We start from the raw sequence: 121,896 nt of genomic DNA, 5'->3' as shown, positions 1-121,896 counted from the left end.
TTTCCCTGCTCCTGCTCTCAAACATTAAAAAAATAATAATTTTTAAAAAGATATTTAAAAAATAAACCCAATTTCATGCAGTGGTCCAGATCAGTCCCAGGTCTGAGATGCCCTGAAGGAGGGAGTCATGAGGTCTTTGCGTGGCGGGGGAGTTCAGCGTGTGGGCAGAGCAGTGGTCGATCATGTGCAGGGACTATTCATCAGCTAGCAGCTCTGCCTGTTCAGGGGTCTTTTCCAGAGCTCCGCAACAGGAATCTCCACGTAAGTGAACATGCTCGGCCCACCCCAAACCGTCCAGCCTGGAACCTCTTCTCTAAAACATACAATGTTTTACAAGATCTTGCTCAACTTTCTCTCTTCCCAGAAATTTTCTCTTTTCCATTACTGGTTCATCCTCTTCAGTGTATATGTTTAGGTTCCATCCTCAGAAATTATTTTATAGGTCTGACTTGGGGGGCTTGGAAACCTACACTACTAATAAGCAGCCTAATGATTCTAATATGGATAGTTCATGGTCTACACTTTGAGGAACAAAATCAACCTGCAAGTACGTGGTGACTGTCAAAGAAGAGCCAAAAGAATGAGTTTCATTATAGCTTTAAGAAATTAAAAATATATTAGGTGATCACAATATATGCTCCCAAGTTTTTTAGAGGCCAGTTCCAGACACTTCCTCATCTTTTGCATAAGACTTTCATTTCAACCTTCCTTCTCGTGACTGGAACACCCTCCCACCAAGCGCCCAAAGAAGAAGTCTACACATGCCCATTGCTACCCAACAATGTACACACTTGTCAGGGGCCCCACACCCGGTAACACCTTTCTAGTTTTGGTTGCTGGTCTTAAGAGCACACGGCACACAAAATCCGACGTGTGGGTATGAGATGGGAGCAGCTGTGTAAATGGGAGTCTGTGGCAGTACCTGGAGTCTTGAGAGAAAGAGGTCATGTGTTTGTGACTGAAAGAAAAATAGTCATCTGTAAAAAATTTTAAAGATTCATCTTTAAAGATTCCAGTTATAGTCACTGTTTCCTATTTTAACTGAAATAAATTTGTGCTCCTGCACAAAAACACACTCAATCTCTCCTTCTAAGAAACTATTCTGTTTAATAGTGCACTTCATTTATGCTACAGGATGAGCAGGATTGGGAAGACAGAACCAAAGATCATCCCTTCAGCTGGGAAACTCGGGAGCTCCATCCTAACCCAGCAACGCGGCCCAGTCAGGCCAGAGACTCCCTTCTCTGGGCTTTGCTTTTTCTTTGCATTCATACTTGGCTGCTGAAGTCAGAAGTGGGGTCAGGAGGGATCCGGCTACTGGGGCCAGGTGTCATAGGTCACAGGGGACAGAGGGCAGGGCAAGCTGGCTGAGTGAGCTCCATAAAAGCATTCCTAGTAACTGGGGGTTTGGATTAAATTGCTTTGCAACACAGGAGTGGGGAGAGGAACAGGGAGAGAGCAGGAAGGAAACCAGGCCAATGCCAAACGCTTCTGCTCCTCTCCGTTAGACTTACTGGTATTCGGATGGATTTCGCAACCATATCTATCACAGGAGGGAAGTACAAGGAGTTCTCCAACAAAACTGCCTGCCTTGCTGCTCTTGGAAACCTGGGCTTGCTGCTCCAAGAGCCCTGCAAAATAGTTACCACAGAAAACCTCTTGGGGTTCCCCCCCCCAATAAAATAACACATCCCTCAGCACCAAGTTTTTCCATAATTAATGAAGTCATGAGACAACAAAAAAAAATAGCACATTCCTTATCAAAACTTAAAGCTGGATTAGGAACAGTGGCTTTGAAATACAGCCTCCATTTCCCCTTATCAAATAGGACTCAGAACATTCTTTCCACTGCCTTCTGTGCTGACTATACTGACTCCCGACTACAGGAATCCTTGGAATTTTATTCCTACTGTGCTTCCATTCCCCACCTTGGAAAGAAAGGCTCCTCTGGTGTGAAAGAAATGGTCTAGTGCAAACTCCCTTCCAGAATGGAAGGTGATAAGTCCCAGAGCCTCCCTCTCATTCGCAGCACTTAACCTGCCGCTCGCCACCTGGTGTCATTCTTGGGGAAACAGACTAGGTAGCTTCATCACTGTGCCAGGAGGATTTGCCCAATTTGCCCCATTCTCTAAAGTGAAAGGGTTGAGTCGGAAGGGATACATTCTAAGTTATTCATACTCATATAGTAAGGCAGGAGCTCTTTAGACTCAGAGGAAGTGAGGAAAACAGGTGTGTGGCTGTCTTTCATGTAGACTCTCGGATATTTAATTCAGCAGTAACTCTGAGAGAACTTTTGCTCATTCCCATCACATTCAAAGGCTTCTCTCCAGTGTGAATTCTCTGATGGCGAACAAGGGCTGAGCTATACCTAAAGGCTTTCCCACACTCACTACATTCATAGGGATTCTCCCCTGTGTGGATTCTTTGATGCTGAATAAGGCCTGAACTATAGGTAAACTTTCCTCCGCATTCCATACATTCATAGGGCTTCTCTCCAGTGTGGATTCTCTGGTGCTGATAGAGGTGTGAGCTCTGGCTGAAGGCCTTCCCACACTCGTTACATTCATAGGGCTTCTCTCCAGTGTGGATTCTCTGGTGATGGATGAGGGTGGAGCTCCTACTAAAAGCCTTCCCGCATTCATTGCAAGCATACGGTTTCTCTCCAGTGTGGATTCTCTGATGATGAGTGAGGGTAGAGCTCCAGCTAAAGGTTTTCCCACATTCGTTACATTCATAGGGCTTCTCCCCGGTATGGATCCTCCGATGCAGAATGAGGGCAGAGCTGCAACTAAAGGTCTTCCCACAATCATTACATTCGTAAGGTTTCTCTCCGGTGTGGATTCTCTGATGCTGAATAAGGTGTGAGCTCTGGCTGAAGGCCTTCCCACACTCACTACATTCGTAGGGTTTCTCCCCCGTGTGGATTCTCTGATGTTGAATAAGGTCTGAAGTTCTATTAAAGCTCTTGCTACATTCATCACACTTATGGGGTCTGTCTCCCATAGGAAGTCTCGGATGCGAAATGAGGTTAGGACTCACAGTGAAGCTGTTCCCAAAATCATTATATTTCTCACTTCTCTCTCCTGCAGGGCTTAGCTTTTCCTCAACTGTCACTTGACCAAAATCTTCTATCTTCCTATTCAATCTTTCTCCAGAGGAGTTCCCCATTTGCCTCTTTAGACTGACTTTTTGTTCATAGGCTTCTTCAAACTTAAGACCCTGAGAAATATCCTTTTGGAATCTTCCCAACAGCACCCCACGTGATCCTGTATCTTCAGAAATTTCTTGATCGTGCTCAGTTCTGGTCTCACCATCTGGCACAATACAAAATACAAACATCACTTGTCCCTTGTGGAAGAAAGAATCAAAACGAGAGGGCAGGATAATTACGAGAAGAATGTTCACAGGGCTAACAGCACATGCCTCTTACCTGCGTGCAGACCTGCCCAGGCTGGGGGCAGCCGAGGCATGCTAAGATAATTGCCTTGAGGAAACAGTGAAGGAGAAAGGCAGGAAGCAAAATCAAAGCAAGAAGAGCTAGAAGTAAGGAGAAGGCTGGAGATGGGAAGAGAGGGAGACAGACCAGGCAGAGGCAGGGAACCAAAAACAGAAGAGAAAGGACATGCTGTTCAATGAAGTGACAAAGTCCCCACAGAGGTCAGAGACTGCAAATACAAGTGGGGAGATGGTGGCTTTCAGAAGATAGGGGAGAACAAATACAAGCAAGCCAGCACAGAAGGCTGATGGGAAACAGCAGCAGAGCAGGAAGAAGCGACAAGGGGGAGGCCACACATGCCAAACCCATGGGAACAGGCAAGATAGAGTTCAGTCCATCTCTGGGCCCTAGGCCTAGGAGGCTGTGCTAGGATGTAAGGATTTGACTCATTTGACTTCTCAGTTTTCACTACTTTGGGGTTTTCAAAGGGAGTTTCAGGGACAGAGGATGAATGAGAAGGATTTAGATAGCATTTTTACTCTGTCAATGTTTTAAAAAGTAAGGACAGCACAATGAACGTCAGCGACAGAAACAGCTGTTTCTCCCTCATCTGAATAGGCCGCTCTCAGGACCTCCTTGTTTTCAGCTCCCTTCAAACCCAGGACTCTCGACTCTTCCTCTCAATGCAGCCCAAAGATTGTGTCAAAATCCAGAAATGGAAATCCCGCCGTGGGGGAAAACATGGGATAAGGTCATGTCAAGCAGTCCCAGGGCTCCATTCCAGACCCAAGGCTTGCAGGAGCCTGAAAGGAAATGTACAGGGGTCTCCAGCGGGAGTCAGGGAGACCCCCTGGCACCGCCCAGAGAATGTTCTCACTGGAAGCGAATGACAGACAAGGAATTCAGTCCACAGACTGAAGGTTAAAGAAGCCAGCTGCTCCCCGAAACAAGCAGAGATCTCTACCAGAGCTGCTGCACGTGGCCCTGAACAAAGCAACAGATCCCCCAAGGTAGTACAACAGAGAAGAGAAGGAGAGTTCCAGATGTGCCCTTGGGCACAGAGCAGGGCCTCCACGTTTAGGAATCCCAACAGGCTAATCTTTTGGAAAAGGCTCTCAAATATACATTAAGAATCACAGGGAGAAAAGCACCAGATTTAGAGCCGAAAGACTAGGTTCAAGTCCTGCTACTTGCCAGCTACACATAAAGCACACGTAAAGCACTGAAGACCTCTGACTTCTCTTTCCTCGCCTGTAACATGAGGAGACTACCAGCGGCCTCCACCACTGTGTTACTGAGAGGTAGAGAGAATGTATACAAAACCTCTTTACAAACTCCAACTTACTACACAAACAGGAGTTACTATCATGATTGTTGTTAGAACTTTCTAAGATTAAGTCAATCCTTAGCTGATCATTTTGTGATTCGACTATTACTACCAAACAAGGAAACAGAAAAATGCCACGGGACTTTTACTGAGAAAGCAAACTCCTTACCCAGCGAGAACACATTTCCATAATTCTCCAGCATCACATCCCTATAGAGGTCCCTCTGAGCAGGCTCCAAACGCTTCCACTCCTTTCGGATGAAGTACACAGCTACATCCTCAAATGTCACCAGCTCCTGAAACAAGACGGTCTTGCATGCAATTTCAGGGTGAGGGATGGGACTGGCAGCACCAAATAAATAAGTAAGTAAGTAAGTAAGTAAGTAAGTAAGTAAGTAAGTAACGGGATGAGGCCGAATGATGCGTATCTACGAGGTGGGGGGGAGGAGGTTATGGTGCAGGAAGAGAGAACTCCGTTATTCAGCAGGAAAGGACCATGTCCCTGATACAGCGAATCACGGTTTAGGGCACCAAATGGATGTCACTGCACAAACGTTTCCACAAAATGGGAAGGAAAAAAAAGAAGGATAAAGGAAACCACAGCTCACCTGGGACTTGGCCTTTAGCAGTGCAGCTGCCAACATCTCATCCCCCAGGCTGTCCTTGTCAGAATACGCAGGAACTTTTGAGGAAGGAAGAGCTGAAAGACAATAAAAGGGTCCGTGAGTGAAGTCATCTGCCCTCTGGCCTCCGAACCCACAGTAAACTCATGGGGTCCTGGGAACAATCTAGGGCCCACTCCCTCTTACACATCTAAGTTTCATTCCCCAGTGGCTGTGAAAGGTGCTTACACAGGCACATTCAGTGTGCGTCCCTCCTCCAGAGGAGGGATGTCCAAAGCCCTGTTGATGCTGCTCTCCACCTGCCCCAGGTCCCTTCCTTTCTGTCCAGTCGCTGCTTCTCAGGGAAGCAGGCCCAGTCCTCCCATTAGTGATCAGCACCTTCTTGTCCTTTCTCCCAAGCTTGGATAGAAACGTAGACATTCCTGCTCACATCCCTTCCACCCCTCTCCGCATTTCTCAACTCAAACTCATGCATGAAGGTCTCTTAGACCAGAGGAAACCAGTAGCCTGACTGAACAGATAATGCCCATTATTCTTTCTCTTCATCCCCAAGATCAAATCTAAATACTACATGTTTCCTGTTTCTGTGCTTGATCACGTATCTTCTTCTGTAATTCTATTTTTTTTTTATAAGTAGGCTTCACGCTCAGTGCAGAGCCCAATACGGAGCTTGAACTCACAACCCTGAAATCAAGACCTGAGCTGAGATCAAGAGTCGGATGCTTAACTGACCGAGCTAGCCAGGTGCCTCTTCTTTAATCCTTAAGTTAACATATTTGCCCCTTAGAGACTCTAAACCCCTAGAGACACTAGATTGTGTACAATAACCTACAGAGTTCCTTACGTGCTTCTTCCTGATCAGCATACCCTTTAGGACTGTAATTGGCTCTAAGTCAGTGGCACAGCTGATGGAAGCAAAATACAAATACTTTAATGGCTTCTACTCATTTTATCCTTTTGCCTGTGACCTACAAAGCCAAGAGCCCCTCAAGTGCAAGCTCCTAAAGTACACAAACGAGGACTACAAAGTTGGCAGCTACCAAGCACCTGGAAGTCTGTGATTATAATGGTTTTCTTAATTCCGCATGAGGTACCAACAGCACTTCAAAAATGCCTGAGCTATAAAACCTGATAAGCTGTACATCATTATCGTCTTTAGTCAGCTTTCCCTCCAGACTATTAGCTACTGACTATCAGCTACCGACTATCAGCTACCGAAAGGGAAGGACTGTGTCTCCACCACATGTGGATTCCAGTAGCTGGCCCAGAGCCTGGTGAATAAGAGATTCAGCGTGACTGGGGAATGTCTGAATGCAAGAATAAATGAATCCCTGTTGCTTACCACTCTCAAGCAGGGGCTGAGGTTCCTGAGATACGCAATCAGCCTGAGTTTCCATCGGTAGGGCCAGAAGCTCTGGGTCTCTGGTCTACTATCTGCAGACTTAGCAGGAAGAAGGTTTTGAATGAGAATGCGGAAGCACTGCAGAAGCAAAGTTCAAGGTGCAATGGTTAAAAAAAAAACAAAACAGATGAACAAAAAAAAAAAAAAAAAACCTTCTGGGAGCTAGTATTTCAGGTAGTCCCCAGACTAGCAAGAGAAAAACACAGAAATTGGGACCAGCCTTCCAGATCCTGGTAAATACATACACCTGCTCCCTGTGATGAACCTGCACGGGCACCACAGAAAGGGCCCCATTCCTAGACAACATCCCACCTCTGGCTCCCACAATGTACTGAGTGATATTTGTAACGACAAAAGATGTGGAATACTGGTGTCAAATAATGACACTGACAGAATGAAACACTAAGCAACGACTGAAATAAAAAACAGAAGAAAATGAAAAAGTGTGCACACATATATTTACAAAACATGTATGTATTGTATCAACTTTTAAGGATGTTTAGGATAGTGCATAAAGATAAACATTTACAGATTCTTTTTCTTTCTTTCTTTCTTTCTTTCTTTCTTTCTTTCTTTCTTTCTATCTATCTATCTATCAAGAGAGAGGGAGGGAGGGAGGAGGGGAGAGGGGGAGAGAGAGGGAGGGAGGGAGGGAGGGAGGGAGAGAGGGAGAGAGGGAGAGAGAGAGAGAGAGAGAGGGAGGAGGGGAGAGGGGAAGAGAGCGAGGGAGAGGGAGGGAGAGGGAGGAGGAGGGAGGGGGGAGAGAGAGGGAGGGAGGAAGAGAGGGAGGGAGGGAGAGGGAGAGGGAGGGAGAGAGGGAGAGGGAGGGAGAGAGGGAGAGGGAGGGAGAGAAAGAGAGGGAGGGAGAGAAAGAGAGAGAGGGAGGAGGGGAGAGGGGGAGAGAGAGAGCAAGAGAGAGGGAGGGAGAGGGAGGGGGAGGGAGAAGGACGGAGAGGGAGGGAGGGAGGAGGAGAGAGGGGGAGGGGGAGAAGAGAGGGAGGGAGAGGGAGAGGGGGTGGGAGAGGGGGAGGGAGAGAAGGAGGGAGAGAGGGAGAGGGAGGGGGGGGAGAGAGAGAGAGAGAGAGAGCGCACGAGCAGGGGAGGGGCAGAGAGAGGGAGACACAGAATCCAAAGCAGGTTCTGAGCTGTTAGCACGGAGCCTGATGCAGGGCTCGAACTTAGGAGCCGTGAGATCATGACCTGAGCAGAAATCAGATGCTTAACTGACTGAGCCACCCAGGCACCCCTTTGCAGATTTTTTTAAAAAAACCCTCACAGACAGTAGAACTAGGAAAAAAAAAATTTACTTTATTAGGCTTCTGGCTATTGTACCAAATTTTGAGGATAAGGGGCCACGGAAACAGTACCTAAATAGCAGAGATTGGAAAAACTTTTCATGAGTTTTCTGGCTCCCATTTAAAAAACCCTGGGGAAATAACACCTGATGCCCAGAACTAGGGCAAACAGCTCAGATTAATTAAATAAGATAAATCCTTCCTCTCCTAAGATGGTTGTCTGCTTCCAGTCTCAGCCAAAGGCAGGATGCCACTGAGGGACAGGGGCTCCTTCTGTGGTCCTCGTGCAGTGTCATCACAGGGAGCAGGTGTATGTATACACCAGATCTGGAGGCCTGGTCCCCATCACCAAGAAGGCAGCAGCCAGCCTTCTTTCTATCTCCCCTCTTCTCTCCTAATATATCTCCTTGGAGAAGAATCTAAATCTCTGATGCAGGGACCAATACTTTGTTAAGAAACATAAGCTTACTTATTACTCCCTGCTGATGTGCCACTGCTCAGTTGCTATGACCAGCAAAAGAGATCGGTTCTTTGTGGCTCGAGTGAATAAAATGAAACATCAGTATCTAGACCGAGGTTTGGATCTCAAGTGGAAGTTTCTACTGCCCTCTTGAATGCTGTGACAAGAACCAACAGACCCAGGAAAGGCACAGCAGCTACTAGAGCTTCCTTGCACTTAGGCAAGAGAATAGAAAAGAAAAAAAACACCTGGATTTCATCTACCTCCCTCTTTACATATTTGTTCGTATAACAAACAACTGTTGAGTGTACTACGCTGCAAGGCACTACTGAAAGGAGTAAAAACACAGGAACGTAAGCGGTATCTGCTTCCTCATTATAGACCGCTGCATTCACAGAAGGCATAAAAAGGGGCGGGGCCCAGAGAGTCACTCAGAGCTCACAGAACTCTTGTCTTTGGGCACCAAGGAGGTACAGAATGCCCACCACCAAAGTCTTTACACAGAGAAAGGCACTGAATGAGGCACGGGCCAGGCCCAAGGGCAATCAAGGTGACACACCCTACTGCCACCAGAGCTCTCCTCGCTGGGTCCCTTCAACTCTGTCTCAGAGCCAGCCATCTTTTGTTCCTATCAACCAACTTTACAATTTCCAGGACTGTTTATAAGCAGACCCCTGCAACAAATCAGCTCTTAGTCCAAACTCTCTTTAAAGGAAAATCAGAGGCTCTGACTCCAGAGGAAAAAAAGTAAGCCTCCCTCCTCACAGCTGGGTTAACCAAAGCTGGAACTCAAAGGCATATTGTTGAGAACAAGTCCCCAGTGTCTGGATCAGTACACAGTGTTTCTCATGGGAAGAAAAATCTCCATTGTGCCCCCACGGCGTCAGGTCCAGGCAGGGCCCTTCCTTGCTCTGCTGCCAACACCTCTCCCTGAAGCTGCTCCTGCGGACCGAGAAAGCTGACCTGGCAGTGAGAACGAGTCATGAAAAGCTTTACCTGCTGGAATCTTTCCTTCCTTCTTTGGAGTTAGTTGCTAGAGTGGCAATTACCGGGAATTTGGAAGCCTCTGTTCAAGTTCCTGGGAATTCTAACTTTAGTTGATGCCAATGCTGCTGTGTGATGAAGGAAAAAAAAATTTTTAAATATTCATAAACTTCATTTCTACTCAAAGGAAAAAAAAAAAAGAGAGAGAGAGAACATATACTAATCAATACAATTAAGACTACAACTGGTACTTGGGTTGCACCCCTAGAGAGGTGAAAGGCAACTGAAATTTCTCCAGGTCAACCTTCCACCCAGTATAAGAAATGGCTGCCTGGCTGGCTCAGTCAGTAAAGCATGCAACTCTTGATCTCAGGGTTGTGAGTTCAAACCCCACGAAAGAAAGGAAATAAAGAAAAGAAAGAAAAGACCTTCTCAAGTTCCCAATATTCTGACAGCTAACGTGCAAGAAACTCTCAAATTCAGCAGGGAGTCTGTTTCATGGCTGCACAGATCAGCCATCAGAGGTCTTCGGCTAGAGCTGAAAATCTAATCCCTTGGACCTTCACCTCACAGAGGCCTAGTACCCTATGGAGCTTCAAGAATAGAATCTTCTCTTTCCAGGCAACTGTTGATCAAACACTTGTAAACCACACTGATGCCCACTCTCTACAAACTTCTCTTCTTGGGGATAAATACCTTTAGCTCCTCTCATTATTCCATAGATTTCAGGTTCATCATCCTGCTTATCCTCCCCTGGAGTCTACAAATGCCATTCAGAACGTAAACATCCTTCTGCGTTCAATCCCACTTCAAAAGCCGATCAACTCGGGGACCTAACACAACTGAAAATGGGAGCCAGACACAGCTGTACCATTCCCCGTAAGAGACTCGATTTATTGAACGCCCGTAGGATTATTCCCGGGATCTGAGTTTGCACACTCTCCGCTCCTTCGCCCCATTCCAGACCAAGTTCTAACTGCGAATACTTCGTTGAACTCCTCAGATCCTCAGACCCGTGTAAGTAAAAATAGACTTCCCCTGCCGCTGGCGCGAACAACCGCGTCAACAACAAATAAAAGCGTCTGGGAGAGTTACCAAGTTAGGGGCGCTGTCATCAGCTGTTCTAAAGAGAGGGACCCGTTTACAGCCATACTGGAACTTTTAAGTGCTCGAACTGGGCAAAGTCACAAAACCAGAACCGGAGCCCCTTTCCTCCCGTCCTGGCAGGGCCCCGTTTGGAGGAAGGAAGCCCCGGGGGAAGCGGAGTCCAGGACCGGCTGCGGGGGACGGAGCGGCGCGTCCCGGCGCCCTGCTCCGGGCGGGCCTGGGGGCCCCGCGGGCCGCAGCGGCGCGGACACCACCCCCTTCCCCGGCGACCACAGTCTCCGTCTCACCGCGAGCCCCGCGGGCGGCCGGACTCACCCTGGGGGCAAGGACGGGAGATCTGGGGAGCCGGACACGGACCAGGCCGTGTCGGACCCTGTCACAGACCCACACACCGGGACAGAACAAAGAACGGAAGTTCTCTCTGTTTCGCTTCCGGGTCGGCGCTTTTCACCGCCCACGCTATCCCCCGTGGCCCCTCCGCGCCCGCTTGTTCTCTCTAGGAACATGGGAGGTGTTCTCCTCTCGGTGGTTTGGCGCCCTTGCCCATACCGGCCCTGGCTTTCCGGCCCACCCACCGCCGCGCCCCCTGTTGGCTGGGCCAGGCGAAGAGCCGCGTACCTCGGCCTCTGAGAGCGTGCTCGGGTGCTGCTGACCCCGAGCAGGCGGTGGGGGCGGCCGGGGTCCCCCACGAGCTGCCGAAGGCAGGGGAGAGCGCACCTTGCCCCAGCGACTAGGGTCCCGAGCCGACCCGCTGCAAAAAGCAAGACTTTCGAAGGATTCATCAATAGAAAAAAAAAAAAAAAATCACCTTTATTTGAAATTCCCAAATAAACCAAGTTGATGCTTCAAAAACCAAGTTTTGTGTTTGTTTCATGTAAAAATGCCCCCTTTAAATTACTAAAATCTGAAGAAGCCATTGCAGCCCGTCAGAGAGTTACCGTAAAGACAAAACCTGCCCAAGTTGATGGGAGAGAAAAGTCGGGGAAGTTACCGATGGATGCATCCGAAGAAAACAAAACAGGCGAAGCCCCCCTGCAGGTACCAAATGTGTGAAATGCTTGAAGTGAAATGCCCAGAGTCTAAGAGACCCCCAAAAACGAACCACCAGAGTCCAGAGTCAAAGCTAAGCAGCAAGGGTCATTTATTGCAGGTTCGAACCTGGACCTCTGCGCCCCCCGTTGCCGGTGACGCCAAGAGGCCCTGAGAGAGGTTTTTACACCCCTTTTATAGACAGGTACAAACAAGTCATGGGGAAATCAGGAATTTTCCACAGTTACAGAGCTGTGATTGGTTGGTGTTTAAAGTTGGACACTTAACAGTATTCAATTGGTTCCTGCCTTTAGGTCAGACCACAACCGGGGGTACGGGTGTCACAATGATTGATCAGGAATACACGGATGTGCCAAGCAACAATGATTGATCAGGAGTACACGGATGTGCCAAGTAACAATGGTTGATCAAGAATATACGGATGTGCCAGGCAATAATGATTGATCAGGAATACATGGGCGCGCCAAGCAATTGTACAGAAGCGGCACAAGCTGGTTAAGCTTGGTTAGGTTTCAGTTTCCCATAACTTAAGCTTTTAAGTTTTAATTTTCTCAGGCCTCTCAGAAGGAATGAGGGGGAGGCTTCCCGTTTCCCTCACTTTTATGCCCTCACTGGAGGATCCCTGTAAGTGTCTGGAATCAAATCCTTACAAAAAACGAGACCTTGTGATATCCTGCTCAACGAGGGCCCTCCTGACTCCCCTTGTAGCCCTGCCTCCCATTTGATCCCAGCTTTCACTACATCCAGTATTTATGGTGCCCATGGTCAGCTCTGCGATTGCAACAGAACTTACTCTCCACTGACTTGCAGTCTAAGAGCCATAATTTAAATAACCAATTCCAGGAAAACATGATAAGTGCTAGGGAAAGGAGACTTTCCAGAAGTGTTGCAGGCCCTGGAGGGGAAGGGAGGTGCAACAGAGGGAACAGCCAGGGCAAAAGGCCTGGAGGCAGGACAGAACAATGCACTAGTAACGCATATAACTTGTGCGTGGCCTGAGAAGGGTGGGGCCCATACCCAGTCCTTCTAGACCACAGTGAGATTTTGAGCAAATACTTGGCATATCCAAGCCACTCAGTAAACTCAATACCCACCCACACCCCCCACCAAAACAAAACAAACACACACAAACCCTGTTTTTTTTTTGTTTGTTTGTTTGTTTGTTTGTTTTTTAATCTCTTCATTCTGTTTTCTTCCACTCCTAACCTCAGGGACAAGAAGTTCAAGAGCTATGGAAGGAGGCAGTGGCAAGCAGAACAGGGAAAGGTGGAAATAGAGGGAGTCTCTTCAAAATGGGATTGTTCTGTAAAAGGTCTCCTAATGCCAATCCAAGGGGAACAGCTCTTAGACAACCAGCACCTTCAATGCAATCAGCTCTATTACTCTGGGGCTCAGAAGTCAATTTGTAATTTACGTGGGCATTTGCCCCAGAGCCCAGCCACTTGGGTAGTTCTCAGCTAGTTCTCAAATGCCACACTCTTAATGATTATTCTTCTGAGTCCATGATCTCTACAGTGCCATGAATCACCTAAGGGACTTTCAAAGCAGTTCACCAAGGTGGGAAAGAAAGTAGCTGAATTTTGTAAAGCTTTTACCTAAAACAAAGAGAAAAAATGGAGTAAAAAGGTAAGCCTTCCCAAAAGTCAACAGGAGGGCATGCACTAGTGGCCTCACTGGGGGGTTTCGTGTCAGACTATACCAGTCTTCAGACAAGGATATGAGCAACCTGGCAGGTAGGGATGGGGGATGGAGAACACAAATATTCTCAGAGAGTGTGTGTAGACAGCTAGTTTTGAGAGATTCAATTTCCAGAGTCTTACATTTTCTTTTTTTTTTTTTTTAACGTTTATTTATTTTTGAGACAGAGAGAGACAGAGCATGAATGGGGGAGGGTCAGAGAGAGAAGGAGACACAGAATCTGAAACAGGCTCCAGGCTCTGAGCCATCAGCACAGAGCCTGACGCAGGGCTTGAACTCACGAACCGCAAGATCATGACCTGAGCCGAAGTCGGACGCTTAACTGACTGAGCCACCCAGGTGCCCCCAGAGTCTTACATTTTCTATCTGTACATCTTTAAAATCGCTCCCTTGGAAAACATCCCTATGGCCAGGGTGCCCTCCTTCACAGTCATCTTCCCTCCTGGTAGAAGATAGTTAGGCTTCTTTACCCCCAAATCTTACAGTGATGTATTGATCTGGGGTGTCAAACCTTTTGGGGTACCAAGCAAAAGGATTCACTTGAAATACTGCTGCCAGTAAGGATTAGGTGAACAAATCCTTTGTGATTCAAGTGGTTTCCTATTATTTCCTGTCTCAGACTATGAGTCTGGAGTTCTCTTGTCCAGCAAGAAAGTGGGCACAGAATTAAAGAGGCTAATGTCTATGGGGAGACAAGAGCCCTGAGTAAGGGTCCTTTCTCCATATTTATTAGGATCTTGAAAGCTTAGATATGTGATGGACGTGCAGAAAGTAAAACAGTAATCATTAACTTGTGTGTGAGAGATAAAGGGTCTCAGGGACACACGTTGTTAGAGGTTAGGGTCAAAACATAACCTCTCGGTGCTACACAGATGGCCATTTCCTGCAGGCCCTGCATCTGGTTATGTGTCTTTTCTAAGGACTAAGATAAATGGAGCATGCTATCCTGAGAACCCTAAGTCACTCAAGATTCCATTATGGCCTGTGTATCATTAGCTGTTCTCGGATGTTTTGGTCCTGTTAAGGCGGCTTTCCACCCTATGCCTTTTTAACCCATTTGTGTAAGCATAGAGAATTTTTAAACCTATTTCCCATAACTTCCCTCCAGTAAAAGGAGAGGACAAAACCATTTCTGTTGTAAATCACAGTGTGATTTTGCCATGTAAAATCAACACTGCTATAACTATATTCCTTTTGCCACTCATCTCCTCTATGTGGGCAGGATTTCCCAATATTTACGTCTATAAAAGCAAAAGTAGGGGGTGGTGCCTGGCTGGCTCAGTCTCTAGAGTATGCAACTCTTGATCTCTGGTTGTGCGGTTGTGCGTTCAAGCCCCATGCTGGTCTTTAAAAAAAAAAAAAAGCTTTAAAAAGGAAGAAAATTTTAAAAAGAAAAAGCAAAAGTAGGAATAGATTTAATACTTTATTCTAGTAGTAGGTAATGCCCATCTATTGAGAAAAGCAAGACAGTTCCCTCAATCTCAGTGGGGTAAATTCTAATAAACATAACTTTTTGTTTATTAATCATAGATCAGATTTGTTATATGTTTATATTTTTCTCAATTGTGAAGTAATAGTTATAATGATAACCCAAACCAGGAGAAAATTTTAAAGCCTTGCATTCATACAAAATCCAGTATTAATTAAATTTGTTTATATTTAATTTTTTGCAGCAAATTATGTTAATCAGTTATCAATAAAATACTGACCTTATTTCATCTACAATCCCACACATGCTCCTCCTGATTATTTTGAAGCAACCCCCAGACATGTTTATCTGTAAATATTTCGTTATAATTGCCTATATAAGGACTCTTGGAAAAATAACTGATACCATTACCACATCTAAAATATTTAATAACTTTTAAAATATTATATATGGAGCCAGTGACCAAGTTTCCCTCATTGCCTCAAAATTTTTAATTTGTTATAATTCTGTTTGAATTGTGATCCAAATAAGGTCAATATTGAGATCAGATGATATGGATCTTAAGTTTCTTTTAATCTATGAATTCTCTTTTCATCTTATTTTTCTTCCTTGTGATTTAATAAAAAGGATGATTTATCCTGCAGTTTCCCACTGTCTGAAGTCACCTGTCTCCCTGCATTGTCCTATTACATGTTCTTCAGGCCCTTATATTTCCTATAAGTTGGTGATTAAATCTATACCAGGGGCTAAAAGAGTTTAAATTTCTACACTTTAGTTTTATGGATTTTGAATACAATTTTAATTTTTTGTTTCAGTCAACTTTTGCATCTGCAATCAGAGGCATGAATATACATAAAAGACTTTATCTCACTATATATGGGGTGTACACTTCAGGTTTGTGCACTTGCTATTTGTATACTTCAATCAACAATAACAAAATAATTGTCCCCCATAAAGCCTCTTAAATATGCACCCAGGAAACACTTGAAAATACAATTTCTAATCTATTTAAAAATATTCCACTATTAGTGGCTGGAATTATTTTGTGGATCTGTCTACTTCTCATTATCAGTATTCCCTCTCCTCCAGCCCTCACCAGAGTCTCTGAGAGCAGGGACACTGACCGTCTCATCTGGCACGGTAATCCTCCAAAATCTAGAACTGCCTGACACTTAGCAGGTGTTCAACAACAACTGTGCAATAACTAACAAATAAGGAAGTAAATATTTATGGAATTCTTTGTTTCCTTCCAATATGCCCTCAAATATATATATAAACTATGCCCCAGATATTGCATGAGACATTATTATTATATTAAAAATTATTTGTTGCTCACCTGAAACTCAAATTTAACAGGTCACTCTGCATTTAATCTGGCAACCCTATCTCCACTGAAACTGTACTTGTTGAAATCAAGGGGAGTGATACTTAGCTCACTTCCCTGAATTCGTTATACATGTGTTCACATTCTTCTTTAATAGAATTCTGCAGCTCCCGCGGGAATAAGTAGGTACACTTCTTTCCCCGAATTCTTTAATTTGACAGGATCCTAAGAAATGTAACTTTAGTGACTTTGGGACTTTACGGGATCTTCCATTCTTTCATGTTAGTAAAACCATGAAGTTCTTAAGGAGACTTAAATTTGTATTTGCCTATTTTGCATGGCTTTGCCTAACTCAAGATTGAAACTTACAGTCTTTTTGCTGTTTCCTTTGAGTCAGAAAATACTTCCTCATCGATTATTTTAAATTATTAATTTCTATCCTCATCAATATTGTAAAGTAGTCCATAAAACCAATGTGTTTGAATAACAAGAATCAACAGAACTACTTCTCATTCTGGAAGAGATTCCAATGGCCACTCTTTTATTATTATTAGTTTTACTGTTTATTTTTGAGAGACACAGACAGACAGACAGACAGACAGACAGAAGGTGAGTCAGGGAGGGGCAGAGAAGACGCACAGAATCCGAAGCAGGCTCCAGGCTGTCAGCACAGAGCCTGACGTGGGGCTTGAACTTATGACCTTGAGTTCATGACCTGAGGTGAAGTCAGACACATAACCAACTGACTGAGCCACCCAGGTGCCCCTCCAATGGCCATTCTTTTAGAATACTTGATACCAACTTTTTTATTTTTGTTAATCATTGTAGACTCTGGCTTTTTGGACTAAATATATGACAATCAACCTCAGCCAATATTCTCTTTGATGCTCAAATTGTCACTATTTTGGCCAATGTGAACTCATTTTAGGTTGATCCTTATGTCATTTCAATATAACCTCATTAAATATGAAAGCTTTTGGTACAACAAAATTGGCAGGCTCACCTTATTTTTCTCTTTGTACAACTAGCTATTTCTCCAAGGAACACTGGTGCAGGGTTAAGGGAAAAGAAAAATATTCATCTCGGGGTTCCCGTTATTTCTGGGTAGTTGCTCATGGACAGAAATTTAAAAAGATAGGTATTAAATTTTTCTTATTGTGAAGAAATGAGTTAATATTCATACTGCCAATCCAGTTTTACTTAAATTCTTAATTCCACAACTATACTCCTTCCTTTACCTTTTACTGGAATACCATCTTCATTCTTTAAAAATGTTTGAGAGTGCAGGCACCTGTACACACACGCACGGTGAGCAGGGGAGGGGCAGAGAGAGAGGGACAAAGAGAGAAACTCAAGCAGGCTCCCCCCTATCAGCGCAGAGCCCCTGGGGCTCGATCCCGCTCATCTCGAGATCATGACCTGAGTGGAAATCAAGAGTTGGATGCTTAACCGACTGAGCCACTCAGGAGCCCCTAATTTGTTATTATTTAAATAAATGCCATTAAAAATAAAGTACTGGGAAAATACTATGAAAAGTATATATAAAAAATTTGAGGGGCACGTGGGTGGCTCAGTCGATTAAGCTTCTGACTCTTGATTTTGACTCAGGTCATGATCTCATGGTCATGGGACCAAGCCCTGTGTCAGGCTCTGTGCTGGGTGTGGAGCCTGACTGAGATTCTCTCTCTCCCTTTCTCTCTGCCCCTTCCCTGCTCGCACTTGCTATCAAAAAAAAATTTTTAGAAATATTCTAACACATGACAGAAAAGGTCCTAAGGTTTTTAACATATAAAGAGCTTTCATAAATCAAGAAGACAAAGACGAACAACTCAACAGAAACAAGACAAAGAATACAAGGAGACATTTCACAAAAAGAAAAGCAACTGGCCAATAAAGATAAGAAAAACACATGTTCACCATCACACATTTTAAAAATTAAAATGAGATATTTTCTATTAGCTTGGTATAAATTTAAAGTTTATATATATATACCTTTAACAAGTTATATATTTAAGGTATATAACAAGGTAAATTTTGTGTATTTTACAACTTTAAAAAGTTGGAAAAAATGATTGAAATGTGTGTATTGGCTGATATCACAAATGTAGTATTAGAGTCAAAATTGGCTTATTCATCTAAAATCATGTTTTTGTATCATACACTTTATTAATTTTTTTTAATGTTTATTTTTAAGAGAGCAATAGAGCGTGAGTGGGGGAGGGGCAGACAGGGGGAGACACAGAATCTGAAGCAGGCTCCCGGCTCTGAGCTGTCAGCACAGAGACCGATGCAGGGCTTGAATTAATGAACCATAAGTTCATGACCTGACGTTTAACCAACTGCGCCAGCCACCCAGGTGCCCTTTGTATCATATACTTGAACTGTATTTTAAGTCACTGTAGGTAGACTAGCTGGGGTAAAATTAAGCCATTACATAGAAATGTGGAGACCACTGTGTTATTTCCTATCTCAAGATAGGTATCACCTTTCTCTCTCCTAGTAGTGGACAGTCTCCACCAAAGAGAAGGGCTGCAAGAGCTGCTGCCCTGATTCCAGGCTAGCCCTTAAGAGATTATTCTAGAAGAATGGATAAAGTCACAACGTGTTTCCTGGGATGCACAAAGCTGTCACCTCATCAGCATATATACATTCTATTGGTGTAACTGAGTCCCCTGGATTCATCAGAGAATCGAGGAGTTTGGGGAGACAAAGGGTTGGAAGGACTGCTGCCCACAAATGCCAGGGGTAAGACTGCCAGGTAAGATGCAGGATGCCCGGGGAGATTTGAATTTCAGATACACACTGAATAAATTTTTTAGTAGAAGCATGCCCCAAATGTTATTTATCTAGAATCCAAATGTAAGTCCTATAAGTTTATCTGTGTGATATGGGGGGTGGTATGCTCACAAGCACCTTCAGACCAAGACAGTCTGAAAGCCCCCTGGTGGCAGTGTTCTTCCTGGCCCACCAGGATTCAACCACTCTCCTAGAGCCAAGCAGGCACTCCACCTAACCACAGGTGGGCACTGAGACTCGAGCAGAGCTCCCGTATTCCCAGTTTCTCCCATTTGTTAGCTTGTTCTGTTCAGTAGATTTGAGCTGTAGTTCCCTACAGAAGCCCATTACTGGCTTTTCTCCCCCCTTCCCTTCCTGCTCCCTCATACCTGGCTTTCTTGAATCACCTCCCTAAATAAACTCTAGGCCTTCAAGTCCTTGTATCAGACTGTTTTAGGGAAATGCAAACTGTTAACAGTCAGTGCTGGAAGTGGCCCTAGAAACCGAGCCATCAGGATGCGACTTTGGGACAGGTCACTCACTGGTCAGATGGTTAGTAAGAGGAGCCTGGTAACCAGTGCAGTAGTGATAACCCTGGCATGCTATACCATGGAATTACCGAGATTCTCACTAGTTCTAGTAAGAGATGAGGTACAGGTAGAAGGGGAAGCATTAGCTTCTGGAATAGTCCCAGAACGTGAACATTACTGGGATAGTGGCAATTATTAGGACCGCGGAGTTTCTCAAGCTTTGAAGAAAGAAAATTATAGGCTTAGTTCAGCCAACTATCACTTCAGGAGAAAATTATAGGCTTAGTTCAGCCAACTATCACTTCAGGGCATGTTGTGGAAGCCAAAGTCACCCATGGGAGGGATCAGTGATCCCATCCGCAGCGAGAGCAGACTGGCCTGAAAACCAGGCACACGGTTTATTGCGAGGGGGTCAGAACTGCAAAGAAAGCTAAATGCAAAACCACGCCAAGTCATTTATGCCAAAATTCTGGGCCCTGATTGGGAAAGATTCAGATCCTGATGCATGGGACATCTGGGTAGGTGTGTCTGAGGACCTCAAACCCCAAATTCCCCAGAACCCTCCAGCCTAACAGACACATCTCCCTTCCCCCCTGCTGTAAGAGAGTAGCTTCTCTGTGCTTGGAGACTGTGCAAAAATCTCACCTGACGACAGTCAGGGAACAGACAGTATGGGCTAGAAGGAATCCTGTTGTATATTACTGACTTGCAGAGTTTAGAAGGAAGTTTCAGAGTCAGATTTTCAGACTTCGGTAGAGGCAGAATATATATACACAATCAAAATGCACACGAGGCCGATGAATGTTTCCAGTGATGAAAAAATGTGTCCAGTGTGCAGAAAAAAAAATTAAGCGCAACACAGCCCAAGAGGCAGGTACTCTAGCTGCTCTACCCTGACTTCCCAATACGCACCTTCACAAGCACTGAAAGTTCTAATGACCTCAAATCCAAATTTTCCAAGAGCTACAACCAGGCAGGAACAGTTTCCTCTCTCTAGAATAGTGTTCAATAACTGACATACCATTTATTTGAACAGTCCTGAGGCATTACAAGATGTTACAAGTTTATTCCAAATCAGATTAAATTGTGCTCAGGTGGCTCAATTCTTTACAAGTCATACTTCTTGAATATATGTTAAAACAGTTAAACAGTTTCAGTGTTTCTTCCTTAATTATATTGGATATATTCAGTTTAACTATACAAAAGGCAATGCCGGCCTGGTTCAGGAGACCCAAAGTGTGGTGGGGGACCCCGTCCCAGCGAGCTGGCCAGTGGGCAGTGAGTACCCTGATGCCCTCCAGGACCTCCTTCCCACTGTGCCAACACCCAAGCACTCATTCCTCAGGCACCCTTGACGTTGAGTGAAACAAAATCTACCACTAGAGTTTATAGCGCAATTACTAGGCTTCTCCCTAGGATCTGTATGCTAAAACTTGAAAAATCAAAAACCACTCAGAGAGCATGCTCAACACTTAAAGCACTTCTCCCTCTCCAGTGTGGACCCTCTGATGTTTGGAAAGATTGGACTTACTACAGAAGGTTTTTCCACAATGATTACACCAATAGGGCTTCTCCCCAGTATGGATTCTATGATGTTTATTAAAATTTGAGCTGTGGTTGAAGGCCTTCCCACACTCCTTACATTTATATGGCTTCTCTCCAGTGTGGAGTCTCTGGTGTGAACTAAGACCCGCGTGCTGACTAAAGCTCTTCCCGCACTCGTTACACTGGTAAGGTTTCTCCCCAGTGTGTATCCGGTAGTGTCGAATGAGGCTGCCTTTACCACTGAAAGCTTTCCCACAATCTTTACACTGATATGGTGCCTCTTCAGTGTGCATTCGCTGATGTTTAAGGAGGTCTGAGCTCTGACCAAAGGCTTTCCCACACTTACAGTCATAGGGCCGGTCCACCAAGTGTGTTCTGTAATGAAGGGTGAGGTTTGAACTGTGGCTGAAAGCTTTCCCACATTTGGTGCACACATACGGTTTCTCCCCAGTGTGTGTTCTCCGGTGTTTAGTAAGATTTGAGCTATTACTAAAGGCCTTTCCACACTCGGCACAAATGTAACGCCTCTCTCCTGGGGTAGGTTTAGCGGGAATCAATTCTCTGCCTTTCTTAGAACCTTTGTCTAGGAGAGGAGTTTTTGTTCCTCTTTCCTTTTCAAGGTTTACCCACTGCCTTTCTAACCTGGACTCACATTTACTGGTAATAATCACAGGAATAATATCCCTTTTGAATTCTTGAGATTCTTCAGAACTTTTCTGCTTCTCTGTTGATTCCTCATTCTGGGTGTTTGATTTATGATCTGAAACAATAAGTAGAAAAAGAACATGTCAGTTGTGTTGTGTTCTGAGAAGCAACTGTTAAAGGAGAAATTGAAATGTCAGATGATGTGGATGGGTTTTAAAGGGTGACCAAGTATCGCTCTGTGAGGGGTCACAGTATCACAGATACACAGTCACCATCAGATCTAGTATACAGTACCAGGCTTTCACACAAGGCCACGACTAGTAGTTGTTAGGATATAACGAGTACACAGCCTTCTCTGCCAGGAGAAGATCTTCACATAAAGAGGGCAGTAAGGCAAAACCAGGCTGCTGGGACAGCAACAAAGGAGATGGTGATGCCCAGGCAGAAAGAAACAAGTAAGAAGTATTACTGAATGGCTGAAGTTGATTAAGGAAAATAAAAAGGGTAATAAAGGAGACCAGGCTAGTGGCAAACTCACCTTCTCACAGAAGTGGAAAAGCAACAAAAGAGGACATTCGGTCCATATTCGATCATTCTAGTCCCAGATCATTATTCATTTAAATGAAAGTGCTAACCTCCCATTAGAGTCTGACTCTCATCATGTAACCTACAGTGGCTATGTCTTACAATTCTTTTAGTTCTAAAGTTAATACTCCTGAAATTATATTGAAGCAATATATCTTCTTTAGAGCACTGCACTAGGCAGCAACACTTACAAGTCCATCTAATCTGTCCACATACATGGAAAAGGGGACTAAGAGAAATCCACACTGAACCACGGGCTCCCTGTGAGAACTGTCAGCCCTCCGTGAGTACAAGAGCCTCAATCAACAAGGTACTTTCCTCTCAGCCCCTTCCCTGGTCCCTGGCTCTCTCTCTCCACTCAACCCATCTATTTCCTTCCACGTTCACCCCCTACTTCCTGTCTGCTGGGGACCCCAGCAGCAGTAGATAAAAGTCCCTTTCATTCTCTGTGATGAGCAGTCACACTTGGCTACACGTACAGATTTTCCCTAAAGTTGCCATGTACTATGTGTGGGAAATAACTAATACATAAGCTAAAAACAATTTTTTTAAGTTTATTTACTTATTTTGAGAGAGAGGCAGAGAGAGAGAGGGAAAGAATCCCAAGCAAGCTCCATGCTGTTAGCACAGAGCCTGATGCAGGGCTCGATCTCATGAAGTGTGAGACCATGACCTGAGCTGAAATCAAGAGTCAGATGCTTCACCAAATGAGCCACCCACGTGCCTCTAAGCTAAAAATTTTAAATAGCCTTATGAACTGGAAGCTGAAAAGAATTTACCAGGGACCATTTCTGCATAATCCAATGCTGATGTTAACAGGTTCACCCAATTATTAACAATATTAACAAATAAACAAGCATCATCTCTTACTGGTTCATTCAACCTGTCACATCTCTGTGAACAGTCTCCTTTTTTACATTTTTAAAATGTTTATTTATTTTGAAAGAGAGAGAGAGAGAGGGAGGGAGAGAGGGAGAGAAAGCACTACTGGGGAGAGGCAGAGAGAGAGAATCCCAAGCAGGCTCCTCACTGCCACCACAGAGTCCAACGTGGGGCCTGATCCCATGAATCATGAAATCATGACCTGAGATAAAATCAAGAGTGGGGGACGGACTGAGCCACCCAGGGGCCCCGAACAGTCCCTTTTTTAAACTCACTTCAACCCACCCTTTCAAGAGAAGAGGATGTCATGTTCCCTTGCTAGGACTCTGGCTGAGATGCGCCTAGGGATGAAAGGCACTCAGGCACTCATTCTGCCTCCGCAGCCAGACCAGGCAAGTCAGTCTAGGGCACTGCCTTGCAACCGGGAATTAGAATTATTCTGTTTCTTTCACCACAAAGGCCCGGGGCACCAAGCAGGTGGCATGACAGACAGCCCCTACCTTGACTCTGTTTCAGCTCTGGAGTGAAATCCTGCTCTTCCCCAGTCTCCTGAATGTACAAGGGCTCCCAAGCTTCGCATCTGTGACTGGTCTCCACAGACTGGGGCTGCACACTGCTTGGAAACTTTGCCGTTCCTGAAGAGGACCTCTTCTCCCACATCTGTTTCTGCTCATTTGGAGGCGGTGAGGCCTAGAGACAATGAGGAATGATGGAGTTTATGCACAGCTCACCTTGGAACTACAATGGGTCTGAACTACCCAGGTCCACTTAAACACCCATCTCTTTTTTTGAGACATACAATATAGTAAATGTGTCTCTTATAATTTTAAGGCTTTCCTTTCTCTAGCTTACTTTATTACAAGAATGTAGTATAGAATACATATAACATACAAAGTAAGTGTTAATTGACTATTTATGTTATTGGTAAGGCTTCTGGTCAACAGTAGACTATTTAGAAGTTTCAGGGGAATCCAAAGTTATATTGGGATCCTCAAATGCACATGTCCTGGGGAGGCGGGGCTGACACCCCTAACCTCTGTGTGGTTCAAGGGTCAACTGCAGAATGAAAGAACACCAGGAGAGCTAACGTACAACCTCTAAGGGGAAAAAAAAAGGAAACCCATCCATCTCATTCAACTCCCATAGCTAAAGATCAATACTGGACGGTAGAAGAAATACAGGAGGAAACACAGTGAAGTCAGCAGAAACTTCCATTCAGCTACTCTCATTGGATGGACAAACCCAGCCTGCCCCGAATGCTATGCTCTCAATCTCATAGCAGAAAAGGTCTCCCCAGCCTACCTGCTGCCCTGGCTCGTCCAGTTCTCGCTCCAGATCTTCTAGGAGAGTGACGGCCTCTTCAGCGCTCTCCGGGCAGTGCTCCTGCACCCAGGCCTGGAGCTCCTGGGGCAGGATGCTCAGGAACTGCTCCAGCACCAGCAGCTCCAGGATCTGCTCCTTGGTGTGGATCTCGGGCCTCAGCCACTCACAGCAGAGCACCCGGAGCTGGCTCAGGGCCTCCCGGGGGCCAGGTGTGTCATGGTACCCAAACTGCCGGAAGCGCTGGCGGAACACCTCCAGGCTAGGAAGGCACTTCCCTTCCTCTTCCTCATCTTTAACCACCACAGGCCCCCTCTCCCGTGGAGGCCGAGGAACCCGAACTGCAGCCATGCCTAAAACCTTGGTCATCACACAGATTCCAGAAACAGCCTCACTACGGATGGGACTATGTGGAGCAGGAATAGTGGTTCCTTTGGGTTTCTGGATCTTTAGGGCTACACGTTAAACCTGAGAAAATACGGTTACCATAAATTACAAAAAGAAAAAAAGGATGCTTTTTAGGTCTTTACAGCCACACTGTCAGCACAACAAATTGTGGAAATTATGGCCACCACAGAACTATCACATAAAAATAATTGTCTAAAATCATTCAAGAGTCAGCTCAGGATATCCTACTGCAATTTTACTGTCTCCACTCTGATAAAAAGTACACTATGGCATAATTTTAAAATTAAATTTATTATTTTTTAAAATTTTAATTTGTACATACTTTTTTTTTAATTTGAGAGAGAGAGAGAGAGAGAGAGAGAGAGAGAGACTGAACACAGTGGGGAGAGGAACAGAGGGAGAGAGAATCTCAAGCAGGCTCCATGCTCAGTGGGGAGCCCAATGTGGGGCTGGATCCCACAACACTGGGATCATGTGTTAGCTCAGCTGAGATCAACAGTGGGATGCTCAACCAACTGAGCCACCCAGGGACCCCTAAAATTAAATTTAAATTAACTTTGCTCTAAAACCTGTTTCAGAATCTTACAACTCCTGAGATTTCAACAGGATACCTACAGGCCAACTGCGGCCTGTCTAAATCCAAGACTTTGAGATTCAACATTAAAAATTTGTTAGTCAAGGGCACCTAGCTGGCTCAGCCGGTGGAACATGTGACTCTTGGTCTCAGGGTCATGACTTCGGGCCCCATGTTGGGCGTAGAGCCTACTTAAAAAAGACAAGTGAATGACAAATTAAACTAAAAGTAACCTATATTCTTACAGAGGTATTTATTTTGATGAGATATGTATTGTTGAGAATAAGTAAAAATTAAGTCATAGCAAATGATACAAAAAAATGCTTAAAGTATTTTTCTTTTAAATACTAAATATTCTAATTATCTGTCAGTCGATACATTAGAACACCAAAAACATCTGTAGTAAATATAATTACTTCTTTTTCCCTCACTTGCCCAAAAAATGAAGTCCCTTCACTCAACATTGACTTGAATACCTGCCACGGGCTTTGAGCTGGGACTGCAGTGATGAGTAAGACAGATGTGCTCTCACCCCCACAGGGCTTTCAAGTCTGTGGGGGAGATGGAAAGTATAGGAGTAAACAGACAACAGAATCAGACTATACAATTAGTGGCATCCATGAAGTATACTCTGAAAGAAACCTGCATGAATTAACCTTACATGCTTGTGACTGGCTTTCCTAAGCATGTTTCCAAACTTTAGGCAGCATCTGTCAGGTCACGTAGACGTCCCATTCTGGGTTTGGACAACTGAGAGCAGGACGACTCCAGCAGTCTCAGTGAAGAGCCAAACGGATAAAAATCTACACAGGTTTTCGTTACATGAAATGATAATGGTAACCAGGAGAGAGACCATAAAAAGGATGTACAAATAGCTTGCAGAAGATGAGAAAATAGAGGCGTCAAAGATAACCTAAATCTAAGGCATTTGAAAACTTCGGTATGAAAAAAATAAAAACGAAAATAAAAACTTGAGTATGCTGATGGCTGACATGCACATCCACCTCTGGCCTGATGTCACTCTAAGTGGCAAGTCTCACATACATCCCCATAATCACAACAAAGGAAAAAGGATAAAACACAAACAGTGATATTGCTGGGTTATAGATGAATTCAATTTTTTAAATTCCTTTTTTCATTTTCTAAATTTTCTACAATGGGTATTATTACTTTTATATCAGAAAATCTTTAAGGACAAACCAAATTGGTTTTACTACTAATCCAACAACTTCATGGACTTCCAAACAAACAAACAAACAAACAAACAAACAAAAAAGCAATCACAGACCATGCAGAACGCCCCCAACAAATGCACATCTATGTTAACAGCTTTTGTTTTTTTAAGTTTTTTATTTTACTAATCCCTACCCCCAACGTGGGGCTCGAACTCATAACCCTGAGATCAAGTTGCACGCTCCAGCTAAGTCAGCCAGGTGTCCCTAGTATGTTACTTAAGTATTTACTTTCACACATTTAATAAACACACATTAAAAACATACATTTTCTATGACTGCTCTCCACTGATTTTTGTGACCAATTCTGATAATTTTATTTTTTATTTATTTTTAATTCTAGTAATTCTAAAAAATATAAAATGGGATCCTACGACTAGAACCTCAATATATAACTTTTTATGAAAGTTTCAATAATTATCAGCTACTAATTAGTTGAGACTTCTAGGGATGCCAGTACTTGGGATTCCTCTCCACTGTACCCCAAATCTGAAGCATCCTAGGAGATATCAACAGGTGTCTTGACAGGGTGGACCCAAATCAGCAGCACGTACTCCCTCACGCTGCTCTGCACATCCAATACACTTCTGGAGCTCCCAAGTTCAGAATAACTTGAAAACAGCCAGGAGAGAAGCACACCATCTAGTTTCCTAAATAAAGGCACTAGCACAAAAGGCTAAAATGACCTTAAAATAACAGATGGAATAGTGCTGGGAGCATTCATTTGAAATGCTTAAAAGTGGATCTCTGCAGTGCTGAAATACCTTCTCATAACTAGTTACAAAATTTCACACTCCACTCGCAGAAGTGCATACCTAGAATAGGAAAGACACTGGAATCTGTTTGGGTTGCTCAGCTTCTGGGATCAAGCCTGGGAAACTCAGCAAGGCACAAGGGAGGAATTACTTAGCATAGGGGGCATTCAACAGGAAGTGACCTGTATCAGATTCATGTGGATCTGTTCCCAGAATGGCATATCCAATCTCACAGATCACATAACTACTTCTGCAAAGCATGTACATAGTCACATTTAAAGAAAAAAAAGGTGGAGTGCCTAGTTGGCTCAGCCGGTAGAGCATGCGACTCTTGACCTCGGGGTTGTGAGCTCGAGACCCACATTGTATGTGGAGATTATGTTAAAAACAAAAAAAAATTCTTAAGAAGAAAAAGTTTCCCTTGGATGCTGCCCACAACTCAAATCCGTGTCTTTGCAAGACCTCAAATGAGTGGAGGGATAGGCGCTTGGACCACTTCATCCCTGCTGCATTCATTCTGTCACATGGCTCTAATTACCATCCACGTACTCCCAACCACCAATTAATCTCCAGCCCAGAGCTCTCTTTTGAACTCTAGACTCATGTGACCAACTACCTACTTGACGGTTAATGGCGACTCCATCATTCTGTTTTCTTGGAACAAAAAACCTGGTTATCCCAGACTCCTCATTCTACATATAATTCATAAGCGAATCCTGTGAGCTCTACGTCCAAAAGATCCAATGTTCAACCAATTCGCACTACCTCCAGTACTGCATCCCAGCCCCTCCCCTACTTGCCTGGAGTATTGCAAGAGCCTCCTAAGTGCTTCCACCCCTGCCCCTGGGTCTAGTGCCAACAAGCAGCCAGAGCAACCCTGTTAACATACAAGTCAGGTCATACCATTCTTCTGCTCACGCCTTTCGAGGCAGTGTCTCCTAGAGTAAAGGGCAAGGTCATCACAATGGCCAGCAAGGCCTCATGAGGTCTCAGCTCTGTTGCCCGTCTGACTTCATCTTCTACTTCTCTCTTGTTCATTGACCCCAACCACATTGTCCCTTGAACACGTGAAGCAAGCTTCCCCCCTCAGAGCATGGCGTTCCCTCTGCCGAATGCTTCCGCCAGATTACATATGGCTGGCTCCTTCAGGTCTGTATTATGTTCTCGCCAAGGCATCCCTGACCCCATATTTTAAACTGCACACAACTCTTGCTCATCCCAGAACTCCTTATGCTAATTTACTCTCTTCCACATCACTTACCTCCATACATATACTATATATTTTACCTTTTTTTTTTTTTAAACCGCCTGTTTTCTTCTTGAATACCAACTCCTGAGGGCAGAGACTTTCATCCGTTTTCTTCACTGCTATATTCCAAACATCTACAATACACCTGGTATTTTGCAGGTACTCAAATATCTGTGGGAAGAATGAATGTGATATATGGATCTTTGGGTGTACTCATGGAATAAAAGCGTAAAATCAAGCTTAAAAAAAATATCAGTACAGGGGTGCCTGGGTGGCTTAGTCAGTTAAGTGTCTCACTTCGGCTCAGGTCATAATCTCACCATTCATGAGTTCGAGCCCTGTGTCGGGCTCTGTGCTGACAGCTCAGAGCCTGGAGCCTGCTTCAGAGTCTTTATCTCACCCCCACCCCGGCCCCCCTCCCCCGCCGTCCCTCCCCTGCTTGCACTGTCTCTCTCTCTCTCTCTCTCTCTCTCAAAAATAAATAAACAGGGGTGCCTGGGTGGCTCAGTCGGTTGAGCGACCAACTTCGGCTCAGGTCATGATCTCACAGTCCGTGAGTTCGAGCCCCGCGTTGGGCTCTGTGCTGACAGCTCAGAACCTGGAGCCTGCTCCTGATTCTGTGTCTCCCTCTCTCTCTGCCCCTCCCCCACTCATGCTCTGTCTCCCTCTCTCTCAGAAATAAACATTAAAAATAAATTAAAAATAAATAAACATTAAAAAAATTTTTTTTAATTATCAGTACAAATTTAGGCTAAAAAAATATGGCAGCATCAACTCATACTTAGTTTACAGATACAGGTGAATACAGAATTAGTAAGTGTGTGTACACGAGTTAGTATGCAGACATTGATTTCCTAGTTCTGTCTGCTGTGAAGGTTTAGAAGCAATGACATCCTGCAATTAGCATACCCAGAGCCCAGATCTTGGTTTCTCCAATAAAAAGAACTAGAAAATGGAAAAATGGCTGATTCTAGGTTGGGGAGCATACAAAATGAGCCTGGAGCATCCTATAGTGACACAAAGTTAAAAAACAAAACAATGGGGCATGTTAAAGGGACACAGGAGCCAGCTTGGCGGGGGGGGGGGGGGGGGGGGGGGGGGAAGCTCTCAATAGCTACAACTAAAACAATCTGAGCAACAAAATACAGTAGTGGATTATAACCTGAAATGTGAAATAAGTATCTGTGAATCCATACAATGTTAAAAAAAAAAAAAAAAGTGACTGAATAAACAGAGAAGAGACAAACCTCCCACCCAGAATTATGCCAATTTATGTATGTAGATACTCCTGTCAAGAAGGGAGACTTAACTCTTCACCCCCTGAGTGTGGGCTGCACTTAGGGACTTGCTTCCGCGAGAAAAATATGGAAAGGGGCTGAAGGGAAGTACTACCATGCAGGCAAACACTAGCTCAGTCGGATCACCAAGGTTAACATCACCAGTGGTAAGTGCACCTGAAAATGATGACAAGGGCACATCACCTCTGTGGCCTTCCTCCTCCAAATCTGGATTGAGGGACTTTCTATAAAACACCTGACCTGTACTTCTCAAAACTGTCAAGATCATTAAAAACGAGGAAAGCCTGAGAAATTGTCACTGACCAGAGGACATTAAGTAGACTTGAAGGCTAATATAATGCGGTACCCTAGATGGGATCCTGGAACAGAAAAAGGACATTAGGGAAAAACTAGCGACCTTCAAATAAAGTGCGGAGCTTAATAGTAATATATCAGTGTTGGCTCCTTAGTTGTGACAAATGTACCCAGTAATGCAAGGGGTTAACAATAACTGGAGAAAAGGTATATGGGAATTCTGTACTATCTTTGAGCTTTTCTATAGATCTAAAACTTCTAAAAACATTTAAGGGACATCTGGCTGGCTCAGTCAGTGCAGCATGTGACTCTTGATCTTGGGGTTGTGAGTTCAAGCCCCATGATGGGTATAGAGATTACTTAAAAATAAAATAAAACATTTAAATTAAAAATATGGGGGGGGGGGAAGAAGCACAGCTGTTAACTTTAATACTTATGATGTTGAAGCAGACCATTCTTAGATACTTTTAAAAAGTTATGAAGCCTTTTTATGATTTCTTTTTAAAAGGTACCTGCTTTGTCGCTAGGAACAATAATTAATTTCTGACTCTCATTCAACAATTATTAGAATATTGGCATAATGAAATACAGTTTCTAGCAGATCTATTTTAAACATATCACAAAGCTTACTTTTACTTTTATCAAACTGTCACAGACTTTTGAGTCTGGAGCTCTCTCTTGTCCAGCAAGAGAGCAGACACAGAAATGAATACGAGAGGCTAATGTCAGGGAGGAGACAAGAGCCCAGAACAGGGGTTTCACCTCTGTATTTATTGAGCTCTCAAGATTTTACATATGTGGTAAACGTGCGGAAGGAAATGATCAGATAGTGACCATTAACTTGTGTAAGAAGCAAAGGGTTTGGGGGGCAAGCCGCGTTTTGAAGTTGAGATCAAAGCACAATGATATACTGGCAGCAGATGGAAAATGTTTTTCTGTAGGTGATTTAGCCAATTAGCTGTTATCTCCAAAGTTTAAGATTGCTTGAGCTTGCAACCTCAGGGTTAACAAGGCACTCTTCAGCCCAGCTAACTTTAGACTCTTTCACCCAGGGCTTTCTGCCTCTATGCTTTGTCTTACTCAATGACTGGCTTTGGGCACTTTCCCCCTCTGGTGGCTTTCCACCCTAAGCCTTGCTAACCCATTGGCGCAAGCATAGAGAAGTCTTAAACTTATTCCCCACATCAAACACTTTTGACTAGTTGATGTTACAACAGTCTTTTCCTCCTTTGAAATTGCACAGGCCATTTTCCAGTTTGGCAACTCGAATTCCACAGGCTCAAAGGCTACCAGCAGAGGCGTGTTTGTGTGTTTGTTTAAAGAAAAATCGAGGGGCACTTGGCTGGCTCAGTAGGAAGAGGGTCTCGGGGATGTGAGTTTGAGCCCCATGATGGGTGTAGAGCTGAACTTAAAAAAATTTTTTTTAACAGGAGAACATCAAATTTAGTGGGGGTTTTTTTTGTTTTTTTTTTTTAACATTTATTTATTTTTGAGACAGAGAGAGAGAGACAGAGCATGAACGGGGGAGGGTCAGAGAGAGGGAGACACAGAATCTAAAACAGGCTCCAGGCTCTGAGCTGTTCGTCACAGTGCCCGATGCGGGGCTCGAACTCACGGACCGTGAGATCATGACCTGAGCCGAAGTTGGCCGCTTAACTGACTGAGCCACCCAGGTGCCCCCATCAAATTTAGTTTTGTGTGTACAGGGAATCCACATAGATATGAAATCCCAAAGGCAGTGAGGCAACATGGAGCCTTAAATAACAACCTGAGCTAAGGAAAGGGGTCTGAGGATACAAAGATGAGGAAGACCAAAAGAGAGGTGAGAGGAGATGTTAGGAAAACAAACGGTGCCCTATTATGCAGGTTTCTTAGGTAAAAAGCAATCTCATTAATAGCTCTCTTCCTGGTGTAGGCAGGCACTTGAGGGGGAAGGTAAAGAGCCTTTCCTGAATCTGCTGGGTTTCAATTGCTTTTAACTCAAAATAATGTTTGTGCTAAAGTTAAAGTGCCCCATCTTGCGGCAGCCTGCCCTTGACCCCTGACGATGCCTCCTCTAAAAATCAAGTTTCACACATTAAAAGTCTAGTACCAGCAGAGGTTTAGAATACAGATCTGCACATATGACCCTGCTCTTAACAACCATTTTATTAACTTCTCTGTATGGCAGACAAAAGTCACAACCTGGCCTCTGCCTCTTCATTCTGTCTCATTGCTTCCCTGCTCATTCCCAATGCACTGATAATGCCCAATTCTCAGACAAACTTCTTTTTGTCTTTCAAATCTCAGCTTAGTAATAAATCCATGAAAAGATGCTTAACCTTATTTACAACAGAATAAATGGAAATTAAAGCTGCAATGAAATGCTTCCATCTATTGGACTGGCAAAGACTTTTTAAAAACCTGGTAATGCTCTGTTGTAATTTTTTTTTTCCCTTGAGCAAAGCCAGTTATTTCACATTTGGTCATGCTGAGTTTGCCTAAAATTTCATCTCAGGATGCCCTCCAGGTCATGGCTTCTGAATTTTTCTTTTTAATTAATTAATTTATTTATTTATTATAAACTCTATGCCTGCGTATCTATCTATCTATCTATCTATGTATCATAAGCTCTATGCCCAACGTGGGGATTGAACTCACAACCCTGAGATCAAGAGTCCTGTGCTACAGTGGCTGAGCCAGCCAGGTGCCCTGGCTTCTGAGTTTTTCTTAATACAGTATTTATAAAATAAAAAAAGCATGTGGGTAGAAAAGAGGAGGTTTCATTACTAATTCAGATTGTCTTCAACCACAGTGAACTACTTTCTTTAGACTATCTAGAATGTGTAGCACAAGAGGCTCATCAAGCAAAAGTTTATGGTCTACTATAACCAGAAGGGAACTGTTCTTGTTCCCAGGTGGTTTTTTCCCCCTCTTTTATGCCAATTTCCCAAAACTTATACTCTCTTATAGAAGTGCCCCAAACCCATTCCGGAACAAGATGAGGCATAAATAAACCAAATTAAAATAGATGATAACAATTTAATGGTACTTACCAACTATTGCTAGAATGCTTTTAACACACACATTGTGTACCTGAAAACTCGCAGGCAGGCAAATATGGTTAATTCTTGAGGCATGGAATTCTACTGTACAGTACTTAACTTTCTGCATAGCAGCTCCCCAATCCCTGAAAACAATTGCTTTGCCTCTTGACTCTTTCCTTCACGGTTCTTTCAACTCTTCCTTTATATAACATAGGTTTCCAAGGACCTCACCCACCAGATCGCCTTCCTCTCGAGAAACTATTTATAAATGGTAACCTAGAAATGTGTTTCCAAACTCGAGCAGATCCTTATTGTGTATGTGCTTTCTAATCTGAACAAAGCCCAACGGAACTATTCCCTCTCTTGGATCAATAGCTACCCGGGACTTCTAATGAGGCTCGGTTTCCCACCGCAGGTCCCCAAACCCCTCAGACATGTTCTCATCAATTAGCCCCGAGTTCGGACTTCCTGTTAAGAGCAAGGAAAAAAGAGAAGGCAGCCCGGGTCCGACGGACTAAGGGCCCGTCTCAGGGAGAGCACAGAAAATCTGCTCTGGAACGCGAAAGAAGCAGTTTATCTGAGAAACCGCCGGGGAGGGCAGGAAAAGGCGAGGACGAGCCTCCACCAGCTTAGCTGGGTAGGAGCACGGAGCTCCTCCCCACAGCCCTCCCAGGACCGGTCTGGGGGGTTCTCCAGAGGCCACAGCTGCTCAACCCCTCTTCCCTCTCCGAACCCTTTCACCCAAGGTTCCCTCTCCCGCAGCTACGCGAACCAGGAATCCAAAGACTCACCGGATTTGGGGCCGCTCGAAGCGCTGGTGCCTCGACGCACCCCCCGGCCGGCGCAGCCGGAAGTTCGTCAGAACCCCGCCCCCCCGCGGGAGTTGTCCGGGGCCGTAGCGGTCCCTCTAGGACCGGGGGAGGTCGTCTCTGCCTCTCGGTGTCTTGGTTAGTCGGGGGTTTTGGCGTCTTGGGGACGGGCGAGGTCGCTCCACTACGTGAACTAGCAGGAACCTCGTTCCCCAGCCGCCACTCCCCTCCTCCCCCCCCCCTCCACCTTTTAAACCAAGGAAGTGCCAGCCAGGTGAAGGCTTCGCGGGTTCTCGCACCCAATCTCCGTAGTCCCGGTCCAGGGAGAGGCGCGGGCTCGGCGCAGCGACCTCGGTCCCTTCGTGGACTTCAGAACCCGTTCGCCCGAGACCGGAGCCCGTCGTCTCGTGAGAACGCGGCCCACGTTTATGGACACGGAGCCGCACGCTTGGCCCACGAAGTCAGAGATTCAGTGATCAATCTCGGACCTGGGTCACGGTGGCGTCAATCTAAGTCGCCGTGCCTTTGGGGCTTTTGCGGATTCTAAGTTTCCTGGGCAGAAATCTCGGAAGTTGCCCTCTAAGTGCTCCTGATGCTGCAGGACTGGTTAAAGAAGTTTCTGCCTACCTTTTTATCCCGCTGCTCCTGCAGATTTCAGGCTTGATTCTCAATGTTTCTTTCGGCACCCCCTTCCCAGCCCCCATTGATTTTGCTTTTGCCTGATTCCTCAAAAGGTACACATACCGAAGGACAGCAACATCCCTGAACACGAAATCCCTGATTAAATGCACCATAACTTCACAGAAACATGACCGCGTTTCCCCCTATTTTTCTAGGATCATTAAAAAAATTTAATTTTCAAAGACAAAAGTAGAGAGGATGACAGTGGGCCTTCATGTACCAACTGGCCAGTGTCAACAGTTATCCCATGGTCAGTCTTGTTTCATTCATTCCTTCCCACATGCATTGGTCGGACATCTAAGATGGGTGGGTTCTCGACACCACCTGTCACAGGCACCAAAAGCCAACGGTCATCCAGAAATGAACAAATCGGAGGGTGTGAGGTCTGAACACCATACCTAATTTGACCAGAGAGAATCTGAAGAATTTTTCCTTCCTTTACTTTAGGTAGGAGAAGAGGAGGGGAGAATGAGGGACGAAGTAGTCGTAGTTTTCAAATACAAAGAGTTGTCATTTCCGAAAGAAATGTGTCTTAGGGGACCCCGGAATTCAGAACTAAGATCAATGAATGGAAATGATAGAAAAGTTCAATGTAAGGATGGCCACTTCCTGTATCATTTTGTGCTGTTTTGAAGAGGTGGGGGAGCCCCTAGGAATGTGGAGAACACCTTTAATATCTTCATACAGCTTGCTCCATACTCCTGTTAGTTTTTCCCTTAATGTCAAACCCTTTCACAACATTTACCATTACCATCCCCTCCATACACCTCCTTAGAGTACTTACTATGGGCAAGGTACTGTTAAGCACTTGGTTTCACTTCTTTATTGCTGCATTAAAAACTACTTCAAAACTTAGTGACTTAACACAACAGTTATCATTTCTCATTTGATCTCACAAATCTGTGAATTGGCTGGCTTCTTCTGCTTCCTGTGGTGTCCTAAGGGACTGGGATGGCTGGTAGTTGGGGCTGGCCCACAGACTGGAAGCTCAGCTGGGATGTTGGCCTGGGGGTTCCGTGCTCCTCCATGTGAGTGTCTCCGCATGGCTGCTCGGGCTTCCTCATGACATGACTACTGGCTTCCCCAAGAGGAGCATTTTAAGAAGTCAGGGTGGAACTTGCAGGTGTTTAGAGCTCAGCCTTGGAAGTTACACAGCATCATTTCTACCATATTAGATTGTTTAAACAGGCCACTGTGTGCAGGGGCACCTGGGTGGCTCAGTCGGTTGTGTCTGACTTTGGCTCAGGCCATAATCTTGCAGTTTGTGAGTTCAAGCCCCACATCAGTCTCTGTGATGACAGCTCAGAGCTTGGAGTCTGCTTCAGATTTTGTGTCTCCCTCTCTCTCTGCCCCTCCTCTGTTTTTTTTTTTTCTCTCTCTCTCAAAAATAAATAAGTCATTTAAAAAAATTAAACAGGCCACTGGGCCAGATTCAAGGGGAAGAAGACAGACTTTATTCCTTGGTGAAAGAAATTTCTCTATTTCATTGTGAAAGAGTATGTGGGATGGGAGATAATGTGACTATTTTGGGGAACAATCTACTATACACATTTATCTTCATTATATCAATCCTATGAAATATTCTAGACCTGAGAATACTTATCCCTGTGAAATATTGAAATCTCTGTTTTACAGATCAGGAAACTGGGGCTCAGAAAAGTAAGTACCTTGACCAGTGTCATACAAGTGATCTGCTGGAAAGTCAAGATTCACACTTGGCTCTTTTCTCCAAAGCCTGTGCTTTTAAATACTCTACTGCCTCTGAATTAGACTGGAGGAATAAGAGATGGTTGAAGGGAACAGAATCACTAGAGGAAAACCAGGAAACCTGCACAATTCCATGAGCCACATGCATGTTGATGTCTTGGTCGTGCTCAATCCAGTCTCTTAGTCAAAAGGATCTTTGCCTAGCCATGCAACCAGTGAGCTGTGATGTTGGGGCCTGAAGGAAATCCTTCCAATTCCAAGCCTGTTGCTCTGTCTAAAGCAAAGGGGCCCAGAATTGGAAAATATTAATGCCAAAATAGACCTTAAGGATAATCTGGTTATGCTCTTGTTTTCAGATGAAGAAACTAATGCTGGGGCACCTGGGAGGCTCAGTCAGCTAAGTGTCTGACTTTGGCTCAGGTCATGATCTCACAGTTTATGACTTTGAGCCCCGCATCAGGCTCTGCACTGACAGCTTGGAGCCTGGAGACTGCTTTGGATTCTTTATCTCCCTCTATAAACGTTAAAAAAAAAAAGCACCAAAAATAAAACAAAACACCAATGCCTGGAGAAATCATATCCAAGCCACACTAGTGAGCTAGTTGGTAGTGGAGCTGAGAGTAGAATACAGATTCTCTAATTCAATGCTGTGTCCTTACTATACCTCAAAAGTTTTTTTTTTAAATGTTTATTATTCATCTCTCTCTCTCCTTTTTGAGAGAGAGGGTGAGTGGGGGAGTGGCAGAGAGAGAGGGGGACAGAGGATCCAAAGCAGGCTCTGGACTGACAGCGGTGCGCCCAATGCAGGGCTCGAACTCATGAACGATGAGATCATGACCCAAGCAGAAGTTGGATGCTCAACCAACTGAGCCACCCAGGTGCCCCTATCTCAACAGGTTTTTAAAAACAGCATTAGGATGATAGAGCTGCCTGGGTGGCTCAGTAGGTTAAGTGTCTGACTCTTGATCTTGGCTCAGTCATGATCTCATGGCTCATGAGAGTAAGCCCGAGTTGGGCTTTGGACTGACTTAAGCCTGCTTGGGATTTTCTCTCTTTCCTTCTTTATGTCCCTCTCTGACACACACGTACTCTATCTCTCTCAAACTAAATAAACTTTAAAAAAAATTTTTTTAAAAGCATTAGGAAGATCAACAGGCTATCCATGCAAATCATACTTTATTAAAGCAAATTAACTTAGGGTGAGTCATTATTTTCTTCCATTAAAATAACTATAGCACAACCACAAGAGAGCAAAGGAAAAGTTAGCCAACTTGACTGGTGGCTCACTGTGGTGTGTCACCTGCATTTCCTCTTCAGAACAGTTTTGATTTCCAAGAACCTCATACTTTTCCAGTGAATTCATTTGACAAATACCAAGAATGTGTCAGCCATTGTATTAAAGCACAAGGAAAAAATGAAAAATACAGTTCTTGGCAGATATGTAAGCAAATAATTGCAGATGTGGTCAATGAAAATAGAGATGAGACCAATAAATGGTGCCTGAATAAGGCATCGTAGGCAACCACAGACTAGCCTCTTGTTAACGTGCAAACACTCTTTCTGTGAACAGCCCTCTGCTTCTAACCATTTACATGGCAGGGAGCTTACTCATTTAGAGAACAGTTCCCTCCTTTTGGGACGTTCTAATTGCTGGAATTTCTTTACATTAAAGCAAAAATCTGTTTTCCTACAATTTCAACCCTGGTTTTGATTGGTCCTTTTATCTCACAAAATGTAGTTGTTCTTCTTGCCAGCCCTTCAAAATATTTAAAATCTATCAGGTCCCAGCGATCACTTGCAACAGTTCCATGATCTGAAAGTTGCTTCTGAATCTTGGAATGTAAAATGTCTGAACTGACCGAGGGCCCTCTGAAGGTCCATGGTTCCTAAATGACCTCCATACTCTCCCATTTTTCTCTACATTATCCAGTTCTTTTTTGCTTGAAAGGTTATTTGGCCTGAAAAAGAAAAAGCATTCCTTCTCCTTGTAGCAGAAATCCAGAAGGGGAAAAGCTACCTACCACTGGTTACTGTAGGCTCTAGCTTCCTCCCTTCCCTACCAGCAGCATGGTGGTCAAGTTTGTCCCTAAAATGGTGACTCTCTGGATCTTCCTTGCTCATTCTCACCACGGCTTCTTTTTGCTGCCGTCACTATGCTTAGCCAGTAGAGGGTGATCAAATCTTGATTTCTCCTAAAACAGGGCTCGGCGAACTTCTGTCCCATTCCAACTGTGAAAACTTCCTTTTTTTTCTTCCTGGAAGGGGTCCACACGTACAGCATGTTGGGGAGCTGCAAAAACAATCATTCAGCTAAAGAAAATGAAAGGATGGGCGCCTGGGTGGCTCAGTCAGTAGAGCTTGTGACTTGATCTTGGGGTCCTGAGTTTGAGCTCCACATTGGGTGTAGAGATAACTTTAAATATGTATATTTTAAAAAAGAAAGAAAAAATAAAATGAAAGGAAAAGAGAATAAAAGCAGAGTGATGTAGTCAGACAACCTCACAGCTTGAAGCTGGAGCTCCGTTGCCAATGAGCCTTGGGAGATTTAGATCTGCAATTTGATTATCAGGAAAATGGGCATAATAGTACCTTCTCTGACAACTTTAAGTAGTCTCTACACCCAGTGTGGGGCTCAAACTCACAACCCTGAGATCAAGAGTCCTACACTCTACTGACTGAGCCAGCCAGGTGCCCCACCTTCTCTGACAACTTCAAGTGTTTGGATCACACAGAAGTGCACTGGCTTTGTAACTGACTATACCAACAGTGAGACTTCTAGTCTTCATCACTTTTGGCTACAATATATTTTTTTAATCATTTAAAATGTTTATTTGGGGCTCTGGGCTGATGGCTCAGAGCCTGGAGCCTGTTTCCGATTCTGTGTCTCCCTCTCTCTCTGCCCCTCGCCCGTTCATGCTCTGTCTCTCTCTGTCCCAAAAATAAATAAACGTTGAAAAAATAAAATAAAATAAAATAAAATAAAATAAAATAAAATAAAATAAAATAAAATAAAATAAAATAAAATAAAATGTTTATTTGGGCGGTGCCTGGGTGGCTCAGTAGGTTTAGCATCTGACTCTTGATTCGGCTCAGGTCAAGATCTCATAGTTCATGAGATCAAGTCCTGTGCTGGGTTTTGTGGTGACAGCACAGAGCCTGCTTGGGATTCTCTCTCTCCTCTCTCTGCCTCTCCCCGACACTCATTGGAGCTCTTGTTCTCTCTCAAAAAAATAAATAAACTTTAAGAAAATATTTAAAAAGGTAAAATGTTTATTTGGTAACAGTATTATTTTTTTTAACCTGATCATTTTATTTATTTTTAAAATTTTAGTTAGTTAACAGACAGTGCTATATTGGTGCCAGGAGTAGAATTCAGTGATTCTGAATTCACTTACATACAACACCCAGTGATCATCATAACAAGTGGCCTCCTTAGTACCCATCACCCATCCAGCCCATCTCCCACCCACCTCCTCCAACAACCTATAGTTTGTTCTCTATCACTAAGTGTTCTTGGCTACAATATTATTTCTGATCCCCTCTCTGGTTTAATGTTAGCCTCCATGCCCCCTTCCCCAGGGACAGATGTGGCTCTACCCATCACAGGCACTTTTTTCAACTCTGCCCTCTCTGGAAGGAGCCACCTGCCTTCTCCCTAATAAGAGAAGGTGAAGTTTCCTGCCAAGACTTTTACAAGAGCAGGTTGCAAGTTGTTCCCCTAGTTTCTGGAAGAACCCAGAAAAAAATGTGCATCATGTCAGAATAGAAGGAGATCACAAAGGGCATCTGGCCCAGCCTTCCCCAATGCAAAATCCCTTTCTGCCTGCCCCCTGCCTCTGAGAGTCCCCCAGCCATACCTGAGTGCCTGAATTCTTACAGCTCTGGCTGGCCCTGCAACAAGGTTCTTTCTTCTCCCAGTGGCTTCCACAAGGGCTACTCCAGTTATGCAACTTGTACCCCGCAAGGCAGAAGGCAGTCAACTAAGTGTCTTGAGGAAGGGGTGCCTTTTTCTCATTTGTCCTGGTAGCAGCCAGGCAGAGCCCCTTCACTCATCTGCCTTACTCACTGCTGTCACTCTTTCCTTTTCTTATTCCTAGCACATGGCCTGTCAGTGTTTGTCGCAAAGGCTTTTGGGTTCTATGTCTTGGGAGTCACGCAGAACAAATTAAATCCCTCTTTTATCATGACAGGCCTTTAGGTATTTGAGGGAAGAGACCAAGTTCCCCGTGAGTTTTCTCTTCACCAAGAAAAAAAAAAAAACCCTTTATTGTACACACGAGGTGGTGTTGCTTTTATTATCCAGCACTTGGACTGTTTCTCTTTTAAAATGTGCAATCCAGAACTAAATGTAGGGCACGCGACAAACTTAACCCAGGTAGGGTAGAGTCAGACTACCACCTCCTGTGTTCAAGCATCCAGAGTAGAGGCCACGCTGAAGACTTGGAGGTAGTAAGTCCACTGGCAAAGGGACATGGGTAGTTTGGGACAAGCAAGGAAGGGCTCCTTTAAGCCTGGGCAGCAATTTTCACTCCTCCAGGGGAAATTCTGGTTCATTGGAGGATTTGAGATTGCAAAGGGACTTGCATCAGCTGGAGTGAGGCAACTTTAATCAGAGAGGCCTTGTGAAATTTTTGCACATAACATTTGGGACTGAAATGGGCCCAGAGCCAGGGTCCCCAGTTTCACAAGGAGCTGATTTCAGGGTTATGTGTTTTAGGGACTCATGGAATGGAGGACATGCCAGGATGTTTCACTTTAAAAAAAGTGACTTTTGTGAGGGCTAAATAAATATTCAGGAGAGATCGAGAGGCCCATGGAGGAAATAACAGGTGACCTATTTTTGGAACACTTATGTCAGGCACTGTTGCACATGACTTACATGTAATGACTCATTTAATGCTTATAGGAACTCTCTGCCCATTTTGCACATGAGGTAACTAAGACACAGCAAGTAAGTGGTGGATGAAGGGTTTGATCCTAGGCAAACTGGCTCCCTCCAAGGCCTGTGTACGTTTAACCATTGTGCGAGGCTGTTCCATAAGCATAGTTGTGGGATCATGTGAGTGATTTATGAAGGAGGGAAAATTGAGCTCATAACAGAATGGTTGCTAGAGTCACACACCTGGTTTTAAAATCTAGTTCTGGGGACACCTGGCTGGCTCAATCAGAAGAGCATGCGACTCGGAGTTGAGTGCAAGCCCCATGTTGGGTAGAGAGGTTACTTAAAAATAAGGAAGTAAATAGGGGCGCCTGGGTGGCTCAGTCACTTGAGTGTCCAACTTCAACTCAGGTCATGATCTCACAGTTCGTGAGTTCGAGCCCTGCATCAGGTTCTGTGCTGACAACGCAAAGCCTGCTTTGAATTCTGTTTCCCTCTCTCTGCTCCTCCCCTGCTCACACGCTGTCTCTCTCAAAAATAAATAAAAATTAAAAAAAAAGGAAGTAAATAAATTAAAAAAAATAATAAAGTGGGGGCACCTGGGTGGTTCAGTCAGTTAAGCTTAGGGCTCTTGACTGCAGCCCGGGTCATGATCTTGCTGTTCATGAGACTGAGCCCCAAGTCGGGCTCTGCATTGACAGTGCAGAGCTTGCTTGGGATTCTCTCTCTCCCTCCCCTGCTCATGCTCTCTCTCAAAATAAAAATTTAGAAATAAAATCCTGCTCTCCCATTTACTGGGTAAGTCACTTCATTTTCTAGGCCTGTTTCTGCACTTTTGAGTCAACTGTTTTTTTTTTGGAAAATTGATGTGTGGATTAGAAAAAAATGATGTTTATTATTCATGAGTGAAGAGAGAGCCGCCAAAGGATAGCATAATACAAGCCACTGACGGAGTTTCAAGGAAATGGCCAAGTGCTCTAGATAAGGGAGAATGAAGACGAGGGAAAATGCTGTCAAGAACACCTGTGATCTTCCATTTAAACGGTTGGGAAAGAGCTGAGGTACAGGAGGGAGATCAGCACCTAAGAGATGAGAAGAGCGGTCATGGTCCACTTGAGAGAGGAATTTGGTAGCCCAAAAGGAAAGGACAAAGTCCAAAGATTTTCAGAATTTGCTTTTGCTCCTTATAACTATAGGTGTGTTTACTTAAACATAGAACAGGTGTTGACGGGTGAGGGGCATGGAAGCACCAGAGAGCAAGGCCAGGGGCTCCAGGGAGCAGGAAGGACCAGGCAGTGAGGTACGTCCTGGTGGACTTGGGCCCTTGGGAAAGAATACTGAGGGACATCTGCTGAGAAAGGGTGAAGTGAAGCTGTGACTAGCACAGGGGACTGGAGAGCAGAAGACACCTGCACTGGGAACCCAAGACTCTGGCAGCGAATAGGGTTGTCCACCAAGGTAAGGGTGGAAGGAAGGTGGCCTCACCCACCTTTCCCTCCTGCAGCTGTGAAGAGAGGAAGGCAAGGCAGCCACCAGGGTTTGAACTGGACTGCAGAGTAAAAAGCTGAGAAGCTTCCGGAAGAAACCCTGACCCTTGGCTCTTGGAGCTCCAGTTTGCCCTGGGGGGGGGGGGGTGCGGTAAGGTTCCCGTCCTCTGCTTACCCAAGGCCGATTTTATTAGCTCAGGGCCAGAATTTGCCACAGGGTTCATCCTCCACGGCAGTGACCAAGTTCAATAACGGATTGGATTTCTTCCCATTTCGGCCTACCCCGTCCCTCACTTCAGTTCTTTGGAATCACTTCCCCGAATGAATCATCTGCACACAAGCCCTCAGCTCAGGTTCTGCTCTCTGGGCAGTGGGGGGAGCGGGGTGCTAAGACCCTTGGACAGGGCAAAGTTCCCCTGAATGGGGGGATTTTATTGTGAAGATCAATGCATAAAAAACTTTTTTTTTTTTCTCACATGTGCCACCTTTTACTTCTTTTATTTACTTTAAAAAGAGTTTGCATGTTCCACTAGAGCAGGCAGGGCAGGAGTTAGTAGTCCTTAAGAACCCTGAAACAGAAGCAGATAGAATGTTTCACGCCTCGATTCTGGTTTCTAAATAGGGTGTATAAAGCATTTAAATGAGACAAAGTAAGAAAAAAAAATCAAATGGGAGTCTGTTTCACTACATTGCACAATAACAGAACCAGGTTATCAGGGGAGAAGTCACAGTGTGAAGATCTGAACAGATCACCTGCTGCACCAACCGTTAGGATGTTCAGTTTTTTTTGGAGTGTCATAAATTGGTCAAAGGTTGTTTTAATGGTTCCGTCTTCTGAGAAAATCGTGTTTTGGGGTATCGGGAAGAGCTACTTCACACCACAGGTTTTCATTGGTTGCCTTCGAAAGGCTGCTTGGAACGTGCTCCTGTGAAGTTACTTACAGCACGTTCGTGGCTGCGAAGATGGTCTGCAGGGGTGCAGTTGTTTTTAACTTTGAAGTTATACTTTTTCCTTCACCCAAAATGTGTATTTATGCAACGAAGGAGGACAAAAAGCAAACGCCACCAACACTGCCACCTAGAGGTGAGAATTTATTGTTTTACCATGACCCAGAAGAGAAACAACATAGATATTTATTACAATTCCCCACAATCTCCTTCCCCAACCTCACTGCTCTAACATTCATCAGACACCACCGGCCGCCTACAATGGACCATTGACTATAAATGCATGTAAGTGTCATTTTGCTGCCATTTCTCATAATGGAAACTTAAGTCCTCAATCAAGTTTTCAAATGATTTTCAATAGAGGAGTTCCCTAGCTTTTAAAAAAAACAAACCACTTTTCCTCTAAGATCCCATTATTTATTCAAAGAAGCCTTCCTAGAAAGGTTAATGAGGATTTTAAAGGAACAAATGCAATTTAAAAATCACTTCCTGAACATCTACCAAGCGTCTGGACTCTCCTAAGACTAGTGAAATGAGAAGCCAGGTTTCAACAGCAAGAACTTAATTCTGCGGGTATTACAAAGACACATTTTCTTCTTTCGATCTAACTTATTCTAAACTAAGAAACTAGGGACTGACAGAACAGGAAAGGTTTGTCTTATCCAGTCTACAGATAAACAAGACAATGCCTGAGTTAGCTCTCTATATAGATTTAGGCTTATCATGTTGACCTGGTTGTAATAACCTATATTTAACTACAAGTTAATAAAAATACAATATGTTCATTTTAAAATAATCGCTGATTTTGCTTGTAACCCTCCCCACCCTTACCCTCACACTCGTATTGTTTTAGAACAAGATTTTTCTGCACAATCACCATCCGCCTTCTCCCCCCCCCATCCCCCCTCCCCCCAATTATTCGTTTTCATGTAACCCCTGCTACTGGCAGAAGCTGGTCTGAGCCTAACATGCTTTGTCCTTGCTAGGGCAGAAAGAAACCTTACTTACACTGGTCAGTGGTTGAGGTGAGGAGGAAGGCGAGCAAGCAGTAACACACACACCTGAGTCGGGGCGACTGCGCTTGCCTAGTCCCTTCCCTGGACTCAAGAAACTTAAAACCCAAATCTGAAACTGGAATGAAATCTGAGTTTTATTACCACCTTTCAATCACTTGCAGGTCTCATTTTTTTTTATGTCTTAAGACACTCACTCGGCCTCACTGCTTCATGAGTGCTTGCTGAAGGGAGAAAGTTGAACTTGAAGACCAATTAGCTTTGCTAATTACCATGTAATTCTAAGTGGGCCATAATTCTTTAAGTAAACGGAGGGGAGAAATCTCAAAACATTAAAAAAAAAAAAAAAAAGCTGTTAAAATAACAGTGTTTAGAAGCCAAACCTCATGCCTCTCCTTACCTTCCACTGTTTCAGGATAAGAGGAAAACATGAGGTTTGTGCCCTCCACCGTCAAACAGAACAATATGAAACTAAGTTCTCACATTGACACATTCTGTTGTATGATATGTCCAAAGTTATTTCTCCAACTTTTATTTGACCTGCAGAATTGGAGATGGCTTAGCCTCCCTATAACTTCAAGTTTGTTTTACAAAGCTTTGAAAAGTAAAACAGATAATTTCATCTTCAGATATAATAAAAAATTAATTTGAATAGCAAAATAAGTAACTGCTTTTAAATGTACAGTAGTGTGTCCATTCTAAAAACAAAATCTAAACCTAGGTTAGGAAAACTCTGCAAATAATGCTTTTTATTAAACTCTCCAGTAGTAGTTGAAATAAAAATCTACTCTAACTTCTATGAAAAGATCTATTTATACCACTTAGTTTCTTCTTCTGACTCTACATTTCATTTCACAACCTGCAGACCTTCATTTGGTTTCCCAGATGGGGAACCCAGCCCCCTCATAAATATTTCTGAGAAGTTGCTCAGAGCTGGACACACAAAAATATGGCTCCTCTGGCAAGTATTGCTGTCACCGTTTGACTACATTTTAATACTGTTACTCCAATTCACATAACGAATCTTCCATGAGGATGGTAGGATGAACCTGGTTAGCTAGCTTCAGATGAGGACATCAGGGTGACCAGACCCTGGAATAAAAGGTGATCAACTCTAGGATAAAAAGGAAGAAAAAAATTCCTTCACAGCTATGAATCTTCACAAGCCTTCTAATAATCACGGGAAGTAAGTGGGAGCAGGGAAGCTACACAGGAGCACAGCCAAAGCAAATACTGCAAAACGCTTCTCAAGCCTTATCAGAAAAACTTCCTGCCATGCCAGGAACTGGATGCCGGTTTTCCAGGAAAGGGCCCATCCTGGCGTTCTGCTAACCCAAATTGCCTAAGCATAAAGAACAGAGTGAGTGGGGGAAGCAGGGCCATAGTTTATATGACCTGGTCAGGTTAATGGGTCCCAATGGGCCTTTCCAGTGCACTCCCTACTCTTGATTCCTGGAGAAGCCCCTCTTCCCCCACCTCGCAAGCTCAGAGAACCCATTTTCTTTGCCTGAAATGGTGAGCTGGCAGCTAAGAGGTCCACTTCCTGGCTTTGAAGAGAAAATGCGCAGGAAGCTGCAGATGTTTATAGGAACTGTTCCATTTTAGAGGCCTATTGACCTGTCTCTCCTAAGGAATCTACTAATCTCTTCTGATTTGGTGAGCACCAAACTCTAAAGGTTTTCTCTCCTCTTCCCCCTCGTCCGTTCTGTAAACCAACTTCTTGTCTATACCCACATCAACTCCTTCACTACTCACTCCAGAAGTTTTGCTCTTTTGGAGTGATGTGTTCCGTCAAATAGATTAAAATAAAATACATTATCTGTTTACAGGGAATACACAGAATCACAACCGGGGTTGAAGGTACAAAACACAGACATTGACATTGTGGGTCATACAAAATATATAGAAGTACCCAACATGAACAATTTTTTTAACAATTTTTGCCTTCTTTTTAGCATTTCCCCACATTTTTTTTCTTCTGTGGATCCTCTGGAGTGGATCAGGCTTCCTCTGCAGTGTATCTGAAATTCATTACATGATTGGAACATACTGACGGAATTCATTTTCTGTCCAAAGCAACGAGTGGTATACGTGAAAGTTTTCCTCACATACAATATTAATAAAGTTTATTTACAGTGTAAGTTTTTGGATGCCAAGGGCTGAGATGTGATGAAAGGCTTTGCCATATTTATCGCATTCTCGAGGTTCTTTCCTGGAATGAGTTTTCTGATGTATGTAAGATGTCAATGGTCTCACGTATCAAATGCAGCGAGCTGTCTGTACACATTTAGCACAGTTTCACTTTTATGCCTTTGATCAAACACGAAGTGTCTTACATATCAAGATGCCTCAGAGATCTGTCTTTTCAGGCTGGAGCCTTGCCTGCCAGGCTGGAATACAGACAAATCCCCCCCACAATCTGAAGAATTTTACTTATCTTCCTGGCAGGTGTATTTAAGGTATATCCTTTAAAAACCCTTCAAAAACTTCCATCAGGTCAACTAGCATGCTAATGGTTAACTACGGAGTACTTAAACTGTTTGTTAATAGACTTCGGCCAGTCAAGAACTTCTGAGTGTCCTGACACACTAATGAGATGTGGTGAGCCTTTCTGACCGTGACCCAATTACACTCTACACTGAGCAGCTGATAAATGGACCAATGTGAAAGGTTTTCGTGAACACCCATAGCCTGTCCCCCCCGGCCCCCAGAAAATGCATTTTCAAATGGCTGCTTTCAGAAGTGCATCTGCTGAAGATCTGAGGCAACCGCCGTGGCTCCCCCGTGGTCGGCAACGAAGAGAAATAGGAGGGCACAGGCTGGACTGAACTTTCCTTTTCAAAACAAAAAAACAAAAACAAAAACAAAACAAAACAAAAAACCCCAAAACGATGGCTGAATTAATGTCAGCATGGAGTTATGGCTAAAAACAACAACAACAACAAAAAAGGACCAATGTGGAACCAACCCAAGTTCGTTCCCTCTCCAGAACAGTCAGTGCTTTGATCAGTGCCTGGGGTTAAGCGGCCTGCTGCTCCTGGTGCTCCCCAGTGGCAAGTCTTTGCTGATGAGCACCAGCCGTGAAGCCTCCACTGTGGCGTCCTCTCTGAAAAAAACCTTAAAAGCACTTCTTCCAGCTTCACGGACTATAAAAAGCTATGGAGGCATATTCTTCTGGACTATCTCTTCTGTTGGTCTGAAACTGGACGGACAGAAATAGTCTGGTCACCTGCAGACTTCCTTGAAGTTTCCTCAGCCAACACTGACAGGACCGTTCAGAAGCTACAGGGGAGCTGTGGTCGGTCCCAGCTCTAAAGAGAGGCCAAAGAATTACTGCTGTGCAGAATTTCTAGTTTGGTCTGAAACTGAGGCCACAGTTGTCCCCACCTTACTGGTTCCCCATACAGCCATGCTGTCTCCCAGGCTTGAGCTGCTGGGTCACTGAACAACTGGCCAACGATAGTTTGTTTCTTGATGGAAAACCTCAAACTCTATGTGGGGTTCCCCCAGGAAGGGGAGTCTTCGGGTCTGCTCTTAGTCTGTTTCTAAGTTTGTGCAGGGCTGTCCACCATCATTTGCACACTCTCAGGAGCAGAGTCATCTCTACCCAAGTCCCTGAGGACTGCCTATGTAGCCCATGCTACCTGTGTCTCCCGTATGTGTATCTGAAAAACGTCTGCCATTAGTTTCTAGGCAGCCAATTGCTTCCTCCTGCACAGACGATGGAAAAGATGAGTTTCAGAACCTCCCCTCAGTCTTCAGGGGTAAGAAACAGAAGAGATGCTGTGCAGTTCAACTATGATACACCCAACCACGTCTCAGCTTGTTGGTGAACTCCTCAGAGCAACAAACTTGTTTGGTAATTGCCAGCTAACGATATCAAATGCTTTTGCAAAGCTTCTGGAAAAGTGTGTGTGTTGGGGGGGGGATGCACTCTACAGGTTTCCTTTTTCTGAAAAGCAACACAAATTATAGCTTCTGAACTATATTTAGTTACAAATGACTCAGAAAGTGCCTAAATGATCACGTTCAACAGCTGACTGAAGAGAATTCTAAGATCTTTTGGAACAGAAAGATGTTAAAAACTGGCCTTAGTAAATGTTCCTATTTTTCTTAAGATGATGACAATAAAGTCACTTCTGACATTCCATGGTACTTACTCACAGATCTGTGTTTAGGAAGAGTCTATGCAGGCAGCTGGCCAGCACCTTTCTTTTATATTCAGGATAAAAACAGCATCAGACCCCAGAGCTTTAGCATGCCTCGGATTCCGAAGGTCCTCTTCAAAAGTTGGGCCAGGCTACCATACTTCAGGTACTCATGATTCACACAGGACTTTATCATAAGCATAGAAAGTCCTGTTAGAAGTCAGGTATAATGAGTGCGTCTTAGGTGTTCAGCACTGTGTCCAGTGCTGACGGGGATGTAAATATATCCCCTGACGGTCGAAGCATCTCTTTGCTGGGGTGTGGCAGGGGGCAGGATGAAAACTTTCATACACGAAACAATGGTGGATTAAAAGACAGTATACAATCAAGTGCTAGCTTGTGGAGAAATGCATTTAGGAGTGCCATAGTGCTTTAGGGATTTCGAGAAGGGAGAGAAGGGTTTTGAATCATTGTTGCCATTTCAGTAGGATTTATCTCAGTGATGAGGATAGAGCCATCTACATTTGTTGCAGTCCTTTGGAACTGTAGACTGGTGCACGTACCCTCGTTCAGGAAGAGCCAGAAATCTTTGGTTTGATACTGATCAGCACAGTCCTAGATTTCTATAGCTTTGGCAGGCTACCAGTGATCACATATATAACTTATCATCTCTAGAACTAGTTTGAGCAGCATGTCCCAATGCAGTTTTTGTTTCAACTGTTCCTCTTTTTGAGAAATACGGGATAGCAAGATGCTGGGCAAGTGGGGTTTGTTTGCAGCAAGCAGCTTTAAACCTCAGTATCGTTTTCACGGGGCCAATCTTCATCTTTCAATTTTGTACTGTGGTTTTTTGGGCCAAGAGCACCTTAAAAGGTATCCTCATTACTGAAAAGCTTGACGTTTTGCCGTGATGTGTGCTTTCGTCTTGTACGGAAGTATCGTGAGGATTCTCCATGTGACTAGCTTTCCCCTGCAGGGGCTGTGTGGAGGGATTACATGCCCACAGACTATGCAAAGGCAGAACACTGCTGATGTAGCTACAAGGATCCTTAAGTGTGACTTTTATAATCTGTTGAGGCTGCCTTTTTTCCCCTCCGTGGGCACACGTCTCTAAGGTAATTTTGGAAACAGAAGGGGGAAATGGCTTGTGGACAACTCCTTGCCTTACACACAGCTTTTCAGGAATGCTCCAAAGGCATCTAGGGAGGCGGGGCTGTACTCGGGGGCTCGCTCTCTCGTGTGGATTCTGTGGTGCAGAGTGAGGGTCGAGCTCCGGGTGAAGGCCTTGCCGCACTTGGTGCATTTGTACGGCTTTTCTCGTGTGTGAATTCTCCGGTGCAAGATAAGGTATGAGTTTCGGTTGAAAGCTTTTCCGCACTCACTACATTCATAGGGTTTCTCCCCCGTGTGGATCCGCTGATGTTTAGTAAGGTCTGAGCTCTGGCTGAAGGCCTTCCCACACTCATTACATTCATAAGGTTTCTCTCCAGAGTGGATCCGCTGATGGAGAATGAGATTTGAACTGTGACTGAAGGCTTTGCCACACTCGTTACATTCATGAGGCTTCTCTCCGGTGTGGATTCTCTGATGCAGGACAAGGTTTGAGTTAAGACTGAAGGCTTTCCCACACTCACTACATTCATAGGGCTTTTCTCCAGTGTGGATTATTTTATGGCGAATAAGGCTTGAACTCCTCGTGAAGCATTTTCCACATTCATCACATCTGTGGGACTTCGTTCCCGTCGGCACCTCTTCGGGGGTGTTAAAGTTTGAACTCAGACTAAAGCTTCTTCCCAACCCTTTACCCTTCTCCCTTGGACCTCTCTCTCCCGTGGTGGGTTTTTTTTCCTTGACTGTAGCTGGCCCCGAATCTCTTTTTTCTCTTCCGGTTTTTTCCTCAGGGTTTCTTTGCTGCCTTTCTACTATTCTGCCCTGCTGTTCACGTTTCTCTGCAAAATCTTTCTGGAATCTTCCTGTTGTCTCCCCACGTGATGCTGAGTCTTCTGCGTTTTCAGCCTTTGAGGCTGACTCCTCATTCTCATTCCTGTTTTCACAACCTGACACAACAGAAAATACAAATAGCAACATTTTCTTTTCAACCTGTGGGGTAATCAATCAAGTGACAGTGTTCTCCAGGAAGCTTCTACATGCCTGTAAAGTGGCATCACAGTATCCACAGGGATGAAATATGAGAAAAACAGGGGAAGAGAATGGGGATAACAGGGAGCAGAGTTTGGGGAGGAGAGGGCAGACAGAGTAGGAGGACAGCAGGGGCAGTGTGCTGACAGCATGGGAGCATGCACCTGGGAAGAGCGGAGGGAGCAGGACCAGTTAGGGAAGGAAGGAATGAGGAATGCAGGAGGTCATCATTCACAGTTGTATGAATGGTCACCCCCTAATTAATTTGAAGGAATATATGTTTAAAAAAAATCACGTTCCAGGGGTGCCTGGGTGGCTCAGTCAGTTGAGCGTCCGACTTCGGCTCAGGTCATGATCTCACGGTTTGTGAGTTCGAGCCCTGCGTCAGGCTCTGTGCTGACAGCTCAGAGCCTGGACGGAGCTGGCTTTGGATTCTGTGTCTCCCTGTCTCTCTTGTCCCTCCCCAGCTCACACTCTGTCTCTCTCTCAAAAATAAATAAACATTAAAAAAAATCACTTTCCATTTCTAATAAAGTATGAGTTTGAAAAAAGAATGGACAGGTCTCTCCTAGAAAACAGTAAGTGGTATTAGCACAAAGAAAGGCATATACATAGTTAATAAAGGAAAAGTGAATACTTCTCCAATTCTGTGAGCTTTTTACAAGTCCACGGTTAACGGACAAAACAAGGAGCTCTGGACTTGGCAGGTTACATAGGCCTTTGAGACACAGGAGATTATCTCCTCCAGTGAGAGCAGCACAGAGCTGACAGTGCTCAGGTATCAGAGACAAGGGGGAAGCAGCTGGTTGGGGCATTAATAAACATATCTAGAACCTTCACTGGCAGACCACTGAGAATAATGGAGAACAGAAAAGAAACTGAAAACAATTCTGTATACGGCCCATGACAGAGAGAATGTAAAAATCCCGAATTTTACAAACACAAAGCTGACGCTCTCGTGTAGCAACCAATGCACTGGTAAAACACTGGAATACACCTTTATTGTAGACTGCTAAATTCTGCATGTCGTTATTTTTAAATAGAGATTGAAAACTGTTCAAAAACCACACAGTATTATTTATAACTACATATATATATATCTATAATGTGTGTATGTAGAGATTATCTATCTATCTATCTATCTATCTATCTATCTATCTATCTATCTATCTATCTATCTACCTATCTACCTATCTATCTCTACAATCATCTAGGGAGAGACCCAAGATATCTCAACCCTATTCTTTATTTACTTGGGCTTTAAGAACCCTTTCCAAGTGGGTCTGCACTATCCCAAACAGACCTCCGAAAGAAATTACAGAGAGTTGAACAGTATCTAACCTCTGATTTTAGTGATGAAATCGCCATAAATACTGAGGACATCAGTCCACTTCTTTTGAATTCCATGCCAAAGTCCTTGGTTATCTGGATAGTTTTTGTTTGTTTGCTTTTTGAAGTTATCATGGGATAGGTAATACCCAGCTCATAAACACAGATCAGTTCCTTGGCTTAACCAGGAAACTATCACCCGGTTATATCTATGGTTGAAGACAAAACCTGAGGTTCCTTCTTCAGTCCCCTTCAGTGACCCTCCTCCCTACCCCCACCCCCACCCCACCCCCCCCCCGGCAGAAGTCTCACTGTGAACCCCCCATGATACTATTTATTTGGGAGCTGCTGTCCAGTATTGTCTTCCAAGGCTTGAGGTCTTGCAGGGACAAATGGGAATGTTTGTCAATTGTGTCACCTTGTCTTATCTGGATGATGTCTCTTAAAACTTTTTGTTCCTACTACTCATTCAGGAACAGACCTCTCCACAGAAGACCAGCACTGGGTTTGGAAACTGGGAATCCTAATCACACGGGAGGTAACAGGCGCAAGTTCATGAATTAAATAAAGCTGTTGTGGAGCTGTGCTCGCAGGATGGAAAAAGACAGAAAGCCCAGGGGAGGATGCTTGGTAACTCCAGGAATGTGGTCCTAGGTTAGGACTAGACCAATGATCAGGTCTCACATGGACCTAATAGGAAATACAGATTCTACCCCCTCGACAGAGGCACCTACATTGCAACCCAAGGGGACCGGAGAAGAATCCTAGGATCAGATTGGTTGAAGAGGTGAGGACTCAGAACACAAGAGTATTTCTGATTTCTAACAGCAAAAACTACTGAAAGGTAAAAAATCCACTTGGAATCAGGGAATCACAGTATCAGGCTTTGGGGGCTAAGTAAATGGAATTGTGCTCCTTCTCTAATTGGTCTGAAAAAAAAAGGGGGGGGGGGGGCTCAGTAGTCTCTCAATCCTTGTCAACTCTCAGCTGACCACATCAGAAATTCCACAACTAACAAAAAAAGATGCAAAACAATCTCAGACAACAATCCTGCATTAGTCTTACCCTGGGAAAACACGTTCCCATAATTCTCCTGCCTGTTGTCCCTATTGAGATTCCTCCGAGCCAGGTTCTGACATCCCCATTCCTCCAGGATGAGGGACACGGCCATGTCCTCGATCTTCACCATTGCCTGAAATAATATGAGAGCCCCACACTCAGTTCTCCCAAAGCTCAGGGACAACCCCATCACCCAACCCTGGAGTCAGGGACAGAATTGACTGCAAACCTACAGGATGCCGGGAAAGAAAAGGTGACCATAAGGCTCTAGTGAATGGGATCAGGAGGAGTGGGGCTACTCTGTGGGTTGGGGCATCAAGATTGTGTCCTGGGTGGAGAGAGCTAAAAGAGCTCCAGGAAGAGAGGTAGACACGAGGGTCTCAGGAGGGCAGAGGGGCCCACAGCTCACCTGGGAATCTGCTGTGAATAGTGCAGATGCCATCGCCTGGTCTCTGGGACTCCCCTCGTGATGAGGGGCAGGAACGTGGGTGGCAGGGAGAGCTGAGGGAGGAGAAAGGAGCTGTGAGTGAAACCAGCTCTGTGCTGGGCCTCCCCTCCAAGAAGGGCCTGGGGCACTCTCTTTCCTGCACCAGCATGTTCGATGTTCAGTGCTTAACTACAGAATAGTTAACTACGGAGAATTTAACAAAGAAAAGACTTTTAGGTGGGAGTCACAAGGAATCACCTGGTCCAATCCCTTTAGTTTAATGAGGGGGAATCCAAGCCCTGAGAGGGTAAACGACTTGTCTCATGTCACACAGTTAAGAATGGCAGAGCCAGCTTCCTATTCTCAGCTACAGATATGGGTTAATTCAGTCCATGATTCAAGTTTGGCTCACAATTTAATTTTCCGCAATCCAAAGAGCCAGAGCATCAGAATTTCATTGAGTTATGAACAATAAAACATGAGTGCTAACAATCTTCCGTAGTAATGTCTCAGAACAGAGACATTACTCCGAGTAACAAGGGAATCTATTCTGGCCATTTTTTGTGCTTCTACTTTTCTCCCTCACTTAGCCACAGTTTTCTGATAAAATGCATACATGCTTCAAATGTCGACAAGACATTCACAAGTATATAAAAGCATGGGTTGACACGGATCTAATACAAGACATCGATCAGATGATCACACTAACTGCAATGTGTAAGAACAACTGCACAAATTTCTAAACCGCAAAATTAAAATCTTCCCTTGCCAAGTAATGTGAGATTTGGAAGTATTACTGGATAAACAGATGATGTTACTGAGCTGCAAAGACAGAAGAGAAACGAACTTGAAACTGAATTACTAAACCCTGTAACTATTTCAGACCAGGTGGTTAAAGAGAAGCTAAAGCAAAATGTGCAAAAAAGACCCAAGTATCTAGCATTTTAACCTTCTGAGAATTAGGAAAGACTCTGGAAGAGGGGTAGTGTCAAGAGGGAATTGAGGATAAACGCAAATGGCTGAATTCCCTGGAGATCTATTTAGTAAGCATCAAGGGTAGGTGTCAGGGTCTCTAAAACTGCTAACTCTGGGGACAAAAAGCTCTTAATCTGGCACTTAAAACTAAAAATACCCTCTTCAATTTTCTGGCTTCCCCCACGTGAAGGGTAGAGAGACCTCGCAAGTCCTAGACAGGACATGGCTGGGACTGCATGGACAGTGGTGAATCAAACATCACAATGCACTGATTTACATGGATTTCTCCAACACGCAGAGAATGTTTCCTGCAGCTCTAATATTCACGCCTTAAATGCCATCACAAATAAACACATTGGATAAGGAACATTCCTTTATCAACTCCTCTCGAACAACTAGACTTTTAGTATGTTATTGTTTTTAGAGATGTCTACATACCTACTTTGATTTTTAAATTGGATAAAGACATTAATATTTCCCTCAGAGGAAAAAAAACTTAAACTGATTTTCATTTACATGACCCTGAAATGATTTTTTTCCTCCTGTTCCTCACAAAAAACCAAAATATTTTTCCCATCCTTTCCACACTGTTTGAAATTTTTGGAAGCTAGAAAAAGACGTTCTACAACATTCTGACACGTCTGAAATAAAATGAATTTTAAAAACTGATCCTTTTCAAGGCAACTTAGGACATTAACAAGAGTGTCTTAAAACCCAGACCGGAAATATATTACCACTTCCTAGCACTTTCCTGTAAAAGAAAATCTGGACATCCAAAACGCTAACCATTCCAAGAATAATGTAATGTCCACCCCAGTTCATGATGCACGTTTTATTTACCATCTCAGTAACGTTAACTCCTGAGGTTGAGCTGTAAGTTTCATTTCCCCCAATATTTATTTATTAATAATGACAATAAAGTGTAATGATTAAAAAAAAAAAAAAACAAGCATGCTTAAAAATTTTTTTATTACAGGCCCTCAGCAACACAGAGAGGGCACTCCCACCCCGGACAGTTTGCTTTCCCCCACATGAAATCTTGCTTCTTTCTTACCCCGTGACTGCAAGAGGCGAGGCTTCCGAGATGAATGCTTGAAATGGGACTGGGTGGCCTCATGATGAAGGTCAAAGCTTGAGGACTCCTGCATTGGATCCAGAGGCACCATCCCCCTGGCAAGCATCTCAGGCCCATGAACTTGACCTGGGACCTGAGGACAAATGGTGGGTTTATGGGTAAATCATTTTTTACACCGGAGTTTAAATGAACAGAAAGAGGGGCGCCTGGGTGGCTCAGTCGGTTAAGCGGCCGACTTCAGCCTGGGTCACGATCTCGCGGTCCGTGAGTTCGAGCCCCGCGTCGGGCTCTGTGCTGACAGCTCAGAGCCTGGAGCCTGTTTCTGATTCTGTGTCTCCCTCTCTCTCTGCCCCTCCCCCATTCATGCTCTGTCTCTCTCTGTCCCAAAAAAATAAATAAACGTTAAATGAACAGAAAGAGGGTACATATAAAGAGTGGATGCAGGCGAAGGAGGCCAGAGCACCTCTTAGCATCCATCTGAGCGGAGAAGAATAACCGCCACAAAGACTACCAGTGCCAGCTTCAAACTGCAACTCTCTCTTTGCTCCAGGCTTACAGCCCAAGTGCTGCTTGTACAGAATAGGTTTCACCTTCTTCTTACCTGCTGTCCTGACAAATCAAGCTCTAAATCTTCCAGAAGGGTCACGGCCTCCTCCCCACTATCAGGACGGTATTCCTGCAGCCAGACTTGGAGCTCCTTGGGCAGGATGGAGAGGAACTGCTCCAGTACCAGCAGCTCCAGGATCTGCTCCTTAGTGTTTATCTCTGGTCGGAGCCACTGGTGACAAAGTTCCTTCAGTCGACTCAGAGCCTCTCGAGGCCCAAAAGTGTTCTGGTAACAGAAGTGCCTGAAACGTTGGCGGAAAATCTCTGGGTCGGGAGGTGGCGTCTCCTGCAGGCTGGAATCCTGCCCCCACATGTGGTCTTCTTCATCTTCCTCTTCTACCTTCACTATTACGATACCATCCTTCTCCTGGGCAGCCTGGGGGGACAGACCTGTGGCTTCCCTGGATTCTGCAGTCATCATTCAGGCTCAGGGAGCTGACTTGATCCAAACAGGGTCTGTGCTCTCCTTTCTGTTCTAGATGTTTTCTGATATGTTTCGGTATTGTTCCTGACATAGTAAACATAACTATTAGTACCTTTATGAAAAGTGACCTGTGTCAACACTTCACACAAGGCTGCACATCAAGGCACTGAAAATGCCTCTGAAAAGCAAAAGAAAAAACAAAACCTCCAGAGTCACACTGTTTTCACCGTCATTTTATATGTTAAGGCTTACAGAGAGGGGGTGCCTGGCTGGCTCAGTTGGTAGAGCATGTGGCACACTCTCGATCTCGGGGTTGTGAGTTTGAGCCCCATGTTGACTGTAGAGATTACTTAAAAATAAATTCTTTTTAAGTTTTTTTTTGTTTGTTTATTGAGAGAGAGACAGAGAGAGAGAGAGAGAGAGAGAGAGAGAGAGAGAGGAGAGAAGAGAGAGAATCCCAAGCAGGCTCCACACTGTCAATGCAGAACCCAAGGTGGGGCTTGAACAAATGAACCGAGAGATCAGACCTGCACGAGTTAGGGCACTTAACCGACTGAGTTAAGAGTTAACTCTGAAATCAAGAGTTAGGCACTTAACCGACTGAGCCACCCAGGTGCCCCTTAAAAAAAAAAAAAAAAAAAAAAAAAAGCGTGCAGAGAGAAACGTCCAACAGGCCAATAACACCCTTAGGGTGTGTGCCTGAGTCTGAACACCTAACCTCCAGGACAGCAGGTTACGACGCCATGCTTCTAAGTGCTCGTCCCAGAGAGAGCTGAGTGTCAGCAGGGCGCCAGGTACAAGGCTTCAAGCAGTACACACGTCATCTTATTTCCGGACACAACAGCACTAGTAGGGAGGCACGACCGCCAGTGCCATTCTACAGACAGCATGTTGCAAACTGACATTAACACCCACCCTTGGTTAAATGTCGAACCGGCACATGTCACAGGGTACGTCCCAAGGAAAAAGCGAGAACCTCCCTCCCCCACACAGAGGGCTGCCAAAATTTCCTCATTTCACTTGTTCACTTTTAGGTACTGTGATATCTCCCAGTTTACCTGAGACCAGTTATGTGGAATAATGGATTATTTTATCCAGCTTGAACTAATCTTGTCTTCATAAAAGAGACAAGTACAGGGGCAGGCAAACTGGGTGACAGGGCTCAAATGATAGACTTCCAGGTCTTAAAGAAGTCATAGGAACATAATGTACAACAAGGGGACTACAGTGAATAACACTGTATTGCATACTTGAAAGCTGCTAAGTGCCCTTAAAAACCCTCATCACAAGAAAAAAAAATTGTAATTGTGGTGACAGATGTTAACTAGATTTATTGTGATCGTTTTGCCCAAATATCAAACCATTATGTTGTACACCTGGAATATGATCTTATATGTCAATTACATCTGGAAAAAAGAAAAGAAGAAAAAAGACCAGCAGCTTAAAGACTCCAACAGAAAAAGCACAATTCAGGGGCGCCTGGGTGGCGCAGTCGGTTGAGCGTCCGACTTCAGCCAGGTCACGATCTCGCGGTCCGTGAGTTCGAGCCCCGCGTCAGGCTCTGGGCTGATGGCTCGGAGCCTGGAGCCTGTTTCCGATTCTGTGTCTCCCTCTCTCTCTGCCCCTCCCCCATTCATGCTCTGTCTCTCTCTGTCCCAAAAATAAATAAACGTTGAAAAAAAAAAAAAAAGAAAAAGCACAATTCGAAGAAATGCAAACAGTGGAAACACACGTTAAGAAAATGGCACAGATGAAGCTCCTACCTACATCAAGGTTTCACTCACACAGATTAGTGGGTAAGAACGAATGTCAAACTAATTCAACAAGAAATCAACCAATAAGTGACACAGGAGCTGCTTAAAAAAAAAAAGTGTATGGGGGGGCGGACATTGTTACGTAATTGTAACTTCCAGAGATGATACTAAGTATCCTGGACAAACCTAATCATCTGTTAATATTTATACTTTCTACACTGTATAAAATCTTCCAAATGAAGAATTTTAAGATCTTAAAAGTCTGTTTTTGTGTTTTAAAGAAGATTTTTCTTTTTTTAATGTTTATTTACTTTGAGGAGAGCAAACAAGTGAGTGCACAAGAGGGAGAGGGGCAGAGAGACAGGGAGAGAATCTGAAGCAGGCTCCATGCTGTGAGTGCGGGGCTCAATCCCATCATGATATCATGACCTGAGACGAATTCAAGAGTCTGATGCTTAATGGACTGAGCCACCCCGGTGCCCCCAAAAGTCTGTTTTTTAAAAACTTAAAACAGGGGTGCCTGCGTGGTTCAGTCCGTTAAGCATCGGACTCTTGATTTCGGCTCAGGTCACGATCTCACGGTTCGTGGGATTGAGCCTCAAGTCGATGCCTACAACACCATCAGCGTGGAGCCTGCTTGGGATAATCCACCCCCCCACCCCCCGCCATTGTCTCCCTGCTTGCATACGTGCATGCGCTTGCTCTCAAAATAAATTAAAAAAAAAAAAAAACTTAAAAAAAAAAAACACTTAAAACACCTTTGATTCTTTTTTAAAATTTATTTATTTTGAGAAAGACAGAGGCAGTGTGGGAGAGACAGAATCCCAAGGAGCCTCTACGCTAACAGTGGCACCAAGCCCGACACGGGCTCAATCCCATCAACTGTGAGATCATGACCTAAGCCGAAACTGAGTCTGATGCTTAACCGAATGAGGTACCCAGGAACCCCTTGATTTTTTTAAAAGTAGATTCTATGCACAACATGGGGCTTGAACTCACAACCCCCGAGATCATGCTCTGCTGACTGAACCAGCTAGGCATGCCACCTTTTGATTAGTTTTTAAGAACAGATGATTTAAGGGTCTGAAAAACGGAAATGTACTAGCTGAATTTCAACAACAAAAATTTGCGTGGTGGATAGGACCAATAGTTACTAAGCAGACCTGACAATGTGTTTTTTCCATCTGAACTGGCAAATCTTTGTGAGGTATCTTTTTCATCTCAACAGCATCAAATTCAAGTTTTAGAGACAGAGCATTCAACTGCTCTATCATCCAAAGCCAAGAACTTTAAGCTAGAAAGCATTTTTAATTACACGGCTCTCATTAAAAATTTTTTTTGGTAATTTTGGTAGAAAAGGGATCATGTACAATTAAAACACAAAAGTATTTTTTGAATAGCACAATTAAATGTATCCTTGTTTTGTTATATAAAATACTGGTATAATACTACATGTATACAATTTTTATAAATAATTTTTACAGATAGGAATGTGTCCAAAAAAAAGCTGGGAGGTGATTTTTTTTTTTTTTTTAATCGAATGCTTCAGCATCTTGCGTTGTCCCTGTGCAGGGGCCATGCTGATCTCTGCATCGTTCCAATTTGACCACACGTGCTGCCAAAGCGAGCACTGGCGATGGCTGTTTTAATCTGAGATTTCTCACAGGGTTGGTTTTTCTATCTTAACTTTTTTTGTCCTTAGTAAAATCAAAATCCTTATTAAAGTAGCGGACTCTAGGAACAACAAAGAACGTTATATTCAAAAAGGCTTTCTACAGACATAGAAATAAACAGAAATGTGGGAATTCAGTCATTTTTTTTTCTGCGATTTTAAGCTGGTCAAGTCCAGTGCAAACCACCCCCCAGCCTTTCCCGCTGATCTCCTTCAGAACGGTTTTGCACCCCACCCTCCTTGCTGCAGTGAATACGTTTTACAACTTCAGAGCAGCCTTGGTAAAGTCCTTACGACTAAATTCTTAAACATCTCCCTCTCCAAGGCTACAATATGCCAAGTGCCTTCCTAGACGGAGGGGGATACAAAGATGTGAAGCAGGATTCCCATTTTTACACAAATAATTTCAGTACAAAGCAGAAGGTGCCAACTGTTCTAAGGAAGTTTCAACATCAGCGCTAGAGGAGCCAGGGAAGTAACTGGTGTGCCAACAAGGCCGTGTCTGGGAAGAGACAGCCCTGAAGCCAGGGCATCAGAACAGCCAAGACCTCGTTAGGAAAGCTGCCCCCACAGGAAGAGGCAGTGGGACAGGCAGTCCAACAGATCGCTCCTTTGGCTAGCGTCTTCCCAATCGGGGGCTAAATAATTCCTAAAAGCCTTAGTTTCTTCAATTTCATTCTGAAAAGTCAGAAGAAAGACTACCTTGTCCTGCTGTGCCCCCCACAATTATTTCCCACCACCCTAAGGCCGGCTCCCTATCTGTGCCACAGTGCCATAGTCTCTCTACCTTCCATCTCTCCCAGGTCCAGTAGGAACCAAGCGAGGTCACTGCCGTATTGCCAAAGTACGCTTCCGGGCATCTCTTTCTCCTCAATTAGTGCCCGTGAATTTTTGCTATCTGCCAATTTAGTGTTCAAAGAACACACCCTACTTTACTTTTCCAGTCTTCTCTCCCCCCCCCCCCCCCACCGCTCTTCTTCGTCGTGATGCCCTGTGTTTCAGCCTCTCTGACCATTCATGTTCCCCAAGCACAGGGTGTGATATCCCATCGTCACACTTTCGCCGTGAACAGTTTCGACCACGTCAACCTCGTTGGTCAACTTTTTACGTACTCTTCCAGATGTAAAACGTCTGCCGTTCCAGATTAACTAAGATACCTTCCTCTTCTGAACACCCTCAATACCTTCTCTGTTCCTATTTATGCCACATGTATTCTCCTTGCATTATCGTTATTTCGGTTGCAGTTCCCATCAGCTCCCAACTAAAATTTAAGCCCCTGAAAGACGAAGACTCTTGACTTCTGTGTACTTACCTGCTGGAGAACCTGGCAGTTTATTTCTGCTAAACTGAGGAGAAAGAGGAGCTACTCAAAACATTGCCGTTTCCCCTGCCACTTCTTGTTTCCCTTTAGTGGCAAGTAGCGATGAGATATTCTACTGATACCTCATTCGCTAAAGCTCAGAATCTCACCCTTCTGGATTCCTCTCCTTACACGCATTCAGTCTCCAAGCACCAGGAAGAAGTAATTACCTAGTTCTGTCAGGTCTGGCTTCCGCTCTTTGGCTTCCTGCCTTTATTCCCCTTCCCCCTACTTCATAAACCTCTATAGCTTTCTTTCTTTCTTCTCTCTTTAAAAAATGTTTGTTTGTTTTTGAGAGAGAGACAGTGAGAGTGTGAGAGGAGGACGCAGAGAGAGAGGGAGACAGAAGTTCCAAAGTGGGCTCTCCACTGTCAGCACAGAGCCCAATGAGGGGCAAGCGGGGGAGGGGCAGAGAGAGAGAGACAGAGGAAGACACAGAATCCCAAGCGGGCTCCAGGCTCCGAGTTATCAGCACAGAGCCCAACATGGGGCTCAAACCCACAGACTGTGAGATCATGACCTGAGCTGAAGTCGGACGCTTGGCCACTGAGCCACCGAAGGAACCCCTAAACCTCTATAGTTTTCCAGTCACCAGTCCCCAGTACCTGGTCCCAGTTTCCTCTCAAGTTCACCATCGGCATCAATTTCTTTCCCTCTCCGGCATGAGCCTTTTCCATCCACAAAAGGAGTAGCTCCTAAATATGCCTTGGATTCTGATCACCATCCTATTCTCACATCACAGTCGATGTCTGGGATTTCCTCTCCCAGTCTTCTGGCCTTTTAAAATCCTACTTATCCTTTAGAGCTTAGCTAAAATGCCACTTGCCCCTCATCACTGTTCAAGAACATTCATTCAGGGGCATAAGAACTCATATTCGTTGAGTGCTTTCCATGGACCAGATATTAAGTATTTCACAGAACAATCTTAGCAGGGAGCTATGATGATCATATCACTTTACAATGACAAAACTAAGGCTTACTGACGTTAAATAACACACCCAAGGTCATACAGCAATTAAAGGGCAGAGGTAGGATTTGGTATTAGGAACCCTCAGCTGAAGCTCTAGCCATCATGCCAAACTCCTTCCGTCCCAACACGTGGGGTTAGGAAGAGCTTCTGTGTGCACACAGGTTCTTTCCCAGAGGAAAGGCTTCTGAAGGTGCCTCCCAGGAATGATCACCACCCAGGAATGGGCCTCATTTGCCATCTGTTTTCACCAGGGAGCTGTGTGGCTAAGGAGACACAGCAGGAGACACAAGTAGGAATCACCTCAAATCTAACCAGGGGCAACTGAGCAGGACTGGTGTAGAAATTAGTCTAGCATCAGAAAAATGTTCATATTTTCATGAAAATTTTATCCTGTCTCAGCTATACGAAGGAGACTAAAGGAAAGGAATCTTGATTTGGGCCCACACCTAGGCCAGAGTTTTAAAGACTGGGATACTTCCTGGGGTGCCTGACTGGCTCAGTTGGTGGAGCATGTGACTCCTGATGTCGGAGTTGTTGAGTTCAAAGGCCCACGTTGGGCACAGAGCTTGCTTGGGGGGTGGGGGCAAGGTGGGATATTTATTGGGTCAGTGGGACTCAATAGGAAGAGACTCTGAGGAGGAAGTGAGACCCAAAGGGGCAGAGATGAGGGCATAGGCACATTCCCTCTTCCCCCAGTTATGAGGCCCTCTCCCCCATCCCTCAACATTTCTGCTCCTACTTAGGCAAAGAGAAAAGTCACAACAGCAGTGGGAAGGGCTGGGTTTATTTTGGGTTTCTCAAATGATCTGAGCAAACCACCTCTTCTCCTCTCTCTAAACTTCTGGCCCAAATGCTCTCTGCCAAGCATCTGCCATGGAAGTTGTATTTCTTTCTCTGTAATGTAATTGTTCACGCCTTCCTCCTCAACTGGACTAATTGCTAAAGTAGGTTTCTTCATTTTTTTTAATTGTTATTTTTTAAAGTAAGCTCTATGCCCAACGTGGAGCTCGAACCCACCACCTAGAGATCAAGAGTTGCAGGCTCCACCAACTGAGCCAGCCAGGCACCCAAGGGAATGTTTCTTTGTACCTCTTAGACCACTTGGTATGATTCCTTGCAAACACCTAGTTTTAAAGAAATACTTGCTGAATTTACAGTGTGGTATTTTTCTGCCCACTCATACAGCACTCAGTACTGCCCTCAAATTAGCCCCAGGGGCTATTTGGAGAAGCTTCAATAAGCTACCCTACCACTTACCAGCTGATCATTTTCAGTAAGTTAACATCTCTCTGCATTTGTGCAATGGGAATAAAAAAAATTTTTCCTCAGAGTTGTCGTGATGATTACGTGAGTTAACATATACGAAGCTCTTTAAACAGCGTCTGGCATTCAGTAAGCGGTAGAGGAGTACCTTGTTTTCCACAAACTTAAGAGCTATGACTGTACTTCCCAATTTTCAGCCTGCTTAAAACATTAAGCAACAGAATTCCTGTAACAGTGAAAGCAGCACAGGTTGGAATACCTAAACTCTAGTCTCCCACAAATAAGTTACACATCCCTGAGTGAATTATTCAACCTCTCTGGCACTCGGTATCCTTATCTGTCAAATGGGGGAGGGGAGTAGAAAACTACCTCTGGGGTCCCTCTGAGCTGAAAAACATTCTGACACCCTATCCGATTTAGATAAGATTACCCCCAGCCACCGGTTGTCACCAAGGACAAATACCAACGATTTTCTTACAAAAAGGGCTTGGAGTTACAAGCTCGGTTTATTCCAAAGGCTATTTTCTAAGCAGGTCAGTATCTTTTCCAGAGCATAGTCTTGAAAGTTTAAACAAATGGCACCCTCTCTTCCCTTTTCTGAACAGAGCTTTAATTTTTTTTTAAGTTTTGTTAAGCTTTTTAAAAAATTATTTTACTTTATTATTTTATTTTAATTTTTTTTTAATGTTTATTTTTGAGAGAGAGAGCACACATGCAGAGGAGGGACAGATACAGAGGGAGACAGAGGATCTGAAGTGGGCTCTGTGCTGACATCAAAGAGCCCAACGCGGGGCTTGAACTCAGGAAGCTCAAGATCATGACCTGAGCCGAAATCAGATGCTTAACCGACTGAGCCACACAGGCACTCCATATATTTTTTTTATTTTTTACAGACACAGGTTAAGAAAATGCGCCTGCACGGGGGGGGGGGGGGGGGGGGGGGGGGAATCTTAAGCAGGCTCCACGCTCAGCCTGGATCCTGATATGGGGCGCGATGCAGGGCTCGATCGTGCGACCCTGGGGTCATGACCTGAGCTAAAATCAAGAGTCAGCTGTTCAACCGAGCCACCCAGGCACCCTAAATTTTTTAATTTTTTTTTTTTAACATTTATTTATTTTTGAGAGACAGAGCACGAGCAGGAGAGGGGCAGAAAGAGAGACACAGAATCCAAAGCGGGCTCCAGGCTCTGAGCTGTCAGCACAGAGCCCGACATGGGACTCGAACTCACAAATGCAAGATCATGACCTGAGCCGAAGTCAGATGCTTAACCGACTGAGCTACCCAGGTGCCCCTAATTTTTTTTTTAACATGAAAAAGCTCCCTTTAAAAGACAGCCAGCTACCCAAAGAATACCAATACTACTCCAGAATGAAAAGGTAAAATTTAACATAGCACTCACCTGTATTTAGATGCAATATAAAGTTAGAAAAAAAATGTTTAGATTAAGTAGAGAATCAACAAAAGACTATGTGTATTAAGTAGCTAGCTTCCTTGTTGGTACTTTAAGACTGGGGAAAACTGCCTGAAATAATGAATGGGTATCTTGCACAGTGATTCAGAGACAATATAAACTTGGAGATATGTTCTGGGGCAAATTATCCTTATGGTTCCCTTTGTAATAAAGCTATTTCTCCACATATGGCCAGCATATATACTAACAGTACTTTGTTGATCTGGTTACAATGAATTCTCCACAATTCAATTCAACAAGTATTTACTGACCACCTCCAATCCGCCCAGCACTGGCCTGTACAATAAATGCTTTCTTTGGTCCCAGGCCATGTAACAGCCACTCTCTAAAATGAAAGTATCTTATTGTGTCCTGGAGGCACAGCAGGAAAGAGAAGGGAGGGGCACAGCTTCAGGCTAAACTGTAGCTCAATTTTTTTCAATTGCACTGGCCAAATCAAGTAATTTCAAAGTGGGAAGGCCTTTTGAGAAAATCGAGTTAATTTTACTGATGACAAAACTGAGAGCTGGAGAAGAGTCCTGTATTAGGTCACTAATACAAGGTCACTCGGGCAACCAGTCTCCCGATGGCCGGGTGCAATTTCCACAAATTCCCTTCACTCTTCACCCACTCGAAGACAAGCAAGAGTTAACTACCCAGAACCGAGGGGGTTGGGGGAACCACGTAATCTTCCGGACAGATCATTTTTAAAAGTCTTCAAAATATTCCGTAAGGCAGAAAGAGAAAGTGGGATGTACAAAATCTCTACTAGATCCGAACCACGTCTTTATCCACTCTAAGCTTCCAATATCCTTCAATCACCGCTAGCGGGTGGAGGTGGGATGAGAAGCAGGTGATCTGGAAACACGTAAGCGGCACCTCAAAACGTGTCCATTACTCGGCCTTCCTCATTTTTCACCTCGAGGTCCTGAAGGACCCCGAAAAAAAAGTCTCTCACTGGAATCAAAGCAAATGGCGACGAAGGACGGGCAGTAAAATCAGACAGGGGTCGGCTCGCTCGCGACCCGGTTCTCAGAAACGTCAAAGGACGATGACGACACTGCGGACTAGGGGCCCGGAAGGGGCCCGCAGACGGCTTCTCCCCAGGGCTCCGGGTACCCCCGGCCACTAGACCCTCACCCCCTCCCCGCCTGGACCCAGGGGCGGGGCGGGACGTCTCCCGAGGGACGGCGCTTCCAACCGTTGGGCCAGGGGCTTGGACTTTCTCCACACTCCCCCGGGCCGCCTGGAGGGACCCCGGGGCCGCAGCTGCAGAGCCCACCCTCACGCACACACCCTGCGGCGCCGCCCGCCCTCCCCAGAGGCCGGCCCCAAGTCTCACCGTGAGCCCCGGGAGCAGCCTGGGGGCGCTGGGCGAGAAAGGGGAGCTGACTCTGGGGCTCAGGCCGGCAGAACGGCGCTGCACACGGACCTAGGCCCTCCCGACGCCTCGACACAGACACAATGAGTCACAAAGACAGGAAGTGTGTCAGCATCTCGCCTTCCGGGACTGCGCTGCGCTTCCGGGTCCTCTCTAGGAGCGCAGGAGGAATTTGCATCTCGATTCCCGAATCGCTGGATCCCGCTCCTGCCTTCGGTGCTCAAGCCTCCAGTCTTAAGGTTACCGCGCTCGGCGGGTGCGCCGGGAGTTAATTCGGGGAATGGACCGGAGGCGGGGTTCAGGCTTACGAGACACAAACGGCCCAGCTCAGACACCAGTCCATATAATAATTCGATTTCTCTCCTGCCCTTTCCATTTCGGGCAGTCATTGTAGTAATTATAGTTCTTATCAAGCAATAATAATTCTTAGTAATTGTATGTCTGTGGCCAAGGAACTGAAACAGGGGTATGTAAACAGAGGAAGATCAAAGGGAAGCCAGGGGTGGCTGGTTTCATAAAACTGCCATGGTAGCTTCTCTCCGACCCTGGAGATGACAGTCAATTAAGTGCGTGGGGTTTTCCAATATTTGGCCTGTGCACAAAGGACGTATTTCCATAACTAAAGTAGTTACAAGATTCTGTGTTTTGCTCATGTGGCATATGGTATTACAGCAGTTTAAGGGGAGTTTTCAGAGTAATAACAGACACTTTTGCCTTCAGGGTACTTTCACAACCTACAATAATTCTCACTTCACCTTTAGCTGGGAAAGTCAACCTTGCTCTGCCTTCTGTGTAAGGATGACCACAGGCTTTAATGGTTGTAACTTTGCTCTATATTCCAAGTCAGGTTCATGAGAGAGACTGGACTTAGTAGTGGTTGCACGACTCCTATTCCTTGGGAGAGATTACTTAAAAGAAAAACAAACAAAAAACAAAAACAAAAAAAACTTGATCGGGCGCCTGGGTGGCTCAGTGGATTAAGCATCTAATTCTTGATTTTGGCTCAGGTCGTGATTTCATGGTGGTGAGGTGAGATCCAGCCCGGTCTCCAGCTACCACCTCAGCATGGAGCCTGCTTAGGATTCTCTCTCTCTCCTCTCTCTGCCCCTCCTCCACTCATTCTCTCTCTGTCTCAACAAAACAAAACAAAACAAAACAAAACCCATGAAAACTAAGAGGCAATTACAGTATCATTAAATGAAAATTGCAAAGTGGAGGAAAAAATCACTTGTAATCCCTCTACCCTAACAAGAATGTGATGGCTTTAATTTATCCCTTTCCTCTCTGCTTTCATACATATCATATCTTTTTTATTTATTATTATTTTTATTTTTAAAGTTTATTGATTTATTTTGAGAGAGAGAGAGAGTGAGCTTGTGCATGGGGAAGTGACAGAGAGAGAGAGAGAGAGAGAGAGAGAGCGAGCGAGCTCGTGCATGGGGGAGTGACAGAGAGAGAGAGAGAGAGAGAGAGAGAGAGAGAGAGAGAATCCTAAGCAGGCCCTGTGCTGTCAGCACAGATCCTGACTTGGGACTCCATCTCATGACTCTGGGATCATGACCTGAACCGAAATCAAGAGCTGGATGTTTAATCGACTAAACCACCCAGGTACACCTTTTTCATTTATTATTTCAAACATCGTTCAAAACTACAGTTGTATTGGATAGGTGGCTGGGAAGCCTGAAGTACCTGCCACATTAATGCTGTGTAACCACTTTTTGCACCGGAGTTGAATGGATCAGGTCTGGGCATGTGATGGAAGCTGAGCTTGGATATACTCTGACCACTGGAACTATGGAGGCAGCCCGGCCTCAGAGTTCTAATGGAACAGTAGGGAAGTAAAGACTCTTGATCTCAGGGTCATATGTTCGAGTCCTATGTTGGATGTAGAGATTACTAAAGAAAATAAACTTAAAAAAATGCTGTGAGTGTAGCACAGTGTTCACTTAAAAAAAAAAAATCAGCACAAGAAGAAATCAGTAAGCCGAAGCCATTAGGTGATAGAAGCATAGAAGACATGAGTAAACAGAGGTTTGAATAGAGAGAAAAACTGAGTCATGGAAACAAAGACAATGAGGGGCTGGTTCACCACATGGCAGAGCTCACAGAGGAGGGCCATCTGGTGCTGAGGGCCCACAGCAGAATGAGGTGACAATCTGAGTAACTTTCAGGCCCCAAACAACATTTTGTCTTTGAGATTGCTCGACTTTGCTGCAGAGGTCAGTGCACCGGTGGCCCTATGTCTCCATGTGTCCTTACAATAAATCCTTTGCCAACAAAAGAACCCAACTTTGTTTCTTGCCACCTGGAATAGCCCAGTCTGATTGATGTGAAATCATGTGTACCATTTACTTTTTTAAAATCTTTTTTATTAAGTAATCTCTATGCCCAACATGGGGCTCAAACTCACAACCCCGAGATCAAGAGTTGCCATGTTCTACCAACTGAGCCAGCTAGGCGCCCCTCATGTGTACTATTTAAAAACACTTAATATCATATCATTAACATTTCACATTTTGCCTCACAGAATGGATAATTATCATTTAATAGCTATATAGTATTCCATTGAGCAACTGTACCATTAATTATTTAGAATTCCTCTATTTCTAGGGGCGTCTGACTGGCTTAGTCAGTAGAACCTGTAACTCTTGATCTTGGGTGTAGGGCTTACTTTAAAAAAAAATGGGACACCTGGGTGGCTCGGTCTGTTAAGTGTCCAACTCTTGAGTTCGGCTCAGGTCATGCTCTCACAGTTTACGAGTTTGAGCCCTGTGTCGTGCTCTGCGCTGAGGGTGCGAAGCCTGCTTGGGATTCTGTCTCCCTCTCTCTCTGCCCCTCCCTGGCTTGCTCTCTATCTCTCTCTCTCTCAAAATAAACTTTAAAGAAATAATAAAAAATTAAAAAAAAAAAGAATTTCTCTATTTCTAGACACATAGAATACTTCTAATGTCTTGCTAGTCGAAGAAACATTTGAATGAAGATTTTTACGCAAATGTCTTTTGAATTATTTAATTACGACGGGCTCTTACAAGTGGGTTTACTGAGTTAATAGGTATGAACTTTAAAAATCTATTACCATATTTTTCCCCAAAGAGATTTAATTCTTATCTTCGTTCTGTAGCTAAGTTACTTACACCAGAAGGATGACAAATGCCCTTCTATTGACCATACTTAATTTATTGGGCCGCACCACAGACTTATGGCAGACTTTATTTATAGCCATTTATCACCTATTATGTATCAAGTATTATGCTTGATTTTGGAGGATATAAAAGTGACATTGAGCTGGTCTTCAAGAATTTTTCAAGAAGTCCGGTAGGAGACACTAGACTAAGGTGTGGGTCACCAAAATACAAAGTGAAAAGGTGCATAAATCCAGAGGCACATAAACACCTTTTTCTGGCCTGATTGCAGGTTTCTCAGGGAAGCAGGAAGGGTTGTGTGGGGTCCCTCTTCTGCAGAGAGGTCCCTCTCTGCTAGTAGAAGAGGGAGTTGTCTCAAACCTGCTCTGAGGTCAGCTCTGTTGCCACCCCCCCCACCTCTTCCTGCCCCTAAGTGCCACTGCCTGCTGGGTCCTCTGGCCTGGAACAGCCTCTTCTTCAGTTTCCAGACCTACGAAAGGTCCATGACACATAAAATCGTTGTGCACAATAGATTTAACCTTCAGTTTCTGAATAAATGAAGGAGATTATAACAGTGCAGACTGGAATCAACTCAAGGTGAATATTTAACATTTTCAGTCATCTCAGCCATTAGGGATTATTCCCCAGCCAGCTCTCTAATGCTTATCCCCACTTGAAGTTCTCTGCTTTGTCCAGAATCTTCTTTTCATCCCCTTTCTTCTAGGATCCTAACAATCTCTCAGAGTTTTTATTCCGTTGAGCATCGACTTCTCTTTATGTATGTCAATCCTCCCCACCTCAACCCCACCCCTAGTGCCCACAAGTACTCCTGATAAATATTTGCTATTCAAATAATGGATTGTACTGTGAGAATGCAGGTTTCACTGAGAGAAACCTTCCAGAAGCACCTGTCAGATGTGTGGGATTATGGGAGTGATGCAGACAGGTTTGTGGATGAGAGAAAAACCTTTCTCCTTCCCAAAGATATGGAAAACATTTCCCAGAAGCCACACAGAATTGAGATGTCAGAGATGCAAAAGAGACGGGGCTGCCTTCTCTCTTGTGTTAGAAAATCTCATAATTCTGCCCCCACCCCCATTCCCAGCAGACTTTCACATCTCTTCAGCTACAAAGAGAATCACATAGCCACGCCAAGAACCATCAGAGCTTAGAGGATGGAACTAGCCAACCATGATTGGCTGAGATGTATGAAGATTCACTACCTGGGGCATGGTATCTGTGAGCTGTATGGAAGGTAAGAACCTGAGCAAAAGTAGCCAACAGGGAGAAAAATAGGACAGCTGAGCTCCTTAGGGCAGAACGGGCAGAAATTTGAGTACTGACCAACAGTTTCTGCCCACTGGACATGAAGCTTAAATATCTAGGACACTCTTCTCTGAGACATTGTTTAATCCATGGGATGACTGAAGAATCTGGTGAACTCCAGGGCACCTGGGTGGCTCAGTGGGTTAAGTGTCTTGACTTCGGCTCAGGTCATGATCTCGTGGTTCGTGGGTTTGAGTCCCACGTCGGGCTCTGTGCTGACAGCTCAGAGCCTGGAGCCTGCTTTGGATTCTGTCTCTCTCTCTGTCTGCCTCTCCCCTGTTCATTCTCTCTCTCTCGCTCTCTCTCAGAAATAAACATTAAAAAAAAAAAGAATCTGCTGAATTCCTCTTAAGCTTCACCAGATACCAGGCATAGTGTACTTATTCCAAGTGTACAAATTAGAGTCAAATGGAGCTGAGTTCAAGTCTCAACTCCACCATTAACTAGTTATGTGTTTGGGGCTGCTTAATAACCTATCTCTAAGCTTTCAGTTTCTTCATCTGTAAAATGATGATAGTTAATAACTGCTAATCATTGATTGATAATAACTGGTAGCTGATAATGGTGATATTGACCTCACAACGTCTCTGTGGGAGGTAAGTGTCTGATAGCAAAGCATTTGGCACACAGTGAACGCTCAATGCATGTTGCTTATCCTGGTTACTGTTATTTTTATCTTTTTTTATTTTTATTTTTGAGAGAGAGACAGACAGAGCATGAGTGGGGGAAGGCAGAGGGAGAGAGGGAGACACAGAATCTGAAGCAGGCTCCAGGCTCTGCGCTATCAGAGCCCAATGCGGGGTTCAAACCCACAAACCATGAGATCATGACCTGAGCCAAGGTCGGACCCTTAACCGACTAAGCCACCCAAGCACCCCATATTGTTCTTTTAATCATAATCTTAACTGGAAGAGGGAATAATGGCACTTACATCAGTATGGGGGAAAAGAGACAAGTAAATAATCCAAGAAGACCCTTTCCCAGTGGCACTATGGGAAAGGCAAAACATCTTTGTTCATGATCATTGAAGACCTCTCTGATTATTTCCTAAGGACAGATTCCAAGAAATGAGGATTGCCGGGCCCACAAATAGTCAGAGGGTCTACATGAAATAGTGCTGGTGACCCTAAGTTTGCTGTTGGCAAGTGAGCTCAGCTCATGAGATCAGATGACATCCGTACAAGGGTTTTGAAAGAACTCCAAGTACCACTAAATGTAATGATTTACTATTACAAAGCAATACCGTACCTAAGGCCTGGCAGGCTGCCCTGAACAAATAAAAGTTTCTGAAGAGCATTCCAGAAACTGTGGGCTCCCAAGGTTGACTTCTGTGATGTGAAAGCTGGTGGGGTTAAGACTAATGGGGGGCATCCCTAACAGGCCGCTGACACTAGGCACTAGGGCCCTTGGGGTGTTTCCTCAAATGAAAGTCTAGTGACATCCTGTCGTGAGCTCCTCAGGGTTGTCCCTGTGGGGGCCAGGTGTACCCTGGGTTTATAGTGAGAATCTGTTTGATTCAGTTTTATACCCAGGAATATTAATACATTGGGGTCACTATAAACTAGATTTAGCTAGCGGGATGCCTGGCTGGCTCAGTTGGTGGAGCACCCAACTCTTGATCTTGGGGTTGTAAGTTTGAGCCCCACACTGGGTGTGGAGATTACTTAAAAATAAAATCTTAAAAAAAAAGATTAAAAAATTTTTAGCTAGAGATCTTTTGGGTCACCCAGATAGTGTGATTTCAGGTACCAAATCTTTGTGAGGGTGGCATTGTGCTGAGGAATTTTCCAAGGCCCAAATAGCCACATATCCCCATGATTTTCTTGTTTGGTGTGGATTTTACTCTTTTTTTTTTTTTTTAACATTTTATTTTACTTTTTGAGAGACAGAAAGAGACAGAGCATGAGCAGGGAAGGGGCAGAGAGAGAGGGAGACACAGAATCCAAAGCAGGCTCCAGGCTCCGAGCTGTCAGTACAGAGCCTGACGCGGGGCTGGAACCCACGAACCAGGAGATCATGACCTGAGCTGAAGTCAGATGCTCAACCGACTGAGCCACCCAGGTGCCTCGATTCACCTTTCAGGGTGTTGTCCTTAGAGGTTCCTAGCTTTAGGCAGAAGGCTCAGGTCCCTGGTTTTGTCTCCTATCCCCCTGGTGTGTCACCTGTTAAAACCCATGTTCTGGGCACCAGAGATGAGCAGACACTCTAGGGAAAAGTCACTCTACAGTGTGCTTATCCCTCTGGATTGCTGCTTTCTGTCATTTTTTTCTGGCCTCCAAGGGACTCCCTTACTTTCCCACCAGCCCATTCACACGTTAGTAGAAGATGCTTTCTTGCATGGAACCCATCATTTGTCGGTGTGCTATATGGGGAGGGTTTCTCTGCTCATCTTGGCTGCCATATGGCCGGAAGGGGAAGTCCAGGAGGATGTATATTTAAGACTTGCAAGTCTGGAAAATTATAGATGGCGTGCCTGGAGTAAAACAGGCTTGATGATTACATCTCGGAACACGAAAATGAAGAGGCTCGAGCAGGGTACAAAGGAAAAATACCTGGAGATTCTGCTTTTATAGAGAAGATAGTGTGTTTATGGATCTTATTCCAAGGGGACAAGCCCTCCGTGAGTGCTTGCAAAATGAACGGGAGGCAGGTAAGGGCAGAATCGGATGGGGTTTTTAGTTGGTTGAATAACCAGACCCAAGTTATATTGGCAAATCCACAGCAACTTAAAAAGAAATTAATGTTTTATGTATTTTCGAGAGAGAGAGAGAGACAGAGCACTAGTGGGGGAGGGGAAGAAGGCGAGGGGGGCCCAGAATCTGAAGCAGGCTCCAGACTCTGAGCCAGCAGCACAGAGCCTGACACGGGGCTCAAACTCGTGAACCATGAGATCATGACCCGAACTGAAGCTGGATGCTTAACCGACTGAGCCACCCAGGCGCCCCTTACAAATTCACAGCAACTTTGAATGCACCCTCCAGAGCAGCTACTACTGGGTTCCGCCCTGTTTCCTATTCAACGGGATCCTCTTATATATGCTTTATACGAACTGTTTCCTGTCTTACCAATGTTATATATAGGAATGTTGGTGACAGAAAGTTAGATTTGTGTATGACCGAGGCTAACAGTGTTAACTTGCGTGTTGAAGGTGGAAAAGCAAGCCCTACACCCACACCCCAAATAGGGAATGGGTGAGTTAAAATCTAACAGAGCCAAACGTTCTGCATCCAGATGGAAAAGTCTACAACACACCCCTGTGGCCACCATCCGAGATGGAACATCAGCCTGGAAAAAATAAGTCAGAAAGGACTGGATGTGGAAGATGTGGCTTTTTGACAGCAATAGTGGTGAACAAGGCTCGGGGCTCTCCATGGACTGTAAACTCCAAATGAGCCAAGAATGTGGTTCAGTAACAGTTGAGCAGCTCTTGGGCTCCGTGGACAGCAGCACAGAGTCCGAACATGAAGTGAGAGGTCCACATGAAGTGGACCATGAAGTGACCTACCTCCACAATGATCAGGCTACCTGGGTGCAGGGCCTTGCCTTCTGGGCACCAGAACAAGCCAGAGTGCAGGGCAGGAGGGTTAGCAACACGGGAAAGGGGCAACGGAAGCTTCTCCCCTAGGGTTCTGCCAGAAGTTCAAGGTCAGCTTAGGCTGAATGGGGAGCTTCTGAGAGAGACTGTGTTAGTCTGCTGGGGTGCCATGACAAAGTACCATGGGTAGGTGTGGGGGTGTCTGGGTCTCAGTCGGTTAAGCATCCAACTTTGGCTCAGGTCATGATCTCACGGTTCTATGGGTTCGAGCCCCACATCAGGCTCTGTGCTGACAGCTCGGAGTCTGGAACCTGCTTCGGATTCTGTGTCTCCCTCTCTCTCTGCCCCTCCCCCACTTGTGCTCTGTCTCTCTCTTTCTCAAAAATAAATAAACAGTAAACAAAACAAGACAAAACAAAACACCACAAAGTACCATGAACTGGGCAGCTTCAACAACAGACATGCATCATATAAAGTCTGGAGACTAGAAATCCAAGATCAAGATGTCAACAGGATTCATTCCTTGGCTTATAGATGCCTGTCTTCTGTCTTTCCTGTCCATCTGTCTTCACATGGCCTTCCCTTGTGTGTCTGTGTCCTCATGTCCTCTTCTTTCTTTCTTTCTTTTTTAATTTTTTAATGTTTATTTATTTCTGAGAGGGAGAGAGCGGGAGAGGGGCAGAGAGAGAGGGAGACACAGAATCTGAAGCAGGCTCCAGGCTCTGAGGAAGCGTTCAGCACAGAGCCTGAAGCAGGGCTCGAACCCACGAACCATGAGATCATGACCTGAGCTGAAGTCAGATGCTCAAATGACTGAGCCACCCAGGCACCCCCTAATGTCCTCTTCTTTTAAGGAGCCCAGTCCTATTGGATTAGGGCTCACCCAGTGACTTTTTTTTTTTTTTTTTTAGATTTTATTTTTGACTGATCTCTACACCCAGGGGCACCTGGGTGGCCCAGTCGGTTAAGTGTCCAACTTCAGCTCAGGTCATGATCTCATGGCTTGTGAATCAAGCCCCGCATCAGGCTCACCGCTTTCAGCACAGAGCCTGCTTCATGCTTCAGATCGTCTGTCCCTTCTTTCTCTGCCCCTCCCCTGCTGGTTCTCTCTCTCTCTCTCTCTCTCTCTCTCTCTCTCTCTCTCTCTCTCTCTCAAAATAAATAAATAAACTTAAAAAAAAGTAATCTCAAACTTACAACCCCAACACCAAGAGTCACACACTCCACCAACTGAGCCAGCCCCTGTCCTTAAGTAATCTTTGAGATATAATTGACATAGGACATTATATTAGTTTCAGGTGTGCAACATAATGATTTGATATAGGTATATATTGCAATGTGATCACACTAATAAGCCTGTCTAACATCTGTCACCATAGTTACAATTTTTTTTTCTTGTGATGAGAACTTTTAAGATCTACTCTCTCAGCAACTTTGAAATAGTCAGTATAGTGCAATTATAGTTGCCATGCTGTCCATCATGTCCCCATGACTTATTTATAACTCGAAGCCTGTACCATCGATCCCCTTCACCCATTTTGCTCAACCCCCTGCTTTGCCCCTCTCTGGCAACCACCAATCTGTTCTCTGTACTTATGAACTTCCCACCCCCTAGATTCCACACAGAAGTGAGATCATACATATGCTATTTGTCTTTCTCTGTCTGATTTATTTCACTTAGCATAACGCCCCCGAGGTTCATCCATGTTGTCCCAAATGGCAAGATTTCATCCTTTTTAATGCCTGAATAGTATCCCACTGTGTCTATCTGACTGTCTGTCTGTCTCTCTCTCATTACATTTTCTTTATCCATTCATCCACCTGTGGACACTTAAGTTATTTCCATGTCTTGGTTATTGTAAATAATGTTGAAATGAATGTGGGGGTGTAGATATCTTTTAGAGTTAGTTTTAAATTTTAAACATAGGGATTCTTGTTTAAGCATAAAGCTTAAAACAGTGGTTGAATTGTAGCAAGGTGACCAGAGGGAAGAGGAAGTCAAGTCCAGCTTGGTTCTGCTCAGCTGGGACTATTGATGATCTTCCTACAAGTGAACTCCCCCCCTGTTTACAGGCCTATTCACATCAGGGAAGGATATGATCACTGGATCTCAGCAGAGATCACTCTGGAAGGTCACTATAGGATTCAGATGGCCTTGGTTCTAACCTTGAGTGTACTATGCACTCTCAGTCTAGTTATGTAACCTCTTGGGGCTTCAGTTTCTCTGTAAAACTGGGATTATAACAGCATCCACTCCATCAGGTGGTCATGAGGCTCTAGTTGAGTTGACTGGTATAAAGCCACTGGTGAGGTGCCTGGCATGCCGTGAACTATTGTGGTTAACTAGTAATGCCATTGTTATGGTGATTATATATTTGGACTCACTCACATGGGACACAAGATGAGTTCAGGGCTCTGGGCTGTTGAATGATCCATGGACTTAGGCTGCACGTGTAGGCCCATCTGCCAGCTCTTTCCTGCCTGTATGTCAGTGCCCAGGCATCTCTGTCTACATACAGCACACAAAGTTGCCAGGGATATATAGGAGAGCTCGGTACAACTCCAGTGGCTCTGACAGGCATCCAGCCAGGACAGGGTGGCCTTCCTCACCTTTTAAGAACCAAAGTCAAGAAGACAGTGATACCACTGGGCTGTGTTCCCAGGTCTTGCTTTCATTCGCCCAATTCATATGCAAATTTTGCATGACCTTCTTTGAAATTCTGGGACTCAACCTTACAACATGTTACTAAGACTTCTCTGATCATTGGAGTGTCAATCACTGGCAAATTGAGAGTCATTTATAGCAGTGCCTCCCCCAGATTGCCTTTGGTAAAGGCCAAATGGCAGAGGAGAGAGATATATGGCACAGAGATGGATCTCAGAGCTGGGCCAGAACCTGGGGAGCAGCTGAACTAACCCCAGAGCTTCCTCTAAACATCTGAGTAGCGTGTAAAGGAGGAGGATCCTCATCACTGCAAGAGAATTGCAGCGTAAAGAAACATGTTGTGGGGGCGCCTGGGTGGCGCAGTCGGTTAAGCGTCCGACTTCAGCCAGGTCACGATCTCGCGGTCTGTGAGTTCGAGCCCCGCGTCGGGCTCTGGGCTGATGGCTCAGAGCCTGGAGCCTGTTTCCGATTCTGTGTCTCCCTCTCTCTCTGCCCCTCCCCCGTTCATGCTCTGTCTCTCTCTGTCCCAAAAATAAATAAACGTTGAAAAAAAAATTTTTTTAAAGAAACACGTTGTGGATGTATAGACACGTCCAGGCAGCATGGGTGGCTGGCCATGGAGTGAACTGTCATTCATGACCACGTGGTCCTTAAAGCTTCCAGTTCCAGGAGTCACAGTCTGATTTCAACAATCTATGACAGGCACTGAATGTCAAGAGAGAATAAGGAAGGACACAGTAGAGGGCTAATTGGAATTTCTAGAGGACTTTGCAATAGGAAGAACACTTGAAAACTTACAAATAGCATTTTATCAGGAAAGTAAGGAAAGGCAGGTTGGTTGAAAGAACAATGGCAGGCAGACTTCAGATGCCTTGGACACGAAGACCAAAAGAAAACCAAACATTTTATGCAGTTTAGGCAGCAGATGAACAGAGATCTGGTGGGGAGGGGGAGCTAACTTCAGAATGGGGCTCTGTGTGAAAGTATGTCAGCATGTACGTATGCAAGAGTACTTTGCTGCAAAACACAGCAACACATTGGTCATTATAGAAGGGTGGTCACTGAAGGATAGATCGGCAAGAAGAGAGAAGAGCCAGGATTTGATCATGGCAGGAAAGAAAAGACCAGGAGTTGAGTGTGGTGGCCCGGTCAGTTGCAGGGGCTGGGCTAAGGGTGGTGGAAACAGAGCTGAGAAGTTTTAATCAGTCACACAGGTCACAGCAATTTGCATTGGGCAGGACTTAAGGGACAGAGGTGAAGAGAGAAAGGGGGAAGCTGGGCATGACGCCCACTTGGGTGGTTGGTGTTTGGGGTTATCAAAGGGAGGCTAATGAGCCAGGAAGAAGCATCGAGGATGGTAGGTGGAACCCAGGCAGTGGCTTCAGGGAGACACATTGCCCGTTTGGATGCAGCAAGCTACAGCCCAAGAGGAGACGGCGGTGAAGGAGCTTGGAGGAAAGTTTCAGTGATTCTGTAACTCCCTCCTTTGCCTCCATGACTTCACTGGTGGCAGTACAGTGTGTATGTTACACATGACTTCACGCAGTTGGTCCCCAGCCTCTCCATTCACTGGAGCCCAGCGAATGCCCCATCAGGGATACCCAGGGACCGGTCCATGGTCCCTGCATAGTACCCTTGAGGCTCAGCGCCTCATCCCCTGTGGGTTCCGCCACGTCACCGAGGTGCAAGGCTGTCTCCCAGAAGCCACTGTGGTGAGGTGGTTACATGTTGGAATAAGCTCTCTGTGTATCTCTCTTTACAGCCAGATGGGGAGGTAAGGGGACTCCATGAAAAAAGAACATGCAAACTGGAGTCACTTGGCTTCTGCCTCTTACTGGGTGTGTGGTTTTGTGCAAGCAACTTGACCTTTCAAACCGTCTACTCCTTATCTGTGAAATAGGGATGATTCTGGCCATGGCTACCCACTCCACTGTCTTGAGGATCATGCAGACTGGTAGATAGATATGACAAACTTTATCAATTATTATTATTAAAAAATTTTTTTTAACGTTTATTTATTTTTGAGACAGAGAGAGACAGAGCATGAGTGGGGGAGGGTCAGAGAGAGAGGGAGACACAGAATCCGAAACAGGCTCCAGGCTCTGAGCTGTCAGCACAGAGCCCGACGCGGGGCTCGAACTCACGGACCGCGAGATCATGACCTGAGCTGAAGTCGGATGCTTAACCGATTGAGCCACCCAGGCGCCCCTCAATTTTTTTTTTTAATTTATTTTTTGAGTGATCTCTACACCCAACATAGGGCTCAAACTCACAACCCCAAGATTAAGAGTTGCATGCTGTACCAACTGAGGCACCCCCGGCAATGCTTTTTAAACCACAATGTACCTAATAAGTGGCAAACCTCACCATTCTTTAAATGCTGAAAACTGCATTTCGCCCTACCTTGCAAACTATGGCTGGGGGAAAGATCCTGGACAATTTATTTGGTGTGGGTCTGGATTAAAGGAAAAAAAAAATAACAATATTTTTTTTTAAACATTTTTTTCCAAATTGTCCACATTCACTCTGAAAGAAGAGACACTCATCCCAGCAAGCCCACTGTCAGGGGCTGCCTCCCCAGAGGCCCTGAAACACAGACAGTGCCTGACCTGCAAATGCTCTCCTGCTCAGCCAGAGAACAGCCAGATGGCTATTGCCACCTCCCTTCCTGTGCAAACACCTCTCACCCAGCCGAGTAAACAGGCCTCCCTGGGTAAAGAGGTGCCTCCATGCTGCTTCTGTGTGGTGTAGCCCAGAAACAGAGAGGCTGATCCACAGGCTTGGGCTGTGTTTTCAGTCAGGGCCCCCAAGCCACAGGGTCATCTGTCTTGGCTCCTTCTCTGTGTAAACAGGGCTGGCAGCCCATGTGGTTTGAGTATAGCCAGGGCCCTCCTCTCACTCCTCCCGGTGCAAACAAATTACAAAGAATCTTTGTAACTGTCCAGTGGAGTGGCTCAGCCCAGAGGAAGGGAGCCTGCGCTGGGAGGGGGCCAGGGTGGAGCCGGGGGTCCTGGGGGCGGCCAAGGGGCGGTGCCCACAACATCCCCTGTGCCATTTGATGGCGCAGCTTTGCTGTGTCTAACCCCCAGAGGAGAGGGTCTGTCACCTGCAGCACAAACCCGGGGGCTGAAATTAAGGGAGGCAACAGAGCTAATATCCCCCAGCCCCAACACCTTCCTTACTGTAGCATTTCAGGTGTGGTTAAAAAAAAAAAAAGGACTGAGCCTGGGCGGTTCAGTCTTGATTTCAATTCAGGTCATGATCTCACAGTTGATGAGTTCAAGCCCCTCACTGGGCACCACACTGACAGTGCAGGGCCTGCTTGGGATTTTCTTTCTCTTTCTCTCTCTGCCCCTCTTGTACTCGCTCTTGCTCTCTCAAAAAATAAATAAATAAATAAATAACTTAAAAAAAAATAAAAAGGACTAAGCTCCCCTCTTAAAGCAGTGCAGGATGGGGGTGGCTCAGTGGATTGAGCCTTTGACTCTTGATTTCAGCTCAGAGGTTCTCATGATCTCATGGTTCATGAGTTCGAACTCTGCACTGGGATTCTCTCCCCGGATCTTCCCGCACCCCCCTCCAAAATAAGTAAACTTTAAAGAAAAAAGCAGCGCAGGATAGAAGAAAGAATATTAGTTTGGGAGTTGAAAAACAAACTACTCCTGCCTCCACCCCTAATGAATGAGCTGTGTGCTCTCTGGATGGTGATACCTTAACCTCTCTTGAGTTTCCTGCCTGGATAAATTAGAATTATACTAATTGCCATATGTGGAGCCCCTCGATGTGACAGAGACTTTGGTAATGTTAATTTATCAGTCCACCCAACTACCCATTGAGGTGGGAACGACTGTCGCCACTTTAGAGATAAAGAAAGCGAGACCGGCTGGCAGAGCTGACGCGCCAAGACGCATGTGACGTGGGGGAAGTAGGTCTTCTCTTTGCCAACCCCCCATTCAGCCCCTGCAACTAAGAAAGGCAGGACTTCTTTCCTTGATGTGAAAGCGGAGACTAGGCAGGTCCTGGACCACTTAGAACAGCCTTTATTGCTGGAAACAGAGGTTCTGACGCAGATGAGCGCAAGGCCTGGGAGTCAGGGCTCTGGCTCCGAGCACCCACCTTTCCCCGAGATCTCTTCCTCAGGGACTCATTTATCACCTTGGTTAAAATCCAGGGAAAGAGAACAATCAACAACTTGTTCCACCCGCGGGGCGGGGGGGAGAAACTGGCAGCAAATCCTAGAGTCGCTGTTACCACCAGTTCTGTTCCAAGGCAATTCCTAAGTGTCTAAATTTCCATGGCACATTTTGGAGGCTGCATGAGGGAGGGAGAGGACCTGCAGCCCTTATACCTACAGGCAAAAATGAGTGCTGGGAGGCTTTGCTAAGGGGAAGGGGAAGACAGCTTCAGAGGATTTTGACAGGCATCTCTAGACCATCATATTCCAGGAAGGGGATTCATACGCTTCTGCCGCTGGGTCGAACGCAGCTTGCCACTTGCTTTTGTACAGCCAGAGATCTAAGAATTTTATGTGTTTACACTGTTGGGAAAAAAAAATAAAAAGAAGAATTGTTTGTGACATGTGAAAATCACGTTAAATTCAAATTTGAGTGTCCATAAATAAAGTGATTTTGGAATGCAGCCACATGCCTTCATTTACATAGAGTCTGTGGTTGCTTCTGTGCTACGGTGGCAGAGTTGAGTAGTTGTGACATCAACCATGTGTCCCGAAAAGCCTAAAATATTTACCATCTGGCCCTTTCCAAAAAAGAAAAAAAAAAAAAAAAAAAAAAAGAAGTTTGCTATCTCCTGTTCTAGGAAAAAGCATGTGCTTGGGGGGAGGGCATCACCATTCTGGAGGTACATACTTATTGACTCCCTCATCTCAGTTGTGCCTGGGGTCCCCAGGGCCAGTTAGGTCTGGTTGGTAGCCTGAGGGGTGTGGGCTCTCAGACCGGAGGAGGTAGGTTGTGGTCAGTGAAGGAGTAGTCAGACCTGGCCTCCTCTGCCGAACCCTTCAAAAGTCAAGTCCTTTCCTCCCCCTCCAGAGTGCTGGTAGTCAGGCTTGGGCTCCTCAGGAGGGAGGTTGGAGGGTTTTCCCCTGGAGACACTAACCAAGAGACAAGATCTAGACGCTGACAGTCAAGTCTAGTTCCCACCAGGCCCTCTAAGGGAAGCTCATTGTGGACAAATCCTGCCCACGTGCAGAGCCTTCCACGGAGCTTCCCAGAGTCCCGCACTGACGTGTGAATGGAGAGCCAAGATGTTTGAGGGAAGCCCTTATCATCTTTTTTTAAAGATTTAATTTTTAAGTAAACTCCACACCCAACACGGGGCTCAACTCACAACCCTGAGATCAAGAGTCGCATGCTCTTCCAACTGAGCCAGCCAGGTACCCCAGGAAAGCCCTATCTTAAGGCTAGGTGTGGTGAGGTCCAGGTTTTGGGACCCATCAAGAAACACAGGACAGAGACATGGCAATGTTGCACCACATGTTTTACTGGGTGGAGCTTGCACAGGATTGCATGAAAGGGGCCTTACAGAGACAGTGACAGCCCCCCGAGGGGGAGTAAGGCAAAGGACCACTCAGGAGAGAGGGGTCTAGGACAGAGGACTTGCATGTCTAGGTGACACTGCTCAGCAGCACGGTGGGGAGATTCTGGGTCAGAATCCCCTAAGAGCAGCATTGACCTGGTGGCTTTTTATAGCCCCTGGGTTTGTCTTATCCATGGCTAGCTGATGTTGGGTGCAGTTTTACAAAGCAGGCAGGCCCTACATGGCTAAAAATATGCTTGTGCGGGCTATATTTAAAGCAATAGGATGTGTAAGAATTTGAGTTTAGCACCGGTGGGCTTTGAGCCTGCTGTGAAGTAAACAACACAGGGGCCATCTTTAGCTTATTGATGTAACAGCTGGCACAGCAAGAGAAAGACCAGGAAACCGTGATAATGAGGGAGCAGAAGGAAACATTGAATCAAACAACCTCTGCGGTTAATGTCTGCAGAGATAGGAGAAGAAATTGCAGGATGCTGGGGCGCCTAGGTGGCGCAGTCGGTTAAGCGACCGACTTCAGCTCAGGTCACGATCTCGCGGTCCGTGAGTTCGAGCCCGGGGCTCTGGGCTGATGGCTCGGAGCCTGGAACCTGCTTCCGGTTCTGTGTCTCCCTCTCTCTCTGCCCCTCCCCCGTTCATGCTCTGTCTCTCTCTGTCTCAAAAATAAAATAAACGTTAAAAAGAAAAAATGCAGGATGCTCTAAAAAAGGAACAGTCAGAAAACAGAAAGAGTATCTTGGTTGGAAATAACCTTAGTGCAAAAATGTTAAGTTCATTAGAAGAGAAGGTTAAGGGGACGCCTGGCTAGCTCAGTAGGTGGAGTGTGCAGCTCTTGATCTCGGGGTTGTGAGTTTGAGCCCTAGGTTGTATGTAGAGATTACTTACAAATAAAATCTTAATGGGTACCTGGGTGGCTCAAGTAAAATCTTAAGGGGTACCTGGGTGACTCAGTTGGTTAAGCCTCCGACTTCGGATCAGGTCACGATCTCACGGTCCATGAGTTTGAGCCCCATGTTGGGCTCTGTGCTGACAGCTTGGAGCCTGGAGCCTGCTTCAGATTCTGTGTCTCCCTCTCTCTGCCCCTCCCCTGCTCACGCTCTGTGTCTTTGTCTCTCTCAAAAATAAATAAACATTAAACATTAAAAAAAAATTTTTTTTAATGTTTATTTATTTTTGAGACAGAGAGACAGAGCATGAATGGGGGAGGGGCAGAGAGAGAGAGACACACACAGAATCCGAAGCAGGCTCCAGGCTCTGAGCCATCAGCCCAGAGCCTGATGCGGGGCTCAACCTCACGAACCGTGAGATCGTGACCTGTGCTGAAGTCGGACGCTCAACCGACTGTGCCACCCAGGCACCCCTGAACATTTTTAATAAAAAAATAAAATCTTAAAAAAAGAGAGAGGAAGAAGGTTAAGGAAATACGCCAGCAAATAGAACAAAAAGACAAAGAGATTGAAAACATGAGTGAGCCCTCTCTTCAGCACATATACTGAGAATGTGAGTGAAAAACATGTGGAAATTAGAAAGTCAACCCAGGAGGTTCCACAGCTGAATTTCAGGAATTTTGGAGAGAGAATAAAGTGAAGTGGGGGGGAATCATCAACAAAAGAGAGTAGGGAAATGTCACAGAAATACAGAACACGTACAGCCTGCTGAATGCTTAGCAAGAAGGAATTTGGGAAAGGAAGAAACAAAACCTCATCGATGTGAAATTTGCTACCCCAAAGTATCCAGAAACAAACAAAAGAGGTCTCATCTAAAGGACTAAGACTCAGAATCCCAAGTAGGCACCCAGCACAGAGCCCCATGCAGAGTTTGATCTTACGACCCGAGCCAAAATCAAGAGTCTGATTAACCGAGTGAGCCACCCAGGTGCCCCTGCTCCTGATTTCTTAACGGCAACACTGAAAATTAGAAGACAAAATTCCAAGGAAGAATAATATCAAAACTAGAATTTTATACCCAAACTAAAGAAAGAGTAACGAGGACAGCAAAAGGGAAGTTTCAGTTATGCAAAGTCTCAAAATATTTACTCTATGGGCACACTGTCTCAGGAAGTTTATGGAAGGATGTGTGTCAGCCAAAGAAGGTGTACTCATGAGAGAAATTGGCGGGGTGGGGGAGGGGGGCGCCTGGGTGTCTCAGTCAGTTAAATGTCTGACTTTGGCTTGAGCCATGATCTTGCTGGTCCAGAGTTCGAGCCCCACATCGGGCTCTGTGCTGACAGCTCAGAACCTGGAGCCTGCCTCGGATTCTGTGTCTCCCCCTCTCTCTGCTCCTCCCCTGCTTGTGCTCTGTCTCTATCTCTCAAAATTAAACAAACATTAAAAGAGAGAGAGAAAGAGAGAGAGAAATGGGATCTGGCAGCAGTAGGAGACCCAGCATGGGGTGGGGCTGGGTCTGGGTCCAGGGCTCCCTGGGGTGCTGCTGATGGGAGACAGGTGTCCTGAGGTGACAGGTATGGGGCAGCTGGGACAGCAGCCAGGCCATTGTGGAGCAAGAAGAAAGAGCTCCAGGATTTATCTTTTTCCTATTTTTAAAAAAATATTTTATGGGGCATCCAGGTGGCTCAATCAGTTGAGCGTCCGACTTTTGATTTCAGCTCAGGTCATGACCTTACAGTTCATGGGTTCGAGCCCTGCATGGGGCTCTGTGCTGACAGTGCAGAGCCTGATTGGGATTTTCTCTCTCTCTCTCTCTCTCTCTCTCTCTCTCTCTCTCTCTCTCTCTCTCTCTTTTCCTCCCCCACTTGTGCTCCCTCTCCTTCAAAATAAATACAGAAACTTAAAAAAAAACTTAAAAATATTTTATTTTGGGGGTGCCTGGGTGGGTGGCTCAATCGGTTAACTGTCTGACTTAGTTTCAGGTCATGATCTCATGGTCTGTGAATTTGAGCCCCGTGTTGGGCTCTCTGCTTTCAGCACAGAGCCCACTTCAGATCCTTTGTCTCCCTCTCTCTCTGCCCCCCCCCCAATAAATAAACATTAAAAAAAAAGATTTTATTTTTAGATAATCTCTACACCCAGCATGCTTGAACTTACAACCCCCAGATCAAGAGTCACATGCTCTGCTGACTGAGCCAGCCAGGTGCCCCAAAAGGGCTCCAGGATTTTTCTAAAGAGGAACATACATGGCTGTACTCAGGTTATAGATCAAACTGTTCTCAAAACCTAAAAAAGACATTTTAGCTCCTATGGAAAAGGACTCTTTTGCATTTCTTAAACCACTCCCCACCGCTTTTTTTTTTGTTTTGTTGTTGTTTGGCGGTTTTATTTTATTTTTTTTAAACAAGACAAAATCAAATTTAATAGGTATACTTATGGGGAATCCACACAGATAGGAAATTCTGAAGACAGGGAGGCCACATGAAGCTTATATGAGCTCAGGAAAGAGGTAGGGGTGTGAGGACACAAAGGGGAGAAAAGTCAACAGCAAGAAGGTGAAAGGAGATGTTTGGAAAAACTAGATGGCTCTTTTGGGCACATGAACTCCATTGGTAAAGGTTGGGAGGGTGGCTGTTAATACTCTGCCCAGTGTGAATTTACACGGTTATGGGGGAGGCAGAGTGCTTTTTCTGCATCTGCTGGGTTTTTATTAATTTTAACTTGGAATAATCTTTATGCCAAAGTGGCACATTTTGGGGTGTCTCATTCTGCACCCCTTCAACTCCTCCATCTGGAACTTTCCTGAAACTTCCACATGTTACAAGTTGAGCTGGCAAATAGTTGGTCTCCTTGAGCGAGTCTTGGTCCCGACGATAGGCCAGTTTAGTTCATTTGAAGAGGCGGTGATTGAAGAGGCTGTTTTGGAAAAGCAATCAAGTCCTGATGGTTTCCCATGTCATTTGTCATCCGTGCACCTCTTTGGTAATAGGAAGAAGACAGAACTTCCTGTAAAGAATATTCTGTCATCTCTGGCTATCCCTGAATGCAAGATCACACTACTTTGTCTTAAACACTCTATTTTCCCTTTTTTACACTATGTAGTGAAACTCCCCCAAATGCACAGAGCTCCTGGGCTTTCCAGTCAGCCTGGGGCCTGTTATAAAATGCAAAGCGCAGGCCTGGGAGAGCTGGGGTGCTTCTAGCCAGCCATGCTGAAGCCCAATTAGTCCTGTAGTCCCATCCATTGGCGGTTAAGAACTTGAAACACAGCTGTTGTCTTCATCCCAGAGAGGGAGAGCAGAGTCTCTATCTGGAGAAGGATTTTAGTGAAAAGAGCCTGAGCTTTGAACCTGAGTGGACTGGACTCTGCCATTCTGTAGCTGCGGAACGTTGGCAACTGTCTCTACCTCTGTTTCCTCCTTAAGGTTTCAGGCATGGTAATTCCAAGCTTGGGGAGCTGATATGAGTTTAAAAATTGATGGCATCGTGGATACAAAATATCTAGTAGCATTCCTGTTGCCAGCAGGTGCTTGACACTTTGTGGCTGTTATACGTGTTACTGTTCCATAGTTTCCCAGGGCTTTCCTCTGTCTTGGCTCATTGATCCTTCAAGTATTATGTCCTACTTAAGGACAGACAGGGGTGCCTGGGTGGCTCAGTTGGTTAAGCATCTGACTTTGGCTCAGGTCATGATCTCATGGTTCATGAGTTCGAGCCCCTTGTTACTCTCTGCGCTCTGTGGATCCTCTGTCCCTCTCTCTCTGCACCTTCCCTGCTCATGTTCTCTACCTCTCAAAAATAAATAAACATTAAAAAAATAATTGGGGCGCCTGGGTGGCTCAGTCGGTTGGGCGGCCGACTTCAGCTCAGGTCATGATCTCGCGGTCCGTGAGTTCAAGCCCCGCGTTGGGCTCTGTGCTGCCAGCTTGGAGCCTGGAGCCTGTTTCAGATTCTGTGTCTCCCTCTCTCTGACCCTCCCCCGTTCATGCTCTGTCTCTTTCTGTCTCAAAAATAAATAAACGTTAAAAAAAATTTTGTTTTAAATAATAAAAACAGACAAACCAAAGCTCTGCAACAGGCTAGTATTATGGGGTGGCTCCTTTGGGGCAGAGCATTATTGCGCAATGCTCTAACCCAGAAAGAGCCCTTAGGAAGTGAACTTCCTTGAAAGAGCAATCATCTGCCAGTGGCTTTACCTCCAGTTCCACCTTTACAGCAGCAAACCATGTGGTTGAAAACAGACTGTGATTATGGACCTGGTCCCAGAAAAAGGGCATTTTAATGTTCCAGGTGGGACCAGAGGGATAAGTGATGACAGGAGACAGAGTGGATCCATGAAATAATGTTTGTATAACCATCGCCCAAAAAGAAATTGGAAAACGAGTGTGTATGAATCATTTCAGTCTTGTAAATCACTACATAAACGGGGTAAGAAATGTCAGGGTAGTAGTCTGCAATAAGGTTTGAGAAATAAGGACTTAGTCCGAGCAAAGGACAGATTTTGTTTGTTTTTATTTTTAAAGAGGCTTAGAGTTCCTCTTTAAACATTACAAAGTAAATATTTGTGTCAAACCGTGTTTTTAAAATGGCCTATGGAATGGGTTGTGCCAAGGATGGAATTTTAAACAAATTCAGACTTGAGTCACTTAGAAATCATGTTAAAAACCTCAGAGACTGTTATAATAACTGACATGAAAGCAAGATTCATGTCATTAATTGAGCAAATTATCGGTGTATATGAGGCTTCTGTTTACTTTTTCTTTGAAAAAGAAATGTACAGAAAACCTAAGAGAGGTTTCTTCGGTAGGATCAGTTCATTGTGTAAAGGATGTTCATTATGTTGACCAAGTCAGGAAAAATGAGTTAAATCATGTCCCCATAGGAAAGTGTCATACATTTTATTTTTTTAAACATTTTTTAATGTATTTATTTTTAGAGAGAGAGAGAGAGACAATCCCAAGCAGGCTCTGAGCTGTTAGTGCAGAGCCTGGGGTGGGGCTTGAGCCTATGAACTGTGAGATCATTACCTCAGCAGAGATAACGAGTCAGATGCTCAACCAACTGAGCCACCCAGGCGCCCCAAGTGTCATACATTTTAGAAAGATTTCCAGGCAGAGTGATTAGAAGTGTTATTTCTCGGGGGCACCTGGGTGGCTGGGTTGGCTAAGAGTCTGACTCTTGATCTCAGCTCAGGTCTTGGTCTCACAGTTTGTGAGTTCCAGCCCCGTGTTGGGCTCTGTGCTTATGGCCTGGAGCCTGCTTGGGATTCTGTCTCTCCTTCTCTCTGCCTCTCTCCTGTTTGTGCGTGCTCTCTCTCTCTCTCTCAAAATAAATAAATAAACATTAAAAAAAAGAAGTATTATTTCTCAAAACATTAGCAAGAAGCCAAGAAATGAGGGTTGGAAGCAGAAAAATGATTTACAACTGTAAAGTATTACAAGAGTGAAATACTAACATATAAATGGTTATCTCTAATAAACAACACAAATACATTCCAATAGTCCATTTATAGATTGGCTCTTGGGAATTTGGAGCTTATTTTTCCAATGAAACAGTGCTGTAAGCATCAGTTATGTTCTCACAAAAGCTTAGCCAAAACAGAATGTAGCCAAAATGCCATATACCTGCGGTGGAAACTAGCAGAAGATGTTATTGCAGTTCTGGGATCTAAGTACAAAGGGAAAACAATACAGCTGGGTTAGAAACAGTATTCATTTTGGGTCTAGTATTGGAGGAGTCGAACGAGACACCTGGAGAGGTTCTGAGTGAGCACCTGTGTCATATCACTTGGGAGTTATATGGTCTTTTTCTTTTTTTAATTTTTTAGTGTTTATTTTTGAGAGAGAGAGACACACACAGAGCATGAGTGGGGGAGGGGCAGAGAGAGAGGGAGACACAGAACCCGAAGCAGGCTCCAGGCTCCGAGCTGTCAGCACACAGCCTGACGTGGGGCTTGAACTCATGGACTCCAAGATCATGACCTGAGCTGAAGTCGGACACTTAACCGCTGAGCCACCCAGGTGTGCCTTGTCTCTTCTTCTTTTTTAAATTTTTAATGTTTATTTAATTTTGAGAGACAGAGCGTGAGTGGGGGAATGGCAGAGAGAGAGAGGGAGACACAGAATCCGAAGCAGGCTCCAGGCTCTGAGCTGTCAGCACAGAGCCTGACGTGGGGCTCGAACTCACAGACCGCAAGATCGTGACCTGGCTGAAGTCGGACGCTTAACCGACTGCGCCACCCAGGCGCCCCAACGTTTATTTATTTTTGAGACAGAGAGAGACAGAGCATGAACGGGGAAGGGTCAGAGAGAGAGGGAGACACAGAGTCTGAAACAGGCTCCAGGCTCCGAGCTGTCAACACAGAGCCTGACGCGGGGCTAGAACTCACGGACCGCGAGATCGTGACCTGAGCCGAAGTCGGACGCTTAACCGACTGAGCCACCCAGGCGCCCCTCTTCTTTTCTTAATATGCTTGTATCTCTGATTAACTGTTACTCAAATCAGCCATGATTAGTGTTGTTCTTAGGCTCATAAGTGGAATGAAAAGGGTGAGATGGAAAAGGACAGTAACTTTCCTAAGGTAAAGCCAGGTGATGAAAAATGTCCCTATTGCAGGGACACAGAGAGGGAACTGCCTGACGTGGCACCCCTGAATGGTGGACAGTGACGGGTAGAAAAGGGTGGTGCTCAGTGCATGGTTTCCCTTGGCTGGTGAGGAAGACGTGCCAGCTCAGACATGTCCGGCCCAACTCCTGCTTCCTGGTCAAAGCTTTCAGGGGTTGTGGATGGGAAGGGGTAGGGGTGTGTGAAGGGGGGTTGGGGGTCAGATGGGAAAGGAGGCGGCAGGTGCATCTGGCTACTGTCCTTATACAACACTTGTCAAGTAGGTCCTAGTAACTTAAGGATTACCCCGTAGTGTATACACTTCAATCTCCTCCACTCACCTCGCTTTCCCCCACGTTTCCCCAGTTTCTGACAACCGTGCACCTCTGCTTTAGAAGTGGAAATTATTATCCATCATACCCGCTCCTGAGAAGTTAAGAAACAATGTAGCTTGAGAGGTTAGAAAAGGTCCAGAAGAAAGTGGTGACCAGATAGTCTGCTTCAGCTAGAATACATTCCTGGGGTGTGATCGGTGCATAGACACTTGGTAGACGGGGAGGGGGGGGAGGGGGGGGAACGGTATTAGTGGAATGTGAAGTCACGTTGTTTTGTATACAAGTTGTCTCAGCACGTTAATGTTTTGCGCTGCTAGGCAACAGCCCCCCAAAGCAAAGCACACTAACAAAGCTGAATTCAGCGCGCTGTGAAGCATTGGAGTACAGCAAACACCCTTCTTTCTTTCTGGTAGCTCAGGTGGTTACAGGCTTTATTTTGGAAAGGCTATTGCGCGGTGGGCTTGAATCTTTGTGCTTTGCCCATATTTCCCTAATTCAAAGGCCTCCCTCTTTCATCTCAGCTATCTGCTCCTTTTATTTCACACTTAAAGAATTTTTTTTTTTTTAAGTAGGCTCCGTGCCCATCGTGGGCTTGAACTCACGACCCCAAGATCAAGAGTCACATGGCCTATCGATTCAGCCATCCAGGAATCCCCTACCTGCTCCTTTTACTTTAAATGGTCTTCCCAGGTTTACTGGTATATAATTGACATATTGTATTAGTTTAAGGTGTACAACATAATGATTTGATATAGTACATATTGCAAAATAGTCACCACAATAAGTTAACATCCATCACCATACATAGTAACAAGTTTTTTTTCTTTTCTTTAAAAACATTTTTAAATTTATTTTGAAAGCGAGAGAGCAAGAGCGAATGCAAGAGAGAGAATAAGCCAGGGAGGGACAGAGAAAGAGGGAGAGGGAACCCCAAGCAGTCTTTGCACTGTTAGCACAGAGATCTGAACCCATGAATAGTGAGATCACGACCTGAGCCAAAAGCAAGAGTCAGACGCTTAACCGACTGAGCCACCCAGGTGCCCCCCAAGTTTTTTTTTACTGTGATAAGAACTTTTAAGATTGACTCTGTCAGCAACTTTCAAATATACAATACTATAGGCACCATACTATACATATACATCACATTCCCAGAAATTAACCTTATACCTGAAAGTTTGTACCTTTGACCATCTCCCCCAATCCCAAGCCTCTGGCAACCACCAATCTGTTCTCTGTTTCTATGAGATTTTTGGGGGTTTTACATATAAGTGAGATCATATGGTATTTGCCTTTCTGTGTATGATTTATTTAGCATAATGCCTCTATCTAGGTCCATCTATGTTATTGCCAATGGCAGGATTTCCTTTTTTTTTAATGGCTGATTGATATTCCATTTTAAATATATTATCTATATATCTCACATTTTCTTCATCCATTCATCTACAGATGGACACTGGGTTGTTTCCACATCTTGGCTATTGTAAATAATGTTGTGATGGACATATGGGTGTAGGTATCTTTTTGAGATCGTGATTTCATCGCCTTCAGATAAATATCTAGAAGTGGAATTGCTGAATCATATAGTAAAAGTAGGTAGCTATTTTAAGTCTTTTGAGAAAACTGTCATACTTCTCTGTCCTTCACAGTGGCTGCACTGATTTACACTCCCACTAACATTGCACAAGGGCTCCCTTTTCTCCGCATCCTCACCAGCATCTGTTATTGCTTACGTTTCTGAGGACAGCCATTCTAACAGGTGGGAGGTGACATCCCATTGTCGTTTTGATTTGCATTTCCTGATGATTAGTGCTGTTGAACATCGTTTCACGTACCTGTTGGTCATTTGTATGTCTATCCTTTTATTTACTTATTTATAGATTTTTTTTTAAAGTAATCTCTTTGCCCAATGTGGGGCTTGAACTCATGACCCTGATAGCACGAGTCACACGCTCCACCAACTGAGCCAGCCAGGGGCCCCCTATTATTTTGTTTTATTTTATTTTGTAAAGATTTTATTTTTAAGTAATCTCTACACCAAACGTGGGGCTGAACTTACAACCCCACGATTAAGAGTCGCATGTTCCACCAACTGAGCCAGTCAGGTGCCCCAGGAACAAACAAAAATCTTAAAAAGCAGAATAGAAACAAATCTAAACTGAGGAAACTGAGGACAAGTGAAGACACCAAGAAAAGTGCCAGATGTCTGAGCCGATACAAAAGAAAAAAAAAGTAACGAGTGACACCACTTCAAATCAAGCGCAGAAAGATACAGGGGGACTATACTATCCTACACTTCGCTATCCTATACCTGCATATCCTAACCTATCCTATAACCTATTCCACCCCATCCTCAGAGGACTAACTCAGTGGTACCTGCCACACACATTGAGGTGGGTGCTTTTACCTCATTCACTTGTCCCTTTTAAAATCTATTATCCCTCCTTTAGAAACAAAGAATCTGAGGGTCAGAAAGGTTAAGAAAATTGCCCAAGGTCACACAGCTGGTAAGTGGCATTCAGATATCATTTTGCTATATTATCTCTAGAAAACAACCCAGGGTTTTTTGTACCTTTTTTTCCTTTTTTTTTTTTTAAAGGGGCTTGGCTATTTCTTGCAGAAGGGGTTAAACAATCTCCAGGGCAGGGATCTGTGGTCACACACAATTCTTTAATCTCCACAACCCCGGCACAGAATAAACATTTATCAGGATGGTGTTGAAATATTTACCACGCTCCCGGCAGCTCTCCCCACCTTTTCACCTTTGTGCTTTTGCTCCAGCTCTATCTGGAACGTTCCAGGCTGGTAGGCATTTCCCCAGACCCAGCTCCTACCCCTCCTTGCAGTAGCAGCCCCCTTGCAAAGTCTTCCCTGTTCGGATCCCTGCCAAGTGTCGGGGCCTGGTGGGGAGGGGTGGGGGGTGGGAGGGGTCTTCACCTGTGCTTCGGGTATCTCAAGTTGTGTCAGGAGCACACCCGTCAGCTCCCTTGCTCGAGTGTCCCCGTGTGGGGCAGGCGAGAATCTGGCCTGAATCCTCCCTCCCCCTACTGCTAGCCCAGCGCTCGGGTTACTGTGTGCGCTGAAGAAGAAAACGCAAAGCTGACGGATCCAGGGCGCATTTCGCAGTTCAACAACCACTTCATTTTCAAAAGGACTTTCCCTGTGGAGCAGCACGGATTTGGGAGGCAGCGGGATCGGCCTGAATTCTGCAGCCAGGCGGAACGGGTGTGTGTGCGTGGGTAACCGTGGACACCGCTCCGGCCCCGCCCCCCTGCGCAAGTCTTTGTGAAGTGCCTCGCCTGCCCGGGGCACAAAAGGGAAGGCGAGACCCGAATGCGCGCACAGGTGGAGACGCGGTGCCCGCAGGGGACTGCCGGGCCTTCTCCGGACCCCACAGGCCGCGCTGCGGTCTGGGTGACCCCTGCCTCTGCCCTGGGGTGGGGGTGGGGAACACCGAGTCACGTAAAGAGCGCACTGACGCTCCGGCCGGCCCGGGCCGCAGTCTCCCGTCTCCCGCAGCCACACAAAGGCCGGAAGTGCGCCCGAGCTGGCCTGTGGAGGCGACCTCTCTAGGACTCAGGAGGCCCCAGTTCTCGGTGGTTCTCTAGGCCAGCGGGACGCGTACCGGTAGCGCCATACCCTAGACCCGGACTCCCAGGGCGTGTACCCAACTCCGGGGGCAGCAAAATGAGTTAAAAGAAAAACAAAACAACGACAACAAAAACCAAAACCTGGAGACCGAATCCAGCAACTCATGAGAGAGAATGTCGCCTTAAAATGTATCCAGGCCTGAGTTTCAGCTGAGGGGTCGGAGCACAGTGTATTCTTTATCATGGTGGCTGCCCCAGGAGGAGGGGGAGGGGGAGGGGAAGGGGGAGGGGAAGGGGGAGGAGGATGGGGAGGAAATGAGGCCTAGAGAAGGTTCTCTCCTGCTCAGGGTCTCCCGGTGACAGATTTAAGGCAGAACCCAGGACTTGTGCCACCGTGGCCTGCGCACTTGCCATTGCCCGGGGCTCCCCCTCATCTGAAATGAACACTGAAAATTAAAACCTACCAGTTCAAAATGGCAGGAAACCTCAAACAGTGTCAAAAACCGATCAAGTGGAGTGTGCAAGAGTTCAGAGAAGACCGTCTCATACCCATTAAAATGGCTACTAACAAAACAAAAAACAAAACAAACAACAAGTGGTGGAAAGGATGTGGAGAAATTGGAACCTTTGTCCACCAGCATGGCTGGTGGGGATGTAAAATCTGTGCAGCCACTGTGGAAAACAGTATGGCAGCTCCTCAAAAAATTTAAAGGAAAATTACCATGTTATCCAAGCAATTTCACTCCTGGGTATAGACCCCAGAGAATTTAAAGCAGGGACCTGAAGAGATATTGTATGGGTTTGTTCATAGCGACATTGTTCAGGATAGCCCCAAAGTAGAAGCAAGCCAAGTGTCTGTTGATGAATGGATGAACAAAACACAGTACATACATACTATGGAATATTATTCAACCTTAAAAAGAAAGGGAAAGTTTGACACTGATCCTACTATGGTAATCTTTTACAATATGTAATTGTATCAAATGGTCACACTGTACACCTTAAACTTACATTGTATTATATGTTAATTATACCTCAATGAAAGAGGGGAATCTATTCTATTAAAAAAAATCACACAAAAGGGATGCCTGTCAGGCTCAGTTGGTAGAGCCTGGGACACTTGATCTCAGAGTCATGAGTTCAAGCCCTATGTTGGGTGTGGAGCCTATAAAAAATAATCACATTAGAAAAAAAGAAAATCACATTAGAGGAAAACCCTAAGACAGGAATTAATTTGGGAAAAATTTTAGGCAATGCCCAAATCTTGTTTAGTCTCACAAGAGGCACTCAAATCAGGACCCTCTGGAAAGTAGTAAGTGTGGCCAAACTCCAAGGCATTTATTAGGATTTCTTATACATCTGACAATTTACGTTGGTCAGAAATCCTAGCAAAGGTGGAAATGCTTCCAGTTTAACTCAAGCCAAAAGAAATATTAGAAAGGCTGCTCTGGAGGGGTGCCTGGGTGGCTCAGTAAGTTAAGCATCTGACTCTTGGTTTCAAGAGATCTCATGGTTTGTGGGTTTGAGCCCCGTGTCAGGCTCTCTGCTGACAGCTTGGGGCCTGCTTGGGATTCTCTCTCCCTTGCTCTCTGCCCCTCCCCCACTCCTCTCTCTCTCTCTCTCTCTCTCTCTCTCTCTCTCTCTCTCTCTCAAAATAAACTTAAAAAAAAAAAAAAGGAAATTAGAGACTGAAGAAATAGCTGATTTAAAGGTTTACTTCATATGTTAGAAGTAGATCCCTCTGTCATACCATTTGCCACGTGTTGGGATTTTGTCTCAAAAGCCAGGCCTATTGATACAAGTATCTGGATCCAACAGTCAGTTCTGGATGAATCCAAGCCCTCCTGTCCCTTAGCATAATAACCTCAAGCTTCATCTGTGTTGTAGCATGTGTTGTAGCATTCCTTTCTGGGGTGCCTGGCTGGCTTAGTCAGTAAAGCATGTGACCCTTGATTTCAAGGTTGTGAGTTCAAGCCCCACATTGGGCATAGAGCCTACCTACAAAAAAAAAAAAAAAAGAAAAAGAAAAAGAATTTCCTACTTTTTAAGGTTGAATAATATTGCATTGTGTGCATAGACCACACTTTGTTTATCTATTCACGCTTGGATGAACACTTGGGTTGATCTCACTTTTCTTGACCTTTAAAGAAGGAAATGGCATAATCTCACCTGTGTTGTCAGAGCATCAGGGATGACTGGAAAGACAGGTGACCTGGGAGGACTGTGCACTACTGGATGCAGACACATTTAGACAGGAGCAATCTGGGTGGAGAAAAGGACCAGAGTGAGAGTATAATTCAGCTTTGGATGGTTGGGAGGATAAAGAAAAATCCGAAGGAAGGAGAGGAGGTGGAGGGAAGAGAGGTTGTTTTGGTTTTCTTTGGGGATGGGGTTGGGGGGGGGGGGGGATCAAGCTGGAATCTGAACTCTTGATTCTGAGGGGTCTTCAGGACATTCAGGTGGAAATGCTGGGGGACAGGTGTGAAAGCGGTGTGAGATGACACAATAATTATAAGAGGGATCAGCAAACACAGTTGAAAGGAAATGCCACCTAGGTTTCCTGGCAGCCCTACAGTTTTTTATTTTGAGAGAGAGAGTGCACCCACACTTGCGGGGAAGGGGCAGAGAAAGAACTCCAAGCTGGCTTTCGAACTCATGAACTCACGAACTGTGAGATCATGACCTGAGCATAAGCCAAGGGTGGGGAGGCTTAACCGACTAAGCCACTCAGGCTACCCCAGCCCCTACAACTTCCTAAAGCTGCTGGGAGAACCTCTCCAAATCCGTTAGCATGGTACATAGTGCCCTCTCGTGACAATAAGGTGCAACTGCAGCTGAGCCTACAAGCTAGGGAGGAAATGTTTTTCTGAATCCTGAAGGCGGCAGTTCTGTCCCTTAGCTGAAGGAAATCTGACACTGACTCACACACTGTGTTTTAAGATCCTCATGTAAACACTGGGTGCTCAAGGGTCCAGGGAAGCTGAGTGCTCCCTCAGTAAGTGCTGTGAGCCTAGGAGGCACCTGTGAGCACAGTAGGAATGGTTCGTGGACAGATGGAGGAGAAAGGCAAGGTCAAAGGGGTGTAGTTAAATGAGAACAGTGTGTATATTGAAATTATTTTGGGGTCACCCTCATGGTTCCACATTTCCTTTCAATTATTTTACGAAAAAATTTTTAATGTTTATTTTTGAGGGAGAGAGACAGAGCGTGAGCAGGAGAGGGGCAGAGAAAGAGGGAGACACAGAATCGGAAGCAGGTTCCAGGCTCTCAGCTGTCAGCAGAGAGGTGCGTGCCGATGCCAGGCTTGAACTCAACGAGCTGTGAGATCATGACCTGAGTCTAAGTCAGACGCAACTAACTGAGCCACCCAGGTGCCCCTACTTTCAACTATTAGTGTACAACAATCAATATTCAATTTTCCAGCCAGGCGGCTTTAGTTTGAATAAATTATCTGCCTGGGTGGTCCCTAAGAAACAGAACTACCTGGAAAACATTTTGCTTTGGGGTTCTTTCTTTTTTTAATCTTTCTTTCTTTCTTGTTTTTTTATTTTTTATTTTTTATTTATTTTTTAAATTTTGTTCTTAGTACACTCCACACCCTATGTGAGGCTAGAACTCACAACCCTGAGATCAAAAGCTGTGTGCTCCACTGACTGAGGCAGCCTGGAACCCCTTGCTTTGTGCTTCTTATCTCCTTCTAACTGGTCCTGTCACAATGAGGGAAAGGTCATTTCAGACGTCTGCACATTTCTTTTTTTTTTTTTTTTTTAATTTTTTAACATTTATTTATTTTTGGGACAGAGAGAGAACATGAACAGGGGACGGTCAGAGAAAGAGGGAGACACAGAATCCGAAACAGGCTCCCGGCTCTGAGCTGTCAGCACAGAGCCCGACACGGGGTTCGAACTCACGGACCACGAGATCACGACCTGAGCCGAAGTTGGCCGCTTAACTGACGGAGCCACCCAGGCGCCCCTGCACATTTATTTCATACTACACCCAGAATGTCCCAAATGGCAGAGACCTCCTGGTGGTAGGCTGTATCAGGATGAGGTTTGACTATAGTGAACGAGATTCCAAATGAGAGCGGCTTAAGCAAGACAGAGGATTATTTTTGTCACGTTTGTAAGGTCTGGGTTTAGGCAGTTCAGGGCTGGATTGGTGGTTCCACTGGCACCTGGTATCCTGATCCCTTCCAGCTTTCTGCTCTCCTATCCCCAGGGTGTGGTTCTCAATGTCACAGTCCAAGATTGAACTCCAGGTACCACATCCATTCCCAAGGAGCAGGAAGAGGAAGACCAAAGTGGGGAGGACGGCTCACCCCTTCCCTGTAAGGGCCTGACCTGGGAAGTGCATGGAACACTTCTGTTGTCTTGAAGAGTGAATACATTAATAGAGTTTTGAACAGCACTTGGCTTAAGAATGCCTTTCTTTCAATAACAACCATGATAGTAATACTTAACATAGCTAATAATGTTTGAATGCTTCCTATGTACCTGCTACTAAAGAGCGTCACCTGTGTTAGCCCACTTGGCGCTCTTCAAGTGGGATATTTTCCACACTGGTGCTATTTCACAGACAAGCAAACAGAGAGATCATACAGTTATAAATGGCAGTTATAAATTCCAGTCAAAACCATTCAATTGTATTCCAGAATCTGCTTGCTTAACCAGTAAGCCATACTAACTCAGTGTACTCTGTTTTGTCTATATATATTTTTGGAGGGGTATTTAGTATTATATTAGTAACTTATTCCCATATCTAAAGACAAATTGTTCTCAGGCCACTGCAGCCTGGCCCGTGTTTGGTTCTCCAGACCCCTTACACAGCCTGGGTAGAGAGGAGGTGTGGATGGGATGTGGGATATGCCTGAAAGCTGGAGACAGAAGGGCTGGGAGAGTTCCTAAAGAGGAGTGGCAAATACCAGATTCAAGGTCAAAGATGGGAAACTCTGCTGCAAACAATAAGCTATATAAATTGGGACATCCTGCTCAACCCCCAGGAAAACATGTATTCATTCCTGGCTATTTTGTTTTTATTCTGTTTAAAGCTAATGTGGCTGGGTTTCTTTTTTATTTCCCACTATTTGTTGTTGGTGTGTAGGAAATCTATTGATCTCCTGTATTTGCTTGTCACCCACATTTTTGAACTCTGTTTTAGTGAAGTGGCCATTGATTTTCTTGAGTTTTCTAGGTAGGAAGACGTAGCATCTGCTAATAAGTGTCATTCATTTCATGACTGTCAATATTTGAACTTCTCACTTCCTCTTATCTTAAGGAATTAACTTAGAAGTTCTAGAAAAATATTGAATAATTGTGGAAATAGGCATTCGTGATATTCCTGACATGAATGGGAATGTGCTAATGTTTCGTAGAAGTATGGGAGCTGTTTTTTTTTTTTTAACATTGTATATATTTTTCCAGGGTAACAGAAACTGTTGGCGCTTACCTCCAAATAATCTTCCTCCTTCTTCTGTGCTAAAAAATGCCCTCTGATTTTGACAACAATTGACAGAAAACTCTTAATCGCAGGGGCTCAGCCTGTGGCATGAAACTGACTTTGGTCGGTGAGATGTAAAGGGAGGTCGGCTGGGGGTGGGTGGGTCCGTCTTCCTAGGAAGGTTTTCCTCGGTGATAAAAGGCAGGAATTGTGGGAGGAAGAATTTAGGCCATTATCTCAAGGCGTGAGTCCTGACTTTGAGCTGAAGAAGGCTTCTGTCTCCTAACACCTAACACCTGCTGCAGTTATTATTGTGACCAGTAGGGGGCGACCCCAAACCCATAGAGGAGGGGGGCTGTTGTGCCCTGAGAAAAATCCCTCGTTTGAGCCATCTGCAGTCAAATACGATATTCCTTGCAGCTGAGGGGCATTCCTAAATGACACATTTGTGCAGGAAGCCTCCTTCTGTCGCTAGTTTATTCTGAGTTTTTGCCTAAAGTAGGCACTGGGAGTTGCAGTTCAAAGCCAAATGCAAGCCCTTGAGCCAGAGCAGGTGAGAGCTAGGCGTATCGGGTCAGCAATGAAGAAATTCTGGGGCAGCCACGGGGGAGAAGCAGGTCCAGCGGGGCTTAGGAGAAGCATTCAGTCGGGTCTTTTCAGTTTGGGCCACCCGGGGTTCCTTCTTCTCTCTGCCAGCTCTTCGTTCAGGAATGGTCGATAGCAATTATTCACCTCTCAGGTAGAAAGCATTTCCACTTCCTGGAGCTCTCCTGCTGTCGGGGATCTACATCCAGCCACCTTGGCTTCCTAGGTTCCAAGGGAGCTAACGCATTTCCTGGTACTTAGGCAGGAGGAGACCCGGCCCAGGTGCGCGCGGCCAGCCTGCACCTTTGCCTTTAGGCCACGAGGGGGCGCGCGAGCAACGCTGAAGATGCGTCTGGAGAGCTTGAGAGGAAGGTCTGGGAGGAGGCTCTTCACCCAGGGTACGCAGGCAGGGTGGGGCCGTGTAAGGGGGCTAGAGGGAGAGACGAATGAGGTCTGAGCTGTAAGAGCGAGGAAAGACGCAGAAAGGAACAGCACGGATCGGTTTGGAGGCTGGTCTTGGGAGCAGCTACCCTGGGAGTGCAGGCAATACTATTGGAGGTGGATCATCTTGAAAATTCTTCCTTGGATGAGAAGCAGGAAGCTTCCAGATGCTCCAGCAGCAGGGATCAGGTGGAGTGAGCAATCAAGGGGACTGAGGCAGGAGGCCTGTGTGGGACATGACAGCCTAGGGAGGAGCGTGCTGCCAGAAGTGACTCAGATCAGACTCTACCCCACAGCTCATAGCCAACCTCTCAGCAAATTCAGTGCTCATCGGGTCCATCCGCAAGTCCCCGTAGGCTTGATCCCCAGAATATATCCTGACTCTGGCTGCCTATCTTGACAGCTACTACGACTGTGATCCAAGTCCTTCCCCCGGCCTTGTATCTAGTCTCCCTGTTTCCACTCTTCCGTCGCCGTGGTCTGTTCTTCACATAACAGCCAAAGGAATATTTTATTTTTAAAGTTTATTTATTTATTTTGAGAGGGGGGTAGGGAAAGAGAATTCCAAGCAGGCTCCGCACCGTCAGCGTGGAGCCAGACGTTGGGCTCCAACCCATGAATTGCGAGATCATGACCTGAGTTGAAATCAAGGGTCCGAGGTTCAACCCACTGAGCCACCCAGGCACCCCAAAGGGATATTTTAAAAACCTAAATCAAATCATACCACCATCTTTGTTAAAACCTACCAGGCAGTGCCATTTGCAGTAGAAACTCCTTCCCAAGGCTGACAAAGCTCTTATACAATCTGGCTGCTATCTGCCTTTTCAACATCTTCTCTTATGACTCTGCTCTTGTTCATGATGCTGGAGTCCACTGGTCTTTATTCTGCCTTTCAAGCACCATGATTGTTCCTGCCCTGGGGACTTGGCCTTTGCTGTGCCCTCTGCCCCAAATGCTCTTCCCCCCGGTTATTCCCATCTTTGATTCCTTTCCTTTCACTTGGAAAGGGACAAAAAAGAGATGAAGTGATGGGGTGGTGTGGGATGCTTAGATAGTGTGGAAATTAGCTTCCCTCAGTGGCTTTCTGGAAATCTTCCCTGATTTTTCTATCTGAGAGATAGCATAGAAGGAGTATGTGTTGGAATTAGTGATCATGGTAGCGGTCACGGGAGGAGGTAAGCTTTGGGTTGAACCTTGATGGAGGGTATTGTTTCAATAAACAGAATTGGGGCAAGCTCCAGGCAGGAAAGGGTGGTACCTACTTGTCCTGCTTGGTCTCCAATGCTTATTAGAGTACCAAGCAGAAAATCGATACTCAGTATAGAATACTTGAGTGAATGCACCAATAAATAAACAAAAGAAACAGGAGAAAACACTAAACATATCTGACAATCAGGTCTACTTGGCTGGCACAGCAAGACCTAGTAGCATGCTAGGCTGAAAAGGCAGCGTTCAGCCAAACTGAAGAAGACCTTAACAGAGACTAGGGTTAAGTCTTGTAGCCCTTTGGCATCTCCTGCTCATTCCTGCAGTCTAGCTGGTGAACTGTTCCCAGAGGAATCTTCCAGAGAGACGAGGTAGTACTAAGGGACTGAGGAACTGCCAAGGAGATAGTTTGTGGCAGTGAGGCCCTCCTGGGGTGGGGCATCTTTAAAGTGCCCTTGAACTTAGGATCTGTTGCTGGTTCTCTGTTGGGCAGGTGGGAGGTGCTCAGGGAAGGACACACATTTGGTCCTCTGGGCCCTTTATCCTCCCTGGTGGGCCTGGGCATGCCCACGGCCTAGCCCCACTCTCAGTCACATCCCTTGTCAGGTCCCTGTGGCCCTCCACTCAACCATCTCATGCCCGACTGGTCAGGAACAATCTTTTTACGTCTTCTTGGCCAGCTGTCTTGGCCTTCACACCTCCTCTGAAATCTGAATCCCTCCAGGAAGTTTCTCTGGGTGTCTGAGTGGCTCTGTGTCCCTCTCCCCTTCCCCCACAGCTGGACAGGACTGGGGTCTTCTGAGGTTCCCTTTCCTGACCCACTCCCAAGCCATGTCCCGTGTCCTAGGTGGGGTGGGGTCTCACATTTCAGTCTACCTTAGCCCTGGCCTGTTCCTGTGGACTTTGGGTTTCCTTATTGATCTGAAATTCTCCCATCACGTGGTTTTCTTTATTTGTTCAGTGTCATGTGGTTTGAAATGTCAATGGCTATATTTTTCCCTCTTGACTGTTGGGATATCCCCACCTGTAGCCCTATACTGTTTATTTGTTTGTGTTTTTGTCTCGGAGGAGAGGAATATGGATTTCACATAGACTGAAGAAGCTATTTCTCAGCTTTGATTTCCAAACTTGGTCAAAGTATCAAAAATAAAAAGTATAATCTTAAAATTTAGAGTTTCCAGAAAAATAAAAGAGTCAGCTTAGAATTCTGAATGCTTGGGGCACCTGGGTGGCGCAGTCGGTTAAGCGTCCGACTTCAGCCAGGTCACGATCTCGCGGTCCGTGAGTTCGAGCCCCGCGTCGGGCTCTGGGCTGATGGCTCAGAGCCTGGAGCCTGTTTCCGATTCTGTGTTTCCTCTCTCTCTGCCCCTCCCCCGTTCATGCTCTGTCTCTCTCTGTCCCAAAAATAAATAAACGTTGAAAAAAAAATTTTAGAATTCTGAATGCTTAATGAGCTCAGTTCAGCTCACTTCACTTGGAGAAATCCAGTGTAGAGGCTGAGGCTGGGAAGGAAAGGAAGGTCTCGTCATAGAGATTAGCTTAATGAAAAGGTCAAGTGTGAGCTCTGCTCTGTCTTTTGGGGTTTAAACCTGTGGATGGTGGTGGGTAACTTGGTTAAACACACACACACACACACACACACACACACACACACGCCCGCGCGCGTGCGCATACAAGTGAACATCAGATTCCTGCTTTCCTGGGAGTATGTCCCGGAGAGAGGAAGCTTCTCGAATGAGCTATGGTGTGTGGCTCCAAGGCAGAATGGTGTGGGAATGATGGAGCACTGGAATGGAGGGCAGTGTTTCACAGGGAGGAGGGAGGTCTGGGGCAACTGAGGCACAGAGGAGGCTTGGGTTTGTATTAAAGAGGTTCTCCAACCTCACAACAGATGGGACATCCACAGTGGGCTCCTAAACAAGGCCCAACGGACCAGGTGGTCCATGCCACGCTACAGTTGACACCCCAGGTCATGATGCCCAGAAACGCTGCTTTGAGTCGATGCCGAGAATTTCAGATGAATCAGAGGCTTAGGAGCACAGGACGAATGGTAACATGTACTCATTATTTTTACTCCATTGCAGTTGAAAAATCTCTTCCTACACTGTGTGCTAGGCAAGGTGATTACTGTTGATTTGATTCTATAGATTAGATAATGGGGTTTTGCAAGAGAGCAGTGAGTCAGCTCAGTGGCCGGCATTCAAATCTTCTGTCCCCTGACTTCTCGCACCGTTCCCTGGGCCCCACTGGTGATGCTGACGGTGATTTCTAGAGCTCATCTTCTGGCGTTCCGCAGGAAGGGTGACTGCTGCACCTGAGTCCCCTTGCGGCTGTCAGCCCTGGTTCCCTGCCTCTTGTCCTACAGCCCAGTGAGGGGCTGGTCCAGGCTGCTGTGCACTATGCGACAGAAGACTGTGTTCTTAGTTCTCCAAGGGGAAACTGTCAACGACACCCAGGACAGGTAAGTGCCGTTTCCACTGGGGAGAAGGTCTCCCCTCACCTCAGTCTCTACTGTATTGCCCCCCTGAATCCAGTGCAGATCAATATCTTGTGGGTAGAAGTCACTGGCCCAGCACTTGATTGTATCTTCTCCTGGGGTCCTGGTGATGGACATAGATGGGGGATCTGCAAGGGGACAGAGCATGGACATGGAGGGTGTGCCCTAGATGACTCCCTGCTCGTGTCCCTTCCCTCCACTCTCTGGGTGTTAGTGATGAGCAGAACTCCAAGTTTTGTGTCTGCCTCCCCAGGGAAGCTTTACAAAGATCAGGGAAGGCTGAGGGTTTCCATGTTGGATCGTGGAATGACTGTGGCCGCCCTCTTGCTCCCCTGTCCCTCCACCATGTACTGACATCTGATGGCAAGAAATTGTGAACGCCTCCATACAGTTTTTATTTTTTCCCAAACTTCTGAGTGGGCTTTGGGGCTCTCTCCTCTCCCAGGCTCAGCTCTAGGCCTCAGTTCTGCCTGCAGCTCTGTCCATCAGATCCTTCCCTGCTGTATCCTGTAGGACCCTCGTTCTCATCGCCTCCCAAACCAACGTGTTAGCTTGTGCCGACCAGTCCTGTCGCAGGCAGGCATTTTACATGCCTGCCTCCATCCAGTGCCAAGCCAGGAGGCATCAGCATAGAGACACCACCATGAGATATTCCCTGGGTTCCCAGCCTGAGATCACCTTGGTCCTTCTCAGCTCAGCTCGGGAGGAGCAGGGCACAGGAAGTGGGGGGTACCTTGTCGGTCCAGGAAGGCCTTGCCATATTGCAGGTACCTCCGCAGCATCGCCGGGCACTCCTCTTCCAGATAGGCCTTGGCCCGCTGCACGTAGACCTCTTCTGCCTCCCACTTCCGCTTGGTGTTCAGAGCTGCTGGGTCCTGGGGGACCCAGCCTGGGATTTCTCTGTTGAACTCGATGAAGTTCTGTCCATCGTAGGCATACTTCCAGAACGCTCCACTGCTTTTGTTATTCAGGAGCTCACAGCCAAACCTTCCCTGAAAGGTGTGAGACCCTGTACCCTCCCCGGGCCCCCAGGAAGTCAGTCAGCCTGGGATCAACTCCGTCTTAACAACTGCTATTCCTACACAGTTTGCAAAAACAGCAGGAAGAGTGGTTTTGGAAACCTAAGCACACGGTCCCTTTATCTTGACAAATGGGTTATGAGCCAGACATACAGCAGACAGAGACAGGGAAAGTTGCTTTGCTTTGGGTTTTAGGTCCGTCTGAGCAGAGAAACATTCTTCCCAGCCGGGGAGTATCAGGGAGCTAGAGACTAGGCACAGGATGTCTAGTCCCTGTGCATCATCTCATTTAGTGAACTGTGAATGCACTGGGAGCTCTTTTTATATTTTATAAATTGTTTTATTAAACATTTTTTAATGTTTTATTTATTTATTTAATTTTTTAAAATGTTTATTTTTGAGAGAGAGAGAGAGAGACAGAGACAGAGAGTGGGGGAGGGGCAGAGAGAGAGGGAGACACAAAATCTGAAGCAGGCTCCAGGCACTGAGCTGTCAGCGCAAAGCCAGATGTGAGGCTCAAACTCATGAACCACGAGATCGTGATCTAAGCTGAAGTCAGACACTTAACCGACTGAGCCACCCAGGTGCTCCTATGTTTTACTTATTTTTGAGAGAGAGAGACAGAGAGAGAGACAGAGAGAGAGACAGAGTTGGAGTGGGGAGGGGGCAGAGAGAGAGAGAGGGAGACACAGAATCCAAAGCAGGCTCCAGGCTCCCAGCTGTCAGCACAGAGCCTGACACAGGGCTCTGACTCATGACCCGCGAGATCATGACCTGAGTTGAAGTTGGACGCTTAACCCACTGAGCCACCCAGGTGCCCCATCGTAAGCTCTTAGAAACCTGACACAACCACACTGAAGTGCTGTCTCTGAGTGAAATAGAATTTCATATTTAGAGTTTTATGCAGATTATGAAATGTCCCCCATTTCCCCCTCTCATTTCTAAGTGGAGCTGATGTCACCACTGGAGTAAACGTGATGTGATCTCTGCTTCCCTCTTCTCCAGAGTTTGATATCTACATTACAAATCTCGGAGGCCCCCTCTCTTCCCAGTGAGCCACAAGCCTTGGAAATCAGCCTCCTTAGGGAAGGGGACACATGTCTTCATTTTGGTGATAAAGGGAGGTGTTTACCCAATACTGATTAGCGCCGAGGGCACAGGTTCTCCTCTCAAGCTCCCTGGCCTCAAGTGGCAGCTCCCTCCCCACCCCCAGCTGGCTTGTGCACCAACTTGGGCCTTTAACCTCTCTGGGCCTCTGTCTTCTCATCTTGGAGACGGCGATGGTGACAGTACTACTTCAGAGGGTGAGCGCGAGCATGACAAGTGTTAACACCCGGGCCTGGTGCCTAGCAAGTGCTCAACAAGTGTTCGCTCCCATTCTTTTTCTGCCACCCTGTGTTCATCTCTTTACCCTCTTTCCTCATAATTACTCGTGTCAACATTTTTATTCCAGCTGGTGTCTCTGGGCACTGTGCATCAATCACCCTGTCCTACTTCTGACACACTCACTGGGCTGTTTTCCTTCCCCGGGCTTCCCATTCCTTATCCTTCAGATTTCTGCAAAACTCTGGCCTCCTTTAGGAAACTTTCAGGTTCCGTGTAGCTTCTTAGGCATTTTTGTACTCAGAAACCCATCTTTCGACGCCCGCCCTACGATGACTTAGCATCAACAGTTTGCCAGCCTGTGACTGGCTGACTTGGGGAGCGGGCAGTGTGCAGGACTGCGTGCTGGGCTGGACACATGGGAGCCAGTCCTGGTGCCCTGCACTGTCCTGGCTCCTCAAATGCCTCCTACCACAAGTCCAGATGGGCCCTCATGGAGAGGAGGGCCTTTAGGATTCCCTGTACCTCTAACAGCATGTGGCTTTGAATTCAGTCCCCACTAGCTCCCGGTATGGGCCATGCTTGGTCCCAGGCACTTTCTCTCAATCATGCAACACATTTCATTTGAGCAGGTGTTACTGGCTGTCCTAGGGGATGGGACTAGAGGGGTGATCAAGACAGATGAAGTTCTAGCCTTTGTGGAATTCACATAGGTAAGTTTGATGGAATCTCTCGGAGATTCCAGTTTTGCCGATTCAGACCAGGCATTAAGATGCGTTCACTGTGAAATGGCTAGTGACTGGCTGGGCTGCGATGTGAACCCACGTCTGACCGACCCCAGGGTGAGCTCACTCTCTGCTCGACATCCCTGGGCAGGGGAGTCTGATGCCTTCTAAAGTGCCAGCCAGCAGCCCCAGACGGATTGGGGTGTGGAGCTGAGAGGTCACATGTGCCTGGGTGAGAGTTGACTCTGACATCACTTCCTGTGAGAGCTGAGGTCTGGGAGTGAGGATGGGGACATGACAGGGCAGGTGGAGAGCAGCTGCGTTGTGGGGTGGGGGTGGGGAGACGCAGAATGTCCACATATTTCTACTCTGCTTTCTGTTCCTTGTTAGGGATGGGGATTAGTTCCATCCTGCTGATCCCTTTCCACTCACACCTGCAGGGCTAAGACCCTCCACCCCACCCTCCTTGGTCCACTGACCTTCTCTGTCCTTGTAATAGTCCATGATGTCCTGCAGAGTCTCCATGAAGATGCTCTCCCTGGCCTGCTGAAGTTCACTCTCCTTCTCCCAGTCCTCTATTCCTTCCATCTGGCTCCATGGGTCCAGGGGTATGGCCTTCCTGCTTTTACTGTCATAGTGAAAGAAGACCTGGTCATTGAGGTAGGCAGTGGCCTGGAAGCTAGGGAGGCTGTCAGTGGGCCTAGACACCCCGGTGTAGAGGAAGCTCAGACGGTAAGACCCTGAAAAAGAGGAAGAGACTTTGAAGTGTGGGGTCCATGCAGGCCCAACGTGGGGCAGCAGAGGGCCAGGAAGGGGGATGTGGTCACTGTGCCTTGGCCTCTGCAGCCCACAGCCTCACCCCACTGGAGGCTCGCTCGAGTGAAAGGGCCCTCCCAATTCTAGGGATGGTATTTCAGAGACCATTCTGTAGCTTCACTACACTGTCTTGTCTTGGCACGAGACAACACAATACTTCTCAGCCCCCTTGTAGGTATATTGGGATCATGAGACTGAGTTCTGCCAAAAGGGGATGTGAATTGTAGTGATGTCTTTCTTCTGGTCTCAGGCCCTATTAGCTGGTTTGTTGTCTCTGTCTCTTATTTAGGTGATGACTGTGGAGGCCTCAGGATAAAACAGAATCCCTGGATTCCCGAGTCACCCCACGGAAGACAGGAAAGTTGCCTTATCTGTATTCACTTTACATGACTAAGAAATAAACAATGTGTTGGGTTAAGCCACTAACAACTTTGTTACTGGAGCACAACCTAGTCTAACCTAATCTAATACGTATAGTTCGAATGTGTAGGAAGAATTTACCAGCAAACTCAGGAAATGACCTAGAATGGATCTAGAGCTCAGAATTCCCAGGGCTGTGCCTTATGTTTTGGTATAAGGCAGGGACTTGGAGAGGAGGACATCGCCATAATTAATTCATGATACAACTCACAGGGGTGTTAAATGTTAATCACATTTAGAAACTAATTAGCAAGAATAATTTCAGTACTTGAACTAGGAATCTGCCACATGACTACCAACATTATTAATTCAGTAGACCTCAAGTAAAGCATATTACCCTTCATAATGTGGGTGGGCCTCACCCAATCAGTTGAAGGCCACAAGAAAAAAGCCTGGTCCCCCAAAGAAGAAGTAATTCTGCCTCCAGACTTCCTTTGGTCTAAGCACGGCAACACCCACTCTTCTCTGGGTCTCTACCTGCTGAACTAGCCTGTGGATTGCAATTGTACAAGCCAATTCCTTAAAATCAATCTCTGTCTGGATATGCATCCTATTAGTTCTGTTTCTCTGGAGAACCCTGGCTAATACAAATTTTGGAGTAGGGTGTGATTAACATTCTCAAAACCTATGTTCTCATAGTTTGTAAATGTAGCAAACTTAAAACATGCACACGTTGGCTTATATTTCTTCCCCCTGAGATTTTTGGCTGAGAAACAGCCTCATTTTCCTGTTCTAGAGTTGACTTTGGTTCTTTCAAGGTTCCAGCTGGCCTCTCTCCCAGTAACTTGCCTTCAGGGTTAACAGTGGCACTGTGGGGGGAGGGGACAGATTTCTTTCTAGAACCCTCCAGTTAACCTGCCTTCATATCTGCCCCTTGGGGTTGCTCTCTCTTCCCTGAGAGTCAGACAGATTCCTCCAGCCCTTGGAAGAAAGAAAAGAACAAGAAGTTCTACCTGTGTGGCTCCTGCCCCGTCCTGGCTGTATGACTCTGGCCAGGTCACTTCACCTCTCTGGTCTTAGTTTTGTTCATTTGTAAACTAAGGGGTTTCAGATCTTTACGGCCTCATTTAGCATGGGTCCAGAGGCTCCCTCAGTGCTTCTAGAAGTTTCTGAGCTGAGTTAGCTGACAGCCTTGGCCTCCCATTCACACAGTCTACTTGTGGATCACAGCTGTAGGAGGGGCCCTTCTCCAGCCCACCTGTTCCATTTATTACTTCCCCTCTGTTCTTCTCCAGAGCCACCCTTACTTCCTCACTCACCAGCTTGGGTCTCCTGAGGGACTGCAGGACCCAGAAGGAGCAGCAGGGACAGCAGGACAGACACCATCGTGCCCATTGTGCCTGACTGGAAGGTTCTGGACTGCCTTGGGCCCTGGAGCTCGGAGCAGACTACTTGGAGATAAAGCCAGGTGTAGTTGTGGGAATGGTTGGGCTTTGAGCCCAGCCCGGGGAAGGCGACTTTGCAGGCCAATGAGAGTGCAGGACAGGCTCCTCCCCTGACAGTGAGAGAGAAGGATGAACAAGCCACCCTGGGCAGAGGCTGCACTCAGTGAGCTCAGAGACGGTGTGCAAATCGAGAGCTGAGACGGCTGATCTGCAGGCTGAAAGTCTGTGTATCCCCCCAGGTGAAAGAATGCCAATGGCCGGGGGTTTCAGGTAGCAAATGCCTCTGCAGTCTATCATGACCCACCCTAGGCTCACTGTGGGTGCGGGGAGGGGACTTGGGTGTTGTCAGACCACCTCTGGAAAAGCTCTGCACCTGGCCAGAGCCTGGGCCCCTGGCAGAGCCCATCTAGGGTATGACTCTCTCTCACACCCAGCATCCCAGAGTTCTGTCTGGAGGACATTCACATCCCTGACTCCCTCCCTATCTCTCTGTCCCCAGGGGAATCTGCCAAAGAGACAAGGGAGTACTAAGGGACTGAGGAACTGCCAAGAAGGAGACAGCCTGTGGCAGTGAGGCCCTCCCGGGGTGGGGCATCTTTAAAGTGCGCTTGAACTTGGTTCTGCCTGCAGGAGGATCTGTTGCTGGTTCTCTGTTGGGCAGGTGGGAGGTGCTCAGGGAAGGACACACATTTGGTCCTCTGGGCCCTTTATCCTCCCTGGTGAGCCTGGGGGTGCCCATGGCCCAGCTCCACTCTCAGTCATGTCCCTTGTCAGGTCCCTGTGGCCCTCCACTCAGCCGTCTCATGCCTGACTGGTCAGGAACAATCTTTTTACCTCTTCTTGGCCAGCTGTCTTGGCTTTCACACCTCCTCTGAAACCTGAACCCCTCCAGGAAGTTTCTCTGGGTGTCTGAGTGGCTCTGTGTCCCTCTCCCCTTCCCCCACAGCTGGCCAGGACTGGGTCTTCCAAGGCTCCCTTTCCTGGCTGACCCCCAGCCTATGTCTCCTGTCCTGGGTGGCGTGGGGTCTCACATTTCAGTCTGCCTTAGCCCTGGCCTGTTCTGTGGACTTTGGGTTTCCTTATTGATCTGAAATTTTTCTTTGTCATGTGTTCTTTTAATTTGTTCAAAGAGCCCAAAGTTGCTTTGACATATCACTGGCTGAGTTATTTCCTTCTGCGTTATTTGGGTTTTCTCCCATGACTAAATATCAAAGACAGTATTTTTGCATATGGCTCACCCAATTCGGTGTAAGAGAAAGTACTATTGGGCAAGAGATCTGAAGGAGCTGGCTTATCCAGGCCAGTTTCTCCCCAGGGAGCTCAGGATAAGGACAGAATCTGAACTTAGGCACCTTCCTTGAGTCTCATGAGTGTGCTGGCTGGCAATGTCTCTCCCTGTCCCCATTCTCGTCCTGAACCCAGAGCTTTTGAGAATACGTATAGTGGCTAAAGTAGGATGCTGAGGAACACCACTGCATACTTCTAAGCCCTCTTTCTATTCTGCGGGGTCTTCTGCCTGCTGTGTCTTCTCTTCTCGAGGTTCCTTGGTCCTGCTCATGCTCATTGCTGGCGAGTAGAACGTAAGAAGCAGTGAATGCTTAGTCCAGGTAGTAGGCGCTCACTCTGAACAGGTCAGAGTACTCCGCCTCCAGGTAGACCTCAGCCACTTCACTGGGATGTTCTCTGATTCTCATTTTTGACTGCTGTCCAGGGCTACAGGGTCCAAGGGTGCTCAGGCTGGGATTTCTTTGTTGAATTTGATGTCTTTTTTTCTTTGTTTTTACTCTAGAGCTTTCAAACCAACATTCCCTGGAAGGTGTGAGGCCCTGAAGGTAGGGCCTCCATACACAGCCAGCTAGTCTGGCTTCATATTTTTTTATTTTATTTTATTTTATTTTATTTTATTTTATTTTATTTTATTTTATTTTATTTTATATTTTATTTTATTTTATATTTTATTTTATTTTATTTTATTTTATTATTTTAGTTTAGTTTAGTTTAGTTTTTATTATTGATTTTATCCTATAAAGCTATAAAAGCAGTTGAGGATTGAGTCAAGTTTTTGTTCAAAATAAATTTCCAGGGGTGCCTGGTTGGCTTAGTTTGTGGAGTGCTCAACTCTTGAGCTTGGGGTTAAGTTCAAGCCCCACGTTGGGTACAGAGATTACTTAGAAATGAAATTTCCACATTGTTACTTCCAATTGCATGATCTTTCTGCAGTTCTTCTCTTTTCTGTCAACCATTCCCAGTGAAAATTCTTTACTTAAGGACAATAAGTATTTTTTCAATGCCTGGTTTATGCAAAGTAAAATGACTTCCAAAATATTTTTTCTTTATTTTTCATTCAATGATTTTCATATCTTTTTAGTTGGTTATTTTGGAGATGTATACCTCCATGTTTTTCAATAAAATGCTTCCTTGATATTTCAGTGTCAGGCATTATATAGGTGTATATAGATATCCCAGATATTCTGGAAGAGATGATTTACCTTCTTTCCTTTGCCAGCCTCCACAACACACACCCACTTCCCATCATCCATCCCCCTAATATAAATATTATATATGAGAACTTAGGTTAGATCTATATTCATTGTTTTCATTATTATGACTAGGTAATACCTTTACAGCTCTGTTATACAATCAACTATAATTATTTTACTTTTCCACATAAACTTTTGTTTTCAATGGAGCTGCTAAGTCATTACTTTTCTATGTTCTTATTCAACTGCAAACTCCTCACCAATCATATTAATCTCATTGCAACACATACAGAGAGTTACCAAAGATCAGTGTGTCAGTACCTTTGGGATACAGTCCTGCCTTGCCAGCAGAGCAATCATTTTGTGAGTTGCAGAGCTCATGGGGACAACTGGTCAACTCAGTGCAGAGGTAGGGGGGGTCAGGGGTGTCTGCTGGGCAGGGCAATCTGCCATGGGTCTTGAGCTTGAGCTTCTTGCATGTTCTTACTGGGCATGTCAAGAATGCCAAGCCCTGTGTGGTCACCACCTGGGCCATTTCTCAGGGTAGTGTTTGCAGTGAGCAACCTCAAGAGATGCCCTTTGGAAAAAGATCAGGCTCAAGACAGTTCATGAGGAAAGCATGCCTTTCCCAAGTTCAGTGTTCCTTGGCTGTAACGTACACAAGCCTACTGCTTATATAGCATCCATTTGGGTCCTTCAGAGATACTGCCTGGGATTTAGGGGCACAGGGTAACCCTGGCCAACGTGATGTTCATACTGCCTGATGTGCCATGACCAACAGTCTTTTGTCTGTGTCCGAAGGTTCTCCTGTCTTCTGCCAGCATCCACGAAATAGTAACAGTTAATTTATGGGCTTGCAAGTAGGGCTAAATTCCAGACTCTGACAAGCACCTGCCTCAGGGATGGTCCCACACCCCTCCTGTCTGCATGTGGATTCCCACTGGCAGAGGGGATTTTGTGTGCCAAGGTGATCAACCTGCCTGTGTGCTCCAGTCTTGGCGGAGGGGGGTTGAGCAGGGAAGGCTCCCTTTGCGTAGATATGCTGGTGCAATTTTGGGAAAGCTGGTCTACCACTGCAGGGCAAACAGGATGATCCAGTCCTCACTGCTGGCCTTCTGAAACTGCAGTAGACCTATAAACCTAATGCCTCCACATCATTAAGGTCCAAGTCAGACATTTCCACTTGGGTTGGTGTTTCTTGAGTCTTAAAGGTAATCTCCCATTTGCCACAAGAGAGAGCTTATTGGTGGGCTGGGAGAGGAAAATCAGGTCTGAGGATGCTCTTGAGTCAGTTGAACAGAATTTATTTCTTTGGATATCTTGTGACTGCTGAGAGCACCAGACACAACAACACTTGTAGGTATTCCAGAACCAAATAAAAATTATTTTTAGTCTTTATATTATTTGCAATTTTTCTTTCCATTCAACGTAAGATTTCAACTGTTCAGTTTTATGGTTGTGCAGTGATTATGTCTGCTCCTTTATTTTTTTACTGGCCCTATCCCAAATTCCGAATGTCCCCATCTCCCCCACCCATTTTCAACAATGCCCCCTTGTTTTATCCTCTCTGAGTAGCCAGTCTCTGGGATCAATATAATCCCTACCTAGGGCTTCCTCCTCCCTCCTTCTGATTACTCAAAACAGTAACTCCTAATATGGTGAGAGTTTTGGTTAATGATCCAGGTTTTACAGAAAGCATGTCTGGGTTTGATCCCCATTGCCACCATCACCTGCTACATTTGTGACCTTGAGGAAATTACTTAATTCTTCTCTGCTTCAATTTCCTCATTGCTAAAATGGATATTAATAGTAATAGTTTTATCTCTGATGTGTTTTTTGGTGAGGATTAAATAAGATCACAGGTACTTGGTACATAGCACTTGCTCAATAAATGCCATCTATTATAATTACCTTGGGGACCCCTCTTCCTCTCTTTATGTATCATCCATTACTCATGACTTCTGACCACAAGTTTTCTGTTCCAGGTAATGTCTTTCCAGTCCTCTATGCCCTAATCACTCCTACTTATGATCCAGGCTCTTTTTCTGGTTCATCCTCCTGGAGATTCCAGATTCCCTGCAGCTTTTGGGGCATTTTGTTCTCTACTCCCACTCTTAGTCTCTAATTCTGTGCTCGGTATCAATAGTTTACTGGGTCTGAGGAACTGGCCTCTTGCTTTGCATCTTGCAATCTGTATGACCCACAGAAATGATTTATTCTGGGTCTGCTTCCTCTTATGTAAAATGGCCTGGAAGATACTTAGGGTTCCACGTGGCTGTAACAGTCAATGGCAAGGAAAACATTCAGTAAAAACCCCAAATGGACTATGAACTATGGACCATATTTAATAAGTTCTAAATGCCGAGTAATGTCCTTGGCAACGGGGGAACAGGGCAGATCAAGAGACACTATCCCTTGTTCCCATGCAGCTTACATAGGCTAGTTTTTAAAAAATGGAATTCTCAGGGGCGCCTGGGTGGCGCAGTCGGTTAAGCGTCCGACTTCAGCCAGGTCACGATCTCGCGGTCCGTGAGTTCGAGCCCCACGTAGGGCTCTGGGCTGATGGCTCAGAGCCTGGAGCCTGTTTCCGATTCTGTGTCTCCCTCTCTCTCTGCCCCTCCCCCGTTCATGCTCTGTCTCTCTCTGTCCCAAAAATAAATAAACGTTGAAAAAAAAATTTAAAAATGGAATTCTCACAATAACCATGAGAGGAGTTGTTGATACAAAGCAGCCCAGATGATTAAGTCACTTGATGAAGCCACTATGAAATATCTAGTGACTAGCAGAGCCACCATGTAAACCTTGGTCAGAATGACCCCCAAGTCAGCTCATTTTCCAGTCAACAACCTTGGGCAGGGGTGAGTCTGATGCTTTCTAAAGTGGAATCAGCCTCAGATGGGTAGGGGTGTAGTCAGATGTGCATGGATGAAAGTTGGCTCTGACACCACTTCTTGTGTGAGAGCTAAAGCCTGGGGTGAGGGTGGGGAGGAGGAAAGTAGATGAGTTGTGTCTGCGTATTTCTACTGTGTCTTTTGTTGGTTTTCGGGGCTCTGATATTGCCTTCTTGCTAACTTCCCTCTTCATGCCTACGAGGGATTATCCCTTGAGCTGTGAAAACAGCATAGCATTCATTCTACTGGCCTTCTCTGGCCTTGGAATAGTCCATGATGTCTTTCAAAGATGTCTTTTCTAGTCTTCTGAACTTGGCCTTCCTCTCGTTCTCCATCCCTACCATTTGGCACTAGAGTCCCAGGGGATTTCTGCTTTTATAATCATGGAGAAAGAAGGCCTGATTGTTGGAGCAGGCAGTGACCTAAAACCTGGGAAAGACTTCACTAGGCCTGGAAAATCTGGCATAGAGAAAGTCACAGACTAAGGCGCTACCAAGGTGGAGAGGATTTTGAGGTATGGGTCAACTGTGAGTCCCTTTGTGAGGTAGCAGAAGATCAAGGAGGAAAAAACTTGGGTCATCGGGATCAACAGCTGACCATGGCCTCTGGTCTCCAGGCTTTCCTTCCTGTCCATCTCTCAGCATTGCATTCTTGCATGGGCAAGTGCTTGCCTTTATGTAATACAAAGTGCAGGAAGGAGGATTTTCTAGAAATTCTAGAAATGAGCCAGATGGGATCAGCATGGAATAAAACCAGGATGCTGCCTCTATATCATCAGTTCTTGAGTTAAACTTGTTGCTAAGTTGAGTTCTTTCCATAATGGTGAGAAATACATCTGTTGACTATTTGTAAATGTTACAGATTTTAAACCTGCACAATCTTAAGAAATTGTTGGTTTATATTTTTGTTTCCTCCAGATTTTCATTGTGATGATGGGCCCAGGACTAGCTTAGCTCTCTTCTTTCCAGGTCTCTTAGGTCCAGTGCTGCCGTATTCAATTCTCTGGGGGAGATGTTTTCCTTCTTGTTCTGATACTTTACTTCTGCTGACCCCTCCTCAACCCTTGTTCCTGGTGACCTATCACACTCCTCCGAACCAGATAGATATATCCAACTGTGAAAACGAAGGAGGGAGGGAGAGAAGAAAGGTTTCTCTTCCCATAGAGGTGGGTTATAGAGATGCCAGGCCTCCAAACTTCTTTTTACTCCCTACCCTTGGGTGATCCCTGCACCCTGCTGCTCCAGGTCATGGCACATGTCATCAACATATGGCTGTGGGAGGAGGCTGGTCTCTTTTGGTGGGAAGAGGAGAGACAAAGAGGGCATTGTTTGGTGGAATAAAGAAGTGGGAGGAGAGCTCTCTCAACCCTCAGGGGCTTCTTTCTTGGCACCAACCCTCAGAAACTTATTGTGAAAGAGAAGTTTGTCTTGGTGCTTTAGGGTCTTGTCAGAAGTTTAGAAATAACTAGGCAAAAACCCCCTTCCCCTACTACTCCCCCCCCGCCCCGCACCAAACTTAGCCTCCTCCCTTGATACCCACACTGACCCGGGCACTGGGGACATTTATAAATGGAGCCATTGAAGAATCTGGAGAAATTCATGCAACTTTGAAAAGTGTCCCTATTCCCCAGGCTCTGTGCACCTCCCCACTTTCCACCCCCACTTCAGACATTTAAACAAGGACTTTGGTCACTCTGGCGGACCTTCTGCATAACCCTGAATGTGGGGTCACGGCTCTTGGTTTCCAAGGAGATGATTACAAACCGTATGCAAAGATGTGCAAAAGGCACCTGACTCAGTAGCTCCTCCTCCTTGAGAAGTGGTTTGGCAGAGGACTAAGAGTCTGACCCTAGAGCCACCCTTAGTTCCCATCCTGCCTCTTCCAGAGTAGAAATAAATGAAACAGGGACCAGAAACACAATAGAAAAGATGAATGAAAACTAAGAGCTTTTTTTTTTTAAAAAAAAGGATAAACAAAATTAACAAACCTTTAGCTAGTCTTACCAAGAAAAAAAGAGACAGAACTCAAATAAAATTACGAATGAAAGTGGGGATACGACAACTGATACCACAAAAATACAAAGGAGTATATGATACTAGAATGAACAATTATACATCAACAAATTGGATAACCTAGAAGAAATGGATAAATTCCTAGAAACAGACAACCTACCAAGTCTGAATCATGAAGAGAAAATCTGAAGAGACTAATAAGATACATAAGGAGATAAGTAAGGAGATTAAATCAGTGATCAGAAACCCCACCCCCAACAATAAAAAGCCCAGGATGGGGCACCTGGGTGACTCAGTCTGATGAGCATCTGACTTTGGCTCAGGTCATAATCTCATGGTTTGTGAGTTCGAGCCCTGCATCAAGCTCTGTGCTGACAGCTTAGAGCCTGGAGTCTGCTTTGGATTCTGTGTTTCTCTCTCTGTTTCTCCTCTGCTCATGTTCTCTGTCTCTCTCTCAAAATAAATAAACATTAAAAAAAAAAAGAAAAAGCCCAGGACCAGATGGCCTCATGGGTGAATTCTACCAAAAATTAAAAAAAATATATTAATGTCAGTTCTCAAACTCTTCCAAAAAATAGAAAAGGAGGAAGTACTTCCAAACTCATTTTACAAGGTCAGCATTACCTGGATACCAAAACCAGGTAAGGGTATTACAAGAAAAAACTATAGACCAATATCTCTGATGAAAATAGATACAAACATTCTCAACAAAATACTAGCAAACCAAATTCAACAGCAAATTAAAAGGATTACACACCAAGACCAAGTGGGATGCAAGACTCATGCACCATATGCAACTCAGTAAACGTGATAAAACCACACTAATAGAATGAAAGACAAAAATCATATGATCATCTCAAAAGATAAAGAAAAAAACATTTGGCAAAATTCAATGTCCTTTCATGATAAAAATTCTCAACGAATTGGGCATAGAAGGAACACATCTCAACATAATAAAGGCCATATATGATAAACTCATAGCTAACATCATACTCAACAGTGATAGGGTTGAGTGCTTTCCCCCTAACACCAGGAACAAGAAAAAGATGTCATCTCACTACTCCTATTCAACACAGTAGTGGAAATCCTAGTTAGAGCAATTAGGCAAGAAAAAGAAATAAAAGGCATCCAAATTGGAAAGGTAGAAGTAAAACTGTTTCTGTTTGCTGCTAACATGATCTTGTGTATAGAAAATCCTAAAGACGCCACCAAAAAACTGTTAGAATTAATCAATGAGTTCAGTAAAGTTGCAGGATACAAAATCAACATACAAAAATCAGTGTGTTTCCAGATTCTAACAACAAGCTAGATGAGAAAGAAATAAAGAAACAATTCCATTTACAATAACATAAAAAACAATAAGATACTTATGAACAAATTTAACTAAGGAAATGAAAGGTCTATATATCAAAAACTGTAAGACTTTGATAAATAAAACTGAAGACACAAATAATTGGAAATATACCCCACGTTCATGGATTGGAAGAGTTAATATTAAAATGTCCATACTACCCAAATCTGCCCATACAGTCAATGCAATCCCTATCAAACTTCTAATGACATTTTTCAAAGAAATAGAAAAAAACAAAGCTACAATTTGTATGGAACCACAATAGACCTCAAATAGCTAAAGCAATCTTGAGAAAGAACAAAGCTTGAGGCCTCCCACTTCCTGATTTCAAGCTGTATTACAAGGCTATAGTAATCAAAAGATATAGTACTGACATTAAAAACAGACACATTGACCAATGGAACAGAATCAAGAGCCCAGACATAAACCCATGCATCTATGGCCACCTAATATTTGACAAGAGTGCCAAGCATACTCAATGAGGAAAGGATAGTCTCTTTAATAAATGGTGTTGGGAAAACTGAATATTCACTTGCAAAAGAATGAGACTGGACCTTTCCTTACCTTACTACATCACTCACAAAAATTAACTGAAAATGAATTAAGGACTTAAACATAAGACCTGAAATTATAGAACTCCCAGGAGAAAGCATAGAGCACCATCTTCTTGATGTTTATCTTGGCAATGATTTTTCGGATGTGACACCAAAAGCACCAGTAACAAAAGTAAAATAAATAAGTGGGACTACATCAAACTTAAAGGTTTCTGTGCAGCGAAAGAAATAATCAACAAAATGAAAAGGTAGCCTATGGAATGGGAAGAAATATTTGCAAACCCAATCTATCTGATAATGGGTTAATATCCAAAATATACAAGGAAGTCATGTAACTTAGAACAAGCCCCCCACCGCCCCCAAACAATCCAATTTAAAAATGTGCAGGGGTGGGGTGCCTGGCCGACTCAGTTGAAAGAGCATGCGACTCTTGATCTCAGGGTTGTAAGTTCAAGCCTCACATTGGGTATAGAGATTACTAAAAAAACAAAACAAAACAAATAAACTTAAAAAAGTTCAGAGGACTTGAATAGACTTTTTTCTTCCCAGAGAAGATATACAAATGGCCAACAAATATATCAAAAGGTGCTCAGGGTGCCTGAGTGGCTCGGTTGGTTCAATGTCTGACTCTTGGTTTCAGCTCAGGTCAGGATCTCACAGTTTGTGAGTTCAAGCCCCGCGACAGGCTCTGCACTGATAGTGTGGAGACTGCTTGAGATTCTCTCTCTTCCTCTTTCTCTGCCCCTCCCCTGCTTGTGATCTCTCTCTCTCTCTCTCAAAAATAAATAAGTAAACATTTTTTTAAAAAGGTGCTCAACATTACTAATCATCAGGGAACTGCAAATAAAAACCACAGTGAGATATCACTTCACACCTGTCAGAATGGCTATTATGAAAAAGACAAGAGATAATAAATGTTGGTTTGGATGTGGAGAAAAGAGAACCCTGGTGTACTGTTGGTGGGAATTTAAATTGGTACAGCCACTATGGAAAAAAGTATGGCAGTTTCTCAAAAAAAATTAAAAATAGAAGTACATTATTATCTTGCAATTCCACATCTGGGTATATATCCAAAGAAAATGAAATCAGGATCTCAGAGTAATATCTGCACTCCCATGTTCACTGCAGCGTTATTTACAATAGCCATGGTGTGGGAACAACTTAAATGTCCATCTTGGTGAATGAATAAAGAAGATGTGATACACACACACACACACACACACACACACACACACACACTGGAATATTTTTCAGCTATAAAAAGGAAGGAAACCCCTGAAACCCATGTTGTTTGGGTTTGAACTGTGTGAGTCCACTTCTATGTGGCTTTTCTTCAATAAATATACTGGAAAAATTTTTTGGAGATTTGCAACAATTTGAAAAAAGCCACAAAAAAACCATGTAGCCTAGAAACATTGAAAAAATTAAATAAAAAGGGATGCATAAAATATGTGTAGATACAAATATACTTTATCATTTATCACCATAAAAATACATGAATCTATTTTATCTTTTATTTCATTATTATTATTTTTTAAATTTTATTTTAAAGGTAAATCTCCATGCCCACTGTGGGGCTTGAACTCAAGGCCCTGAGGATTGAGAGTCCCGTGCTCTATGGACTGAGCCAGCCAGGTGCCCCTATTTTATTATTTTTTTAAAAGATTTTATTTTTAAGTAATCTCTACACCCAACGTGGGGCTCGAACTCACAACCCCAAGATCAAGAGTCACATGCTTTACTGATGGAGCCAGCAAGGTGCCCCCACAAATCTTATTTTAAAAAGTTAAAATTTATCAAAACATATGCACACACTTCAGACTGTAAATGGTGCTATTTGCCGTTGAAAGAAATGTAAATAAATGTAAAGGTGTAGTATTAAATCCTAACTGCATAAAATTAACTGTAGTACATGTTGTTCTGTAGTGATTTCACAGCCACTTCCTGTTGCTACTGCAGTGAGCTCAAGTGTGAGCATCTGCTTAAAACGTGGGGTGCTGGGGCGCCTGGGTGGCGCAGTCGGTTAAGCATCCGACTTCAGCCAGGTCACGATCTCGCGGTCCGGGAGTTCGAGCCCCGCGTCGGGCTCTGGGCTGATGGCTCGGAGCCTGGAGCCTGTTTCCGATTCTGTGTCTCCCTCTCTCTCTGCCCCTCCCCCGTTCATGCTCTGTCTCTCTCTGTCCCAAAAATAAATAAATAAAAAAAAAAAAGTTGAAAAAAACGTGGGGTGCTAAGCATCTCCCAGGGAGCAGTTTGTCTCTCCAGAACATTGTATATTGCAATAAAAAGCGACCTCTTGCAGTTCTAATAGTAGTTAAGTTTTTGGAGAGTC

At 45.1% G+C, this 121,896-nt stretch overlaps 3 protein-coding genes and 1 non-coding gene across 4 annotated transcripts; all 4 read right to left on the bottom strand.

Moving 5' to 3' along the window:
- Positions 1 to 581: 581 nt before the first annotated feature.
- Positions 582 to 66,932, bottom strand: ZKSCAN1 (zinc finger with KRAB and SCAN domains 1). Its single transcript, XM_045048277.1, has 14 exons — positions 66,772 to 66,932; positions 56,531 to 57,043; positions 55,909 to 56,062; positions 53,862 to 53,953; positions 53,459 to 53,585; positions 50,093 to 50,982; positions 24,400 to 24,879; positions 23,598 to 23,787; positions 20,914 to 21,745; positions 11,253 to 11,385; positions 6,729 to 6,813; positions 5,372 to 5,463; positions 4,933 to 5,059; positions 582 to 3,314 (listed from the first exon to the last, which is right to left on the bottom strand). Exons 2-14 carry the CDS (start codon positions 56,954 to 56,956, stop codon positions 2,245 to 2,247), a joined length of 4,698 nt encoding a protein of 1,565 aa, XP_044904212.1. The 5' UTR covers positions 56,957 to 57,043; positions 66,772 to 66,932; the 3' UTR covers positions 582 to 2,244.
- Positions 60,243 to 60,344, bottom strand: LOC111558312. The gene has a single exon (XR_002739034.1). It is a non-coding gene; the product is annotated as a U6 spliceosomal RNA (small nuclear RNA).
- Positions 66,933 to 81,475: 14,543 nt separating the features above from the next.
- Positions 81,476 to 94,834, bottom strand: LOC109491390. The gene is made up of 3 exons (XM_045048276.1): positions 94,828 to 94,834; positions 93,768 to 94,405; positions 81,476 to 81,995 (listed from the first exon to the last, which is right to left on the bottom strand). The coding sequence occupies exons 1-3, from the start codon at positions 94,832 to 94,834 to the stop codon at positions 81,885 to 81,887; spliced, it is 756 nt and encodes a 251-aa protein (XP_044904211.1). The 3' UTR covers positions 81,476 to 81,884.
- A 9,303-nt stretch (positions 94,835 to 104,137) lies between these two features.
- Positions 104,138 to 110,307, bottom strand: AZGP1 (alpha-2-glycoprotein 1, zinc-binding). Its single transcript, XM_006941965.4, has 4 exons — positions 110,151 to 110,307; positions 108,135 to 108,395; positions 105,322 to 105,597; positions 104,138 to 104,716 (listed from the first exon to the last, which is right to left on the bottom strand). Exons 1-4 carry the CDS (start codon positions 110,224 to 110,226, stop codon positions 104,451 to 104,453), a joined length of 879 nt encoding a protein of 292 aa, XP_006942027.2. The 5' UTR covers positions 110,227 to 110,307; the 3' UTR covers positions 104,138 to 104,450.
- Positions 110,308 to 121,896: the final 11,589 nt, after the last annotated feature.

Source organism: Felis catus, chromosome E3 (genome assembly GCF_018350175.1).
Source record: "Felis catus isolate Fca126 chromosome E3, F.catus_Fca126_mat1.0, whole genome shotgun sequence".
NCBI lineage: Eukaryota > Metazoa > Chordata > Mammalia > Carnivora > Felidae > Felis > Felis catus.
This window is presented reverse-complemented; position numbering and strand designations above follow the sequence as displayed.

Bases quoted from the DNA above. Each gene is read 5' to 3' on its own strand.
- LOC109491390 (XM_045048276.1), bottom strand. The intron at 81,996-93,767 runs GTGAAGACCCCT...TTTTCCCAACAG, and splicing joins TTGAGATACCCGAAGCACAG to TGTAAACACATAAAATTCTT.
- AZGP1 (XM_006941965.4), bottom strand. From the start codon at position 110,226: ATGGGCACGATGGTGTCTGTCCTGCTGTCCCTGCTGCTCCTTCTGGGT. The intron at 108,396-110,150 runs GTGAGTGAGGAA...CCTCTTTTTCAG, and splicing joins CCCTCAGGAGACCCAAGCTG to GGTCTTACCGTCTGAGCTTC. The intron at 104,717-105,321 runs GTACCCCCCACT...GTCCCCTTGCAG, and splicing joins GGCCTTCCTGGACCGACAAG to ATCCCCCATCTATGTCCATC.
- ZKSCAN1 (XM_045048277.1), bottom strand. From the start codon at position 56,956: ATGATGACTGCAGAATCCAGGGAAGCCACAGGTCTGTCCCCCCAGGCT. The intron at 56,063-56,530 runs GTAAGAAGAAGG...ATTTGTCCTCAG, and splicing joins TTGATTTGTCAGGACAGCAG to GTCCCAGGTCAAGTTCATGG. The intron at 5,464-6,728 runs GTAAGCAACAGG...ATTGTCTTTCAG, and splicing joins TCAGCCCCTGCTTGAGAGTG to CTCTTCCTTCCTCAAAAGTT.